The 144,179-nt window shown below is 41.2% G+C and overlaps 1 protein-coding gene and 1 pseudogene across 1 annotated transcript; one reads left to right on the top strand and one right to left on the bottom strand.

The window, feature by feature from the left end:
- Positions 1 to 25,070: 25,070 nt before the first annotated feature.
- LOC136857247 (segmentation protein Runt-like) lies at positions 25,071 to 135,003 on the top strand. The gene is made up of 4 exons (XM_067135744.2): positions 25,071 to 25,404; positions 75,527 to 75,640; positions 119,483 to 119,623; positions 134,423 to 135,003. Exons 1-4 carry the CDS (start codon positions 25,071 to 25,073, stop codon positions 135,001 to 135,003), a joined length of 1,170 nt encoding a protein of 389 aa, XP_066991845.1.
- Positions 29,734 to 44,229, bottom strand: LOC136858615 (glycine cleavage system H protein, mitochondrial-like; annotated as a pseudogene).
- Positions 135,004 to 144,179: the final 9,176 nt, after the last annotated feature.

Genomic DNA, 144,179 nt, shown 5'->3' with positions numbered 1-144,179 from the left:
CCTTTTCCAGCCTATCACAAGGCAGTACGTAAAATTATGAAGCAATTGGGGACTTGCCTTCTAAACTTGTGGCTGTCACATCAGTGTCTAGGTATTGTGAACATCTAGATGTTTCACCCTCTCTCCCTTTATAATGAGAGCATTCTGTGAGCTCAGGGTCTATTCTATTGACAGTGCGGGGCAGTGAGCATCGTTGAGGAGGATTACGTGCGGCGCCTGTAGGAGCCCTGGAAGAAGGCGGGCAATCACGGCTTGAAAGAGGTACAAACACATGAGATATGGCAGAATACATTTAAATAAGTGACTGCTCAACGTGTGAAGTGTAGGGAAGGCTTCAGCAACCTTCCTTTTAGACTATAACTGTTATACTTTTGTGTGTGTGTGTGTGTGTGTGTGTGTGTGTGTGTGTGTGTGTGTGTGTAGGCCTATGTGTGTATGTGTGTGTGGTGTGTAATGTAGGATATTCCGTTCTGCCTTCGGACTTAATTTGTATTCCTCCTATTGGAAATTAAATTGATGTAAGGGAGCACGAGTGGTTACCCTCGGAACACTCCCCTGCCAATTGTGTTGGGTGACTAAATTTTCTTAACGTCTAAAATTTGGATCTCACTTTCGGCATTTAATATTTCTCTATTTAGTCACCCTGTAGAATGGGATTCGCCCGTGCGTCTTCGAGCCTTAAGCTGGCTTAGGTTTCATCTTTGGAATTTTCTTGGAGTGCAAATTATCTGCCTGTATTCTTTCTTTTGTTTCCGGCCTTTAAGTAAAGTTCTACTTTTCCCCTTTTGTGGCCGAGTGGTATGGGACACAAGCATCTGCATATGTTTGTTAATGAGGATAACCTTTGAGTGTAGAAGCTGTTCTCTGCGAGCCTGCCTCAGGCTAAATTATATTGCCCGAAAGGGTTGGTTAAAATGTGTCACACACGTGATGCTTGGTAATTTAGAAGCACACGGAGAGACATGTTTTCTTTTTTAGATCAGTATAACCTTATAGGGCGAATAAATCATGTAAAATGAATTGCAACCAGCTGGTTGTGAAGCTAGTGAACTACCATACTTGTAAATTGGAGAAGATAGGGAATCTCTCCCTTCATTAAATGTAACTTCTCATAATTGTAGCTGATTGAAGCGAAGTCACTTATTTTGCATATGTTCGGAGATTTCAATTACCTTTGTAAAATTCCTGAGCTTCCAAGCTCTCCAGATGAACTACTTTGCTGAGCCCCTAGGCTCCCTATTAATTGAAATATATACATAAAGAAAGAAATAAAATTTCTAAAATTTTGTTAATTTAATTTGTTTGTTGCTTGTCTGCCCATTACCCAGGCGCTTGTTTTCCCTCTGTGAGCCACGGAAGCTCGGTAACAGAAATGACTCTCGTTACTAGAAATAGTAACAGCCAGTCACACTGGATAAGTCTCTTGGATAAGTATGGACTGCGACTTAACGTCTGATTGACCGAGTATTTGGAGTCTGGGGAGCAAAGAACTAGGTCCACTAATATCAACAATGTATATCTGCCTAAAACAAATCAGTTGAAATATTTGGGATTATTATTTCTTTCTGATTTCGATAAACTGCCATATCCAAGGAGGGCTGGGCTGAGTGGCTCAGACGGTTGAGGCGCTGGCCTTCTGACCCCAACTTGGCAGGTTCGATCCTGGCTTAGTCCGGTGGTATTTGAAAGTGCTCAAATACGTCAGTCTCGTGTGGGTAAATTTACTGACACGTTTAAGAACTCCTGCGGGACTAAATTCTGGCACCTCGGCGTCTCCAAAAATCGTAAAAGAGTAGTTAGTGGGACGTAAAGCAAATAACATTATTATTGTTATATATCCAAGGAGCAGAGTAAACGTAGTCTGGATGAAGTGACTCCAAGTTATGGGAGTCCTCTTCAACCGGATGATTCCGCGGCACTTAAAATCAAAAATTTGTAGAACGGTATTTTGTCACGAAAATGCTGCGATGGCTTCTGGGATCAGGATGTCAGAGCAGCATTCGGGGTGACTCCATTTACTGATAAAATGTTAGGTACTTGAGTGAGGACGGTAGTAGCAGCAGTATCTCAGTTGCGAAGGCGACGCTTTAATTGACTTTCGACCAGGAAGGTGGCCGAGTATGAGATGACATGACGCACCGCGGGAGCACATGTGCTTGGTGGCCATGACTCCAGTTAACACCAAAGACAAAAGCGAGGGAAAATGAAGTGCAGAATAGCAGACTCCACAATTATGCGGGATAAAGAAGAATAAGATGAACAAGAAGAGTTATTTCTTAAGGAAAAGCCTTAGGCTACTTAAAGTTGAACTTAGGAAGCTATTTACAGAGGTCAGATTTGGAGATGTAAATTCCTTTAGAATGTACACCCCTGACTAAGACAGTTCTCCCTTTAACTGTCGTCATTCTGTACACTTAGCTTGGTAATGAAACCGGCAAGGCGAGCTAGAGCCACCAAATTACCCATTACACCTTAATGGACACCAGTGAGACCCTTAAGAAAATGTAAAAAGGCAGCTATTCAGCGTTAAATGATGGGTGTTGGGGGATCGTTCCGCAATAGAAACCTATCATTGCCACAGCGAGCGCAGCCCGGTAACGTTTAATATGATAGCCCCTCGTTCAACAAGGAAGATGTCTAAAGCTCCTTCAGAGCAAGGCTGTTACATAGCTCGAGGACTACAAACGACAGCTGTTATGTCCTCGTCTTGTACGTTATTCAAGAGGGCCGGGAAGTTCATGTAGTAGCCTAATAAGTTTGAATGCAAACGAGTATCAAGTATCCACGGATTTGGAAGGAGAGTGGCATAAATTCAGTGCCGTTCAAAAGTTTACAGCCACATTCGAACGCCGTGAAATGTCACCTAGAATCTAAATGTCTACCGTAGAAACTAAGTGAATTATTCTCTGCATACTACCAGCATGCATTTCGCCCCTCCAAAACTGTCTTATGTTCAAGAGGATGCTTAATAATACTTTTTCATGTTCACTTATTACTTCAAGTAATTCCTGGTTATTTTTCTTTCTTTCTTTCTTTCTTTCTTTCTTTCTTTCTTTCTTTCTTTCTTAATCTGTTTACCCTCCAGGGTTTTTCCCTCGGACTCAGCGAGGGATCCCACCTCTACCGCCTCAAGCGCAGTGTCCTGGAGCGTGAGACATTGGGTCGGGGGATACAACTGGGGAGAATGACCAGTACCTCGCCCAGGGGGCCTCACCTGCTATGCTGAACAGGGGCCTTGGTGGGGGATGGGAAGATTGGAAAGAATAGGCAAGGAAGAGGGAAGGAAACCGTGGCTTTATGTTAGATACCATCCCAGCATTTGCCTGGAGGAGAAGTGGGAAACCACGGAAAACCACTTCCAGAATGGCTGGGGTGGGAATCGAACCCACCTCTACTCAGTTGACCTCCCGAGGCTGAGTTGACCCCGTTCCAGCCCTCGTACCACTTTTCAAATTTCGTTGCAGAGCCGGGAATCGAACCAGGGCCTCCGGGGGTGGCAACTATTCACAACTAACCACTACTCCACAGAGGCAGACAATTCCTGGTTCTAATGGTCAAATTTATCCCGTGTGTTCAGTTCAAGAGATTATTAACATGTTGGGTTTAATGTCCCTCTATGCGAAATTATTCAGCGATAGGACAGGATACCAGTTTGTTTCAGACAGATTCTACTTATGTTGTTGTTGTTGTTCTCTGTTCCTTTTTGTTGTTGTTGTTGTTGTTGCTGTTGTTGTATTTGTTTGAGTCATCATTCTATACATAGACTGGTTTGATGAAGCCCTCCATGCCACCCTATCCTGTGCTAAACTTTCCAGTTCTATGTAACTGCTACATCCTACATCTGCTTGTCATATTCATACCTTGGTCTATCCCTTCCGTTCTCACCACCTAAACGTCCCTCAAAAACCAAATGGACAAGTCATGGGAATCTTAATATGTCTCCTATTATCCTATCTCTTCCTCTCGTCAAATTTAGCCAAATCATTCTCCTCTCACCAATTCGATTCAGTATCTTTCCGTTTGTGATTCGATCTACCCAGCTCAACTTCAGCGTTCCTCATTTCAAAAGTTTCCATTCTCGTTCTTTCTGACATGGTTATCGTCCACGTTTCACTTCAACACAATGCCACGCTCCAGACAAAAGTATCCAAAAACATCTTTCTAATTCTAATATCAATGTTTGAAATCAGCAAATTTATTTTCCTAAGAAAAGCTACCCTTGCTTGTGCTAGCCTGAATTGTACAGCCTCCTTATTTCTCCACGTCCGACTCGTTGGCCGAATGGTCACCGTATTATTATTATTATTATTATTATTATTATTATTATTATTATTATTATTATTATTATTATTCAGTAGAACTTAAGGAAATCAAAGAGAAATTTGGAAAGGGAATCACGATCGACCTTTGGATCTGCTGCCCATTTTGTTATTTTATCTGAGTCTGCAGAAGATCGGGAGAAATTCCTGAATAGTATGGACAGAATCGTGTAGAAGGAGTACAAGACGAAAATAAATAAGTCCAAAACAAAAGTAATGGAGTGAGGTCGATGGAAATCAAGTGATGCATGAAATATTAGGATAGGAAACGAATTGTTAAAGGAAGTAGATGAATATTATTTCTTGGGTAGTAAAATAACTAACTATGAAATAATAATAATAATAATAATAATAATAATAATAATAATAATAATAATAATAATAATAATAATAATAATAATGGCGTATGGCCTCCGGAGAGGCCTGGTGCGGGTCTTTTTCTCGTTGACGACCTATTAGGCGACCTGCATGTCTGTGAAAATGAGGGCCCTACCTAAGATGATTTCTAATGCTGAATACGCCACACACACCCAGGCCCCGAGCCTTTGGAATTAACCAGATAAGGTTAAAATCTCCTACCGGGGCGGGTATTGAACCCGGGACACTCTGAACCGAAGGCCACTACGCTGACCATTCGGCCAACGAGTCGGACGTGGAGAAATAAGGAGGATAATAATAATAATTGTAATTGAAATTAATATTCTGGACTAACGACTCCAGTCCTAAAAACTGGACTTTGGTCCAAAATTGTAATCATCAAGAACCTTAAGATGTGGCAGAAATCAAACTTTTAACCCAGGTGGTAACCAGTCCCCCACTGTCAACAGCAGTACAACCAGATTCTGGAGAGTCTGGACTGACACGCAAACAGAGGGGAGTCGGAGACTTCTGGCCAACTTCGCCGAAATAGGAAAACCATTTTCGGAACACTAACCATAAATACCCTCATACGAGCAGAAAAGTTGTGTGAATTAGAGCAAACTTTAAACTAACAAGAAATACGGATACTGGCACTCCAAGAAACAAGACTGATTGGCGAAAACACAATTTATTTCTGGAACTACAGACTCTTAAAAAGTAAAATAGGCAAACGAATTCTCAAAAACACACCACTTTTAGTAGTCACTTTTACAGTCAAGGAAAACATACTGAGCCCAATAACAAATGTGAAGCCTGTAAAGGATAGACTAATGAAAATCACCATGGAGTGTGCAAATCAAACATGTCCACTAATCAAAGGGCATGCCAATCAGTGAGGACAATGAAATATAACGCAGAAAGGTAAACAAAACAAAAAGGAAAAAGGTAAAGAGGAACATTAGAAGAAATAGTATCGAAAATTCTTCAAATCCACTTCAAAATCCTACTAGGCGACTTCAATGCACAACTAGACAAAGAAAGAAAACACAGAAAAACAATTGAAAAATAACCATCATATAAATTGACTACCTAAAATGGACAATGATTATTAGAACTCTGCAAGATATTCAACCTTAAAACCATGTCAAAAGAAACAATCAAAACAAATGCCATGGAGAGCACCGAACACACTCTCTGTAAATTCCAAATTGACCATGTAGCAATGTCGTATCCAAACCACAGTCAGAAGGGGTGCAAACAAAGGCTCAGACCATTATCTGACAAGAATCAAACTACAGATAAAACCTCAGATATTCATACAAAAGTAACCACAAATCCCAAAATTTGACACTACTAAGATTCATCCATCGCTCACAGAAGAATTAGATAAAAAGGAACCAAGCAATTGGGAGCAACTCAATAGCAAACTGATTTCAACAACAGAAACACTAATTCCTCTGCACAAAAGGAAAATGCACTCTTGGTGTAATAAGGTATGTGAACAAGCAATCAAATCTTGACAGAGTGCATACAGTAGTTGGAACAGTAAGAAGACAGAATACTATAAAACATTCCTGGCGGTGAGGAAAGAGACAGCACAATTAATCACTCAGACCAAAAGGAGATACGAAAAGGTTCAACTATTTGAATGCGAAATAGACATTTAAACAAACAGAACACGAAATTTACATAATAACTTCGGAACTAAACTTACAGGATATCAGCAAGAAATTTTCTGCTCTTTAATTGGCACTAAACAATAAAGAAAACTGCGAGGAACACACCAGATATTTTACAGAACTACTGAACTGCCCAGAACCAACACAAAGAGTCTGAAAACACTAAACCAAATTCATTAACACCAGTTGAATAAGAAATCGAAAGACAGATCAAAAGACTTAAAAAGAATAAAGCGTTAGTTAAAGATAGAATCATAGCGGAAGTCCTCAAGTCAACAGGCCTAAACATTATAAAAGAGAAACTGACAGACGTGAAGTGACGGGTTAAATTCATGGGGAAATCTCAGATTCCTTTGAACTTAAACCGGGAGTAAGACAAAGAGATGAACTCTCTCCTCTATTCTTCAACTGCGTCCTTGAAAAACTGATACAAGAATGGCTCAAACAGAAATCATGCAAGACATTTGGTAAACATAACAAATTCCAGAAGACCTGAGAAATGCATTAATTCACCCGCTACACAAGAAGGGAGAGAGAAAAGGGACCTCATTAACATCACCTGCATTCAAAATTCCATCCCAGTGTCTTCTCGACAGATCACAACAAGAACAACAACTAGAACCACGAATCGGAGAATGTCAGGCAGGATCAGACCAGACCGATCGTGTCCAGCGCAAATCTTGAACCTAATGCTAATGTTAATACATCAGAGAATTTGTACAAGAAATTTAGTCTGCACATTTGTTGATTTCAAAAAAGCCTTTGACTCAGTTGATCGCGAATCACTCTTCCAAATATGACAGAGAAAGGTTTAGATATTAAAGCACTTGCAACTCTAAAACAGAAACTCACAGACACGATGTGCAAGAATAAATTCATGGGGAAAGCTTAGATTCCTTTGAAATCAAAATGGAAGCAAGACAAGGAGATATAATTTCTCCTCTTCTCTTCAAATGCGTCCTGAAAAATTGATACAAGGATGGCACAAACATAAATTAGTTCTCAAAATTCACTATCCAGTCACTTTAGAAAGAGGAAAGTTAGCGATGGATTGCCTCCCATTTGCAGACGAGCGATTAATATTAACTCGAGACATACCAACAGTCCAAAGTCAGGGTGAATTCCTTAAATAAATTGCAGATACGTAGACAGCCTGATGACAAAATATGTGACGTGCAACAAACAAGCACCAAAACTCATGGACACAAAATATGCCAAAATTAAACGAGTATCACAATTTAAATATTTTCTTGAAACTATTTAGAAAAATGGACTCGAAACAAAAGGCAATGAAATTAGATGCCAAAATATCGAATCTGCTTATCGACTAACCCAAAATATCTACAACAAAAGTGTATAATACAAGTACTCAAAACTGTGAATTCAGTATGAGTGGGGGGACGGATGAAAGTTTATGGGATCTCGAGTGAGTGAGACTGTATTTATGGGTATGAGTGAGACTGTGTATGGGTATGAGGTATGAGGGAGCCGGCCTAACTAAAGTATATATATATTTATAGGGATTCGAGAGAGAGAGAGTCGAATTACTTGAATGTTTAGCAGGTCATGTGAGTATTAGGCCTATGTAAATATGCCTATGTAAATACGGTAACCGTACATAAGCACACTACGTAGAATGTAATTGTATATTTAAATGTTGTAATTTCGTAATACAATTTCGTGTATGTGGGGCTATGCCCTTTCTCCATTCACCTCCGTAAATTGTACCTACATTTAGTGGAAAATGAATGCTTATACTAAGGCATTACAACACATTCATCATGGATCAGAAATTCGAACTTGGTACACGAAAACATACATTGGAAACACTATTGAAAACACTGAGAAAGAGGAACTCAAAATCATTAGAAGCATTCTACACCCAAAACTTGCAGATGGACAATACCGACTCAGAGGCAAAAAGGAAGTCAAACGATACACAGATCCTTGTTGAAGAAACTAAACCTCGTATGTCAAAATGCTCTTCCTATCCATTATTTAACTTAAGACTGATCACATCTCTCAGCCACACATGGATATGCAGTCAATCAGAACAATATCCGTTGTGTTCATTTTCTTATGCTTACGTGAAAATGTAAATCCACAACCTGTTTCCAGTCATTCGACTGGGTCAGGAATGGAAAGAATGAAGCCCCTATCTAGCGGCGAGGATAGGATCTGTGCAGGCTACCGAAGCCTGTCGCACTCCTATGGGGCAATGATTAATGAATGACAGATGAAATGAAATGATATTGGAGAGAGTTGCTGGAATGAAAGATGACAGGGAAATCCAGAGTACTCGGAGAAAACCTGCCCATGCTCCGCTTTGTCCAGCACAAATCCCACATGGAGTAGCCGGGATTTGAACCACGGAACCCAGCGGTGAGAGGTCGGCGCGCTGCCGCCTGAGCCACGGAGGCTTGCATTTCCTATGCTTACGTGTAGAGGAAAATGAACCTTGCAGTACTGTATGGTAGGAATGTATGTTTGCTTGACGTATTTACGCACTTCTACAGTAAACTGTATATAAGGTTCATTTTCCTTTATACGTAACCATAGGTAAATGAACACAACGAATTTTTTCTGATGGACTGCATATCCATATGCGGCTGGGAGGTGAGACCAGTTTTGAGGAAAATAATAGATAGGAAGACCATTGAGACATAGATTTTTGGTCTCTTCACAGGCGAAATATTCTCATTGACATTAGAAAACTCAGGTTAAGATTCTGTAAACATATTAAAATAATCGATCCAGACAGACTTACAATACTAATAGTCGAATTCTACGAAAACAGGAGTAAAACCAAAACAGACACAATGAAATGGATTGGCCAAATCAAAAACCGATCTGAAACAGTCAGGAATTACACCAACAAATGTCCAAAATTGATAAGTTGACTGGAACAACCTGGTCTGAAGACAGAAAGGAGGCCCTCAGTGAAAGAAATATGGGAACAAACGAAGGCAAAAGTAATTTGCGTAGTCCTTTTGGGATTATTAACTAATAATAATAATAATAATAACAATAATAATAATAATAATAATAATAATAATAATAATAATAATAATAATAATAATAATAATAATAATAATCGCCATTTCAATAAGGGATCGAATAACATCTAAAGTACATCCTGAGAACGAATGAGACAACTGCTGGAGAGTCACAAACCTGAGCCTGAGGTAACGGCCTCTTGGAAAACCGAACGTAATACAAAAGGGTATTGTAAATCATAGATCTCTTACTTCTTTCATCATTTACCTCTGTTCAATAAGAAATGTATAAATGCTAAAAATTATGTAAATGAAAGCTTAAATAACATAAAACGATGTAAACATTTAAACATGTTTAATATTTCTGATTACAATTAAAGAGGGAAGCTTTACCTTCTATATTATACCAATTTCTTTCTTTCTTAATACACAAAGTGAAAATTTCAGTCAAGTCTGTCATGCGATAGTACATATATCGCACTTGAACATCGGATCGAATAAACATCAAAACAGGCCCTGAATTGAAGACATAAATTGGCAGTAGGCCTATCTCATCATTTCCCAGTTGTTACTCGATTGCAGAGAATTGAAAGAAAATTGAAGGGGAAAAAGAAACAGTTTAATAATGTACAGAAACTACTGGTAAGGTATAGATGGAGGGAGGAACATAGCGATGAATTTAGTGATTATTTTGGGGTTTTGGTATAGAAAATATCCTCGGTGAAGAAACCAAACCTCGTATGTCACAATGCTCTTCCTATCCATTATTTGCCTTAATACTGGCCATGTATCTCAGTCACATATTGTGACCTTTCACGTACATCTCAATTCGGGGTTCTTAATGTTGGGTCGCGCCTCGGCTCATGCGGAGATACATGAAACTCCACTCACGGGACGTGCAAGTTCGACGAGTTGGGTCACAGATCATACGGTGGACTAATATTGGTAAGGTCGGTGTGAAGAGATGATTACCACTTACTATCCTAAATTAGATAATTATCCTAACATTCCTTATACTATAACAAATGAGAACGCTGAAAATATTTCTTTATGGAAGGATTTTCCTTTTAATGACTAAGAAAGTATCTTTAAATGGCAACTACATAACTTAGTGAACAAATTGAAAGCAACACAAATGGACATAAGTAAAAATTGAATATTACGTTAATTAGGAAATAAAATGCCTAACTTTCAACTCTGGTTAACAATTGTTAGCAATATCACCAATTAAAATCGAAAATAAAAGAAACAAGTATCTCAGTGCTGAAGGCTTAAAGTGGATAAAATTTATCGTCCATCACACATATCCTTAAACAGGTAACTGGGAATTGCTAACTCGTCCGCATCGTAGAACTATCCTTACTTAAATACGTTTCAACATTCCGTTATTTCTTACTCAAATCATTGCGTTAAATATTGAGAAAAAATCTATTTGACAACCTGAAAACACCGGTAAGTTATGTTCATGATCATCGCACAGGCAAGAAAACGTTCGAATGACATAAGATTGTACCATAATACATAATTCACCAACATTATACAGGTGAAAAATAGCTCGGTCCCTCTTGGACATTTCCAACATCTACAGCTAGATAATGGACATCAAAGAAATATTGCAACATCTACTATGATTTTCTAACTACGTTGATTCTGCATCTCTGGAGTCCACTGCGAAGTTCAGCCTGGAAAACTACGTCAGCTCTAGGCACCAAGTCAAATGATCTATAAAAATATACGACTAGCAAAAGAGTTGACTTACTCACCCTCGAAGATCATACCCTTTATATCGTGATCTGATATCGTACAACATTATTTACTTCGTAAAGATCCCAAATGTTCCCATTAATACTGTGCGCGCTTGTCTACATTGTATTTAATTGGAATAATCTGACGATCATACTAACAGTGTTCTCGAAACGAAACCCTAAGAATATCATTCCAACATACGGCCTCATGCCCAAATAATTATCAATCATTATGACAACATTAAAATTCATACGCATGACCGACTCAGTTCTTATCATAACAACTTTAATCAGGACCTTCATATCATATCATCCTAAGAATGCATAATCCTAATGACACATCTATAACAATTCATATTATATTAACCATTTACATATTTTCAACGACCCTATTATATTAAACACTTCATCACATCACTCAAACGGCATGCACAGCGAGTTCACATTACTTTAAAGAAAATCTATTCAGGCATTTCACGCTGAAGACTACTAATCTTATCGCCGTATTAGCACAATATTACCGTGACAACATCGCGATTGCATTTCCCGAACACTGTATCTAGTACAAGAACACGATTTCTGATGACTCAAAATTGCGCACATCACGATTACTGAAATCCTCCGAAGTATTTCGAACCACAAATTAAATTAACAATCTTCACGATGACACTATTTCGGCACGAGCACCATCGATGCCTAAATCATCCCGTGTAACCTTGCCAAAGATCGTTAAGAATTCACACGACTCATCGTATATTATATCACGACTCAGATTAAATTATCACACAGACGCAACGATCTTGCTCAACGCGAAGCAAATGATAAATAAATGAAACGGTCGCCTTCAAGTTGTAAGACTACATGTCATAAATCGACATAAAGAATACGCTACTCTACATTTAAAAGAAAGCAACTACATAGCGGAATGGTGAATCATTATTTAAGTAGTCATCCTTGGTTGAGCTCCGTGACGATGACACCTCTCGTCTTCCAGTTTTTTCGTTAGCCATTGGAATCCATCATATTTCTCATCAGATCCTTTGAGGTCCCTCTATTGCTTAACTGCTCATGTTGGGATTTGCCGTTATTTCATAATCACATCCGATATTCATTAGCTCCATATCACCTGAAACTTAAAATACCTATTAGAACAGGGTTACATGCATTAGTATAATCACAAAGTTCGAGTATCACACTTGCCTGAATGTTTTACAATAGGTTATTACTGAATAATATGCTAGTATTGCGCTATGTTTAGCTTTACAATCTCTCTCTGCGTATTTAATAGTTCTAATCCTTCCAAGACGTAACAAGATTACGATCCACCTTCATCAGAAAAACAAATTCCATACTACTATACTATATAATAATAACAGACCGTTTGTTTTTTTAGGATTTCTTCTTGCTTCTAGCTCCCATATGTTTTTGACAATTAAAACACATGACACATAATGCGTAGTGATCCCGTACGAATCATTTATATCAGCAAAGGAACTCGTTTAACAATTTACTGCATCGTATTTTAGGTTAATAATCGACAATTTCGTCACCAATATCGATCATCGAATCGTACCAGACTAGATGAGCAAGGTATGGCCACCACATATAAACACAGCTTATTCCGATTAATTCAACCGTTCCATGGCCTTCGGTACCTTTCTTCCATTTATGTTTTCCGCCATTTATACACATTTTAACAGCCTTTACTTGAAGAAAGTGTAATATTCGTTTAATTCTGCATTATGCACCACAACGTCTTATTATTTATCGAAATTTTGCGAGGCACCACGGGGCTTAGAGCTTTTCATCATTCCGCCGACACCTTCAATCCGCCGCCTGTCGTTCACATAATTAGACGAATCACCTGAGTTCAGACACTCCTGGACGTATGATGATCGGACATATGATTTCATTGACGTTATTTTCATCATAAACTTCCAATGTATTTACCAACTTCATACTGACTTACATTGGAAGGTTATAATATGGATATACAGTCCATCAGTCCATGGATGCGTGTGAAGGAAAATGAAACTTAATTTACTGTAGACCCTACTGTAGGAATGATATGCTTGCATGACGTTATTTAGGCACTCCTACAGTATAATATTTAAGGAAAATGAACAGAATTAAAATGTTCTCACCAATATGTGGCTGGGAGCGTGAACAGTCTTAAGGGAAATAGTGGACAGGAAGAGCATTGGGAGATACGAGGTACTGGCGCCGCAGCGACGATATCATAGCCTTTAAAGCTGACTCAGAATCTGGCTATATAAGTTACAAGATCCAACTGTGAGGTCTGAAATGAGTTTAGGTCAGCCACAGGAGTTTGACAATAGGAAGAAGACTATCTACGAATCTACAGTGCCCTATTATAAAAAAAATACAACCTTGAACATATTGAGGTGATTGGGTTGATGGTGGGTGCTCGTGGAACGATACCAAATGTTTTCGCAAAGACCTGAAAAATACTAGGCATACCAAATAATAATCTTAAATTGCAATCTCGGCAGTTAGGGATTTTACGAAATCACTTAAGTTATATGCTATTTAACAATGTGTGTCCTTGATCTTTTCTACTGTTTTCCAATCTTTTATCGGTAGTTGTATAAGCATATTATTTGTGGGATTCCAAGGAAGATTGAACGAGAAACCTGGTGCGAACTAGTCCGAGGACAGAAAGAAACAGCATGAAAGAATATTGGAAGAAACGGAAGAGGAAACAACAAAATATGAAGAATTGAATTGAAATTGTCACGTGGTCCCTAGCAGGCCTCGTCGGAAAAGAATAATAGTAAGATGAAGAAGAATATCCTCCTCCGTAGCGGAACGGTTAGTGCTATTAGCTGCCATCTTTGGGAATTGAAATTGTCACGTGGTCCTTAGTAGGCCTCATCGGAAAGAACAAGAAGAAGAATATCCTCCTCCGAAGCGGAACGGTTAGTGCTATTAGCTGCTATCTTTGAGAGGCCGGGTTCAATACCCTTCCCGCTATTCTCTGGCAGTACCGGGTATGGTTGAAATGGTACATGCAGCTCACCTCCGTTGGGGGTGTGCCTGATAGAGCTGCACCACCTCGGGATGAGGACACGAATTTACTTGTTGATTAGTCGACTAGTAATAATAAGAAAAAGAATGTTGTCTCTCACCCATTCTTAGACGTTGTCGGCCAAGTCAGTGACGTCAGCTGGGCCAGGAGCCCGTTCCATGACCTACAACACATCAATACAATAGATAATAACTTTTACTTATCAACAGCACAAAGTGATCAAATATCTAGCAGAATAGGTCAGCCACTGTCTCGAAAATGACAAAGCATTTGAGGAAAGGTTGTAAGTAAAATAGGTATAGCCAATACACTACAACCTATGCGGGAAGATTTAGTCACCGAAAAGAAGTCCATATCAGTCAGTGCAAAACTGAGACACCATATCACAGTAATTAAGCGCGAATTTCAGCAAAAACTCTGAGGAGAAAAATTGGTACAGAAACCAGAAGTCAAGGAAAGAACTATCATGAGACAGATACTAGGCTCGAGGATTATAAACGGAAAAAGTTACGATAGACTCAACGAGGACCTATACCTTAAACAAGAACCTTTAAGGGACATAGGGCCTAATTATAAAAAAGTGTTAGTTGTCATGGTTGCCCAGAGAGGATGAAGGAATCAATACTAACGAGCATGACCCACAGAGCTAACTGACGTAAAAAAACAACATTACCCGAAAAGGTCCTGAAAATTATCGAAGCACTTTGAAAGTTGTGGCAATCTAACTGACGACCCCGCTGCTACTGTGAGGCGAAACGCTGGTTATTTCATAATTGAAAAAGCCGACGGAATTTGAATAGTTTAATATTCATAACCTTCTCCAAGTGCCAGAAGTCGGCTTCACCCTGGAGAAACCACCCCCTTCTTTAGCTAACATGAAAAGTTGTTTAGTGTTGTTGATGCAAGTCCAGTCTTTGATGTTTTGGAGCCATGGCATCGGAGGTCCACCAGCTCCTCGCTTGACTTCTGTCTTTCCTTGTAATATGAGGTGTAAATGAAAATCCACAGCCTGTTTCCAGTCATTCGACCGGGTCAGGAATGGAATGAATGAAGCCCCATCTAGCGGCGAGGATAGGAATTGTGCCGGCTGCCGAAGCCTGTCGCACTCCTCTGGGACAATGATTAATGAATGATACATGAAATGAAATGATATTGGAGAGTGTTGCTGGAATTAAATATGACAGGGAAAACCGGAGTACCCGCCTCCGCTTTGTCCAGCACAAATCTCACATGAACTGACCGGGATTTGAACCATTGAACCCAGCGGTGAGAGGCCGGCGCGCTGCCGCCTGAGCCACGGAGGCTCTGTTAATATGAGCTGTAGCTGTAGAAGCCCGTACTTCCCACCTCGTAGAACATGGCCTAAATAAGCTGTTTTCCTAAGGTTTGATGATGTTTGCCAGTTCATGCTCAGTTCTAGCTCTCCTTACTATTATTGCTTGCAAAATATGTCCAGGCTATTATGAGCATTCTCCTATGTAACCACATTTCAAAGGCCTCTAGCCTGTTCACGGAGGAAGCTTTGACAGTCCAGGTCTCTACTCTATAAAGCAGTGTTGACTAGACGTAACATTTCAACAGCTTTTGCCTGAGTTAGAGGTTTAGATTATCAAGATTATCATCACAGAAGAATCACCTTTTCTTTTAGAAAGACGATCTGGAAATTTCAATACAGCGTCTGATTTCTATTTCAGGGTCCAGACTGCCTGTTAAGGTATTCTCAAGGTAACTTATGCGCACTGACTTACTCATGGCTGCTTCTGCTAAATACCGTGAACTTATACTAGACTTAACTAAAGTTGGCGTCTGACAGGTAAGGTTGGAGGGAGGAGCACGGCACGTGCCATTTCACGATGTTGCCACATTCCAGCATTCCATTCTACATGCTCTTACCCGTCGCTTCCGGCTCACTTGTTCCCTTCTTCATTCTGACCGCTGTGATCTGTTGTAGACTACCTGGCCAGGCGGTGTCGTCCCATTTGCAATCACTCTTATACAAACAATCAGGTTCTTATCAGTGACAGTGAGAGGTTTGGCAACTCCCAGAAAGACGAGCTGCCTTGAAGTTTTATCTCCATGGCAACCGCAGTCTCCCCACCCTCGTTTCCATGGCAACCACACAGCCACTCCCTTTATCCTGCCTCGGCAGGCAGTAAACGGACCTCCCTCTAAGAAATGTCAGACACCAACTCCTATTATTAGCAGTATAGTTGTTTGTGGTATCAACTGATGTTTAGACCATATCTTCATCTACTGGCCAGCTACTCAACGCAGAGTGTTGGGCGGCGGGAAATAACCTAATCCCTGAAGGAGGCAACGGCGTAGGGCGGATGAGCTCCTTCAAAAGGGTGGAGGTCCCTCTGTGAATGAAGTGCCCACTGGAACACACTGGGCAGTGTCTGCAATCCACGTTAGAGGCGGCTGCAACCAGCGTCTGTCCTCCATGTTAGCGGCGGCTGTATTGGTACAGGGTAAGGCAACGGAAAACCAACCCAGTACAATCTTTCCCAGGAAGTTACTATAGAGACAGTGCATATTCATAGCCGGTGAAATTAAAATAGACTATAGATCTCTTCTGGGAACTTACTTAGTCTATATATAGGCCTACAGCTGACCCGAAAGTTCATTAACATTTGACGAGGCAATAGGCCTACTTTATGGAATAGGCTACTGGAGGTAGAGAAGTAATGATTGACAAACATGATTGGTATGACGTGGAGTTTACTGACACCAAAATAAAGTACCCAAATGACCAACAGATGGCGCTTCATAGGTTATACAAGCAATAAGAGAGTACTGTTTTTCCAATTCTTACCGATACAGTTAGGTCTTATGGCAACAATATGATAGGAAAGGCCTAGGAGTGGGAAGGAAGCGGCCATGGCCTTAATTAAGGTACACCCCAGCATTTGCCTGGTGTGAAAATTGGAAACCACGGAAAACCATCTTCGGGACTGCTGACAGTGAGGTTCGAACCTACTATCTCCCGGATGCAAGCTCACAGCTTCGCACCCCTAACCGCACGGCCAACTCGCCCGGTAATAGTTTTCATAACAGTCGAGGTTTAGTTCTTTATGACACGTGCTCAACATGTCGGCATTGTTACAGCATATCAGTAAGTATGGTGATAAATTGCCGTCGGATATTGTCTTTTAGCGTCCCTAATGAGGTCGGACGACTGCGGTGGACTTGCGACTTTTTGCGTAGTTTATTTTGGTGTCAATAAAATCCCATGTCATGCCAATCATGGGTGTCAAATATTACCTCTCTACCTACAATATTTCGTGAAGTATTGCCTCGTCAAATGTTAACGCACTTCTGAGTCACTCTGTATATATAAAATCCAACGATCCATAAAGTTTCAACGTCGCTGAGCACCGAGTGTGTTGGTGGTGCGGTTAGGGGCGCGTAGCTGTGGGCCTGCATTTGGGAGATAGTGGGTTCGAAGCCCACCCTCGCCAACCCTGAAGAAGGTTTCCCGTAGTTTCCTATTTTCACACCAGGTAAATGCTAGGACTGTACCTTAATTAAAGTCATGGCCGCTACCTTCCCATTATTATCCCCGAAAAACCTTCGATGAGTTCGTGAGACATTAAACCATTAGCAAAGGAAAAGAAAGAAAGAAACAAACAAACAAACAAACAAACAAACAAAGAAGAAAAAACATTCCTGAGTCATTCCTACGAGACAGAAAATCTTTACGAAAAGAGACGCAAATAAATTATTATTATTATTATTATTATTATTTTTTTTTTTGCTAGGGGCTTTACGTCGCACCGACACAGATAGGTCTTATGGCGACGAATATTATTATTATTATTATTATTATTATTATTATTATTATTATTATTATTATTATTATTATTATTATTATTATTATTATTATTATTATTATAGTATCAGTTGTCCTTACAATCCATTCCAAGAACAGACAAAAAAAAAAAAAAAGAAAAGCAGTCCATAGACAAACATCATGAAATAGCAAGAGCCGGAGTGCAAATTTCATTTGAAAACACTTAGTATATTGTCGGCTTTACAGCAAAACCGCGTATTTGACAATCCTCCTCCTGTCCACTATTTCCCTTAAGACTGGTCACGCCTCCCAGCCACATACGGATATGCAGTCCATCAGAACAATTTTCGTTGTGTTCAATTTAAATGGTTAGCCTATCCGTTAAGGAAACTGAACCTTACCCTACCACACTGTAAGAATGTATGTTCACATGACGTATTTACGCACTCCTACAGTATAATGTACTTACGTTTCCTTTTCTTTTACGCTTTATCGTAGGAAAATGAACCAAACGAAAATTGCTCTGATTGACTGCGTATCCAGGACGCGTGACCAGTCTTAAGGAACATTGATACGAAGAGCATTGGAAGATGCGATGTTATGCTGTAACAACAACATGGAAGGAATAACACCTAAATCAAGATTCGACAATTAACCATTAATCACCAAATCGTCGATAAAGACATAAAACCTCGTATGGCACAATGCTCTTCTTATCCATTAGTATCCTCAATACTGGTCACGCCTCCTAGCTACATATGGATGTATGTATGTTGGGTATTCAGCCCAAAGGCTGGTTTGATCCTCTGCAGCTCCGCCAACAGCTGTCATAAATAGCCTAGGCGTATCTGAAAAGGCGTACTAGGGAAATGAGGAGTGAGGTAGTTTCCCGTTGCTTTCCTCACCGAGCCAGCCGTTGCTATTACATATCAGTCTGCCAAGCCCACTGAAATGCATGCACCAACCGACCCTATGAGCGATATTTTCACAACATTCGTAACAGGGACCGGCTGCATAAGCAATGGTATTATTAACATCACTCATACCTCAGTCACTTTCATATTGTCAAAGCCAAGGATGAGACTGAGAGAGGTCAATGAAAGTAACAAATTTGATATAGCCCATACCAGAAGACATAATGCACCGTAAACACTACATCTCGTCAGCAAAGGCATATGCAGTAGATCAGAAAAGAATGTCGTTATGTTCATTTCCCTACACCATACCGTACTGTATGTTTTCTTGGCGTATTTACGCACTTCTACTGTACCTATGCAGTATTTAAACTTAATTTTCCTTTATACTTTCTCATAGGAAAATGAACACAACGAATAAAGTTCTGATAGTCTGCATATCCATATGTAGCTGAGAGGCGTGATGAGTCTTAAGGAAAATAATGGATAGGAAAAGCATTGTGACATACGAGGTATTGTTTCTTCACCGACGATATTCGGAAAATGGTCGAAATATATCAATTGAAGTAGGTCTATCTAGGTGAAATTGTTCACACAGCTTATATAGTAATTTAGGGATATCTCGACACGCTAAGCAAAAACCTGTAATTTTGATAATGCTTTATTTGCAAAATAGTTCAATTTTTACCTGGTGAATTTGTAGACAGTTAGTGTATGTTTTCTATTATTTATGACCAAAAATAAAACTTCATATCATTGTAAATTAGAAAATAAATAAACGATGCAAAAATGTCCACTTCTCCCGCACTTAGGGAGAACCTGACACTAGGTAGGACCTCGGAAGAGTTACACAGCTATTGTACACAGTGGGCACATATAAACTGTTCGTCGTTTCCATTTTCTACACACATCTCGTAGAACCATTTCCTGCATTCCCCACTACACTGGACCCATGCCTCATTTCGGTTGTCGTCATAGAAATAGCCATCACATACTGCGCAGTAATTCTCAGAGCAATTAAGACTGCTTGAGGAACAAGCTTCCCCACTACCAACACGCCGAGTTCTCGTTGTTTTGTTTAGATTTGAGGGATTCTATTCATTTACGCGTTTCCTCTTCCTTAACTTTTGTCGGTAATCCTAAGAAGTCACCATGGCGGATTCTTGCACTCTTCTTCCTCTTCCTTTTCCAGATAGGAGTCTTAATATCGGAACAGGAGATAACTCCTGGACTGAGCAACTCGGAGGTGTAAATGCAGGTGAGGCTTCATGTTCCTGTGATAATGTAGGACTACTGGCCTTAGTTTCGACAGCAATATCTTCTCCAACATGTACGTGATTTGAACCATTTTCGTCTTGCACAAGGTCGTATTCAAAAATGTCTTCTTGGAGGATATCGGGATTGTACGGATAAATGACAGTGTCGAGATCTCCCACGCTTGTCGACATCTCCCCGAGTTACATTGGCAGGCAAGAGGTGGCAGCACTTACTACGCTGAATGATTGGCGGTTTGGAAATGACATGGCCGCTTCTCCAAAACGTGCTTTGTGCGCCTAACCTCAAACATTGCCTTAAAGATATCGCATATCTACGTATTTCGTTCTACAACCTACTCATTATCTTATAGTACGTTACTTTTACATCACATATCACTTACATACTCACCTTCAACTATTCAGATGTCTTGTATTTATAGTGATAATCGTCTGCTACCAGGATCACCATGAGCACAACACCCTACGGCTCCAATACATGTAGTTACTAGTTCGACCTGTAGAGTACTGTGGTTACCAGGGGCGCTAAGCTTAAAAGTGTCGAGTTCTCCCTCATGTCGGAATCTCCCTAAGTTACCTTATATATCAGGAATAAAAAATAATAGTTGCAAAATTGCAAATACTCCACAAAATCACCTTGGAACAGATACAACAACAGAATCTAGGCCTAAATAAAATAATACAGAATTTCAACACTCTTCAAAACAGAGGTATTTTGGGCATCTGAAATCCTGATAACTGACTTCAGGTCACAAATAATGAAACATAGGAAAAGAAAATTCTTAGAAGAGTCCTAGGACTAAAGTGCGAAAATGTATGAAAAAGATGCCATAGGAAATCAAATCGAAGACACAATTAGAAAACAACGATTGCAATTATACGGACACCAATGCAGAATGGATAACAATGGGCTGACAAAAGGAACTTCTAAACTTAGCACTGTCCCCGAAAAAAAGTTGGTTTGTGGAAATAAACAAAGACTTACAAGAAATTGGTACTGGTATTGAAGATAAAACAATGATCCAAAGCCTCGTAAGCAAATATAAATTTCCAAAGAAGCATAAAAGAAAACACACAAAATGGACAAAGGAATGGTAAAATAAATGTAGTGAACGAATGAATTAATATTGGGAAGAAAAGTTGAAATATCAGTCACCACTGATTTGCATTTAGGGCAGTCGCCAGGTGGCAGATTCCCTTTATTCCCTTTATCTAGTCTTTATTAAATAACTTCAGAGAATTTGTATATGTATTGGACACCTCGCTTGGTAAATCATTCGAATCCCTAACTCTCCTTCCTATAAACGAATATTTTCCCCAATTTGTCCTCATGAATTCTAACCTTTTCTTCATATTGTGATCTTTCCTACTTTTAAAATCACCACACAAAATGCTCTACTAATGTCATTCCATGCCATCTCTCCACTGACAGCTCGAAATATACCACTTAGTCGAGCTGCTCGTCTCCTTTCTCCCAAGTCTTCCCAGCAAACACTTTGAAACATTTGCGTAACGCGACTCCTTTGTCGGAAATACCGAGAACAAATCGAACTGCTGTTTTTTTTTTCATTTCTTGAATCAAATAATCCTGGTGCACTGGAACCATACTGTAATTGGGGTCTTACCATGAGATATTTCTATGCCCTCTCCATTACATCCTTACTACAACCCCTAAATACCCTCGTAATCCCGTTTATGTGATTGCCCCCAATGAAGACCTAGGTAGGCCTACTTACAATCATCCCCATAAGGAACTTTCGCCCCACTGTCGGCAGCCCCGAAAACGGCTTTCCGTGGTTTCCCACTTTGACACCAGATAATATTGCCGGAGCTGCACCTTAATTAAGGCCACGGCTGCCTCCTTCCCCCTCCTACCCCATTTCTAATCTACCTGCGTCGGTGCGACGTAAAATAAAGGGAACTTTCACCCTATTAAGGAAGTTATTTTCAAACTTAGAGGACTTCTCCCCTTTGTAAAAATCCTTCAACTGCGCTGCTTAGCCGGGCTTAGCGAATCAATAATAATAATAAAAATAATAATAATAATAATAATAATAATAATAATAATAATAATAATAATAATAAAATCAATCTTATTCAAGTCCTAAAGGAATTTGTCTTGGATAACAAAATCAAGGCACTCATCGAACACACACAACCTCCAGAGTTAAGTTCAGAGGAGAAATTTCAGCCGCTTTCAAGATAAAGACAGGAGTTAGGCAGGAAGCTGGGCTCTCGCACCTGGTATTCAATTGCGTCCTTGAAAAAGTCATCCGTGAGTGGCGCAAACAAAATGGTGTGAGATTGGGTTACAAGAATATGAATATTTCAATTCATTGTCGAGCTGCAGATGATCTAGGAAATTTCTCTGATTCTTTAGACATGGCTACAAAGCAAATTAACCACCTGAAGACACAGGAGGAAGAAGGAGGCCCCCGGATCTCTTTGGAAAAAACACAATAAACTAACGCCAAGGCAGCCTCAAGAGTGCTAAAAGTAAACCAGGGGAAGGGGGTAGGGGGCAATCAAACGGACAGATAAGATCTTGCTTCCCCGAAAACCGAAAAAGTAGTTATTGGGACTTAAAGCAAATAACATATATCTTGGTGGTTGGATAGAACCAAACATCTTTAAAAAAGGAGCTTTTGCGTCGCGCATGAATAAAATGGGCCAAAGATGTTTAGGCTACAACAAAATATCCATATCCATGAACGCAAAACTCAGACATTATTGCACTGTCATAAGACCAGAGCCTTTGTACGCAGCGGAATGCCTTGCTATGAACAAGAAAGGCCCGATAGAAAAATTGGAAATTAAAGAAAGGACTTACAGGAATTAAAGACAAAGATGAATATAGATGTCGGCATAACCATGAGCTGTTTACTCATGTCCAGAAGATATCTGACGTCGTACGGAGAAGGAGAATTGCATTTTATGGCCAGTTGCTAAGAATGAAACCAACCTATTTTAAAGACAGAAAGACCTAACCAACTTAGAGCAAGGAGGTGGAAAGGGACCTGCAGAAGATGGGGATCACTTATACAAGAACGCAACCCACTCAGGAGGAAACTAAAAGACCACCAGGGTTTTCAAGAAAGACCAAAGTTGAAGACGGGAAAGACGTAGATGGAGAAAAGAAAAGAGCTTCACCGGCAACGAATGTAGGAGTACTGGGCAAAGACGAAAGCCCAGAGAAGACAGCTGAAATAACGTGGTCCTTAGTAGACCGATACTAACAAGGAGTAATAACAATAATAATAGACTGGGCGAGATGGCCATGCGGTTAGGATCGCGCAGCTTTGGGCTTGCATCCAGGAGATAGTAGGTTCGAGCTCCACAGTCGACAGCCCTGAAAATAGTTTTCCGTGGTTTCCCATTTTCACACCAGGCAAATTCTGGGGCTGCACCTTAATTAAGGCCACGGCCACTTCCTTCCCACTCCTAGGCCTTTCCTATCCCATTGTCGGCATAAGACCTATCTGTGTCGGTGCGACGCAAACCTAGCCTAATAATAATAATAATAATAATAATAATAATAATAATAATAATAATAATAATAGAATCTGAAACCAAGCGTAGCATAAGGGTGATCATTTTTTAATCTTTACTGACAAAGAAGCCTTATGATATCGTTCCTATACCAGGAAAGTAGATGATCAATAATTATTCTAGTCTTCTAATCAGAATCTTAAGAAGGTGGCGTGGTAGTGTATATTGAGGACGTCCGTGTAATGTCTGAGCATGATACATTCGTGCCTTCGCTCTAGTGGGGAATGTAGAAGATGTCGGTCCCCGAGCGCTGGAGGAGTGAAGCGCCGACCCACTAAGTCAGGGCGCTAAGTGGCACAAGGAGGTGCGGATACCCCGGCCGCACGGTGGCCTGGGGGAGGGGCTCTTCTATTCTTTCCCTCGCCCAACCGGATACGTGAGGCTGGTTTAGTTCCCGGGCCGGCCGCAGAACGCGGGCCGTGGCCACGACACAAACCGCGCTACGGATTGGAGGAGGGAGCGGGGGGAGGGGGTAACTCCGCCAGATGGAGGGGAAGCACTCTTTATCCTTTTTCATCGCGCACCACTAGCCCATCTCCCTCTCGCTCTGCATCCCCTCTCTCCCTCCCAACGCCCGCATCGTAAAACAGTTTTTCAGTCACATCCGAAAAGGAAGAGAGGGGGTAGCGGTGCGAGAGAGAGGGTGAGCGATAGGGGGGTAGAGAGGAGGGTGATATTGACGAAGGAAAAAGTCGTCCTCACCCACCCCAGTGCCAGGCCGTTTGGCGACAAAGTAGGATCAGCCCTATGGATTTTTATTCCGCACTTCTAACCTCTAGAGCTCACATCGAAGACGGGAAAAAAATTGCTGCGTTCCGCTGACATACAAACTCCGCAGAGAAAAATTAGTTTCCACCAACAGAGGCGCTAGGACACTATAAACTGTCCGTACATAATCAGCGTGTGTGTCTGCCTTGTATGTGTACATTTGTTAACTTCGGCAACCTTCGGAAAAGTTCGGCCTAGTGTGAAAGTGTGTGATTCTGGGCCCCTCTTACGGCTAGGGGGAACCGTTGTGGTGACAGCCAAGCGTCTCCGTGGAGCGCCACAAGCTTCGTGTGAGTTCGACGCCTTTTTATAAACTCGTAGCAGTCGAGACGTCGGGACTGAGTGGAGGGAAGAAAATTTTCCCTCGGCTGCAAACTTTGCATTAACAACATGCAAACTTAACAAACAAGTGAGTCTGTTCTTTCCGAATAACCAGGGTTTTCTAAGAGACGTCTTGACCATGTACTGAGACGCTCGGTTGGGTCTGCGGTGGACGTGGTCTCTAAGTAGGACTCCGTGGTTCCTTCGTTGGCGTCATCAATGCATCTCCCATCTCCGTTGGACGCGGGTTATCACTTAAGCAGTAAAAGTGTACCCCGCGAGTCTGCCGACAGGGTCTCGGCGATGTCAGGCGCATCTCCCGCCACGCCAGAGCTCTCTTCCCCGGACTGGTTCCAGGGTCTTCACGAAGCACTCCAGGAATATCACGGCGAATTGGTTCAAACCGGAAGTCCCGCGGTCCTATGTTCGGCGCTGCCGTCGCACTGGAGGTCCAACAAGTCGCTGCCCATCGCTTTCAAGGTGGTTGCGCTGGATGACATTGTGGACGGTACATTAGTAACCGTACGAGCAGGAAACGATGAAAACTTCTGTGGTGAACTGAGAAACTGCACAGCAGTGATGAAAAATCAAGTAGCTAAGTTCAATGACTTGAGGTTCGTCGGGAGGAGTGGTCGAGGTAAGTCAGAAACCCCCACGTGGGTAAACACTTGACAGTTTATCGAGTAATATTTTTAAACATAAGTAGAAAACTATTTGCAAACTAGTCCCAAGTTTAATGAAATTTACGATACGGATCAATAATGCATTCTTCACTTTGCTTTTGAAAACTTGTGCAGAACTTCAAGCAAACTTGTGCAAAACGCAAGGCTGTATTCGGTTTGCAAATTTGTATACTAAACCAGTCAGTAGACTGTTTATGTTAGTCTGAAAAATGTTTGTGTTCGGTGGTAAAATCTACCATTTCGTGAGAATCCGTCCATTAATTTTACGAAAACAATTTGCAAATTAGTCTGAAGGTTACTGAAATGTTCATTGCCAATCAATAATGAATACTTCAGTCTTCATTTAAAAATTCATATAAACGCAAACTTGTGTGAAATGAAAGATTGGTTAATCAAAGTTTCATAAAGCTTACTAAATCAACCAGTATGACGTAAATGTGAATGTTTATGTTAAACTACAAGGCTACCAAGTTGAATGCATGGCTATCTGATTCCCTCTCACAGCATGACGCTTACGAATATTTGTATCGATAAGTTAATGTTTAATATTAGAATTAAACTTAAATAGTAGGCCCTACTGCATATTTAGTCTATTAAACGACATTGAGCGTATAGTTACATTAACTGATATTACCCATAATCTGTTGCTGTACATTGGTTTGTAGACTACGTATTGATTGTAGATGTAGCCGAGAGATTTTATTTAAAAATTATGCACAGTAGGCTAGTTCTAAGAAAAAAAGGGCAGTAGCGCCTGGTGTGAAAATGGGAAACCACGGAAAACCATTTTCAGGGCTGCCGACAGTGGGGTTAGAACCTACTATCTCCCGAATACTGGATACTGGCCGCACTTAAGCGACTGCAGCTATCGAACTCGGTCACATTCTATAAATGAAAGAACAAGAAAGATGCTGATGCTATCATTATTGTTGTTGTATGTCTAAATCTTGTCATGTTGATCTGCGGAATCGTTTATGAACTGATATGAATCTCCGTAGCGAGTCTTTACGACCGGATGCTGTTCCTGATATTATTATTATTATTATTATTATTATTATTATTATTATTATTATTATTATTATTATTATTAACTTATGTATAACCAAACCTTGTCCAGTTGCTTTTATGGGTCGGATATGACGTAAGGTGAATTTTAGTAGCGAAGTTTTACGACCGGATGCTCTTTCTGACGTCATATTATTATTATTATTATTATTAGCCTATTATTCCTATTATTATTATCTAAATGCCCTACATTAATTAAATTCCTTACGAAATCGCTGTTGTTATTATTATCTAAGTGCTATGCATTAATTAAATTAAGAATGTAGGCCTGCATTCTTTACTTGATCAATAGCCGTCTTTCCGCTGCTTTCAGAAGTTAATTCATTAGAGTACATAATTTACCTGCCATATCAAATGGCATTCGATTAGTAATAATACTCATAGCAGCCAGCCATAACCTAGAGTGAAGTTATCACCTGTTGTTCGGGGTCCTGGTTCGAAACTGTGCCAAGGGATTATACTGTAGTATCGCGCTGTCAGCTAGGGGGGGGGGGGGATCATCAATCATTGGCCACACTCTGCTAGTTCATAGAGAGCGCAACTCACATGAATAGAGATCGGAATACAAATCCCGTTCACCTAACTGCTCGGCAATTCAATTAATGCTGATATTCAGGAATCCATTGAACAATCTACGCGCACGTATCTGATCACTTTTCAAACTTAGTTTTTATGCCCCATTAGTCTAATAGAAAAAAATCTATGATATGAACAAATAGTTAGGCTTAATCTGTTCATATCCAACATTTTAAGAATAAATTTTATGCGGAATTAGACTAGGTATATATATATTTCAAACATATTCACTGAAGAATAGTGTATGCCTCAACAACAGCCATTTCCGACAGAATATCGTATAAAAGGACGTCTAAATATTGAAATCATCCCGAAAGAAAAAACTTTTAATTAAGCAGAGTAATTTTTGTATAAGTCTTTGGAGAGGAAGTTTGAACGTTAGGAACACAAGCAGAGAAGTGTTCCTTTGTACAGTACCTTTTCTTGATTTTCCATTTTGAGGGACCTACAGACTATTATTGTGAGAATCTATAAGTTCCTAACAATGAGACAGACATATCGTAAATTCTTGTGATTTTTAATGTAAGTAATATAATTTATATTCGCATTAAGTAAAGCTAGATATGCGAAAATTCTATTGTTCATCTTTTCGAGCTGGGTGGAGGGGAACTGAAAGAATAAAATTATAGCCTTTACTTCTTGAAGTGACCTAATTGTTTGTAAGATATTTTCATAGTTGCCAGGACTCAAGGTATCGTCGTGGCGTTTGCCTGGAGAGAGTGAAGGAAAACGTTAAAATCCTTCTCTCAGAATGGATAACTGAGTCACTGTGAGTGTTTCTAACGTCACTACTTCTACACCTTCCTATAAGTTTACTTATCAAAGGCTTTTATGAACGGCTAAATTATTCTCCTGGATTCAGTGAATTAAAATTACTAGCAATTGCTTGTAGGCCTATTACTTTGACGTATAACTTACTCTCGGTTGCAGGTAAGTAGATATCATTGTCGATGTTAATTTCAGCCAGTTAGCGGAAAAGAATCGTAATTGGATACCCAACCAGTGGTCTTTGACTATTGTTTCTGTTCGCAGGAACCATAATCAGAATTCACTTCTATGATGTCTGACTCGTTGGCTGAACGGCCAGCGTACTGGCCTTCGATTCAGAGGGTCCCGGGCTCGATTCCCGGCCAGGCCGAGAATTTTAATCTTAATTGGTTAATTCCAATGGCACGGGGGCTGGGTGTATGTGCTGTCTTCATCATCATTTCATCCTCATCACGACGAGCAGGTCGCCTACGGGAGTCAAATAGAAAGACCTGCACCTGGCGAGCCGAACCCATCCTGGGATATCCCGGCACTAAAAGCCATACGACATCTCTCACTTCTTCATAACTTTAAAGAAGAGCGCTTTGCAGTCAATAATAGCTATCCAGATGATGAAATTATTATTATTTTACATTCATAATAGGACTCAAATTTTTTTTGGGGGGGGGAGAAATTCTGTTTAGTAAAATCAGTAATCTTTGCAGACGGGGCCCACTCTCCCGTTTGAGATGAAATTTTAATCACTGTTGAATTAATTCTCTAAATTAGGCTACTAATGAAAATTAATATGATATCTCTGGGAATACCTACGGTAAACAATACTTTGACACTGGATTTCAAAAATGGAAATCAACGGATGTCACCATGTATGGCAAAACTTTTCAAAATTTTCGAAAATATGATGTAGCCTACTTGCTACACAGGCTTGGAGAGATTTTCATGCCATGAGCCTGATAAACTTAAACGCGACGCGGGGTGAGAACACCTTCAAAGTAGTTTCAAAAATGAATTATGAATAAATTAAGAATAGATAAAAATAAATAAACCTAACTGAATTACGATATTCTGTATGGTGGTCTTCCTAATTTTTTTTCACTATTGGAAGCAGGCCTATTTCACGGTTTCTTCCAAAAGTTGACACGTAGCCTATAATTGCAAAATGTCTAATAGTAGGTGGGAATGAGGAATGAATTAGACCCTATAGGCTAAATATAATCTTTTACGAATTAATTTCATCCATCATCTCTGGAAATCTGAGGGAACAATTCGAAATTTCGTTTTTTCCTAAATAGTAAACCTCATTTTCTTTTTCTTAGTGTTTTTTCTAATCCTTATACTTCATTGGTGAGTACCAAAGTCCTTTTCCTTCTATGTACCTAGACACATTTCTCCCCTCTTTTCGAAGACTAAGGGCTAGTAAACTAGTCAAAAGATTTCTGTTTGGAGCCAATCTTTCAATACTCACATTCGCAAGCCAGCAATGAAGTCAGTGCGAAGAGTTTCCGAGTTTATACATAATTTCGGGGCTAACAGTCTCCTCTGAGTGGGATAATTCTCATACATACTGATACTCAAATTTGAACCAAAATATCCCAAAGCCCTAAAAACCGACCAACAATTACAATTCATTAGATGAATTTGGTAGGCCTATTCATCGATTTTATCAACCATGTGTATCTTAGAGGTTTTCCTTTCAATCGCTCGAAAATATAACGTAAGGCTATACAAGCGCCAAATTAACTGACTTAAAATTCGGTTTCTTTATTTTCATCAAGCTGTAGGAGATCAGATATTTTAATGGTAACTAGATCTCTGAAAATGTGCAGAGTAGACACTGATCTGGTACAACAAACTGCATCCAAGGACAATGAAAATCAATAAGGATCAGTCTTCACAATCTTCTGATATTCCTTTTCATTCATTAAATCTTTGAGTTCATCAGGATTGGTAAGTTCCACCTTGAATAACCATCGCTTTTTTCATAGCAAGATGTGTTGACGAGAGCAGCATTTTCTTCAACAACTCAATTTTTCTCCACCACCTTCCCAGAGACTGGAGAGTACAGTTCACTAGCTGCCTTCGCACACTCCAGAGCACTACATTCATCGTTTCGCTTAGTCCCAGTTCCCACTTATGGCAGCTGGGCATTCTGAGCATCGTGAGCTGCATCCTGAGCATAATCGGATATTCCAATAGTTCCAATATTTCCATCAAATAAAACCCATTCGTGTTTGTTTGTGAATTGCCGTTCAGTAGCTAAACGAGAAATTTTCGTAGTAATTAATCTAATACAATCCAATGTTCTTGAAAAATGGTTTCCTTAATGTTGTTTGGAGACACGAAATATTTGTGTTATACGTTGTTAAATTGGAAACAAACGAAACAACTGCAAACACACAACCATCTTCCAATTCTTAGCCATCAACAATTAATTTTTATGCTGAGGCTACTTATGACATCCTCCGTTGACACAAAACTCTTCAAAAGCATAAAGATGTTCACCTCGCAGATTTCAGCTTGCAGACTTCTACACTCCACCGTTTCTTATTAGGTATTAATTTTCGTTTGTATCAATATTTTCTTTTTATTAGCCGTTCAGTTTTTGACGAACGTTACCTAAATTATTCATAACGTAAAAAAAAATTCGAATTAAATACAAGGCTTACGCCACAAAAACATTATATTCCCTGTGGCTGTAGATCGTGTTATCCTTCATAGGAATTGCTTCGATACTCTGAGATAACCATTCCTCTATGCAGAATCCAACTTTTCTTGGTTGGCGGTGTTTTCAATAACAAAGAAATCTGAACCTGCATGAAGGATAATTCAGTTCGAGGGTGTAGAGTATCGAAGTGAATTTAGGAATTATTTTCCGAAGAGGTTTGGAATTTTTCATTTCTCACATTAGGAAAAACTACATGAAGTATTAATTGTATTAATTGAATTTTGAAAGAAGTTCAATGCCATTTCCCATAGGCCTACTACCTCTGTGAATTTTAACCTGGAATACAGTGGATGGGAGTAATTATCAAGCTGAACCCTTGTCGAAATTCCAGTTCAATCCAGGAGTAAATAATAATAATAATAATAATAATAATAATAATAATAATAACAGCCTAATAATAATAATAACACATATTTGAGTGGTCTTGCTTAATTCAACCAAATTAAAAAATATTTGACTTTTGAGCGATGTGGTAGTGGTGTTTATTGTTTCAAGAGAAAGATTTGAAAGAAATTCCATGCCGTTTCCCACAGGCCTGCTACCTCAGTTGAATTGTAACCTTGAATACCTTGGATGACAGGAATTATCAATCTGAAACCTTTTCAAAATTCCAGCTGTGTTCATGGATAAATAATAATAATAATAATAATAATAATAATAATAATAATAATAATAATAATAATAATAATAATAATAATAATAATACATTTTAAGCGGTCCTGCTTATTTCAACCAAATGAAAAAGCATTTGAATTTGAAAGAAATTCAATGCCATTTCCCATAGGTCTACTACCTCAGCTTAATTTTAACCTTGACTAAGGTGGATGGAAGGAACTATCAATCTGAATCCTTTTCGAAATCTCAGTTCCTTCCAGGGTTAAATAATAATAATAATAATAATAATAATAATAATAATAATAATAATAATAATAATAATAATAATAATAAATTGTTTAGCAATCCTGCTTAATTCAAGCAAATAAAAATACATTTGACTTTTGAAAGAAATTCCATGCCATTTCCCATAGGCCATCTATCTCAATTGAATTTTAACCTTGACTACGGCGGATGGAAGGAATACCAAGCCAAACCCTTTTCGAAATTCCAGTTTCGTCCAGGGGTAAATAATAATAATAATAATAATAATAATAATAATAATAATAATAATAATAATAATAATAATAATAATAATTTTTGAGAGTCTGCTTGGTTAAGCCAAAGGATAAAAAGTCTGAAAGTCGTTGGAAAAACGACATGATACACTGCGCAACTGTCTAGGCCCTCTTCATTTTTTGTACCACCTAAGAATGGCGTATGGCCTCCGAAGAGGCCGAGTGCAGGTCTTTCGAGTTGACGATGCATAGGCGACCTGCGCGTCTATGAGAATGGGACCCTACCTGCGATGAATTATAATGCTGAAGACGGCACACACACCCAGCCCCCGAGTTATTGGAATTAACCAATGAAGGTTAAAATCCCCGACCCGACCGGGAATCGAACCCGGGACCCTCTGGACCAAAGGCCAGCACGCTAACCATTTAGCCATGGAGCTGGTGTGTACCACCTGAAGGTGCAAAACTCACACAGAAGTGACATCAGGATTCACAATTTTATTTTATTTTTTATTTTTTTTCACCAATAACAGTGACTGCATATTAAAAGTTTGCTGAGTCGCAGAACCCCAAAGTCAACATCTGTCGCATATGGTAATGTTCTCGTTCTCGCGCTCAAAAACAATTCTTATTGGTTCTCGTATTCCACAGGCAATGCCACTTTGTGTGCTGTTCTTGTTAGACTCTCTTGTAAATAGGCGACAATAATCAAGTCAGAAGAAGAGAAGGTGGGCTTAATTTCGTAACGCCATCCAGCGATGTCAATTCCACAAACAGGGCAAAGTTAGGAACATGATCTGCTTTACTAAATTATGCTACACGTACGCTAACATTACCAAGGACGCTTAGCGGATCCATCAACTCCAAATATCAGTAGCTTACAGAGAGAAGGCGTAACCTTCTAGGTGGCCCGCCCCACCCTGAAGGAGAAACTTGCTCATACAGACAGACAGACAGACAGACAGACAGACAGACAGACAGTAGTTTAGCCAGGATCAACCAATGGTGGGGGGGGGGGTTTATAGTTACAAAATCGAAATGAAGGTGTTTGGGCATGCGCGCTGCGCGCATGCAAAAATCTTATTACAAGGACACTGATACAATTGAATTATGTTGTTATTCAGATTGCAGTACCGATAGGCTACACTACAAAATCTTATCTTATAATACAGAACAAGAACAATATGATCAAGGTCAACAGTTTTACAATCAAAAATCAATGGAATGGTATAACCCCCAGTAACTCCCCTTGGCTACGCGCCTACCGTTTAATTATCTCCATGCTGTAAGGTCTGTGTATAATTTTTTTTTAAAGTCCCATCAGATGAAACATATACATGATAATTATTGGGTAACCAAGGTGACAAGGATGCTAGATAGAATGGGAATGGGGTGCTACTGGGATAAATAGATTAAAAATGAAGACAAGAAATTGAATAATTAAGTTAACTATTAGAGTGAATTATACTGAGAAACATATGATTATGTCAGAATGTAGCACCAAAAATACATTACGGGACTTCTGTGAAATTAGCAAATAGTTGTCAATAAAGATGAGTAGAGAAGTAAGAGGTATGGTGTGGTGGCTAATGGGTCTCTCTGAGACTAAGGGTCTAACGCATCCATTCTCAAACTGTGGTCCACAGAACCCTGTGGGGCCGCGATAATCCAAAGAGCGAAATTTTATTGTACACATGCAATTCATAGATTATTCTAATCTAGCAGATGTGCCCGTGCTTCGCAATGGTATTCTACATTGTATACGAATTTCTCCGTAAATTACTGTAAAGGCAGTTAGTAAGATTATATTCAATTGCATGCCTCTTAGCGTTATCCGAAATACAAAATAGGGAGGATGCCATACATGGTTCCCAATGTAAGGTAGCCATTGGGGAAGTTTTGACGATAATGGCAGGTCACATATTCTACTGCCAATCATAATCGAATTCGGGAGTTTCTACAATAATGGCAGGCTCACTTCGCAACCGCCATTCACAGAACCCTGAGAGGCCGCGATAATCCAAAGAGCGAAATTTTATTGCGCACATGCAATTCATAGATCATTATTCTAATCTAGCAAATGTGCCCGTGCTTCGCTACGGTTTTCTACGTTGTATACGGATACGGTTTCCATTTTAAAGACAGGTCCCTTTTCCTAATGTCAGTCAAAATCGAGTAGGAATATTTCATTATAATCGAGAAATGCAGTGCTATCTAACGTATCAACAATCGAGACATGGCAATTGTGCTATCTGTTTTGTAATACGACTTACCGTTTAGAATAACACTAAGTTTACCCCGAAATGAAGGTCTGCATTGTCATTAAAATGCATTCATATTTTGATATTTTCCGGGGCCAAAATTTATACACTTGAACAGCTTGGAATTTTTCCTCAATTCAAAAGTGTGTCCAGGTTTCGGGATTAGCACTCGCATACATACGGAGTAATTAAGTAAGAAAGTAATACAGTTAAGAAAGTTTAATAGAAAATAGGATTATAACTGAGGACAGCAGGATGGGACAAAGATGTAAATACCAAGAGGATGTTTGAAAATAAAGTGCCCCGAAACAAATTGTGATGGTATGAGTTACGGATAAGAGAAAGGCGGAAACAAAAGATACATTTAGGAGCAGGGATTCTTAGGTAAACAGACATGAATTAAGCCTAAAGAGGCGAAGCAGAGGCAGAGGCAAGTCATAGGACCAAAGTTTTAGATCTCTACAAATTGAATGGCGATTGTGCTATCTGTTTTGTAATACGACTTGCCGTTTAGCCACCAACTACCCCGAAACGAATGTCTGCACCATTATTAAATTTGTATCCATATTTCGATATTTTCCGGGGCCAGAATTAATACATTTGAACAGCTTGGAATTTTCCCTCAAGGAAAAGAGTGTCCAGGTTTCGGGATTATCACTCGCAAGGAATAAGTAATGCAGTTAAGAAAGTTGAAATTAATAGAAAATAGGATTATAACTGAGCACAGCCGGATAGGACGTATAAGTAAATACCAAGTGTATGCCATCAATAAATTGTGATGGCATGAGTTACGGATATAACAAGTCAGTAACAGAGGAGAAATTTAGGCGCAGGGATCCTTATGTAAACAGATAAGATGATGACTTAAGCCGAATGAGGCAAGGCAAAGGCAAGAAATTAAAGCGAAAAACAGAAGTAGAATAGAAATACAGTAAAAATTAGAGCAAATACCTGAAAACACTTTACGGTGTTAAATAATGGGCTACACTCCGCTCTACGCCCCTGAGTGTTATCCAAGGACAATTGTAACCTCCAACGGTAATCCGCATATATCCTGCCAAATGGCTGATTGACGTCGATGTTGCTTTATACCCAAGGAACAACCACGAGTTTACAGTAATCTATATAAATAAAATTGTTTCTGTTTGTCTGTCTGTTTGTCTGTTCCACCATCACGTCGAAACGGCTGGATAGATCTCAACCAAACTTCATATTTAGAGTATACTGACCCCGGGGAAGGTTTCGATATGCATATCATTTTAAAATCTTTGAAAAGACGGGGGTTTTATAGGAAAAACGGTTTTCCTCCATTTTCTCTTATACTATTATAGGCAAAATATCGAATTTGTCGTATAAGGACGAGACAAAGCTCAATTTAATCCTCTTGACGCAAAGAACAAAACTCGGTAAGCCCTACGGGCCCGAAAACCATGTTTTAAGGCCCTAAAACCAACCGTTACGGAGATATTGGCACCACACTACCCCTGCTCTAGGAATCGGATAAAGAAATGAACTGCCGTAACCATGGCAACGTCAGCTCCAGGATTCTAGAGCAGTGAGATTATGCATGTACGTTTGGGCATAGCTGTCAACCAAAATAGGTACAAATAAGACTTAATATCTGGGAAAAAAATATACTGTTGTGTAAGGCACTCATAGGACTCCTTTGGGCGGGGATGGAAAGGGGGTGAAGAACGAGTGTAAAAATCTATATAAATAAAATTGTTTCTGTTTGTCTGTCTGTTTGTCTGTTCCACCATCACGTCGAAACGGCTGGATAGATCTCAACCAAACTTCATATTTAGGGTATACTCATCCCGGAGAAGGTTTTGATATGCATATCATTTTAAAATCCTTGAATAGACAGGGGGTTTATAGGAAAACCAGAATGGTTTTTCCACCATCACGTCGAAACGGCTGGATAGATCTCAACCAAACTTCATATTTAGAGGATACTCATCGCGGGGAAGTTTTCCATATGCATATCATTTTAAAATATTTGAATATATGGGGGGTTTATAGGAAAATCAGAATGGTTTTTCTACCATCACGTCGAAACGGCTGGATGGATCTCAACCAAACATTGTATTTAGAGTATACTAATCCCGGGGAAGGTTTAGATATGCATATCATTTTAAAATCCTTGAATAGACGGGGGGTTTATAGGAAAACCAGAGTGGTTTTCCCACCATCACGTCGAAACGGCTGGATAGATCTCAGCCAAACTTCATATTTAGAGTATACTCATCCCAGGAAAGGTTCCGATATGCATATAATTTTAAAATCTTTGAATAGACGGGGTGTTTATAGGAAAACCACAGTGGTTTTCCTCTATTTTCTCTTATACTATTGATTTTCTGTAAACTTCGTTTACCGTACGTGAAACGTCTCTTCATTATAAACAACTTTCGTTATGTTCATAATTTACCTTACTCTTCACATGACGGAGAAATTTACAATTTTCTGCTTGTATCATGCTCTGCATTTAGTGACCGACAGACCGACAACGAACCTACAGGTTACCATGGCAACGTCTCTGACTGCATGCCAGTAGGGAAGTAACGTATTGCCATTTTCCTCATCATGCTTTTAAATTCGTGGTTGTTCCTTGGGTAGATGGCAAGAGAGGCATCAATCGGCTCATCTGCGGGATATTGGCGGAATATCGTTGGAGGTTATAACCGCCCTCGAATAGATTAAGTAATAACACCATTAGTCATCTTCATATTTGTTTACCTAAGAATCACTGAACCTAAATTTCTCCTCTGTTAGCGCTTTATTATATCCATAACTCACGGCATTTATTTATTTGTCGTTATCCGGCTGTCCTCAGTTATAATCCATTTTCTATTAGTTTCAACATTCTTAACTGTATTATTTTCTTCCTTAATTACGCCGTATGTACGTGAATGCTAGAAACTACTGGATGCATTTCCACCAAGATTCGTATTTAGAATACACCTGTCCTTGATAGGTTTCAGGGCAAATATTGTTTCTAAATCCCTGAACTAACTGGGGGTTTATACGAAACCGAAACAGTGATTTTGCACTTCCAAAAAATATACACAACAAAAGTTTATGGAAGTCTACCTACCTTGGTAGAAATTAATGTCTAAACCTTTTTTTCTCATGTGCATCATTTCGATACGAGGATCAATAAGGGAGATATCATTAAAGGACCGTTTTTCTGTACAAGTCCCATCGGACTTAACTCACGAGCGGGTGCGTGTAAAGCGTATTCCTTACAACTTGAAAACTACTGAAGACATTCGAAACAAAATTTATATTTAGCATCCACCTGTCCAAAGGTAGGTTTTAAACGTAAATAACATTTCATGTTCCGGAATGGACTGGCGGTTTATAAGGAACCGAAATGGTGATTTTACTCTTCCACAATATATACAGAACAAGACCAACCTGACTGGAAATCGACCAAACCTGATGGAATTCCACCTCTAAACCTTTTTTTTTCATGTGCATTTTTTCGTCAGGAGGATTAATAAGGGAGATATCATGAATGGTCACTTTTGCAGGTTAAGTCCAGCGGACATAGCCCAAAAGGTGTTTTACATGGAGCAGATTCCTTATCTATATAAATCAAATCGTAACGACTGTGTACCTCTACACTGACTATTTTGGCGAAATTTTCGTACAGCTTTCCGTTTAAGGGGTAATAATAACAATCTCCATAATTTTTGATTTCCTGAAAGTCCTAATTTTTACCCGCCTCGCCCAAAATCCACATTGTGGCATAATCTGCCAGAAGAATAAGAAGATAATTGAAATTTGACAAAATTATACGTTTTAGCCTGTAACGAATGAAAAATCCTATATCATTAAATTTTTCATTTTTTATCCCTGAAGAATATCGAAATATGCAGGCAATTTTAATGATGGTGCAGACCTTCGGAAATTCCTATCACGTAACGGATTGCACAATCTCCGTTCAATTTGGAATGATCTACAACCTTGGTCTTATGACTTTATGCCGTATCTGTATCCCTTTTACGTTTGATTTTTCTCTATTAATCGATGTTAAGTCAATTTGGAATTTTCACATGCATTATTCATACTTTCAATTACTTATATGAAATACAGAATCATCAAACTCTTCACGAAAATTGGCCCACTCAGTAGCCATATGTGAGCCAAATGCTACGTATGTAGCTGTCACATTATTATCCGAAAAGTAATGTAATGTGAGATGATCTTACAAAACCTTTACCCTGTTCCACGTTTCTAAATCTGACCCAAGAATAGATGACATATCATTGGACCAGCCATTTAGGCCACTAAATCCGGCGTGTCTTATGGTATAATCCTTTGTCGATATGACGTACGTTTAGTAGCAGTTAATCTGTAAATGAAGGTCTTCAATATTGTAAACACGCATATACTTTCGTATGTCGATCTATATATATTCACTGATGTCGATTTAGCGATCGAGAAAGGGTCGGTCTGCTATTGTAATCAGTACTCCCCACACCGACTTTGACTGGCAGTAGGAAAGGGTTCCTTCTCCAACTCCTGTGTAACTGTCATTAGTAAGGAAGGCCTACAATTGTAATGAATAGTTCCCTTCTCGATTTGACTTGCAGAAGGTAAGTGAGCATGCAGTTTTGTTTAAAACTCCCCTACCCGATTGTGTTTGGCAGTAGGCAAGGGTGCCCGCCATTATAAAGAAATGTACTCATCTAAAATGTGACTGGCATTAGGCATAGTGGCCTGCTATTTTGATGGAAACTCACCAACTTGGTGTGACTGGCAGTACGCTGGCTGGCAGTAGGAAAAGGGGCCTGTCATTATAATGATAACTGCACAACTCAATTTCGAGTGATAGTAGGGTAATTGCCTGCCATTATAATAAAAACTGTAATCTGTCTGGAGGTAGGAAAGGGGGGCTGCCATTTTAACGAAAACTCCCCAAATCGATTCTGTCCGCATAGTAGGCAATGGGGCCTGCAATTATAATGTAAACTTCCCAACCTGATTGTGAATGCCAGTAGGCAAGTGAGCCTGCCGTTATATCACAAATCCGTAACAAACACTTTACATTGGAAACGTACGGGGACCTCCCCATGCTCTTTCTCGGATAACGCTAAGAGACATGCAATTTTAAAACTATCTTATTTACTGCATGTACACTATTTACTTCGATATTCGAATACAATGTAGAATACCGTAGCGAAGCACGGGTACATTCGCTAGTGATGACTAAAATGGCAATACGTTACTTCGCTGCTAGCAAGCAGTCATAGATGTTGCCATGGTAACCTGTAGGTTCGTTATCGGTCTGTCGGGCACCCAATGCAGAGCATGAGACCCGCAGAAAATTGTATTTTTCTCCGTCATTTGAAGAGTAGGCGAAATTATGTGCATAACAAAACTTGTTTATAATGAAGGGAAGTTTCATATATATTCCACGAATTTTACAGAAAATCAATAGTATAAGAGAAAATGGAAGAAAACTGTCGTGGTTTTCCTATAAATCCCCTTTATTCAAAGATTTTAAAGTCATATGCGTATCAAAAACCTTCTACGGGATGAGTACATACCAAATATGAAGATTGGTTGAGATCTATCCAGCCGTTTCGCCTTGATGATGGAACAAACAGACAAGAGAAATAAAAACTACTGATACGATCTTGGGTTGAGCTAAAACGGATAAATATCTGAAAAATTGGCAAATCCAACGAAATTACAGACAGCGGAATCCCTACAACTTTATTTATGTAGATATAGGAACTATGTTTTCACTGTTGTATAACTGAGATACAGTATGTGTAAATCTTTGCCGAAAAATTGTAGGCTACCAGTTGGCAGTGTCTTGAGAAGACCTTGTATCACAACTCCACGTCTCTGGTCGACTTTTGGGTCCATGTCAACCCCTATAGCCTACAATTTCTAGAACGGAAATACTGTGTTTAATGCCTTCATGACAACATACCTGTGTGAGTGTATCTTTTCTTCACTCACACAAATGAAAACGAAGTGCAGAAACGGAACTACTGTAATGTAGAGGCTGATCTTCGGCTCGGGTGACTACCGGTACGCTTGTAAAACGCTTGGTCTTTGAAAAACAGTACCATCCGTTCCCATTGATCGAACAACTGTACCAAGTGAATTTTCTCAAGTAACTTTCTAGATCCAGACTATTGTAATTATTAGCCGAGTGTCACATAAGTTGTCGATGGAGATGGGATCATACCCTGGCAGATTGTCACTCGCATCTCACCAAGGCAGCAGTGGCCAGAACCTCGGCCAGTGCATGAAAGGTTTTTTTCGAAATGAAACGTTACGTTCTGTAGTTCGAATCCCACGTAAAACTGGAGGTCCCATTGCTACTATCACGATCTCATGAAAATGTGATGAGTACAAGCTACGTAGCTCGCATGGCCCTTGGAATTGGTTTTAAATGTAAGGAAACACAACCTGGACTCGTTGAGTAACAATCCTCAAGTTCAGAGCTTGGAAATAAGACAAACCTTTGTTGTATAGCGAAGAAGAGGTGATACATTTTTCGCCCAAGCACACTTATCTTGAAATATGTCTTCATGAGCTGAAATAATGAACATCGCCATGAGGGTTTGAGCTTTGGTTGGAGAAAACCCCAATCATTTAGAGGGGCGCCGGGTTTTGAAAACTAGTGAGGGTGCTCTATCTCACAGTCCAGAAAGGGGGAAAGCCCTCGGAAAATATCGAAATTAACCTTCAGGAAAATGCAAGTTTTAGGTGCTTCTGAATGCGTAATACTTGATGGAAAACATGAACTTTTTTTTGTAAAGCGCCCTTTCAAGAATGATGTACGAATACAAACTGACCTATCAACTCCCCCGATTTAAGCCGGAGACGCCTTATTTTAGGTCCTTCCTCCCTCTCTCCTGATCGCAGACACTTATCTCCCGATTTTGAGAATATATTTAGCATTGCTGTAATTTCTTTTTAAATCCCAGGATTTTCCTCGTCCTGTAAGTAACTGGAGAGAATTGATGTTCAGTGGGCTCTGGCAAGGCAGATGCAATCAGCTGGTGGTGTTTTTAAATATGACAGAATCTCTAAGGTAAAGCCTTTTATTTTATCATTTCCACATAGCAGTGGCGACTGTGAAACTATTTTCTATCATACTTACAAGGACTAAAACTCAATTCAGATCAAAGCTTGCTGAGAAAGAATTCTGGAAAACATTAAACCTTAAAACCCGTTCAACACGGCCAGTGCTTTGAGCATAAATCTAGTTCAGAAATGTATGAAGAGGCCTAAGACAGTTACAGTGAAGAGGCATGTGTTCTAAAGCTCAGATACATGCAGTATTTATAAAATACATGCAATATTTTAGTATTTATAAATTAATTAATTTAGGCTATTAATTTAATAAATAAATAAGAGATTACATAATTCAGTAGTATAACATGTTAAATATGCTTCAAAGTTACGTCCTCAATGATTGTCGTAACATGTCGGAATATGCCTCAAAAAACATCTACTGATTTTTCTTTTCAAAGTTCGCACGTCTGCAAACAAAAGTCCTCATAAATCCACATGCAAGGTAAAGGTGTGTTTCAATCATGAAAAAACTAAGAAATTTTGCATTTTAAGTATATGTAATTTAAAATTATGGAAGTTGAAGGAATACAAATTACGTCCCTAAAATCTTTAGTCTAGTTTTCTCGTAGAATGACACCAAACTTAGTTCCTGAAAGAAAAATGTCTCAGATTTGATGAAGGGGCTGAGTGGCTCAGACGGTTGAGGCGCTGGCTTTCTCGATCCTGGCTCAGTCCGGTGGTATTTGAAGGTGCTCGAATACTTCAGCCTCGTGTCGGCAGATTTACTGGCACGTAAACGAACTCCTGTGGGACTGAATTCTGACTCCTCAGCGTCTCCGAAAAATCTTATAATAAGTAGTTAGTGGGACGTTAAAACCAATAACATTATTATTGTTATTCAACTTTGGCGCTTTTTTAGTACAATAATAAAAGAAAACTGGAAGTCGTAAGTCTCCAGTAAAAAAATTAAAATATTTGTGGACTTCATTGATAAAGAGAGTGTTCCTATGAACAGTCAATCGCTTGATGAAAGTGTTTGCCACAGTTTCAAGATTTTTTTTTATTTATTACTGACATATTGTACATGATTGCGTTGTCATTCAAGTTTACTTGCGTCCTGGTACTGGGCAGGTAAGGTTTGATCTTCTCAGCGCGGAAAAAGAACGTTCTGATGTACATGTAAAAACGGGTTTATAGCCTACCTCACTTGTGATTTAGAATAAAGGAAACAAAAATTTGTTAGCCCCTCCCCCCTCCGCGCACCCGTTTGTAATACACGGGACAACAAAATACCTTGGTATTGCTAGGGTTAAGATCTAGGACAAAAAATTAAGATTTCCCCTTTTTTAATTATTTCTGTTATAACCTCGTTGTTATCTTTATTTTCTCTGTTTGTAGGGGGTGCTCCTCCCACCCATCATAAAAATTCTGTGGGGTACTCGAACACCGTAACACCCCCGAAATCGGCGCCTGTGTATCGACAGAGTTGATTGTTCCGAAGTGCAGAAGCATCCACTTGCGAAAATTCTATTAGACCAGCTCTCTGCCTGGAACGCTAGTCAAGGATCAGACCGAGTCAGATTGATTAAAGTAACAAACTTTGTCTCACCAGAGATGGAACTGGGGTCGGGTTGAGTGGCTCAGGTGGTACAGAGATGGCCTTTAGAGCTCAAGTTGACAGGTTCTGTAGCGGCTCTGTTCATTGGTATTTGAAGGTGTTCAGATAGGTCAGGCTCGTATTGATAGATTTACTGGTACGTAAAGGAATTCCTGTGGGAGAATATTTTGACACCTGGGCGTGTGCAAGAACCGTAAAAAATAGTTCTTTGGACATAAACCAATTATTATTATTATTATTGATCTAGATCTGTTCCTTGACTGAATGGTTAGCAAACTGGTCGTAGATTCGAATCCTGATCGAATCGGATGTTTTGACCGTGTAGGGCCTATAGTTAATTCCTCAGTCAATCGATCAATCAGTCACCAAAGGTCTGCATTTAGGACAGTCGCCCAGGTGCTAGATTCCCTATCTGTTGTTTACCTAGCCTTTTTTTTAATAATTGCAAAGAATTTGGAAATTTATTGAACATCTCCCTAAATCCCCTTTCTTATATACGAATATTTGCCCCAATTCTTCCTCTTGAATACCAACTTTATCATCACGTTGTGATCTTTCCTACTTTTAAAAACAGCACTCAAACTTATTTGTCTACTAATGTCATACCTCGCCATCTCTCCACTGACATCTCGGAACATACCACTTAGTTGAGCAGCTCGTCTCCCTTCTCCCACGTCTTCCCAGCACAAACTTTTTAACATTTTCGTAACACTACTATTTTGTCGGAAATCACCCAGAAAACATCGAGCTGCTTTTCTTTGGACATTTTCCAGATCTCGAATCACCCCAATAAAGATATTTCCTTATATTAACACCTAGGCCACTTACAGTGATACCCATAAAGAACTTTCACCCCATCAACGCAGCAATTAAAACTGAAAGGACTTTTCCTACTAGTGAAACTCACAACCGAACTTGTAACCTCGTTTATCATCATATCATTGGCTGCTGTCCATCTCACATCATTGTCGAGGTTTTACTTTTGCAGTTGCTCACAATCTTGTAATGTATTTATTACTCTATACAGAATAACATCATTCGCAACGAGCATTATCTCTTCGAGAATGGGTTTGTGTTCGTCTTAAGATTATTTTTAATATACATAAGTTACTACACACCACACTACCAACCACCATAGTAATGTTATTTACTGACGAATCACGCAACCGACTCATTCGGATGCTTCTCTGGCACGTGTTCTATGTGCAGGAGATATAAAAACTATTACTTGTGTCTGTAGTAGTTCGCAATATCTCGTGTTCTGAGAGAATGAATAGGTATGTGTTAAGAAGGCCTACACATCTGGCTTATTAAGGGAAGGATAGTCCTCACTCTGCCCAAGCTTAGGACCACTTCCTTCTCGCTGTACGTTTGCCTCTACGGCTACGTCATTGCCATCGTCACAATAGTCGTAGCGCCTCTCTCTCCACGGACTGAATGCACGGTTAGCTAACTCAGGGTTAGCATCAATAAGGGCAATTGTCCGTAAAAAAACACGGCGCAACGTCCCCGCAGGGCTATGGCCTGCCAAGTGGCCGGTGCTCGGCCCGAAGGCCTAACTTACAGATTATGAGGCGTTGTATGGTCAGTACGGCGAATCCTGGCTTCATAGACCGAGGCCATCATCTCAACGCCATATAGCTCCTCAATTGTAATCACGTAAACCGAATGGACCTCGAAACAGCCCTCAGATCCATGTAAAAATCCCTAAACTGACCGGGAACAGAACTCAAAGTCGTCCGTAAAAATGAACCAGATAATAATATCAAGTGCTCATCTCGGTGAATTGCGCAAAAGGCAAGAGAAGCAAAAGAAGAAGACTATAGATCCAGTAGAAACTTCCATGACCTAACGTCCACTTCTGGCTAAAAGATCAGTGTAGCAGCCTTCCGTTCAAAGGATTTCGGGTTCAATTTCAGACCGGAGAGGTGATTTTAGCCATATTTGGTTCATTCTGTTGATTCAGGGAGAGGGTATTCATTCCGTTGATGCAGCGAGAGCGTGTTTGTGGTAACACATGATATTGGTTCTACGCTTTTCGGAGACTCCTCCTAGGTACTTGAATTTCGTCCCGCGGGAGTTCTTTTACGTGCCGGTAAATCTACCGACACGAGGATGGCATATTTGATCACCGGACTGAGGTTGGATGTGAGTCCCAAACGTGGGCTCTACCACCTGAGCCACTCAGCTCAACCTGAGTGATTTTGCTCGTCTTAATACAAATGGATTGCTCTACGGCAGCAGTGGGCCCGGCTTGCTGTTAGGGCCACACGATGCGAGTTATCGTGCGGGAAACGACTGTCTCTAGAGCAACAGCAGTGGGCCCTGCTTGCTGTGAGGGCCACACGATGCGAGATATCGTGCGGGGAACGACTGTCTCTAGAACAACAGCAGTGGGCCCTGCTTGCTGTTAGGGCCACACGATGCGAGATATCGTGCGGGGAACGACTGTCTCTAGAGCAACAGCAGTGGGCCCTGCTTGCTGTTAGGGCCACACGATGCGAGATATCGTGCGGGAAACGACTGTCTCTAGAGCAACAGCAGTGGGCCCTGCTTGCTGTTAGGGCCACACGATGCGAGATATCGTGCGGGGAACGACTGTCTCTAGAGCAACAGCAGTGGGCCCTGCTAACTGTGAGGGCCACACGGTCCGAGTTATCGTGCAGGGAACGACTGTCTCTAGAGCAACAGCAGTGGGCCCTGCTTGCTGTGAGGGCCACACGGTCCGAGTTACCGTGCGGGGAACGACTGTCTCTAGAGCAACAGCAGTGGGCCCTGCTTGCTGTGAGGGGCACACGGTCCGAGTTACAGTGCAGGGAACGACTGTCTCTAGAGCAACAGCAGTGGGCCCTGCTTGCTGTGAGGGGCACACGGTCCGAGTTCTCGTGCGGGGAACGACTGTCTCTAGAGCAACAGCAGTGGGCCCTGCTTGTTTTGGGGGCCACACGATGCGAGTTACAGTGCAGGGAACGACTGTCTCTAGAGCAACAGCAGTGGGCCCTGCTTGCTGTGAGGGGCACACGGTCCGAGTTCTCGTGCGGGGAACGACTGTCTCTAGAGCAACAGCAGTGGGCCCTGCTTGCTATGAGGGCCACACGATGCGAGTTACCGTGCGGGGAACGACTGTCTCTAGAGCAACAGCAGTGGGCCCTGCTTGCTGTGAGGGCCACACGGTCCGAGTTCTCGTGCAGGGAACGACTGTCTCTAGACCAACAGCAGTGGGCCCTGCTTGTTTTGGGGGCCACACGATGCGAGTTACAGTGCAGGGAACGACTGTCTCTAGAGCAACAGCAGTGGGCCCTGCTTGTTTTGGGGGCCACACGGTCCGAGTTACCGTGCGGGGAACGACTGTCTCTACAGCAACAGCAGTGGGCCCTGCTTGTTGTGGGGGCCACACGATGCGAGTTACCGTGCAGGGAACGACTGTTCTACTGCAACAGCAGTGGGCCCTGCTTGCTGTGAGGGCCACACGGTCCGAGTTATCGTGCAGGGAACGACTGTCTCTAGAGCAACAGCAGTGGGCCCTGCTTGTTGTGGGGGCCACACGATGCGAGTTACCGTGCAGGGAACGACTGTTCTACAGCAACAACAGTGGGCCATGTTTGCTGTGAGGGCAACACGGTCCGAGTTATCGTGCAGGGAACGACTGTCTCTAGAGCAACAGCAGTGGGCCCTGCTTGCTGTGAGGGCCACACGGCGCGAGTTATCGTGCAGGGAACGACTGTCTCTACAGCAACAACAGTGGGCCCTGCTTGCTGTGAGGGCCAGACGGCGCGAGTTATCGTGCAGGGAACGACTGTCTCTACAGCAACAGCAGTGGGCCCTGCTTGCTGTGAGGGCCACACGGCGCGAGTTATCGTGCAGGGAACGACTGTCTCTACAGCAACAGTGCGCCCTGCTTGCTGTGAGGGCCAGACGGCGCGAGTTATCGTGCAGGGAACGACTGTCTCTACAGCAACAGTGCGCCCTGCTTGCTGTGAGTTCCAGACGGCGCGAGTTCTCGTGCAGGGAACGACTGTCTCTACAGCAACAACAGTGGGCCATGCTTGCTGTGAGGGCCACACGATGCGAGTTATCGTGCGGGGAACGACTGTCTCTAGAGCAACAGCAGTGGGCCCTGCTTGCTGTGAGGGCCACACGGTCCGAGTTATCGTGCGGGGAACGACTGTCTCTAGAGCAACAGCAGTGGGCCCTGCTTGTTGTGGGGGCCACACGATGCGAGTTACCGTGCAGGGAACGACTGTTCTACAGCAACAGCAGTGGGCCCTGCTTGCTGTGAGGGCCACACGGTCCGAGTTATCGTGCAGGGAACGACTGTCTCTAGAGCAACAGCAGTGGGCCCTGCTTGTTGTGGGGGCCACACGATGCGAGTTACCGTGCAGGGAACGACTGTTCTACAGCAACAGCAGTGGGCCCTGCTTGCTGTGAGGGCCACACGGTCCGAGTTATCGTGCAGGGAACGACTGTCTCTACAGCAACAGTGCGCCCTGCTTGCTGTGAGGGCCAGACGGCGCGAGTTATCGTGCAGGGAACGACTGTCTCTACAGCAACAGTGCGCCCTGCTTGCTGTGAGGGCCACACGATGCGACTTATCGTGCAGGGAACGACTGTCTCTACAACAACAACAGTGGGCCATGCTTGCTGTGAGGGCCACACGATGCGAGTTATCGTGCGGGGAACGACTGTCTCTAGAGCAACAGCAGTGGGCCCTGCTTGCTGTGAGGGCCACACGGTCCGAGTTATCGTGCGGGGAACGACTGTCTCTAGAGCAACAGCAGTGGGCCCTGCTTGTTGTGGGGGCCACACGATGCGAGTTACCGTGCAGGGAACGACTGTTCTACAGCAACAGCAGTGGGCCCTGCTTGCTGTGAGGGCCACACGGTCCGAGTTATCGTGCGGGGAACGACTGTCTCTAGAGCAACAGCAGTGGGCCCTGCTTGTTGTGGGGGCCACACGATGCGAGTTCCCGTGCAGGGAACGACTGTCTCTAGAGCAACAGCAGTGGGCCCTGCTTGCTGTGAGGGCCACACGATGCGACTTATCGTGCAGGGAACGACTGTTCTACAGCAACAGCAGTGGGCCCTGCTTGCTGTGAGGGCCACACGGTCCGAGTTATCGTGCAGGGAACGACTGTTCTACAGCAACAGCAGTGGGCCCTGCTTGCTGTGAGGGCCACACGGTCCGAGTTATCGTGCAGGGAACGACTGTCTCTAGAGCAACAGCAGTGGGCCCTGCTTGTTGTGGGGGCCACACGATGCGAGTTACCGTGCAGGGAACGACTGTCTCTACAGCAACAGCAGTGGGCGCTGCTTGCTGTGAGGGGCACTCGGTGCGAGTTACCGTGCAGGGAACGACTGTTCTACAGCAACAGCAGTGGGCCCTGCTTGTTGTGAGGGCCACACGATGCGAGTTACCGTGCAGGGAACGACTGTTCTACAGCAACAGCAGTGGGCCGTGCTTGCTGTGAGGGGCACTCGGTGCGAGTTACCGTGCAGGGAACGACTGTCTCTAGAGCAACAGCAGTGGGCCCTGCTTGCTGTGAGGGGCACTCGGTGCGAGTTACAGTGCAGGGAACGACTGTCTCTAGAGCAACAAAAGTGAGCCGTGCTTGCTGTGAGGGGCACTCGGTGCGAGTTACAGTGCAGGGAACGACTGTCTCTACAGCAACAGCACTGGGCCGTGCTTGCTGTGAGGGGCACTCGATGCGAGTTCTCGTGCAGGGAACGACTGTTCTACAGCAACAGCACTGGCCCATGCTTGCTGTGAGGGCCACACAGTGCGAGTTATCGTGCAGGGAACGACTCTCTCTAGGGCGTGCCGTGAAATGTTTCGAGAAGATGCGTTGGCAACTCGAGCAAAACACATTAGATGAGTTATGTTTTTGATTTTACTGATTATAAGTTCATGGCACTTTATTCATATGGACCTCATTGAAAATCTCATGTGGATAACGAACGCAATGAACATTTCAATAGTAAATTGATCTTTATGTAATTTGGACAATTCTTGAGCAGGTTTTATGGGCCTGTTAAAGCTTAAAACTGTAAACAAATTGCAAAACGGCACACAGTTTAAATACTGGCATATCTGTCGAATTTATTCGGAGCCCAGTTCCTGACGTGAGGCATTTTCTTTCGATGATTTGTTCAATGTTTAGCGTAGTCAACTTCAATTTAGAGGGCCTCAGGTTGAATTCCCGGCCGGGTGGGTGATTTTAAACTTAAACGGTTATTTCCCCTGGCTCGGGGACTGGGTGTTTGTAGTGACCCCAACTGTCCTGCATCTCATACTACACCACACACAACACTATCCACCACTACAAAAACTAACAGTTCCCATACACGGCAGATGCCTCCCACTCTCGTTCGAGGATCCGTCTTAGAAGACCTGCACCAGGCCAGCCGGGCATGTCCTCGGACACTTCTGACACTAATAGCCATATGATAAATAAATTAAATACATATATAAAAGACTTGGAGGTGTTAGCATGTTTCTCCTTCAAGAACTCTTGAAGTGTTTGAAGGATTAAGAAGTGAATTAGAGGCCACGCTCACGATCGAAAAGAAACTGGAATACTTTGGTCACTTAATGAGGAATAACAAGTACCAACTACTTTGAATTATCATGCAAGATAAAATATTGAAGGAAGGAAAGGCCACGGATGAAAACGAATAAATTGATTGAAAAGTCTTGCATGATTTATCGGGAATCGCACCTTCACAATGCTCCGAGTAGCAGAAAGTAACTTAAGTCCGACCCCGCAGTGTGGGGGGCAACGCGTCCGCCTGTCACCCGGCGGCCCCGGGTTCGATTCTAGGCCGGGTCGGGGTTTTTTAATTGTAATGGTTAATGAGTGTTTGTGACGTCCTTAATCTTCCTTTCCTCACACACAACATTCCACATTACTGCCATTTCAATTACACGCAAGTTCATACAATATGGTGCCAGTAGGAGCAAACGATCCACATAGGTCGACGCCCCGAACAAATGGCAACTTGAAAAACAAAACAAAAAGAAAGCAGAAAGTTCTTAATATACTTACCCTCAAGGGTTGGCTTTTCCCTCGGACTCAGCGAGGGATCCCCCCTCTACCGCCTCAAGGGCAGTGTCCTGGAGCTTCAGAATCTGGGTCGGGGGATACAACTGAGGAGGATGACCAGTACCTCGCCCAGGCGGCCTCACCTGCTATTCTGAACAGGGGCCTTGTAAGGGGATGCGATGATAGAAAGGGATAGACAAGGAAGAGGGAAGGAAGCGGCCTTGGCCTTAAGTTAGGTACCATCCCGGCATTTGCCTGGAGGAGAAGTGAGAAACCACGGAAAATCACTTCCAGGATGGCTGAGGTGGGAATCGAACCCACCTCTACTCAGTTGACCTCCCGAGGATGAGTGGACCCCCGTTCCAGCCCTCGTACCACTTTTCAAATTTCGTGGCAGAGCCGGGAATCGAACCCTGGCCTCCGGGGTGGCAGCTAATCACACTAACCACTACACCACAGCGGCGGACAGAAAGAAGAAAGTAAACAACAAATCACTCTGATGACAACCGGCATCTGATGAGGATATGACATTGAGATGTAGTTTTGCCACGTGTTGGAAGCCAATGACACGCAACTGCCGCATTTAAACACTGTAGAATGCCACTTAATTGAGGAAATATTTCTTTGGGTCGAGATATATACAATATTATTAAATGCCGTCTATTTACTTGAAAGTGAATGATACAGCGATAGAGTTTATTTCTTTTACTGCTGTAATGTACAGCTAGAGCTGTCGCATAGCCACCCAAATACCACTAAAATATGACGCTTTTAGCGCAAATACTCAAAAGTATGACGTATTTTCAATGTTAAGACTGCAATATGAATTCATATGACATATCGAGTCGGCTGTGCCAAAACTGAGAATGTGGCAATGCCCGTTCTATCCATTGTTTCTCCTAAGACAGGTCACGCCTCCCAGCCGCATGCTGTTATGTAGTCCACAAGAAAAAAATTCGTTGGGTTCATTTACCTGTGCGCACATATAAAGGAAAATGAACCTTACTGCATCGTATTGTAGGAATGTATGTTTGCATGACATACTTACCCATTCCAAGAGTGTGATGTATTTAACACAACGAAAATGTTCTGATGGATTGCATAGGCGTATTAGTATGTGGCTGTACCACTCTTAAGGAAAATAATGGATAGGAAGATCATTGTCACATTCGCGGTTTTGGCACAACAGAGGCGATATTTGTGACAAGAATCATCGGATCTGCATTAGAAACTCGAAAGGCATGCAAATTAAGAAAGTGAACAAAATACGACTTTCCTACCCCTATTCATTAAGCAACACCTCCCGTGATACCCCAGCAGCTTCGATACTGTCTCGGCCAGGAAATGAAAGTGAGATTTCGGTGGAAGTTACACTCCGTCCTGTAACTCAGGAGAGAGATACAGAAATACTGCAGACATCAAGATATCAAATGATGCAGCGCAAATTTAATACTAATATGACTTTGAAACACTGTAGAAGGCGGGGGAAGACGACAGGTTGACTGCCATGAGTACCATAACTGGTACTTCCTAGTTTTGTTTAAGCGCCCACGGGTACCATATCTGGTACTCATATTCACAAATTATTATATTTATTATCTCTATATTTTTACTTATGTTGTAATTTACAAACTTCATTAGGCCTAATAGAGTAACATGGAAAAATATGTAAGGGCACTAGGCCTATATCTTTGCCTAGCAAGGGAGCAAGGGAATATTTGTTCAATTCTTTGTATTATTTGGTACTAGTAGTTCATTGAAAATATTTGTTCAATTCTTTGTATTATTTGGTACTAGTAGTTCATTGAAAATAACAGAATTTAGATAAAACATTGTAAGATAACTTATTTTTCAAAGAATGACGAAGTAACGCTACGAAAGGCTCATCACACTGCCAAGTACACAAGTTGGAAAACCAGCAGAAACTGAATAAGTGTATACGTTATTCTAAAGCTAATTGTATGGTAGGAGGAAGAAAGAATTTCCAGAAAGGCAAAAAAAACAAAAAAAAAACAAAGACACAGAAAATTCATTGAGTGTGGAATTTACATTTTCTTTGACTGTCATGTTTCCAAACATATTGGAAGGAAAGTTTCTTAACAGGAACAAACATGTACGTTCTTTCATACAGCTTTCGAGTGAGCAAAATGTGTGCATAATTATTTTTCCTTGAAAAATAACATCACAACTTTTTAACGGTTTATTTTTATAACCGTGGATACAGTTTTATAAGACATGATTTTTTCCCTTCTTTACCTTCACCAAGTTTAGGAAAACAAATAGGAGAGGCCAAGATACATATGAAACTTCATCACCTAAATTGTTCAAATTATAAAAGATACAGAAAAGCTTTTGTAACAAAAGTTAAATTCTGGGACCATGAGTAGGCCTACCATATTGTCGCCTAAGAAGTAATACCAAGTATCTGACAATGCTCTTCTTATCAATTATGTTCCTTAAGACTGGTCACGCTTACCAGCCACATATTGATATGCAGTTCATCAGAACAATTTTCGCTGTTTTATTTTTATTTTTCTATGGTTACGTGTAAAGGAAAATGAACCTTACCATACAGTACTGTATGAAGGTATGTTTGCTTGACGCGCTCCTACAGTATGCTGTATATAAGGTTAATTTTTCTTTATACACAGGCATACCAAAATGAATGCAATGGAAATTGTTCTGATGGACCGCATATCCCTACGGGGCTGTGAGGCGTGACCAGTGTTAGGAAAATAATAGAAAGTGAGTAGCCTCCATGGCTCCGGCGGCAGCGCGCCGGCGTCTCAGCGCTGAGTTCCGTGGTTTAAATCCTGGTCACCCTATGTGAGATTTGTGCTGGACAATGCGGAGCCGAGACAGGTTTTTCTCCGGGTACTCCAATTTTCCCCGTCATCTTTCATTCCAGGAACACTCTCTAATATCATTTCATTTCATCTGTCATTCTTTAATCATTGCCCCAGAGGAGTGCGACAGGCTTCGGCAGCCGGCACAATTCCTATCCTCGTTGCTAAATGGGGCTTCATTCATTCCATTTCTGACCTGGTCGAATGACTGAAAACAGGCTGTGATTATCATCAGTGGAAAGGGAGAGTATTTTGATGTAAGACATATTGCTTCTTAGGCGTCGATATATCGTGCCAAAACCGTGAATGTGCCAAAGCCCTCCCTATCGACTATTTCCCTGACACTGATTACGCATCCCAGCCGCATTTGGATATGCAGTCTATCAGAACAATTTTCGCTGAGTTCATTTCCCTACGCGCATATCTAAAGAAAAACGAACCTTACCTACTGTACCGTACTCTATGGATGTATGTTTGCATGACATACTTAGCCAGTCCGAGAATATGATGTATTTAATGTTTGTTTTCCTTTACACTGTGGCATAGAAAAATGAACACAACATAATGTTCTGGTGGACTGCATATCATAATGCGGCTGAGGGACGTGACCTGTCTTAAGGAATATGATGGATAGGAAGAGTATTGTCACATTCGCGGTTTTGACACAGCAGCGAAGATATGTTATTATCATGTTTCTTTTGTATCTTGCTCTAACTTGTTTTGGTAATATTTACAACTGTTATTTACAAGTTAAATAATGAATACTTATTAATTTTCATTCCATAAAAAATGGTGGCCCCAGAGGGTCTGAAAGCAAAAAATGCTGTAGCAGTCAACCTGTTAATAAGGCGACATGGAGGACAAGAAAAGGAAAACTAGAACAAACCGGAAGAGCAACTGCTATTTCACAGTGTTTAGGTCGCAACAAAATGTTTCATTCCCGTGTTTCTAGAATGTCTATGTTGCAACGTTTGAAAGAGCTCGCAACTGTTCACCCAGATGGCGGAATAACAGGATGATAAGTGTGGAAGTACCAGTGATTTTTGGTAGTGCAGCAGAGAATTATTTATTCGTTGTTTAGCGTATTGCCATCAGAGCCTATATTGATTTTGTTCCGGATAGCCCCCTGCACGCTCGCCACATGACTCACCAGGACGCTGTGCACCGCCAATCACCGTTCACCCAATACAACAATGGTATAGGCTACTCCTCCTATACAACACTTACTAATCGTTTAATACTGAACCCAAGTGCTGAACTAAAGAATGCTCACTGATTCCTTCCATCTAATTGAACTGCCACAACACACTCTCAAGAGAAAATCATTTCGGAAAGTATGGAATTGAGTTCATGCAGCGTCTCTTGCATCTGCTAGTGCTAACCCTTCTCTGTGCTCTGGATTACATTGTCCAGGTGAGATCTGAGATTCGTTTCGGCCGCCATTTGCGTAAACTTTGTGTTGCTCTCTTCAGCAGTCCATTCCCATAGTCGCAAATTTAGCCACTATATATCTGTTTGTATGTTAAGTACTCAGCCCAGAGGCTGGTTTGTTCCTCAACAGTTCCACCACCAGCTGTCATAGGTGGCCTAGGTGTCACTGAAGAGACGTGCTAGGGAAATGAGGAGTGAGGTAGTTTCCCGTTGCTTTCCTCACTGAGCCGGAAGTTGATATTACTTATCAGTCTGCCAAGCCCACTGAAATGCATGCACCAACCGACACTATGAGCGATATTTTCACACCATTCATAACAGGGACTGGCTGCATAAGGAACGGTATTACTAGCATCACTCATACCTCAGTCACTTTCATATTGTCAAAGCCAAGGATGAGACTGAGACAGGTTAATGAAAATAACAAAATTGATCTAGCCTGCACCAGAAAACATAGTGCACTGTAAACACTAGGTCTTGCCAGGAAATGCATAACTATATGGCTAGATCTGGCCATTTCAAGTATTTAAGTTAGCCACAACTTTTCGAAAAAGCCACCAGTGGAATTTTGACCACTTTCTTTTCCTGAATTGGCCATTTTTTTAGTCACATTTACTTTGGAAGTATTTATTGTGATTTTTCAGCGTAATTAGAGATTTTGAAATTGTATTTTGTGAAATACTGAATGAAAATGAAAATCCACAGCTTGTTTCCAGTCATTAGGCCAGGTCAGGAATGGAATGAATGAAGCCCCCATCTAGCGACGAAGATAGGAATTGTGCCTGTCGAACTCCTCTTGGGCAATGATTAGCTGCATCCGTGGCACTGTGGTAGAGTGTCGGCCTCCGGATCCCAAGATAGCGGCTTCAAACCCTGCAGGGGTAGTCGGAATTTTTGAAGGGCGGAAAAAAGTCCATTCGACACTCCATGTCGTACGATGTCGGCATGTAAAAGATTTCTGTTGATACATTTGGTATTTACCCGACAAAATTCATTAAATCTCAGCCATAGTCGCCCAAAAGAGAGATCCGGGTTACTCTGTCTGCCATCTAGTGGGTCTTGAGTAAAACGGAACGTCGAAATTGACGAACAGACAGCCAGATGGCGTCAAATCGAAATGTCTGCACACGGTAGCTGAGGCCATACGATTATAATTATAATTATAATTATTATTATTATTATTATTATTATTGGGCAATGATTAATGACTGACAGATGAAATGAAAATGGTATTGCTGGAATGAAAGATGACAGGGGAAAACGGATTCCCTGGAGAAAAACCTGTCCCGTCTTCGCTTTGTCCAGCACAAATCTCACATGGGGTGGCCGGGATTTGAACCACGGAACCCAGCGATGACAGTCCGACGTGCTGCCACCTGAGTTACGGAGGCTCTACTTTGTGAAACATTAATGATAATAAAAGCAATTAAACAATCCTGTTTTTCGAATAACAACCAAAAAATCCTTATTCAACTTTTGTTGCTGTTCATCTACCTTGTCTGTATAGCTTACCTTGGTTAAACAGTTGAGAATAAAATGAAAAATTGCAATTTGTCACATGACGCCAAAGAAATATTAAAAGATAGGAGTATATATTTTAAACAAAATGAATTAAACAAATTTAAAATTGGCCGCCTGACGACATCGAACTTCTCCAAGAAATAAATATTTCAGCTTAGAACTTTGTCCGGAAAGGTTCTGTCATCTAACGTTCGGTATTTTGCGAAGTTTGTCACAGAAATCACGCTCTTGATATCCTATGCGCTGCGGTTCAGGTTTTTCAGGCGCAACAACGAAATGTTTTATTTGAAAAGAATCGCACATTACGCGTTTATATCATATTTTAGAATTTATTTCGTATTCTGTTATATTTTCAAAAAGCGACTCGCAGGTCGTGATAAAAAATATAAAAGTACAAGCCTTGTAAATATTTCGCTTAATGTCGATATTGTGAAAGATGGTACCCCTAGTAATGACATTCGCAGCACGACCAGTGCGCCTGTATGCGCTATGAATGGTGTTACTCATATAGTAATCTATACTGCATGATACCCGTAGTATTAAAAGAAGCGTTTTGACTGCTAGGGCTGCACGGTGTTGCCACATTCCTGCATTCATGTTCTGTTGTACGTACCTCAGAAGTGAGAGGTTTGGCAACTCCAAGCAACCCACGCCAGCCAGCAGGCTTATCTCCTTGGCAGACGCAGTTGGCTCGCCCACGTTTGCATGGCAACCATACCCCCAACTCCCTTCACCGTGACGAGACAGGCAGTGAACGGACCTTCCTCTAGGAACGGCAGAACTCATCTTTCAATACTACCACTAGCTCTTGTTGGGTCAGTGGCTACAGCTAATTATCTCACTTCGTATATTTTCTAGTACCTCGTGTTTGCTGTTTCCCCCTAACCACACAAATAGTGTAAGACTGTTTGAAGATGCAAAAGGCCTCTGCTATGATGCTAAAACACATAGGAGATACAGTACGTTCATTTTTTGTATTTGTTCGCCTTTTGTAAATTAACACTGTAGTTGGCGTTTCCACGCCGTACAGATACAATGATTGAAAGATGTTTTTTGTTGTTTGTATGCTTGTAAAGTACACGTATAGCAGGCAAACTAATGGAGATATCTCAACCAAACGTTTGCCTTGATAAGGAAAAAAGTAATATATACCTGTACTTGAAAACTGAGAAAACTGAGAATGATTACTAACAATGCAATAAGGGAGGCAGGATTATCCAGACACTGCTTTCTTACATCGTAGCCAGTGTTCACCACCTTCTGTCAATTTTGAGCGTGCAATAAAAGAACAACCTTAAAATGCACCACTTCCGCAGATACTGATTTATAAAAGTGCATTCTCTACTTAGTGCTTTCTGTCATTATAGTTGTGAAAAGAATTGCAAATGTAATACCGGATTTTTCCTTATATTTTAAACAAAAATATATTGATGCTTTCTAAGGTTGTATTATTAGGCAGAACTTCGAAACTACTCCCGCGATACAAAAAACTATATTTTCCTTAGCACAGCAGATGTGTCAACTCAAGAATGCTTTATAGACGACAATTTTTTTCAGAATTCCTGAATGTACTGAGCAAGAAACAAAAATATCTAAATCCATTGATAAGAAGTTTAGGAAGAAATGTTATAAAATAGAAATGGTTTAATGGTTATCCCAAGCGACTTTTGTATATTGAAAAATGTCAGTAGTATAAAAAATTGTGCATTACCGGACCCTTTTTTTTTAAACTCGGGAGATTGTGAAAAAAATCCAGGCAAACAACTCAATCTTGAAAACTTCCTAGGAATATGACCTACGAAGTTTAGGTAAATGGAATATAATAAAATACGATAATATATTCATTCCTAAAAACAAAAATCCTTTTCAGAATCATCGTTATCGGGTCGATTAGATTAGCAGTTTGCCTTTTCTTTTCTACCAGTGAGTCAACGCAGAGTTTCACTTAAGCCTTTTTTTAATTTTAATTTCGTGTGGCTATTTCTAGCCGAGTACAGCCCTTTTAAGGCAGACCCTCCGATGAGGGTGGGCGGCATCTGCCATGTGTAGGTAACTGCGTGTTTTTGTGGGGGAGGATAGTGTTATGTGTGGTGTGTGAGTTGCAGAGATGTTAGGGACAGCACAAACACCCAGCCCCCGGGCCACTGGAATTAACCAATGAAGGTTAAAACCCCCTACCCGCCCGGGAATCGAACCCGGGACCCTCTGAACCGAAGGCCAGTACGCTGACCATTCAGCCGACGAGTCGGACTACTTAAGCCCTTATAACTATACTCGGCGTGGGCATGTTTCAAAAATTTTAAAACGCCTGAGAGAATTGAACCAACACATTACAGAAAAAATTATGTTAAATATGTTAATTTGGCTAGGATTTGAATAAAAAAGTAAATGAGTAAAGAAACAAGCGATTTTAAGAGGGTTTTTTTCAGAACTGCATTTAGGCCGGAAGTGATTTTTGAAATGTTTTTTATTTTGATAGTACTATGCTAGACTAACAATTTGAAACATTCCCGGGTCCCTTACTACTTCAACTTCCGGTACAATTGAGGACATGGCTTAATTTTCCGTATTTCGGAGTATGGGAACCCCTACTTTTTCTGCTGAGAAATGTTTTCAACATGAATAATACCTTCCTCCCTATGCGATGCCGAAAATTCACAATGGTATGCGGTGAAAACTACAAAATACGACGCCTTCCTCGATTCAGTAATACAAGAAGAGTACAAAGAAAACTGTTTCAGAGAAAGGAAATAGTTTTGTCTCTTTGTGTACTTACGCAATGCCGTATCGTAACGATAAACAGGAACCTTCCCCCCCCCCACTCCCCCGCTAAGAACGTAAGACCTACCATGCCTAGTTCTCACTTCCTAAATACTGATACAACAACGGCCTTCTAACATTAACAATAACGGAACACAAAATAACAAGCTGAAGCACTGGTTTCCGGAGACAAGGCGGTGCACACACCAAAAATGCTGCATATAAACGATGCTAAATAAAATTAACATCCATAAACCCACGACAACGTAAACTCATGTTTAACGACAGTGGACGTCACTACGAACAAAATCAGTAACAGTCTCATTGTTCACAGACCAGTAACATTGAGCGTGGTCAGCACTTGGATGGGTGACCATCCAGAGCAGCCACTTACTGATACACGTAACTGCTGTGCTAGACATGTACACAAAATGCACATTGTTCCTAGGCACACCCATTTATAAAACATAACACACATAACTGATACAACTAACAGACACGGAGTTAAGCAACATGGGGTATGGTCACCCACTGGATGGGTGACCAACACACATACTGTCACTTACACATATACTGTCTTACTTACTCACAAATACGGTAACACACCTTACTGGAAATAAAAATTAAAAATCTCATCAATTTAAATTATAAATAACACCACAGTCGGAAAAAACATTAACGACCGACAGAGGAGCTCTGATGAGAGACACACCGTCAGCTACTCATAGCAACCAGTAAGAGAAGCCCATTCACAGCAAGCATGAGAGAAAGAACTCCATCCATGGCAGCAACATCGTGAATCGGCGGAAGTTTCTAAACATATTTCAAGTTTAAAAAAGGAGGAACAGTTCATTGACCGGGAGGTCAGGAAACAATGCAAAAAAACGTAAGTAGTCTCCTCATTAAATCCGGAGTCGGCAAATATGATTTTTTAAAGCTGTCGCGATAACGTGTAGATCAGCGATGTGCAGGTGCTGGGAAACTGGCAGCGAGCTGCTACACGGGCAGCGGGTACATTGCATTGGCACAGGGGTGTGATGTCACAGTGCGCTGTATGACTGTACAGTAGGTTGCCTTCGTACTTAGTCTCAGTTAACATAATGGAGCTTACTGGGGAGACTCCCGACTTCCTTGTCGTTTCGACATGAATGGCAAGTATTATACTTATTTATGTACGCTCAAGGGTTGGCAAAATGTTTAATTTTTCATTAAACCTCCAGCCAATTGAAGAAATTCAATCTAAAACTACATTATATCTTTTATTGTAGTAAGGATTACGATCAATATAAACATGAAGATCGTCTAGCACTAATAACACGACTAAAGGAGGAAATGATCAACTAAGAGGTAGGTATTATTTTTACATATCCTATTTCAGAATTCATGATATTGAGAAATGGCGTATGGCTTTTAGTGCCGGGAGGTCCCAGGACGGGTTCGGCTCGTTAGGTGCAGGTCTTTTGATTTGACGCCCGTAGGCTACCTGCGCGTCGTGATGAGTATGAAATGATGATGAAGACAACATAATTTATGATAAATTTATGTCTAATCATATTAACCTATTAAATATAGATCAAAACTGAATACGCACTAATTAGGATGATGTCATATTGTTACTCATTTTATTAGCACATTGTTAGACGGTTCGTAAACAAGATTATTAAAAGAACCTGAAATGTCGATATATAATTAATTGTAGTAAGGGTACGTTTACGTCACTCTGTTTACATTCAGGACAAAGAAATTGTAAACATAAACAATGAGCCAGCCTACCGCCTCTCCTACAGAATGTCTCTTCAATTGGCAAAATGATTACGAACTTCATCAGTCGGTGATTTGATCAAAGATTGTTTAAAAATGGGGGTGGGAGAATTTACTCCAAATCTCAAAAACGATATGAACCAGTAAACCTATCAAGATAGACAGTGAATCGATGAATTCAAGATCTTAGCGAGGAAGTACGGGTTGATATTGCCAGCCCGCAGGTCACCGCTCGCGCACTGGCAAGCGGCTACTCGCGAGGAGACAAGCCTGCACATGCCTGACGTAACGCTACGATCTGCATTAATCAAGCAGTGTTACTTTTTACTTATAATTGTCATTTAATTCCCACGGGAGTAATTACCTTAGCCTACAGTTTTCAGTTACAGTCTGCTTCTTGATAATGATAAACCACTCAATGGGTCACTCAACAGATGCCTCAGAGCTTCTTTCGCTGCTTGGCTATCAGACTCTATACCTCGAATTCCATTGGGTGAAGGTACCCACACTATGGCAACATGCTTCCCTGTATTCTTAATTTTTTCAGACAAGATATTTTTTCGAGATTATAGGTCGCCGAAGAATTTCTAATTGCAATTAATGTACTTTTGAAGTGAGAATCTCTAACATAGCTTCTTTTAGTGCATTAAATTATTTTGTATTCCTGTAAAGTTCCCCTACGTCTTGTTCATCTTTGATTTTTATGTTATTTTAATGTACAAATCCAATCTAATTTCTTGTGTCTTAAGAAAACATTAAAAATAAATGGAACTTATTTTCGAGTAGGTACATGGATTTAGAGCTACGAAAAGACAATGGCAGAAATCTTTGCTCGGGGGACTTTACTATATTCATTGACAGCTGGGTCTTGAGGAAACAGAACGGAAGTCTTAATGGAAGTAGGCCCTATTAGAGATGTGTGTATCAAGAGGAAAATTCGTACAAGTTGCTAAAAGAGAAAAACAAATGTGGAGATACTCGGAGAGATCAATGAAGAGTGTGCGATGGTAAGTATAATAAAAAAATATAACTCACTGGCTACACGATATAGCATAATTTTCTGCTGAATATCATGGAGGAGAAAATTGCAGGGAACAGGGAATGATCAGCCGAGAAGGAGATATACGTACGAGGTGAAGAGCATGAAGAGGTTAACCATGATATGAAGAACGACGACAAATAGAAGAAATTAGCTTCAACGAGGCAAAACCTTCACTATTTTAGTGAAAATTAGTATATTTGGTTAAGAAGACCTACCGTCGGCGTATGTGTAATTCAATTGGAATCTACTCAGACCTGCCAACATTAAAAATAACAGATAGGACAGCCAAGAAGTGGCAGCACTGAATGGTTTGTTGTTTGAAGCAACGACATCTAATGAATGAATTCATTTTAATTCTGTCATCTTGTGTTGACCTTAACTCACAGTTAGCCAGTACACTACACAAAGGTCAAAAATCGTGAATTCGTTTCATCTTCAAAGCGAAACCGCATCAATATATCCCTCCGTATAAGTCATTCGACCGGGTCAGGAATGGAATGAATGAGGATAGGAATCGTACCGGCTGCCTAAGCCTGTCACACTCCTCTGGGACAATGATTAATGACTGACAGATGAAATGAAATGATATTGGGGAGTGTTGCTGAAATGAAAGATGACAGAGAAAACCGGACTACCCGAAGAAAAACCTGCCCCACCTCCGCTAATATGAAGGAGTGGAAGTCATATTTGGTGGTGTGTGCTGGGATGGACAGGATATTCCTATTGTGGGAGCGGATGATCAGTTGATGAGTCTCTAAGAGCTTAGTAAACCTACACACTAGGTACTGAGGTGCAGTTGCCACTGGGATATGAAGCTTCTTTCTCGTTTGAAGCCTGACCGCTTATTAAGATACGGAGGGATATATTGATGCGGTTTCGCTTTGAAGATGAAACGAATTCACGATTTTTGACCTTTGTGTAGTGTACTGGCTAACTGTGAGTTAAGGTCAATACAGGATGACAGAATTCAAATGAAAATTAAAATCAACAGTCTGTTTCAAGTCATTCGAACGGGTCAGTAATTATTATTAATATTATTATTAAGATGTACCAGTCGTATGAGCACACAAATATTCACTTCATGCTAGTTCTCGGGCCCTAATGCCCCTCATCAGTGAATTAAAACTTGATTAAAACATGTCGTTCCACACAATGTCAATGTAAAAGGTAAAGTAAGCTTTAAAATGAGGAAGAAACCAATGACATCGTTTTTAAAACTAAACGCTAGATCTTAAAATGTTGTTTTAAAATATAAAACGAGGGATCCCACCTCCAGCGCGTGAGACTTCGGGTCGGGAGATTCAGCTGGGGAGGAGGACTAGTAACTCGTCCAGAGAGCCTCACTTGCTATGCTAAACAGGGGCCTTGTGGGGGTATAGGAAGATGGGAAGGAATAAATAAGGAAGAGGGAAGGAAGTGTCCGTGGCCTTAAGTTATGTACCATCCTGGCATTTGCGTGGAGGAGAAGTGGGAAACCACGGAAAACCACTTCGAGGATAGCTGAGGAGGGAATCGAATCCCCTCTACTCAGTTGACCTCCCGAGGCTGAGTGGACTCCGTTCCAGCCCTCGTACCACTTTTCAAATTTCGTTGCAGAGCTGGGAATCGAACTCGGGCCTCCTGGGGTAGCAGCTAATCACACTAACCACTACACTACGGAGACTGACTGTTATATTTTATTGCCTTAAAATGTTCTTGGTATTGTTGAGTTAGTGTCCATCCAATCTTTCCTATATGAAACGTATTCCAGTCGTTGCTAGTGAGCCTACTTACACCCGAATTGGTACTGGTCAGTTATGGAATAAATGAAGCCTGTCGTACTCCTCAGGGGCAATGATTAATGACTGATAGATGAAATGAAATGGTACTGGAGAGTATTGATGCAATCAAAAATGGCAGGGAAAACCGGAGTACCCGGAGGTGAAAACTGCCCCGCCTCCACTTTGTCCAGCACAAATCTCACACGACCGGGCGAGTTGGCCGTGCGCTTAGAGGCGCGCGGCTGTGAGCTTGCATCCGGGAGATAGTAGGTTCGAGTCCCACTATCGGCAGCCCTGAAGATAGTTTTCCGTGGTTTCCCATTTTCACACCAGGCAAATGCTGGGGCTGTACCTTAATTAAGGCCACGGCCGATTCCTTCCAACCCCTAGGCCTTTCCTATCCCATCGTCGCTATAAGACCTATTTGTGTCGGTGCGACTTAAATCCCCTAGCAAAAAACAAAAAAAAACAAAAAAATCTCACACGAATTGACCGGGATTTGAACCACAGAACCCAGCGGTGAGAGGCCGGCGCACTGCCGCCTGAACAGTTGAGGCACTGCAGAAGTCAAATAAGAAAATAAATGATCAGGTAGTTATTTTATTGACATTAAGCTGTACTAATAACGAAGGATCTACCAAGTTCTCTGAATTCAATAAAACCTATTCTCCTTTTCCGGATCAAAGAAGCACCAGCCATTCAGCAATCCATTTCAACTCATACAGCCAGAAGCAAGCAGAGTGATCTCCACAAGGCCGCCTACAGTTAAGCGTGATCTTTATGCACTGCGGTTTTTAATTAAAACTCCCTTCGTTTTCAACTCCGGGCTAGTAAACGAAATTAACTGCCTTCCTACATATAAACATGGCAGAGGCGCTTTATTTTTTCAGATCGCACGTTCTACCGACATCTTTACCAATGATTCCCTCGCCTCCCAAACAGACTTCCTACATTTCCCATTTTTTTTTGACTTTCAAACAATACATCATTCCCACGTTTTGTAGAGAATAACTCTTTTAAACTTTGATGTTTAATGTGCAGAATGCTCTATTGAATGAGTTCGTTTTAAGTATAAATATCCTCTTATGTTCCTGTGAGAGTTAGCAGATGAAAATAAGAAATCTGCAATATTCATATACAGGCCTATATTGAGCTCCATTATAGAATCTTATACCATTCTGCATTCAGTCTGCAAGCCTCTGTCAATTATCAATATATACATTTCCAAATTACTCTGTGGCCACGGTTAGTTCCACAGCGTTCAAATAGAAACAAATTCTAAACATCACCGTCGTTTCTCATGCTCCTAATAATAATAATAATAATAATAATAATAATAATAATAATAATAATAATAATAAAAAGGTAGGGGCCCATATTTCGTCCCCTTAGCAGATTTGGACCTGTAGAAATTCAGGAATATTATGGGCAAGGCTACAATTTGTTATATGTATTACCGAATATATTACCGGGCGATTTGGGCGTGCGGTTAGGAGCGCGCAGCTGTAAGCTCGCATCCGGTAGATAGTGGGTTCGAACCCCAATGTCGGGAGCCCTGAAGATGGTATTTCCGTGGTTTCCCATTTTCATACCAGGCAAATGCTGGGGGTGTACCTTAATAAAGGCCACGGCCGCTTCCTTCCCACTCCCAGTCCTTTCCTATCCCATCGTCGCCATAAGACCTATTTGTGTCGGTGCGACTTAAAGCAACTAGCAAATATATATATTCTCCACTTACGGCGAAGTTACAATGACGCTGTTATAACGGTAAGGTAAGGTAAGGGTGTATTCTGCCCGAAGGCAGGTTCGAACCTCCGCAGAGGTGTGCCTGAGCCGGAGTTTACGTACGGTAGGGTGGCCAGTTCCTTTGCGCTCTTCCATTCCCTTACCCCCCACCAACAGCACGTGGCAACCCATCCAAATCTTGACCACGCCCAATATTGCTTAACTTCGGAGATCTCACGGGATTCGGTGTTTAAACACGGCTACGGCCGTTGGCGTTATAACAGAAGGTGGTCAGTATCTGAGATAAATATAAACAATGCAAAAACTAAACTACCAAAAATATGTTCATAATTTCGTCCCCACCAAATTTATGAAAAGTACAATTAATTTTATATATTTTTCCTTTCTAACCTTACCAAACACTTTCCCTATAATATATAAGGCCATAGATGAAAAATGATTACTTTGTATTGTTTTAACACAGTCTTTCAGCGTTGCTCGTGGTATATTACACCATTTACTTGGACGTTTGTAACCCATTGTCTTGTCCCTTGTCCCCCATTGCTTCAATGGCCTTTTTCATAACCTCCTTATTCCACTGCTTGCGTTTTTCCACCTGAAAATAATAATAAACGTAAATAGCAAATAAAATGAAGGGGGATGAAATTACAAATATTCCCTGATGTGTTATAATGGCCGCTATAGTAACTCATGCCAACCATCTCACTGTACCGATTACACGCCAGGAGCTGCACCACATGACTGAAATGCAGTCCAGTATTTCATACACATATCAATGCTCACTCTAGGAATAACAAGCTCTTAATTTGAATGCTGCACTAACACTGGTCAGCATGAAACTCAACATGGAAACTCAACGTGGTGCATACAACCAATTCTCACAACAGGACAACGGGAAGACGTTACGCGTGTGCCCTCGGCTAAACATTTGGTACCAACCATGGAAACTGGATATCCGTAGGGGGACAAAATTAGGTGCGGGGACGGAATTTAGCCCTACCTTAATAATAAATTATATGAATAATAATAATAATAATAATAATAATAATAATAATAATAATAATAATAGATGCAATCGTTGAACTGATGAGAAAGAGAAGGGTACATATCTATGGGCACTTGTTCAGGATGGACAGTAACAAACTAACGAAGAAAATCTTTGAATTCTTCAGGTAGAGGAAGACAGAGATAAAATGGTTTCGGGAAGTGAGGTTGGACTTGACGAAGATGGGTGTTTCGGAAAATTAATCGTCGACAGAAATGAATTTATACAACTCGTCAAAAATTTCCGCTGTTTCCAGGAGACTGGGGAAACGGTGGTGAGAAATGGGAGGTCCTATACAGAAGAGGAGAAGAAGAAAGTAGGGGACAGGATGAAAAAATAATGGCAGAGAATCAAGGCAGAGACTGCTAAAAATACTGCAAAATTATTCAAATATGGTCCATAGACAGCCGAAACGAAAATTGAAAAAGTAATGGAACGTCCCACTAACTATGGAATTTTGTCTCGTAGGAAATGTCTTACTTACCAGTAAATATATCGACGAGAGAATGGCATATTTGAGCATCTTCAAATCTACGAGGCACAAAAAGATTGGAATATTTCAGTTTTCAAAAAATACCTTCTTTAAATAGGGATTTCTGAATGCTTATAAAAATTATAATAATCATGAACATATTATCCGTTATTGATGTTCTTCGTGTGGTTAAGACGCATCATAACTTATACAGTGCGTTTGGAATATGTACGAACAAATAACCTTACGGAACGTAGGCACGGATGTCCGCAGTTCGTAATATAAACTGCACTGTATATTTAAACTTAGCGAATGGATTGTCCGAGGGAGGAACTTAAAATAGTGTACTATGTATGTGAGATAGGTAGTAGCTTCATTTTCCTCTCGGCTTATACCACCCGCCGTACCATGCTTCATACAGTATGGATGCGTAATGTGTAAGAAGTAAGTAGCATACATCACTGCACTACAGTTTCAGATACCATACATGTTTAAATTTTATGAAAACGTCCAACTCCTTGGCTGAATGGTCAGCGTTGAGGCCTTTGGTTCAGAGGGATCCCGGGTTCAATTACCTGAAGGATTGGGGATTTTAATCGCGTCTGATTAATTCTTATGGCTCGGGGACTGGGTGTTTGTGATTTTCCCAACACTCTCCTCTTCATATTCAGACAACACACCATACCACCAACCCCTCAGAAATATGCAGTAATGAATACATTCCTGCAAATAGGGAAGGGCATCCTGCCGTAAAACAGGGCCAAATCCACAGTTTGACACAGTCCGCACCCGCAAACCCACAGGTATTGGCAAAACGATAGAAGATGAAGATGGTAAACCTCAATAATTGTCTCTTTGAGATGGATGAGTGCTCTTGAATCTGGGAGAACGAAATTTCCTCTTGTTTCTCAAAGCGAAAGTGGGTGAGAGGAAGGCAGGCAGCCAGGCTAGCAGATGGAGTCTTAATTACCAGCGAGAGGGCGCTATACACGTGCTAACAGGTCAAGCAAGCCCCCTTTTAAGCTGTCACGGTAGGTGAAGCACTTTGGAGCCGCTAGCACCAAGACATATGGTTGGTAGGCCTTCTTGTGGAGGGTCATTCACTATATGAAGTAGCCACTCCTATCTCTTCACCACCACTCACTTTATGTCCTAACCACCTTTTTCGTGTATAAAAGGCCATTTCTCTGTCCAGACACAAATATCCTGAAGAGATGATTCCATTTTTTTTTTCAAGTTGCTTTACGTCGCACCGACACAGATAGGTCTTATGGCGACCACGGAATGGGAAAAGGCTAGAAGTGAGAATAAAGTGGCCGTGGTCTTAACTAAGGTACGTTTTCCTGGTTTGAAAATGGGAAACCACGGAAAATCATCTTCAGGGCTGCCGACAGTGGGATTCTAACCCACTATCTCGCGAATGCAATCTCACAGCTACGGGCCCAAAATTTCTGAATTTCTTCTGATTTTTAAAAAGACTTCAGAAATTAGGTAGAAATCTTCCGAAGTAACCAGGTTTAAAATATTTTCCTTCAGCTGCTATTGGTTTCAAGAGAAGCTGAGATGCAGGTAATAAATCGCTTTGAAAACGGTATTTAACGTACCAGTGATACAAGTCCCTCCCATGTTGTCAGTGTTAAATGCCAGCTGCCAACCCCGTCATTCCAGAATTCCATCATCTGATTAAAAATGAATATGCATATATTACAGTTTCGTCGTTGAAGAAACAAAACCTCGCATGACATAGTGCACTTCCTTCTTTCTTCTTCTTTCTTTATTAATCCGTTTATCCTCCAGGGTTGGTTTTTTCCCTCGGGCTCAGCGAGAAATCCCACCTCTGCCGTCTCAAGGGCAGTGTTCTAGAGCGTAAGACTTTGGGTCGGATATACAATAACTGGGGCTGAGGAACGGTACCTCGCCCAGGTAGCCTTACCTGCAATGCTGAACAGGGGCTGTGTGGGGGAATGAAAATACTCGAAGGGATAGAAAAGGAAGATAAATGGAAGGAAGCGGCCTTCCCTTAAGATAGGTACATCCCGGTATTTGCCTGGAGGAGATGTGGGAAACCACGGAAAACCACTTCGAGGATCGCTGAGGTGGGAATAGAATTCCCTCTACTTAGCTGACCTCCCGAGGCTGAGTGGACTCCGTTCTAGCCCTCGTACCACTTTTCAAAATTCGTAGCAGAGACGGGAATCGAACCCGAGTCTCCGGGAGTGGCAGCTGATCGCACTAACCACTGTACCACAGATGTGGACACAGTGCACTTTTGCCCATTATTTTCCGTAAGACTGGTCACGCCTCCCTGTTACATATGGATATGCAGTCCATCAGAACGTGTGTATAGAAAAATGTACTGTAGGAATGTGTGTTTGTATAACGTATATAGGCAATCCTACAGTATACTGTATTTAACGTTGATTTTCCTCTATATTTTCGTAGAGAAAAATGAACACAAGGAGTGTTGTTCTGTTGGACTACATATCCATATGAGGCTGGGAGGCGTGATCAGCATAAAGGAAAATAAAGAAAGAAGGAGAGGATTGAGACATAACTAGGTATTGTTTCTTCACCGACTATTTGATTTACGTCGCACCAACAGAGGTAGGTCATATGGCGACGATGGGATAGGAAAGGCCTAGGAGTGGGAAGGAATAAGCCTTGCCTTCATTTTTGTACAGCCCCAGCATTTGCCTGGTGTGAAAATAGGATACCATGGACAACCATCTTCAGGGCAGCCGACAGTGGTGTTCGAATCAGTTTAGGCTATATCTTGTGTTCCACAGACTGAAAAAGAATAAAGATTATATTAGCTGTGTCAATACTGAAAAAGCATGAAATAACGCATTTATGAACATCTTCCAAAATGTTGGCCAATATTCCCGAAATATTTGAGTCCTATCTTCGGAAATATTAGTTTTGGATCTTACAACACTATCCTCACTCTTCCTTAAGTGGCCTATCGTGTATTTCTAATAGTAGTTGCCTGTTACTATCTTTCGGTACATGGCATTGGTGGGGTTGGTGATTTTTTGGATTAGCGACATTTGACAAAATTCTAGCAACGGCTCGTAATTCTCATTTTTCACAGCTTTAAACTTTTTATATGTTTGAAAAAGGATAAAATGCGATATAAATATGGGACACGATTTTTAAAAAGTAAAACCTTCTTTCAGTTTTCGTCTGGAAACTGAGACCGAGGGATTTTTTCCTGTTCAGTTACTTGCAAATGCTATAAAGCTCAAAACTCAAAGTTTGCCGAAGCAGCTCTGGAATGTAGGGTATTTGGAATTCTATTAAGAATGTAGATACTGAAATATACTCCACTTCATGCAATTCAAGTTGTTCTATGATTTCCTTCAACATTGTCACAGATACATGAACCCGACTTCAGTTAATTTTGTATAATATTTCCTTTTTGTTACCTCGAGATTGCTCAATATATATTTGTTATTTTCTTCTATGATATGTTTTTCTCTCTTTCTCTCGTTAGTCCTTAAGCTCTTGCTCACATTTTATTGTGAGATGGTACGCACTGGGTGTATCCATTCTTCTCAATCGTCTGCTTTATGTAAGGAGTTTCTAAGAAGCAAGCGAGTGATTTCTTACTTCTTGGCAATATAATTTATGGATAGTCTTACTATTCATCTTTTGCCGGTCACTATTTCCTTGGACAATTACCTTTCTTCAAGGTCACCGAGCTCGATAGCTGCAGTCGCTTAAGTGCGGCCAGTATCCAGTATTCGGGAGATAGTAGGTTCGAACCCCACTGTCGGCAGCCCTGAAAATGGTTTTCCGTGGTTTCCCATTTTCACACCAGGCAAATGCTGGAGCAGTACCTTAATTAAGGCCACGGCCGCTTCCTTCCCACTCCTAGCCCTTTCCTGTCCCAACGTCGCCGTAAGACCTATCTGTGTCGGTGCGACGTAAAACAACGAGCAAAAAGAAATTCTTTAAGGGCTCCTCTCCGCCTAATTATGTGGCTGGAGAAATGAATTATTTTGCACCGTAGTGGAGATTATTTTCCCTATTCCCAATTCTTTGATTGTACAATCATTTTCCTTATTCTCCGTCTATGGAATCCAAAGCATTAGTTTCCTACTCCACATTTCAAATCCATCAATACGATGTTATTCTCCAGCCATGATTGTCCACATTACAAAGCCGTACATGAATATGGAGAACACTAAGATTTCAGCCGGGATCTGCATTGTGTTTCGTGTTATCGCTTGATTACGCCGTATCTTACGAAGAGCACCCAAGGGCAATTCCCATCTTGGTCTCCTTTTCTGAATCTCCCGCATCCCTCAGCAATGAGCACAACAAAACATGCACAATCTCCATAACCATTAAGCACCCAGTGAGTTGTAACTTACTGCTTTTGTCAACTGCCATAATTTTTATCTTGCTGCAGTTGATCTCCATGGCGAGATCTTGCGTTATGCTTAGGCTGAATCAATATAAAATACGTACATTCATAATTTTGCCGGTCCCGTGGTGTAGGGTTAGCGTGATTGCCTCTTACCCGTAGGTGCCGGGCTCGATTACCGGCCAGGTCAGGGATTTTTACCTTCACCTGATGGCTGACTCGAGGTCCAATCAGGCTACGTGATTAGATTTGAGGAGCTATCTGACGGTGAGATAGCGGCCCCGGTCTAGAAAGTCAAGAATAACGGCCGAGGGGATCCGTCGTGCTGACCACACGACACCTCGTAATCTGCAGGCATTCCGGATGAGCAGGGGTCGCTTAGTAGGCCAAGGTTTCTTTTACATTGATAATTTTATCACACTTGATGCAGCCTTTTTTTTCTTTTTGCTATTTACTTTACGATGAAATAGGAAAGGCTTAGGAATGGGAAGGAAGCGGCCGTGGCTTTAATTAAGGTACCGCCCCAGCATTTGCTTGATGTGAAAATGGAAAACCGTCTTCAGGGCTGCTGACGGTGGGGTTCGAACCCACTATCTCCCGGATGCAAGCTCAAAGCTGCGCGCTCCTAACCCCAAGGCCAACTCGCCCGGTGTTTTATATTATTGTTAGCTCTGAACAAGTGCGATTTTAATTAGACATTGTTATTACTGTATTTACCAACTCAAACTCCTTTTCTTCAAAACGCTTTGCAACAGTAAATTAAAAATTTTAAACGCTACGAATAGCTTACTATGCTCAGTACGTTCCTATTCCTTATGAGACATTCGGAGGTGTAGAATACAGAGAGGTTTTTTCATGATATTTATATTCCATTTCATTTGACATTTGAAAGATTTCAGTATTATTTTCCATAAACAATGCCACGACATTTCCTTTACTGTTACTACCGTAAGCTATTTGTTGAACACATATCATCGCCTTTGACCAAAAGAACAATGGTAATATTATGAATCGGATGGTCAGATCGATACTGATATGACAAACTCAGTAGAAATCGACATAGAGAAGACAGATACATAAATCACATGTATTGCCTATTACGTTAATAAAGAGCCTATCACCTTAAAATCGTGAGAAGCCAGAGCATGATTACGTCTTTCTTTGTCGATTTCTGCAGCAGGTTGATAACCAACAGAGGTGCCATTCCTCTCGTTGAAACGGTAAATTGAAAATTTATAAACGCTATACCAATCGCTTACGCCAGTACCAGAGTATAGATGGTCGATGTGATCTTGCAGGCTGTGATTTGAAGTATTGATGGATAGCCATGACTCCGTGAAATATCATCAAAGAGGGGCGTTAGAGTACAGATGGTCGATATGTTATTGCAGGATGTGATGCGAAGTGTTGATGATTGGCCAGGACTGAGAGACATATTATCAAAGAGGGGAGTTAGAGTAGGATGGTTGATGTGATCATCCAGGCTGTGATGTGAAGAATTGACGGATGGTCATGATAGAGACACATATAGAAGGCTCTTTTATCAAAGAGGATTCATCTCTTCATTCTCTAGAGAACCTTATTTCATTCGTTGTACTTTCATAGGTCCGACTCCTTGGCTGAATGTTCAACGTTGAGGCCTTCGGCTCCCAGAGTACCGAGTTCGATTCCCAGCTGGGCCAGGGATTTTAATCTCTTCTAATTCTTCTGGCTCGGGGACTGGCAGTTTGTGTTTGTTCCAACGCTCTCTTCTTCATATTGAGACAACACACCTCACTACCAACCGCCACAGAAACACGCAATAGTGATTACACCTCTCCACATAGGGTTTTCGTCAGGAAGGGTGTCCGGCCGCAGAACAGGGCCAAATCCATATGTGCAACATATTTCGACCTCATACATGGGGCGAAAAAGTTGTTTCATAGGCCCTGAGTCTGCTTCCCCCTTTCCTCACACTTGTCGACTCCAAATCCCATATACCGTAGACGTCTCTCGAGAACGATTCGTTAGATGCAAATAAATTCATCTCTATCAATTTGAGTTTCATTTATTGAAATACATATTTCTGATCATTTGATTTTCCCAAAGAGGAATTTGACATCGTATTTTTGTAGTTACATTTAAATTATTTCATCCTTTACATGTCATTTCAGGTATATTAATACAAATACTACCTCATTACTCTCCGTGTTTAAGACCGTCCCATCGACATTTGCATTTTTCTCATTGTTGCAATATATTCCTTAATGCTACTTGAGGATCCAACCAGATAACGGGCTGATAACATGATAGACAACCGTACATCATTACTTGCCTATCTCTGAAGACATTCTGGAATTTGTCACATAGTTCAGGGAAATATCCTCGCCAGAAAACTGCATTAACCTTAGATTATCGGCGTATAGAATCCTTAAATCTCTTCCCAACATGGTCGATAACGCTAGATAACCCCAGGATAAGTTTTATGGTCGGAGTTAGATTGTCTCGCAAGTGGAGCAGTTCCTCGTATCTGGCAGAAGTTTGCGAGTTATAACTTAATATCATGGCAGGACTTGAGGAAATGAAGCAGCATTCCGCCCTCTCGTCTCGGAACAAGAGGGGAATTAAGATGTAATGAGGGCGAGTGTGGACGAATATCAGACTCCACACTTGCTAATGAACCCTTCAGTAGTGTTCCGTTAACTCGGAAAACAACGAGGAGATAGTAAATTGTGTTACTTTCTCCTCGTTTCTTTAATATTATGTTCGCTTCTACTTATTTTTCATCTGACTTCACTATTTTTTCTTTCACATTTCCCACACCCTAATGGGGTCGCGTATGTGAACAGTGTCACACATGTAGGTTTTGTCCTGTTTTATGACCTGACCCCCCCCCCCCCCCTCCTTACACCAAACTTACGTGCAGGGAATATTCATTATTGCGTGTTTACGTGGTGACTGGAAGTTCGGCGTGTTGTGTGTGTATAAAGTGGAATGCACTGCAACGAACACAATAACCCAAACTCAGAGTTAAAGGAAGTTACCTGTCGCAGTTAAAATTCTCGACAGCCCAGGAATCGAGCCCAGCACACTGCAAACCGAGGGTATCTACGCTGAACATTCACTTATTAACTTTTTCCTCTTATCTATTTATTGTTCAAAATTGTTTCATAAGTAGAAAGAATCAAATGTCATAAGGGAATTCCGGAAGTCAAAATTATCTTAAAATCTGATATACTAATGGTGTAATAACTTGGGTCACGCTGGCCAAGTATCACCTCATAATCTGCAGACCTTCGGACTGAGCATTAGTCGCTTAGTAGGTCAAGGCCCATCAGGGCTGTTTTGTTATTGGTTTTGTTTGTTATAACTTGGGCTCCTGGTCTCCGAACACGTAATGAACTTTTTAAATTAATTGAGTCGATGGTCAATTTAAAAATAAAAGCACTTTTCACTTTACGAAAATCAGATGATCATGAATATGTCTCTCGGTCATGGCCACCCATCAACGGCTGCTAATTTTGGATAACCATCAGTCATCTGACATAGCCTGTACGGTTGTTAAGTAACATTGTCTGGCCATCCATCCATAACTACATCACAGCCTGTACGGCTTCTAGGTAACATTTTCTGGCCATCCATCCATACTTTACATCACGGCCCGCATGTTTGCTAGGTAAATTTGTCTGATCATCCATCCATACCTTACGTCACAGCCTGCACGGTTGCTAGGTATCTTTGTCACACCATCCATCCATGCCTTACACCTGCACGGTTGCTAGGATTACACTTCCGTCGCATATTTTGTGACGCTGACTTCCGTAACGCAAATTTTCTGATGACCCCTTGCTATAAGACATATTTATGTCAAAAAGAATTTCTAGATAACTCGTGCAACGACAATGCTCAATGTTTCGATGTCTCATTGTAAAAAGGAAAGACGAGTGTATCCAGTAACAAGCGTCTGAGCTCAGTAAGACGTCATAGAGTGTTCCAGTGAGGTAAGGGTTATTCTGCCCGAAGGCAGGTCCGAACCTCCGCAGAGGTGTTCCTGAGCCGGAGTATACGTGCGGTAGGGTGGCCAGTTCCTTTCCGCTCCTCCATTCCCCTAACCCCCCACCATCAGCGCGTGGCAACCCATCCAACTCCTGACCACGCCCAATGTTGCTTAACTTCGGAGATCTCACGAGATCCGGTGTTTCAAAACGGCTACGGCCGTTGGCGGTGTTCCAGTAACATCGCAATATTTATTTTCCTTAGTACGCTTACCTTCCAGGAATGGTTTTTCCCCCCGACTCAGCGAGGGATCCCACCTCTAGCGCCTCAAGAGCATTGTCCTGGAGCGTGAGCCATTTGGTCAGGGATACAACAGGAGAGAACAACCAGTACCTCGTTCAGGTGGCCTCATCTGCTATGCTGAACATGGGTTTGTGGGAGAAGGAATGATCGGAAGGGATAGGTAAGGAAGTGGGAAGGAAGAAGCCGTGGCCTGAAGTTAGGTATCATCCCGGCATTTACCCGGAGAAGAAGTGGGAAATCGCGGAAAACCGCTTCAAGGATGGCTCTACTCAGTTGTCCTTCCGTGGTTGAGTGGACTCCGTTCCAGTTCACGTATCACCTTTCAAATTTCGTTGCAGAGCAGGGAATCGAACCCGGGCCCCGAGGGGTGGCAGCTAATCATAGTAAGTCCTAGTCGATGTGCGTGCTGTCTTCATCATTAGAAATCACCTTAAGAAGGGCCCCATTCTCACAGACATGCAGATCGCCGATAACTAGAAAAAGGCCTGCCAGGCCTGTCCGGAGGCCATATGCCATTATTAGCAATGAACGGAGAGACATTTTTATTTTTCAGATAGAACTTTATGCATCATGTTTTGCCAGCGTGATGCAGCCCTTGTAAGTCAGACCCTCCGACGAGGGTGGGTGGCACCTGGTGTGCACATTAAACTATTTGTTATTATGGTGGGGATAGTGTTGTATGTAGTGTGTGAGTTGCAGTGATGTTGTTGACAGCACAAAACACACAAGCTCTCTGGATCGAAGGCCACTACGCTGATCTATCATCCAACGAGGCAGATTAGTTACTGTATGACTGAGAGTATGATCCTATCATTAAAGCTTACTTGTTCTTTTCAGGGAAGAGTTTCATGCTCACCATCGTCATCAGCTCGACGCCGTTCCAAGTGGCCACCTACAACAAGGCGATCAAGGTGACAGTGGACGGACCCCGAGAGCCTCGCACCAAGTCAAGTTAGTAATCGCATTGGATACTTAAATTAAACAGCTGGTATTCTTCTGTGCCCCAAGTCCTAAAATACGGCAATCAAGCAGGCCTCATTCTTCACAGAAAAAGAAACTTTTTGTTCTCTTAATATCACCCATAACTCATAGAAACTCGACGTTGTTACTGAATTGCATGATTATTTATCTAATATATCTATTGTAGAATATGGGGTTACAAACAGTAATAATTTATATAATTTTACTATTTATTACTATCTCCACGGATGTAATTGCAAAGTTTCGAAGTAATGAACTAATACATATGATCTGTTGTGATAATAGAATGCAATATTAGGCCTATATCACGTAGAAGAATGGAAAACTATGGTGCATACGATTTAAGCAAGAGCAGTAATACAGTCTATGACTAATGCGAAGTCTGCACAGGTTGCAATAAACAGAATCAAGAAAATATGTCAGAAAGCAATCATTCAATACTCATTCCAAACGGTGAATTGCTATATTTTATCAGAGAGTGAAATCTGCCACCCGCAAGCAATCATTTGATACTCGGTTTATGGAATTGAGATTAATTCTACAGAGAATAAATCTCTGGATTGAGTCATAGATATTCCTCCCTATTTTAAATTCTATCCTATTCGTTTGTTCAGTCTAACGGTTAAGAGTTTTGGTATCAAAATTGGTGTCAACACATAAAAACCTTCTACACTTATATCATACAATTGTGACCAGTTTTATGAAATCATTGACAATGTAGCTGCCTCTACGAAACGTCCGACCTCATTTATGGGAGTGGAATTAATTTTCCAGATAATAAATTGCTATATTGTATCATAGAGCAGAATGCAGGGAAGTACCAACGAAGAATTTATTTTTGTAACTCTATACGAAATTCGACCATATGCATTGCTATTTCAAGTTCCATGATTATCATGTGCCCATTGTATTCCTTAAGAGTTTTGATATAAAAAAATTGCGTCAACGCATAAAACCTTCCATCCGTATATCAGATATATTGACATCCTCATTATATTCTAAAGGCTATGCCTTGTCGCCGCAGCCATAGATGTCTATCCTGAGCCAGTCTTTTCGACTCGGCGTAGGTCATGCATTTCATCCTCTGAAACAGCCTCTTGAAATAAGACACGCTGGGTCTTCCTCTTCCTCTTTTGCCTAAAATTCTACCTTCAGTGATGTTACAAAAGAACTCCTCATGCCGCATAATGCGACCAGTAAATTTCATTTTCCGTTTTTCAGTTTCAGTTATCAGACTCCGTTTTTCTCTTTTCTCACCAAGGACTTCGGTATTGCTCTTCATTTCAGTCCAACTTATCCTCTGCATTCTCCTCCAGATCCATATTTCAATTGCCTCTAGCCTTTTCTTCTCCTGCTTTCCCAATGTCCAGCTTTCACAACCATACAGAAGCACGCTCCGTACAAAGGTTTTTGCAAAGGCCTGCGAGTTTTAATATCTATATGCTTTCGGCCAGCAGGTGCATTTTATCATCGAAGGCTCTCTGTAACTTCTGATATGCTCCGATTATCACTCGTGATTAGGATTCCTAGTTAGCAAAACTGTTTCTGTTGTTCAATTTTATCAGGGCCAAATTTGATGTGTGTTATAGGTGTTTTCTTGGATTTGCATATTGTCATGATGTTTATTTTCCTTGCATTAATTTTTAGGTTCCATTATGAACTATTTTATTAAATATTTGATGATATAAATACTTCATGAACCTTGGTGCAAATGGTAGTACTGATCAATGGAGGCGTGTAGACTTGTATAACAAACAAACGTACTTTTGATTTTACAGATATAGACCTAGATGGTACAAAGAAATCGAAAAGAGGAAAGATACAGTTTAATATCTAAATTATTTCATGCCGTAAATAGAATTCCAGTATTAGGGACGGGACTTTCCTCGATAAGATACACTGACTGACACAGCAAATGCAACACCAAGAAGGAGTGGTTCGAAAGGGATGAAAGTTGGGGAAAAAACAGAGACGGCACGGACGAATAATTGATGTTTATTTCAAACCGATATGCAGGTTACACAATGCGCACGGCATCGACTCAGTAGGATGTAGGACCACCGCGAGCGGCGATGCACGCAGAAACACGTCGAGGTACAGAGTCAATAAGAGTGCGGATGGTGTCCTGAGGGATGGTTCTCCATTCTCTGTCAACCATTTGCCACAGTTGGTCGTCCGTACGAGGTTGGGGCAGAGTTTGCAAACGGCGTCCAATGAGATCCCACACGTGTTCGATTGGTGAGAGATCCGGAGAGTACGCTGGCCACGGAAGCATCTGTACAGCTCGTAGAGCCTGTTGGGAGATGCGAGCAGTGTGTGGGCGGGCATTATCCTGCTGAAACAGAGCATTGGGCAGCCCCTGAAGGTACGGGAGTGCCACCGGCCGCAGCACATGCTGCACGTAGCGGTGGGCATTTAACGTGCCTTGAATACGCACTAGAGGTGACGTGGAATCATACGCAATAGCGCCCCAAACCATGATGCCGCGTTGTCTAGAGGTAGGGCGCTCCACAGTTACTGCCGGATTTGACCTTTCTCCACGCCGACGCCACACTCGTCTGCGGTGACTATCACTGACAGAACAGAAGCGTGACTCATCGGAGAACACGACGTTCCGCCATTCCCTCATCCAAGTCGCTCTAGCCCGGCACCATGCCAGGCGTGCACGTCTATGCTGTGGAGTCAATGGTAGTCTTCTGAGCGGACGCCGGGAGTGCAGGCCTCCTTCAACCAATCGACGGGAAATTGTTCTGGTCGATATTGGAACAGCCAGGGTGTCTTGCACATGCTGAAGAATGGCGGTTGACGTGGCGTGCGGGGCTGCCACCGCTTGGCGGCGGATGCGCCGATCCTCGCGTGCTGACGTCACTCGGGCTGCGCCTGGACCCCTCGCACGTGCCACATGTCCCTGCGCCAACCATCTTCGCCACAGGCGCTGCACCGTGGACACATCCCTATGGGTATCGGCTGCGATTTGACGAAGCGACCAACCTGCCCTTCTCAGCCCGATCACCATACCCCTCGTAAAGTCGTCTGTCTGCTGGAAATGCCTCCGTTGACGGCGGCCTGGTATTCTTAGCTATACACGTGTCCTGTGGCACACGACAACACGTTCTACAATGACTGTCGGCTGAGAAATCATGGTACGAAGTGGGCCATTCGCCAACGCCGTGTCCCATTTATCGTTCGCTACGTGCGCAGCACAGCGGCGCATTTCACATCATGAGCATACCTCAGTGACGTCAGTCTACCCTGCAATTGGCATAAAGTTCTGACCACTCCTTCTTGGTGTTGCATTTGTTCTGTCAGTCAGTGTATTTGGATAGTTTGTCAGGAAAATGTGCTGTTTCATGTTGAATTTAAGATTTCAAGTTTAGGTATCAATCATCATGAATCTGCATTTAGGACTGTCGCCCGGTGTCATATTATCTATCAGTTGTTTACCTAGTCTTTTGTTAAATGATATCAAAGACGTAAATTTATCCAACACTTTCCTTGATATATTACTATTATTATCATCCAGTAAGTCAGTATGTAGTCCTAGAATCCTAATTATTCAAATCATTACAAGGCATCTCCTGATATTTCGTAATTAGAGGTAACCTGTGTAAAAGGTAACGTTTAATTAAATAAATAAATACATTAATTTTAAAAGGCATGATTAAAGTAAGTGGAAAACACGATTGACCTAATTCTAATACAAGAGGCACATGCAGTAGATGAAGACCGACTGAGCAACAGGGTGACCTATTTTTTGTGTGTATAACCTTCATTCCTTACCTTACCCGCCTGGTGGCCATGATCGTTAACGCGTTGAAGTCTAAACGGTCTGACACCTAGGTCCCGTTGGTCAAAAATAATTCACCATCAGAATGTTGGCCGGCAGGGTAGGGGAGGTGGTGGTATGCAATTTCTAATCACTAGATTGCGTGCCAAATGCCTGGATTAAATTCCAAATCTCTCCACAGTGCTCATATGGAGTGAGGGCATATGACGCTGTTTATGGTGATTCGTCCGTGAGATGGGGACATTAAGCCTTGAACAGACCCCTTTGTGCTATTTGACAAGAGTAGGCTACGTGCCGGCACCGGGTTTCACCCTCTCCCTTCCTAGTGTCATATATCACGTCATTCATTTCATCTCATTAACTCCTCTGATCAGTTTGACGTCAAGAAGGGCATCCGTTCATAAAAACCCGCCACGACAGAGTCATCTCACCTCACCTCATACCCGACCCCGTAGAGGAACGGGACGAGGGTCGGACAAACAAACTTAATTCGTTACCCTGAAAGGTTTTAGAGGGTGACGCCCTCTCTCGGGCCAGGAGGTGCCTTGCGATGATTTGAGGTGCGATGAAAATGAGAGGGGAGCAGCCGTGGCCTACAGAAGAACTGTTCCGGCGTTTGCCTTAGTGAGTAGAATGGGAAACAACGGAAAACCATTCTCTGGACAGACGACGGTCCTCCGACCGAATGGAGGGCTGTAAAGCCACGATAAAGCCATGACTACTCTGCTCGGTCGAGTAAATTCCTGAATATGAACTTTTAGAGCGCTACAGTACAGCGGTGGACACTCCATCTCATAATAAGCTATTATGGAATCCAAAACTCGGGACCTTAGGCGTCCTGAGGAAGGGTTAACCCGGACACGGTAATTTACTATCAAACCACGACGGTTGGTAACTATACAACAATTTATACATGCATTCGCCACAATTCGAACCGTGGCTCCCTTGGTGCTAATTTGTTACTGTTATTCTCTGAACAATGGCGGGCTGAGTGGCTCAGACAGTTGAGGCGCTGGCATTCTGACTCCCAACCTGGCAGGTTGATATTTGTCCGCTGATATTTGAAGGTGCTCAAATACGTCAGCGTTGTGTCATTGGATTTACTGGAAGGTAAAAGAAAGCCTGCGGGACTAAATTCCGGCAACTCGGCATCTTCGAAAACCGTGAAAGTACGTAGTTAGTGGAACGTAAAGCAAATAACATTATTATTATTATTATTATTATTATTATTATTATTATTATTATTATTATTATTATTATTATTATTATTATTATTATTATTATTCATCTGTTTACCCTCCAGGTTCGGTTTTTCCCTCGGACTTAGCGAGGGATCCCACCTCTACCACCTCAAGGGCAGTGTCCTGGAGCTTCAAACTCTTGGTCGGGGGATACAACTGGGGAGTATGACCAGTACCTCGCCCAGGCGGCCTCACCTGCTATGCTGAACAGGGGCCTTGTGGAGGGATAGGAAGATTGGAAGGGATAGACAAGGAAGAGGGAAGGAAGCGGCCGTGGCCTTAAGTTAGGTACCATCCCGGCATTCGCCTGGAGGAGAAGTGGGAAACCACGGAAAACCACTTCCAGGATGGCTGAGGTGGGAATCGAACCCACCTCTACTCAGTTGACCTCCCGAGGCTGAGTGGACCCCGTTCCAGCCCTCGTACCACTTTTCAAATTTCGTGGCAGAGCCGGGAATCGAACCCGGACCTCCGGGGGTGGCAGCTAATCACGCTAACCACTACACCACAGAGGCGGACATTATTATTATTATTATTATTATTATTATTATTATTATTATTATTATTATTATTATTATTATTATTATTATCTCTAAACAGGTTTTACTTATAATTTTTTAAATTTATTTTTACTATCGGTTATACATTGCACCGACTCACAAAGATTTTATGAGGACTCTGCTAGGATTGGGGAGAAAGTTTCCTTTGCATTAATTAACGTACAGCTCCAGCCAGCATTTGCCTTGTATGAAAACAAGAAACCACGGAAAACCTTTTTCAGAGCTGCCAGTAGTGAGGTTTGAATCCACTATCTCGCGAATGCAAGCACACAGCTGCATGAACGAACAGCAAGCTTACTCGTAGAGTTCTAAAAAGTTTAAAAATAATAAATAATGTTAAATTTTTCACTTGTTTCCCCATTTGTTCTTTATTTTAGTCATGGCCCTTCAAGACTACGTAACCTGTACCTGTTAACGTTTCCGTATCACAGACAGTAAGTTGACAGTCGTCTGTGCCTTTGTTCTTACTCTACAATAGATACCGTTTTCCTCTTGTGTAAGCTGTGTGAGACTGCGCATGCTCGGACGTACTGGGCAGGCTGTTCTAAGTGGCCGTGATCGGAGCCACTCGATCTCTTGTGTTCGTTATAGATTATCGATGTAGCTGTCGCAGCCACCTGTGGAACGACTTCACATTCGGAATGAGGCCTGCCTTACCAGTAGCGCGACGCTGATAAATTACCCGTGAGTTTATCTAGTACATGTAATCCGGTAGAACATCATTTCATCAATATTAGTCAGCGTGCTGCGCCAAACGCCAGTAGCAGAGCAATCCTGCGCCTTCCATACGGGCAGATTTGTTTGTATGACCTTTATTAACTAGCAGAGTACGTTACTATGACATAGTGGCAATAGTGGTGAACTTAAGAATTTCTCAAGAATGTTCCCTAATATATCTGAACGTAAATGAAGCATGATTCCCTCACATACTTTAGATATTTTCTATTATAGATTACAGCGCTGTAACAGCGATATCTCAGAGAAATGTAATACCAAACTCCAGCGACTTCAGAATGCCTGTGTGCGTTTTGTCTTCAATATTCGCAAAGACGGTCATGTAAAATCTTACTACAAGGTCGCAGAGTAGCTGAAACTCATGTTCATACTCATTTTCTTGCTTAATGCGGAGAATTTTAAAATCTAATGCTTCCTCATACTTGGCCAAGTCAATTGTCCGTATGAGCGAAGTGTACGATCGGTACAATAGGTTTACAGTTAACTCCGTTCAGGTTCCACAGCATCGTACAGAAAAGTGCAGTAAGTCCTTTATTGTCACTGATTTTCAATTATACAACGATCTTAAACTATATGAAATAGAGGAAACTAGTATCAAAACTCAGAATAGCCTGTCTTAAATGCCACATCTTTCCACTTATTAAGCCATGTAGTCTAAGTTTAGCCAAAGTTAACTTTATTATTATCTCCCAGAAGTTTAGTTTTTAATCTTTATTTATCCTCAGTGTCCACCTCTGTGGTGTAGTGATTAGTGTGATTAGCTGCCAGCCCCGGAGTCCCAGGTTCGATTCCGGATCTCCTACGAAATTTGAAAAGTCTTACGAGGACTGGAACAGGGTCCACTCCTCCTCGGGATGTCAACTTGAATGGAGGGGGTTCGAATTTCACCTCAGTCATTCTCGAAGTGGTATATACAGTAGATGCAAGAACCCTGTGGATGCCTACAACGAGCATGATATCTATAGGTTCAGTTGTTTCTGAGAAAAGTCTACCTAAGAGGTACTTACACACTATAATGTGCTCCCTTTGTTTTTTAGTGACTGTTCAAGCAAGCTCGTATAAAACCTAAGGCTGTATTTATTTGCCTGTTGTTTATAAAGATTTTAGAATCATAAGTAAATCAATCACCAGAACGTAGATCTGAAAGTTGGTGTGAAGCTGCAAACCTTCCTAAGGGATGATGACGATCACTTGAACATTTTTCCATTTCTATTTTGAAGAATTGTGTATAGGAAATAATTTGTAAACTGCTCTTAATCATATTGGAATTAACGATGCAAATCGATAAAATATTATTCCGTCTGCATTATTTTTTACACGTGTAAACTGGTGTAATACGCAGGGCTGTATTCGGTTTGCAAGTTTGGTTACCGAAGTTTAATAAAATGAACTGGATCAATCAATAGAACATAATTATATCTGCATGATTTTGTTAGACTGAAAAGTTATATAATTGATCTGATTCACTGTCACAGCATGGCCCTTTGGATTGTAGATTTGGACTAGTGAATATTAAAATTTTGGGATGTTATGTATTTAAATGACATTATTGTAGAGTATTGCCCTGGTTACTAAAAGACATTGGGTGTTTATTATGTTAACTGATATTATCCAACTTGAGTGTTCTGAGTGTGCATGTGAAGGGTTTGTTTGGAAGTGAAGATCATTTCTAACAAGTACATGATTTAATTGGACGTCCGTGGTAGTATTGGATTCTGTCTCGATTCATAAGTCGCCATCAGTGTTATTTTTCAGCGTTTACGAACCCACGGTAGAAAACTCACGATTTTATTAGCCTTAGAAATGCAGTACATTGGTGTTTTATTTACGATATCAAGGGATGGAGATATGGTCAGTAAAGAAATGTTACATTTCATTAATAAGTTATTTTGACCAGACATGATATAAAATATATTTTGTAGTCAGTTTACCATATTTTTTTAGCTTTTATCCAAATAGGCTGTTATTTATATGTTTAATGCCAGTAATGCCAACTGATTTTCTTTTTGTATTTGGAATTCCTTTCTTTAAATCTAGTTTGTGGTTGAACAATGTTTCAAGACAACGGGAAAGAAAGGACTGAAGAATGTTAGGAATACAACCAATTTGCTAGTCTTCTAGGGTAAAGTTTTAACTATATTTAGTTTTTATACCATGTTTTTATGTCATATTTTACCCACATCGGACATTGTTTATTACCAAGGCCAGAATTGCCTTGCTGGGAACAATTCTGCTTAGGACTCTCCATATTAACCCCTTATGTATCTCAGCTATGACTTACGAGATACGTATATTTACTTTAATTTTGTTCAGAGGACATCCTGCGTATTTTCATCTCGTAAGTGCATGCATGTTTACAGAAATTTTAGACCATAGAATTCTAAACCCTAGCATATAGAATATGATTGCAGCTCAAGGTACAATTCAAATTTGGTCATTCATTTCATAAGAAAGAGTTGAACACTGGTATTTCTGAGCAGCTAAGAAGTGCTTTCCATAACTTACCATCAAGTACCACTTAATGATGAAAGGTAAAAATAACAAGGTCGCTGGGTCTGTTTAATTGAGTAAGATATACTTGACACAGTAAACATGACCTCACCGGCGACTGCCACTCAGGACGAGTACACTGTTATACATCACGGGCCATCAGACAAATGGCGGCCATCCATCGCGCTCTTCAAGCCGGACAGGGGTGACACCAGTAGCTCACATGCTGAAAAATTAATATACCTCCACACATGCATCATGTTTGGTCTGCAGCAAGCTCATCAATAGTGATGTAATGAAGTAACACGATTGGATTAATTCCTCGCTCACAGAGTGATCTCATTTGAAGAATATTCTATTCAGTGCTTTTAAACAGAGGTGGCCCCAGGATTGGACCTTGTGGAGGGCAATATACCAAAGATGCATAATACCTACTCAGCCATATCGTATCTTGAGACTCTCTTCGATGATTTAAACCTTTTATATGCTAGTGGTTCATACAAGGACCTCCTAGCATAAGTGTCAAATTACATGCTTTAGTTGACGTGAAATGAACATTAGAGACGTGTTGTGATGATATATCCCTTAAATGCGCGATTTATTATTTCTTTCAATAATGGTTTTTCATTTCGAAAGTAATACATTATTATCAGAAAAAAATTTAAAACATTATTTCTGTCAAAAATGTTTTTAAATATATTTGGATCTGTAAAGTGTTAAGGGTTTTGAATGTTTTACGTACCGATATATGTAAAAATCTACGATTGCTGTAGCTACTGCAACACTTCAGAAGTAAGTGCTCAATATTGTAAACTCATAAATCAGATATGAAAAGCAAGTAAATTTTCCTTTGCACATGCGCAGTGCTGTGCATTTAAGGTACATAAGTTACAGCAACCTATGGATGGTAATTTTGGTAGCAATGAGTACAACCATCCACTACAGAGTCTATCTTAGTGCGGTTTTGTTCTTTTTGATAAGGTTTATGGGTGATGAGTAACAGTGAATCCGTGTAAATCAGTTGGCATTAAAGATGAAAGTTACGCCTTATGATTACTGCACTACTTTTACATATCATCGCTGTTACAGCAAAACCACTCATCTCATATGCTCTTCGTGTCTGTTATGTTCCTTAAGACTGGTCACTCCTCCCAGGCACATACGGATAGGTAGTCAATGAAAACCATGTTCGTTGTGTTTCTATGGCTGTCCTTAAAGGAAATGGAATCTTACTGTAGCGCTCTGTAGGAATGTATGTTTGTATGACGTATTCACGCACTCCTAAAGTATAATGAATTTTAAGCTTCATTTTGTCCGGCCCCGCGGTTTAGGGGGCAAAGCGTCAGCCTGTCACCCAGCGGCCCCGGGCTCGATTCCCGGGCAGGTCAGGGTTTTTTAATTGTAATGACTAACATCCCTGGCCTGGGGACTGCGTGTTTGTGACGTTCTTTATCTTCCTTTCCTCACACACAACATCCCACACTACCGCCATTTCAATTACACGCAGGTTCATACAATATGGTGCCAGTAGGGGAAAAAGATCCACATGGGTCGACGCCTCGAACAAATAGCGTTTGTTTAAAAAGCCTCATTTTCCTTTATAGAGCCTCCATGGCTCAGGCAGCAGCGCACCGATCTCTCACCACTGGGTTCCGTGGTTCAAATCCCGGTCACTCCATGTGAGATTTGTGCTGAACAAATCGGAGGCGGAACAGGTTTTTCTCCGGGTACTCCGGTTTTCCCTGTCATCTTTCATTCCAGTAACACTTTCCAATATCATTTCATTGCATTAATCATTCACTAATCATTGCCCCAGAGAAGTGCGACAGACTTTGGCAGCCGGCACAATTCCCATCCTCGCCGCTAGACGGGGGCTTCATTCATTCCATTCCTGACCCGGTCAAATGACTGGAAAGTGGCTGTGAATTTTCATTTTCCTTTATAACTTTGCATAGAAAAATGAGCCCAACAATATTGTACTGATGTACTGCATATCCACATGTAACTGGGAGGCGTGACCAGTCTTAATGTGAATAATGGATAGGAAGAGCATTGTGGGATACGAGGTTTCATTGTAACAGCGACGATATAAAACAGTAGTTTTCTTTCTAACTTACTGGCGTTTTTAACAAATATAACAAAATACACGAGATTCATTTGAAACTATGATACTGAGGTTCGTTACCGCTTCTCGTATTACATACAAACTGTTTGCTTGTGACACATCATGAAGGATTTCAAGACTTTCAATGGTTTCTTAAATCGTCATTGCGCCTCAAAATACCGCTATGTGACAATGTTGAGCAGAGAAATACTGACCCGCAGCACATGTATCACTTAAAACGAAAATTCGTTGATATAGTTTTTGCAAACTGAAACTTGAATGGCAGAAACTTTCTGGTCAGGGTTCTGAAGTTGAAATATCATATAGCGGTTTTTATAGGCTCAACGACAATATCGTCGCTGCCGGGACATAACCTCCTATGTGAAATATTTTAGCGTAGAACTTTGGCCGCTAAGGTTCTGTCATCTAAGGTGCAATATTGTGTGAATGTTGTCAAGGCATTATCGCTCTTCATGATGTATGTGCTGCGGGTCAGTATATCTCCAAACATATTATCACATACTGTAGAAGGTTTTGTCCCGGCAACGACGATATAGGCTACCATAATTCTACTGTAACTTCATGTTAACAGTTCGATTTGAAATTATAAGCAAATTATCTCGATCTCATAACGATGGCCTAGAATGAAAACCTCGTATCTCACAAAGTTCTTCCTATCCATTATTTCCCTTAAGACTGGTTACGCCTCCCAGCCACACATGGATATGCAGTCCATCAGAACAATGTTCGTATGCCGACGTGTGAAGGAAAATGAAATTTACCGTACCGTGCTATAGGAAAGTATGTTTACGTGAAGTATTTACTAACTCCTAGAGTATAATTTTTATAAGGTTCATTTTCCTTTACGCGTCAGCATAGGAAAATAAACCCAACGAACATTGTTCTGATGGACTGCATATCCAAATGTGCCTGGGAGGCGTGACCAGTCTTAAGGGAAATATTAGTTAGGAAGAACTATTTGAGATACGAGGTATTCAATCTAGGCCATCGATAAGGTGTTCCCTGAAGTAGCATAAACTCAAAAATTTTAACATTGCTTTTCCAGCATAGCACAAAAAGGTTTTGGTGAGAAAAAAAACAGTGACTCTCAATTAATTCATTGTATTCATTTACTCAGTCAGTGACGAACAGACAGCAAGTTTATACTGATGGTGACCAATTCAATGTGGTCTCAAACGGATGGTGGTCACGATGCAGACCATCTTTTTTCTAAATTTATTTTTATTTGAAGCCTGTCATTGTATTTCCTGACCAACTGCAAACTATACCGTCCGGCTCTATGGCTAATTTATTTTATTTATTTATCCGACTTATTGGCTAAATGGTCAGCATTGAGGCTTTCGGTTCAGAGGGTCCCGGGTTCCATTCTCGGCCGCGTCGGGGATTTTAATCGTGTGTGAAATCGTGCTGGCCTTTGGTCACAGGGCTCCCGGGTTCGATTCCTGGCATTGGTTAAATTCGCTGACATGGGGGCTGGGTGTTCGTGTCGTCTTCATCATCATTTCATTCTCATGACGACGCGCGGGTCGCCTACGGCCGTCAAATCAAAAGACCTGCATCTGGCGAGCCGAACCTGTCCTCGGACACTCCAGGCACTAAACGCCACACGCCATTTCATTTTGTAAACTATACCCATTCATATAATGCATAGTAAAACCAGAAAAAAAGAACAAATACGAGATGTTTCTGAAAAGAAAATTTCTCCATAAAGGAAACACCTAAAACATGGCGCACATAACTTTTACGCATGTTAAAACTGTTCAGGCGACTTACTGCGTTATTTCTTGGTTTTTTTGTTTTCTTACTGAAGCCTTGTCCACATCAGATAGGCCTATTGGATGATATCAAATTCAACATTGTCTCGTTGAGAACAATTCCTAACGACGCTCCACACCAACCCGTCATGTTCATCACCCATGGCATACATAGATTTCCTGGCTGTCTTCTCAGGAAGATTTCTTGTAGAAATTTACATTCCTTCTTATGACATTTTAACTTTCCTTGACTGTATTATGCAGTTCATATTATTTACCCATCTAGTACAATAATTATATTTTGATGTCAACAGTACCCAAATGTCTTTATTTATTTATTTATTTATTTATTTATTTATTTATTTATTTCATTTACTTTTTATTTATCCGACTTATTGGCTGAATGGTCAGCATTGAGGCTTTCGGTTCGGAGGGTCCCGGGTTCCATTCTCGGCCGAGTCGGGGATTTTAATCGTGTGATTAATTCTTATGGCTCGGGGACTGGGTGTTTGTGTTTGTTCCAGCACATTCATATTCAAACAATACACTACACTACCAACCACCACAGAAACACGCATTAGTGATTAGATCACTCCAGATAGGATTGGCGTCAGGAAGGGCATCCGGCCGTAAAACAGGGTCAAATCCACATGTGCGACACAGTTCGCACCCGCGAGCCCACAAATGTGGGGAAAAGCAGTAGAAGATGATTTATTTTTTTAAATTAATTTACGTCGCATGTATACAGATAGGTCTTTGGCGACGATGGGACAGAAAAGGGCTAGGAGTGGAAAGCATTTACCTCGTGTGAAAATGAGAAACCACGGGAAACCATGTTCAGGGCTGAGGACAGTGGGGTTCGAACCCACTGTCTCCCAAATTCAAGCCGATAGTACGTGACCCAAGCCGCGCGGCCACTTTCTCGATCCAATTTATCATTAAGCAGCCATAGCTGTAGAGGTATTTAAGGTCCCTAAATAAGTGAAGAGTAGAAGCTTCCATACCTCGGCCCTAGGGAATTAAAAAAAGTGATTAGCTTCTATTAATATATCTCGGAACATGAATAATAATCATATGGGCATGACCTTTCGGGGGAGTTAGTCGAATAATAATCATAATTTGTATTCAAAAATATCATATTTTATTCTGGAAATTGTTCCTCTAATATGTAAGAGTAGTTTATCTACAGAAGATCTCTTGTACGTAGGCCTATTTGAATTCCAAATGGCTGTCCAGCAAATAAATGCCACAATTTTGAACTCGGGAAGTTACAAATCTGATTAATTATGTATCATTAACTATAAGGTTGGTCTTGGGAATGAAAAAGTATATAATAAGAGATTAAAATTATTTCAAACTTTTGTCATTGAACGAGTTGTCTACGTCGTATGGGTGAAGTAGGTTTGTGCTTGTACTTAAGAGATAGTGGAATTGAACTCCAACATCAGAAGGTAATTCTTCCTGGTTTCCCATTTTCTCACCACATAGATGCCGGTGAGTTTCTACCCCAGCCTCTCCTGACATAGTATCACCGAAATTTCGTCTTCTTCGTAACGAATTGGGGTCGTCATGTTTTACGATCAGATGCCCTTCGTGATTCCAACCCCTTGTGGATGAAGAACTGTGTGTTTCTGGGGTGGTTGTTAGTGTGGTGTGTTGTGTGTGGATGAAGAAAAGTGTGTTACAGCGAACAACACTACCCACTCCCCGAGCCAGACGAATTAACCATACGCGGTAAAAATCCTCGTCCCAACCGGAAATAGAGCCCGAGAAGCTCGGAACCAAAGACTAGTACAATGGACTTCCAGTCAAAAAGCCATATTACTATTATTATTGTTATTATTATTATTATTATTATTATTATTATTATTATTATTATTATACCGGGCGAGTTGGCCGTGCGGTTAGGAGCGCGCAGCTGTTAGCTCGCATCCGGGAGATAGTGGGTTCGAACCCCACTGTCGGCAGCCCTGAAAATGGTTTTCCGTCGGTTCCCATTTTCACACCAGGCAAATGCTGGGGCTGTACCTTAATTAAAGCCACGGTCGCTTCCTTCCCATTCCTAGACCTTTCCTGTCCCATCGTCGCCATAAGATCTATTTTTGTCGGTGCGACGTAAAGCAAAATAGCAATAATAATAATAATAATAATAATAATAATAATAATAATAATAATAATAATAATAATAATATTTTTTTGCTAGGGGCTTTACGTCGCACCGACTCAGATAGGTCTTATGGCGACGATGGGATGGGAAAGGCCTAGGAGTTGGAAGGAAGCGGCCGTGGTCTTAATTAAGGTACAGCCCCAGCATTTGCCCGGTGTGAAAATGGGAAACCACGGAAAACCATCTTCAGGGCTGACGATAGTGGGATTCGAACCTACTATCTCCCGGATGCAAGCTCACAGCCGCGCGCCTCTACGCGCACGGCCAACTCGCCCGGTAATAATAATAATAATAATAATAATAATAATAATAATAATAAACATCTGCTATAAGAAGTGCTTCCTGGAATGCCAACATAAAACACTGCAACACTGTGCTTAAAACGTAATAGCTGTAGGCCTATAACAGTGAATGTCTATCCATGAACTACAAGTTGGAGAAGTAAGAGGTCTAAGAAGAAAATAATCGTCAGAAAAAATTATGGGCGCTGCACAAACTGACGATGGGTGGAAACTTCGGAGCAACAAGAACGTTTACCAAACTGTGCAGACAATCTCTGAGACTATGAAGAACAGAATTTATAGAACATTGGCACAGAATTAAGAAGAAGTTTGATCACTTCTGGGAAAAGAAGACAACCACAACACGGATTAAGAAAACGCGTAAAATAAGGGGGGGAATCCGTGATGATGTAAGAAACTTTCAGGGACGATGGAAGACGGCAAATGGTTCAATTTGAGATAAGGAGCCGTAGTCCGGAAACGTTCGAGTCAAAAGTTGTTATTATTATTCAAAATTGTTTAACGTCCGTTCTTAACAGACGTCGATCCTGTTTCGTGGCCCGTTCGTTCACCTGACCTTACCCCACTTAACTTATTCTAGTGGGGGCCATGTGAAAAGGCTTGTGTATAAGACAACTGTCGATACTGAAGAGGATCTCTTGGTAAGAATTCTCGCTGGCTGCGATGCTGTTCAAACAACACCGGGAAAATTCGAACGGGTACGACAGGTGAGACCATGCTATGCCTTCATTGATGCAGGGGGAAGCTATTTCTAACACTTGTTGTAAGTGGAGCAGCTTATGAAACCTGTGGATGTAATTGGACTTAAATGAGTAGAATTTTTCTTAACTTTTTACCCGGTCGTTTCCGGAATATGGTTCCCCATCTAATTCATTCATTTGCCGTCCTTCATCATCACTGAAAGTTTGTGACATCATCACGAATACACCTTGTATATGTAAAGGTTAAACATCTTGGAGCTACAACTGTTAGACATAAACAAATTTTGGAACATAGTGTAAAATTTGAAAGGGTTTCAAGCTGAAAGAAGAACTCAAAATACCGAAAGAGTCTGCACAGAAGAACAACGGAAGCAGGCCAGCGAAAGCATGAAAGAGTATTGCCAGAGGAGACTCCATACCAAGAGAAGGAAATGAGGTTGTAGCGTGATCGTAAGTGGTCAGTTCGCTACTAAATGTTAATAATTTTCTACAATTTGTTTTACGTCGCTTAATAATTTTCTACAATTTGTTCACCGTCGCACCGAGACAGATAGGTCTTATGGCGACAATGGGATAGGAAAGGCCTAGAAGTGGGAAGGAAGCGGCCGTGGTCTTAATTACGGTTCAGCCCCAGCATTCGCCTCGTGTGAAAATGGTAAACCACGGAAAACCATCTTCAGGGCTGCCGACAGTGGGGTTCGAACCCACTATCTCCCGGATTCAAGCTCACAGCTGCGCACCCCTAACTGCACGGCCAACTCGCCCAGTAATAATAACAATAAAAATAATAATAATAATAATAATAATAATAATAATAATAATAATAATAATAATAATAATGCCAAGCTGAGTGGCTCAGACGGTTGAGGCACTGGCCTTCTCACTCCAACTTGGCAGATTCAATCCTGGCACAGTCCGGTGTATTTGAAGGTGCTCAAATTGGTCAGCCTCGTGTCGGTGTATTTATTGGCTGGTAAATAACTCCTACGGAACAAAATTCCGGCACCTCGGCGTCTCTGAAAACCGTCAAAAAGTAGTTAGTGGGACGTGAAAATCGTGAAGCCTCAGTTCCCGTGTTATTAACATATTTACTTGACGCCACATAGGCTGTCTGCGTGGCAATTTCGACGTTCCACTTCAATCTATCAGATGATAGAGAAACCGGAACTCCGTTGGGTGAGCTATAAGTGGAGGTGTGACATCAAACTACCAGCAATCTTTTTGCTCTGTTTACATGATACTGAAGTATAAAATCTCACGTAATGGAGTGATTTTAAATTGAAGAATTTCTTCTCTTGTGAATAACTTTCATGACCTCATTGAACTTAAAATAAACGTTCAGTACTTTTAGTACATGACGAAGAGATATCAAATACGGAACAAAAATGATCGACTGGACACCATTGGAATCCGACCCTTCAATCTATTCGGTGTGCACGATATCTGAATTCATCGTCATAAACTGAAAGTTTATTTCTAGTATTTCTTGCCTCGTTAATTAAGACTCAGAGCTTATGATAAGGAGCCGGACCAACACCAATTTACTTTTCAGCACCCTTAAATGCTGTTAGATATCGTCGCTCCTATGCCAAAAGCGCCAATGTGACAATGCTCTTCCTATCCTAGCAGGTCACTCATCACCTTCAATTCCAACAAATAAATTACACAGTCCCTTAAGTTCTTTGGGACTCATTTCTTGTTGTATCCTCCTTAATATATGGGGTTTGATGAGATCCATTGACAGGTCATATAGGAACTTACTTCTCAAAATATTTGGAAAACCGGGGTTCTTCTTGTAAAAGACTGATGCATTGATTCCAACAATGTTCATCAGATCAAAAAATATGGCCAATGGCCACCGTCGACTGTTTCTGAAAACATCATACTCTCCTTAGGTAATGTCCCATGTTAGAAATACTATAATCAGTTTGAAAACTTCGTGAAGATGATAAAAATTATAGGTAACTTCTTCTTTTTCTCCTTAGTCTGCTTACATTCCAGGCTTGGTTTTTCCCTCGGACGAAGCGAGGGATCCCACCTCTACCGCCTCAAGGGCAGTGTCCTGGAGCTTGAGACATTGGGTTAGGGGATACATCTAGGGAGGATGGCCAGTACCTCGCCCAGGCGGCCTCTCCTGCTATGCTGAACGGGGGGGGGGGCCTTGGTGGGGGATAGGAAGAGTGGAAGGGATAGGCAAGGAAGAGGGAAGGAAGCGGCCATGGCCTTAAGTTAGGTACCATCCCAGCATTTGCCTGGAGGAGAAGTGGGGAAACCACGGAAAACCACTTACAGGATGGCTGAGGTGGGAACTGAACCCACCTCTACTCAGTTGACCCCCGAGGCTGAGTGGACCCCGTTCACTCCCTCGTACCACTTTTCAAATTTCGTGGCAGAGCCAGGAATCGAACCCGGGCCTCTGGCGGTGGCAGCTAATCACACTAACCACTACACCACAGAGGCGGACTATAGGTAACTTAAACAGGAAATTGTAACGTCCGTGCTCGCATGGATAACTATTGTCATCCAGTTGCTTTTAAAATGCCATAATAATGAAGTAACTGGAGAAATTAATCTTAAACTTCAGAGAAATTATTAGGAATTGTTTCTTGAAGATTATACAAAATATTCAAGTGAATTGTTTAACAATGTATACAATACGAAGAAAATTATACCCATGGGTGATAATAATCGTCCGCGCGAGCACTGGAGTGTTAAGATACAAGGAACTAGTTAAGGTGCCGAACATACTTTCTTGTACATTGAACTGTCATAATATACGACATTTAAAAGTGCAGTGTATATGACTGGAGAAGAACACGACGAGCATGATTACTGGGTGACTTATGACGTGATGGTGTATCTGAGTGACCGGGAATTAATATCCGAAATCCTAAGTCCGAATTTTCACTATTCCCCATGCGTGGCAAATTTTATTATTTTAAAATTTTATTATTTAGCAATTCACTGGGAACAAAATAACTTTCGTGACATCACAAGCATTTTAAACAAGTTTATAAACTCAGCAGTTGGCAATTTATATTTATTTGCGTCATAAACAGGTTTGCCAACTTGAACGCTAATGAAAATGATTGAAATACCATGAAAACAGGTGGTGTGTTAAAGAATACTGTTGGTACTACTGTCGAAACTGTTTTACGCATATCCGTTCGCCATTTTTCTCAAATTTTGAAGCTTTGACAGTTTTAACATGTGGTTGTTTCGATATGCCTTATTAAAATTGAAATGTTGTGGAATTGCCATGTAAATTCGTAACTTAGTGTGGTGCAATTACCTTTCAGTGCATATTTGTGTAATTTTCTACTAGGGTGAAAATTGGGCAATTGTGTTTTCATCATCATCATCATCCGTTTACCCTCCAGGTTCGGTTTTTCCCTCGGACTTAGCGAGGGATCCCACCTCTACCGCCTCAAGGGCAGTGTCCTGGAGCTTCAGACTCTTGGTCGGGGGATACAACTGGGGAGTATGACCAGTACCTCGCCCAGGCGGCCTCACCTGCTATGCTGAACAGGGGCCTTGGGGAGGGATGGGAAGATTGGATGGGATAGGCAAGGAAGAGGGAAGGAAGCGGCCGTGGCCTTAAGTTAGGTACCATCCCGGCATTCGCCTGGAGGAGAAGTGGGAAACCACGGAAAACCACTTCCAGGATGGCTGAGGTGGGAATCGAACCTACCTCTACTCAGTTGACCTCCCGAGGCTGAGTGGACCCCGTTCCAGCCCTCGTACCACTTTTCAAATTTCGTGGCAGAGCCGGGAATCGAACCTGGACCTCCGGGGGTGGCAGCTAATCACGCTAACCACTACACCACAGAGGCGGCAATTGTGTTTTCAACGAGAAATATACGCGAATTCAAACGTCCAGTGTATTTGAATATTGTATTACAATTTATTTGGTTTTTATAAGTGATTTAGAAGTGCTATTCGTAATATCGAGTCGTTTCTGACAGTGTAAGTAGTGATGCTACTTGTTTTCAAGTATTACAAATTGGGCTGTTCTGAATATATGTCGGATTATCAGTCAAGAAACTTTGTCTAGAATAAGGAAGTGTAAAAAGGTAATGTGGGGTCCTCCGTGGCTCAGGCGGCAGCGCGCCGACTTCTCACCACTGCGTTCCGTGGTTCAAATCCCGGTCACTCCATGTGAGATTTGTGCTGGATAAAGCGGAGGCAAGACAGGTTTTTCTCCGGGTACTCCGGTTTTCCCTGTCATCTTTCATTCCAGCAACACTCTACAATATCATTTCATTTTATCTGTCAGTCATTAATCATAGCCCCAGAGAAGTGCGACAGGCTTTGGCAGCCGGCACGATTCCAATCCTCACCGCTAGAAGGGGGATTCATTCATTCCATTCCTGACCAGCTCGAATGACTGGAAACAGGAGGTGGGTTTTCATTTTGAAAGAGATAATGTATAAAATGCATTATGTACCCATATTGACGTATGCGGCTGAGACCTGGGCATTGACAGGCAGGGAGGAGAATAGAATTGAAGCTAGTGAATTGAAATACTGCCGGCCCCATGATGTAGGGGTAGCGTGCCTGCCTCTTACCCGCAGGCCCCGGGTTCGATTCCCGGCCAGGTCAGGGATTTTTACCTGGACCTGAGGGCTGGTTCGAGGTCCACTCAGCCTACGTGATTAGAATTGAGGAGCTATCTGACGGTGAGATAGCGGCCCCGGTCTAGAAAGCCAATAATAACGGCCGAGAGGATTCGTGGTGCTGACCACACGACACCTCGTAATCTGCAGGCCTTCGAGGTGAGCAGAGTTCGCTTGGTGGGCCAAGGCGCTTCAAGGGCTGTAGTGCCATGGGGTTTGGTTTGGTTTCAAATTGAAATACTTAAGAAGTATGCCAGGAAAGGTAATGAAACGCAGATTGATAAACGAAGATGTGAGAAAGTAGGTCGGAATGGAAATCTTAAATGATAGAATTGATAACTAAGATGGTTTGGACATATAAAGAGGATGGTGGAGGAAAGAATACTAAAGCAGATGATGAATCTCGAGGGAAAGAGAGCGAGAAGGAGACTTAGAACAAGGTGGAACGATTCAATAATGAGGAGTACAAGAAGAAGAATCCTGGACTGGGACAAAATGATCGAAGAAGAATGTTGGAAGGAGAGAAGAAGGTGGAGAAGTGCCAGAAATGCCCCGATCTGAATAAGGGGAAAGGATGAGGATGGTGATATCAGTCTTGCTGTTGTCTTAAAAAAAGAAAAAGTGTTGTGGCGTATGGCTTTAGTGCCGGGAGTGTCCGAGGACAAGTTCGGCTCGCCAGGTGCAGGTCTTTGGAATTGCCTTCAGTAGACGACCTGCGCGTCGTGATGAGGATGAAATCATGATGGAGACGAAACACATACTCAGGCTCGTGCCAGTGGATTAAACCAATTATAGTTAAAATTTCCTACCCTACCTGGAATCGAACTCGGAACCCCAGTGACCAAAGGCCAACACGCTAACCATTTAGGCATGGAGCCGAACTCTGATGTCATAATATTGTTCCAATGTATTATAAAATTATGTGATATTTACTTTCTTTAAAACGCCCTTATCCTTTATTTTTAGTGCGTACTTTTGTTGTTCATTTGTGACGTCATAGAACAATATGATTGCTTGTATTCAGATAGGTATTTGAAATTCGTGAAGTGTGACATCATAACTATGACAAACATACCATTCTCTTAGCCATGATAAATTCTTCATTTCGTAAAAAATGAGTAAATTCATGATTTTTACATCTAAATTTTATGTTTTGTTGATGGTAGCATTCGCCATTTAGGTTTAAAATATTGACACTGGAACTGACAACGGTCCGCTTCTTTACCGAACCCGACTGCAAAGGACAGAGGAATTATCTTCTGGGGGTTTAGAACCTGACTGACCTTTGATAGACGTCTAAGACGCCAGGTTGGTAGTCTAATGTCGTGGAGGAGAAAATAATTACTGGAACTATCAGTGGAGAGAAGAGGTTTATGGAGCGGAACGTGGGGACATAGTCCATCCATTGGTCATCCTAAAGTTTTCCTTCATCCCCAGGCTTACCAGCAAGACAAACTGGTGCTCGCTGGTATATAGAAAGAGGGTGAGGGGGAGGCTTGAAAGGGCCCTATTCCGGTCACAGAAGGCAGGCAATTTTACCCCTAGCAAGTAGACTGCCGCGCTCATCTAATTGCCTTGTTCGTTGCTATGGAGATAGCAGCTAACACACACACACAGACAGTAATTAGTAGCACATTGGGTGGTGGGCCCTCGCTTCTGTCTCTGTCGCACTCACCTTCATCGCGCATAGCGCCCTCTCACTCACGGCTTGTTCAAAAGAGAAATCAGTCCAAATTGTAGGGAGTCCGGCGAGTTTACAACTGCTAGAAAGGCTTTTTTTAATGCGCCTAGCCCAGGCTTTTTACTTTGATGCTCTTTATTTGCGCGGATTTGGGATAGCAGTGAGCTTTTAACATACATGCAAATGTAAGGTAAGCCCGCCCACGACGAGGCGAGGCGAGCGCAAGGCGAAGCAACACGCGTGCTCCAGTCATCATCTTCACTCCCGTCACACACATACACACAAAGTTTTTAGAAATACCAGCTTCCCCATATTTGAGCGGCGTAACAGTGTAATTAGAATTTTCGTAGCACGAGACGTGGACATTCAATGTACAGTCGCTGAGGTATCCTGCAAAGTAACGCATATTATTCTGAACTTTTTGTTGCTGTTGGGAATGATATTCCGTTATCGCCCCTGCGAGAGGCCAGAGCAAAATCTAGCTCCCACATGAGTTTCTCTCTCTCATTTATGACTGTACCAGTATGGAACCTCGTAGGTCCGGCTCCCGAATGTTCAGCGTTAAGGCTTTCGGTTCAGAGGGTCTCGGGTTCAATTTCAGTCTGAGACAGGGATTTTAATTGCATCCAACTAATTCTTCTGGCTCGGGAACTGGGTATTTGAACTTGTCCCAATACTCCGCTCGTCATATACAGACAACACACCGCACAACCAACCATGACATGAACACGCACTAGTGATTACTAGGGCCGGTACTTTTAGGTGGTAGGCCTATAAACGTTTATCTTGAGCCTCCGTGGCTCAGGCGGCAGAACGCCGGCCTCACGCCTCTGAGTTCCATAGTTCAAATCTCGGTCACTCCATGTGAGATTTGTGCTGTACAAAGCGGAGGCGGGACAGATTTTTCTCCGGGTACTCAGGATTTCCCTGCCATCTTTCATTCCAGCAACACTCTCCGATATAATTTCGTTTCATGTGTCAGTCATTAATAATTGCCTCGGAGGATTGCGACAGGCTTTGGCAGCCGGTACAATTCCTATCCTCGCCGCTAGATGGGGGCTTCATTCATTCCATTCCTGCCCCGGTCAAATGCTGGAAACAGCTGTGGATTTTTCATAAACCTTTATTTTAAGTTTCTTGTGTGCTTAAAATAGGTCTGGTTTAGGTTTTGCGGTTCGAACCCCACTGGCGGCAGACCTAAATATTGTTTTCCGTGGCCGCGGCCGCTTACTTCCCACTCCGTCGATGGCTGCAGAGTGGGTCTCGGTCCACAAGTGGCCCCTAGCCCTTTCCTGACCTATCGTCACCATAAGACCTATCTGTGACCGTGCGACGTAAAGCGACTTGTAAAAAAAAAGAAGTAGGTTTTCTGTTGTTACTGATTTCTGATAAATGGGATTACTGTTGAGTCCCGAGTAAAACAAAATGTGTGAATATTGGCGGAAAGTAGCTGGGGAGTTGGATTGCACATGTTATATGATCGTTCCATCAACGGCGGGTACTACAGCTACTTAGAGTATTGCAGCAAATATTCGCCATGACTTCGCCTGATCGTTTGTGTGGACGACTGGAAGTCACCTTGTTACCCCACCTCCTGACCGTCTATCAGCTGCATCAAGGTGTCACGTGTGCTGCGGGAGTCATGGGATGTGCTGCATTTGATGGTAGCAACCTGAATTATCTCCGTCCTACTCTTTATATTAGTGGTAAAAATAATTTTATGGCGAGTTTCAGTTGGAAAATAACATTCTTCTTTTGAAGAAATTTAGGTTATTTTAGGTGTCAACCCCTCATTTAGGTATTTTCTTCTCTATCCTAAAGTTGGTGGGTAATATGCATGTCTTCCAAGCGTTTCCGTTCTTTGGCCAGCAGCTTCAAGTGACAATACGTGTGCTTGCCTTTAATGTTGTCTATAAATTCCACTCTAGGTCTTCCTTTGGTCCTTCTACCGTCTACCTTCCATTTCCCCTTCAAAGAGGGTGGTCAGAATGACGAAGCAAGTGGCAAACGAATCTATTTCTTCTTTAGTTCAAGGTTCTTAATAGTCGACCTCAAGGCCACATCTCAAAGGCCTTTAGTTTCATCACTTCCGCTTTCGGCAGTGTCCGTGTTTCTGACGTATAGCTTACAACATTCCATACAGAAGATAAGATGATAATTATCATTTTGACAGTCCAAAGCCTGTGTAAAGTGTGATTAAGTTGTATGGATTAAAGACTTTTTTTCAATTTGCTTTACGTCGCACCGACACAGATAGGTCTTATGGCGATGATGGGAGAGGAACGGCCTGGCAATGGAAAGGAAGCGGCCGTACCAATGAGGCGTACTAGGCAAGACGAGGAGTGAGGTAGTTTGCCATTGCTTTCCTCACTGGGTCAGAAAGTGCTATTGCAGCACAACTGACCCTATGAGCAACACCTCCCATAACACTCAGATGCACTAGTCGTGCTCTGAATGTCATTACTCAGCACCACCCATACCCCAGCAGCTTCCATATTGTCACAGCCATGGATGAGACTGGGACTTCGTGGAAGCTACACTTTACTCTGGCCTGTGCCAAGAGATGGATACAAAAGTACTGTATCCATCAAGAAATGGCAGCAGGCAATAGATACTACTACCTACTGCTATTACTAACCGTTTTCATTCCTCCCCTGAAGGGAGAGGTGGGCCTCCTAGATGGTGACGCCGTCTCTCAGGCCAGAATATTTGTGTCGGAGAAGGAGATGTCCGGTGAAGGCAAGAGGGTTGGTGGTCATGACTTATACAACGAATTGTCCTGGCATTCGCCTCAGTGCAGGAGAATGTAAACCCACGGAAAAACCATCCTCAGGAGAGCCGACGGTTTGGACCAGCCCTTATCCGTTTCCCAAATGCAGATGCGTACAGCCACGGTAGAACTCTGCTCGGTTGGCCTGTCGGAGTACAGAGCTGTCGGACCACGGACCAGCCGTAGCCACTTGTGGGCCGAGATCCACTCTGCATCCGCCGACCTTGTTTAGTATCTATCTATCTGTGCTTTCATTTTCCACCCTGAAGGGGTGGGGCGGGTCACCTGGCTTAGTACGCTTGTAGTCTGTCCTATAACTCCTGTGGCTGCATTTAGCACGGAAGGAGTGTTGGGAAGAATCTTTACGTTAAGTATCACTTGGTAACGACAATTATCGGGAGTTAAATTGGTTAATTACAGAAAAATACCTGTGCCAGTTTTGATAGAGGTGGTGGTGGTGGTGGTGGTGGTGTTGGGGATTAGGTGTCCCAATCCTTTGAAAAATGAAGGTGTCGGCAAAAGAAAGGGAAGGACCAAGGAGGGCGTAAAAATTAATGACTCCCTAGGGCTCGCATATCTAATATCATTGGAATCGGAAGGGAAATGAGTTGACCAAGGGAGGTCGGGTAGGGAAGACTAAAGTGAGGAGCCTGACACTAACTGGAAACAATGACGGGCCCAACTAGGGCTCCGTGCTTGCCACCCACGCTCCGAAGTCAAAATCCTCTAGGGCCCCTCTACGTCGCCTCTTACGACAAGCAGGAGATACTGTAGGTGTATTATACCGCCCCCATCCACAGGGGTAACCTAATGTTAACAGGAAAAATATCTAAGCTAGTTGTCTGTGCGGTGCGGGTCTATAATCTCTAATCTTGTGTTTGGAAGATAGTGGTTCGAGACTCACTGCTGTCAGCCCAGTAGTTATTGGTCTCCTATTTCCACATCAGGTAAATGATGGGGTTGTACGTTAATTAACGCAATGACCACTACATTATCTGTGCCAGTGAAACTTTGAACACATTGCAAGAACGAAATTAAAACCTGTCTCTCTTCTCAGTGCTCAAAAGGCTGAAACTTAACCTTCATGGCAGGACAGTGGCCTGTGTGACCGCCTTTCTGAGCCTGAGTTCAATGGCATTTGAAGGTGCTCAAATTCTCCTATCTCGCGTCGGCTGATCTGTGCGTGAAGGAACTGTGGGACATAATGCTGGCACCTCAGCACTCTGAAAAATCATTGAACTATTTATCGTGACGAAGAAAAGGTACTGGGTCTATTAACATACAGTAAATATGTCTTAAGACTGGGGGTCATTTGAAACTTTACGTTACGGAAGTTAGCGTCACGAAATGTGTGATGGAAGTGTAACCCTAGCAACCGTGCAGGCTGTCATGTAAGGTATGGATGGGTGGATGGATGGCCAGACAATGTTAACTAGCAACCGTTCAGGGTGTGTCTTATGGCTGGCGATCATCTGAATGTCCAAGAGACATGTTCATGATCGTTTTATTTTCGCAAAGGAAAGGTGGCTTCCTTTTATTATTATTGTTATCATTATCATCACATCGACTCAGACAGGTCTGCCGGTGACGATGGAATAATACAAAGTTAGGACTCGGAAAGAAGCGACCGTAGACTTAATTAAGGTACATTCTAGTGTCAAAATGGAGGACTGACTTTGAGGCTGTCAGCAATGAGGTTCGAACCCACTATCTCCTTAACCCGCAGACAACCCGCTGGGATATTATTCTTATTGTTACGGGGTTACCCGTGGAATGCAGAGGTGAAAGAAGGTGCGGGCTGGAATGGGTCTAACTACAAAGCAGAGATATTGATTGCATTAAAGGTTATATTTTCAACAACAGCAAAACTTAACAAGTTTCACATAAAACTTCGGATTTTAACAAATAACAACAAGTTAAATCAGGTACAAGACCAGGAAAGCCAAGATTTAGAGACAATTAAACAATCTGGGCCACAAGCCCTAATTTTTACCATTTCTGAGCTCTCAGCTCACAACCACATATTACCAAAGGGCAGAAAAACCCTAATTACAAGGGTCACTTGCTCCCACCTAGCAATGTCAAGCCTCCTAGAGGCACATATCCAAATACAAGAAAGAGCTGACCCGATCTCAATGTTCTGAGCCTATCAAAGGCCACAACGGACTTTACTATTCACTGCCCTCAAAGCACACTTACAAAGAAACAGGGGTATCTTGTACCCAACCTAATGGCCTTAGTAGGAAAATAATAGGTTAAGTTAATTGCCCAAAATGCAAAATTGAATGGAGGCGTGGATCTGCACTCCTACATGAAACTTCTTAAAACCTAAAGGCACTAGGCCGATGAAACAGGAGCTATTCCCGAACTATGGAGGTGACTCGTATACAGAATCAGTTTAACACATTAAGGAAGAGTAGAAGAACGGTTACGAAAACGTAGTCACCTCAAATCAAAAGAAAGGGGAGCTCGAGAGGATAAAGCACTCTCTATCCCCGATTTACAGTTAAAGATATGTGAAGTTTTACAAACTTTTACATGTTTAAGAGATAGGTTACATAACGAAAGATTTCGGACCTTCCCCGAGGTTTCAACTACTGAGCTAGCAAGAAACAAAGATGTTAAACGGCCATTACCTTGTTGAAGAGCTGCTGCCCGAAGGAAGAGGCGCTACCCGCCCCCTGCTACACGTCCATACACTAAGCTAAATGTTGATGATGTGGCCGAGAGACAAGAAAATCAGCAGTTTTTATACCCTCGTGGAAGATTCGAGACCTTTTATGAATAATCAAGCCACAACCTCTTTGTTTGTTGGTCCGTCTTGAAAATACACTCAAAGTCGAAGAAGAAATACATGATTTGTCAAAAATTAATTACAGAAATTCTGGATTGGCTCAATTCAAAACAGGCGGAAGGAAAGATTTATATTGCCAACCCACAAATGAAAGAACGAAATTTAGTAAAGAACAAACTTATGAATACAAAATGTCTTCAAATAAAGTTCTTGCACTTCGCACCATGGTGCATGGTCATAGGTTTTTAGTAGAGACATCTGTAAGAGAATGTGCACACTTCTTGATCGATAGAAACAAAACAAGTTGAACTCCACACAGTATTGACAACTTTGTAATCACAAAATTTATGGTAGTGACATCTTCTGAGAAACTGATGAGTTGATCCAGTTTTTAAAGTTCAGAGTTTCTCCTGAAGAGGAGCAGTTATTGGCGGAAGATTTAAAATTGCGGCGTAAAGGTGTACCACCCGGTACACTTATTATTAATATTATTATTATTATTATTATTATTATTATTATTATTATTATTATTATTATTATTATTATTGTCGAGCTGAGTGGCTCAGACGGTTGAGGCGCTGGTCATCCGAACCTAACATACCAGGTTCGATCTGGGTCAGTCCGGTGGTAGGCTATTTGAAGGTGTTCAAATACGTCATCCTCGTGTTAGTACATTTACTGGCACGGTTTTCGGAGACGCCGATGTACCAGAATTTAGTCCCGCAGAAGTTCTTTCACGCGCCAGTAAATCTACCGACACGAGTCTGACATATTTGAGCACCTTCAAATACCACCGGACTGAGCCAGCACCGAACCCGGAAAGTTGGGGTCAAACGTCCAACGCCTCAAACGTCTGAGACACTCATCCAGGCTTCCTGGCGTCTTTGGTTTCCCATTTTCACTTCCCGGCAAATACCGGAACAGTTCCTACTCCTAGGCCACAGCCGATTCCTTCCATCCCCATATCCAGTTTGATTTACCATCATTCATTTCATCTTCACTAATCCCTCAACTGAAGTTGGCATCGAAAGAAGTATCCGGCCGTTAAGAAACATGCCATAAATTTCACCCTACCTCATCTGCAACCCCGATATCAGGAACGGGGATAAGGGGTAGACAAACATACATAAATGCAATGTTATCATTTTAATTGAATGCTAAAAGGAACAACGGTTCATAATGAAGGTGTGTTTATTAAATGGAACTGGGGGTTGGCTGGGAAAAAGTTGTTCTAGTGCCGCAGTATTGTATGGAGACTTAATGAGAATGCGTGATAGCTAGTAACATTGACGACTGCCAGGAAGGCGAAGTCATTGTGTTATATAAATTAACAATTGTCACCACTAACAACCCTAGCTGTTTGCTAGAGAGACACCGTGGGTGGCGGGAGGACGTGTGAACGTCGCGACGCGGAGTCTGCTGCCGCCTTTCTGGCTACCGCGAGAAACCGCTCGACCGTAAAACCATTTTAATTGAGGCGCAAGTCTTTTGAAGTCTCGCTTCGCGCCAGGCCGGGTAAACACAGCACCATACACATGTTGTACGACAGCGGAACCATATGGACCAGTCACTCTAGAGATACGGAATTGTAAAAGAGGGGAAAAAGAATCATTTAATTTTTCAAAAAAATATAGAGGACAAGCCACGTTTTCATAATAACTGCTGGCGTAAAACGATCTCCTGTAATTATTTTCCAAGAGTGCTAACTTGTCCTCAGAGAGGGCTGACTGTACCGAAAGTGTATTGTGTAACTATGATACCCATGATGTGGGTATGATTCCGAGTTTATGACACTTGCACGGAGGTAGTAATCAGTGGCACTTGTCCAGATGGGTCAGTTTTAGTCTATAGGAAATATGAAATTTGTATTATTTCAGATAGTGGCAATTGGAAGGAGGTTAACGGCTGAAGTGGGTGGGGGTACGAAATTTCAGCCCATTCTGAAGCTTCTCCTGGGCCTGTATTCACCAACATCAGTTAGGTTTACTGGTATCTTAGATTTCCAAAACTCGCAGAATGTCATTATCTCGGACAACGCTCAGTTCTGTATTCACATCAGCATCTCGGTTTACCCAAACTAAGTTTTCGTTTCAATATGAATTTGGACTATAACATTTTCATACTGACGCACGGAGGACAAATGACTACATGCTTATTCAAATATAAACAAGTTTTTCATTAAGTTTTCATTAAGTTCGGTGCCTGTGTCTCCTGTTGACCTGATACATACGAAGAAGCCTAGTATGATGTTGCAAGTGAAGGAATTGTTACTGAATTCGGTGGCAGAAAGTATTAACATCACAGAGAACAAGAAAAGAAATTATAGTCTTCTTCGTCTACTGCTTTTCCCAAATCTGTAGGGTCGCGGGTGCGAACTGTGTAGCAAAAGTAGGTTTGGCCCTGTTTTACGGTCGGATGCCCTTCCCGACGCCAACCCTATATGGAGAGATGTGATCATTATTTCGTATTTCTGTGGTGGTTGGTAGTGTAGTGCGTTGTCTGAATATCAAGAGGAAAGTACTAGGACAAACACAAACACCCAGTCTCCGATCCTAAAGAATTAATCAGACGCCATTAAAATCCCCGACCCGGCCGTGAATCGAACCCGTAGCCCTCTGAACCGAAGGCCTCAATGCTGAAAATTGAGCCAATGAGTCGGGCAAAACAAATTATAGCCTACACATTGTATATTTCACTCAAAATATAAGACAATATTCCTTAGATATTCATTTTAAAACAATCATCCAGTCGTGTACCTAGCAAGATATTATAATAACCAAACCCAAACCAAACCCTATGGCACTACAGCCCTTGAAGGGCCTTGTCCTACCAAGCAACAGCTGCTCAGCCTGAAGGCCTGTAGATTACGAGGGGTCGTGTGGTCAGCACGATTAATCCTCTCGGCCGTTATTCTTGGCTTTCTAGACCGGGGCCGCTATCTCACCGTCAGATAGCTCCTCAATTCTAATAACGTAGGCTGAGTGGACCTCGAACCAGCCCTCAGATCCAGGTAAATTCTCTGACCTGGCCGGGAATCGAACTCGGAGCCTCCGGGTAAGAGGCAGGCACGCTACCCCTATACCACGGGGCCGGCGCCCATGCAAGATAATATAAGCTATAAAACAGCTGTTGGTGGAACTGTAGAGGATCAAACCAGCCTTTCGGCTGAATACCCAACATACATACAATCGATAATTCATCTTAGGTCTACCCATGTGTTAACAATTCCAGGTTATTTTTGACCATTGACAGCGTCGAAGCTTTAGATCACCTAAAACGTGTTTCAAAATCAGTGTCACCGAAGTCCTAAAAGTATGTAGCGCGTTCTTTTTTATTCACCTAGGAAGTTTTATTGCATGATCTTGGTCATAATGTTCGTTGCTGTGATTTTTAAATATTCCAGCTGTCTACGAGCTGCCATCTTGAAAAATTGTTATCTTAGATTTCCTGTTTTACCGGCCAACCTATCTCCGGTAAAATTTTAAACCGAGATAATACCCATTATCTAAGACAATGTTGTTGGCGAATACAAATTTAACTTTTATTTTAGTTTTCTTAGCTTTAAACCAAGATATTAAGCTTTTACTCGCGATGGTGAATACGGGCTTTAGTCTTGGAGCAGAATGGTTGTATGATTTATTGGATATTTGTGAAGACTTTAAGATTTAAAAAATCAATTATGCCCTGACATTTTTAACAAAAATTATATAGGCTAATTTGGATTTAAGTGCTAACCATTTACGACTGAAATACGTTATATCGTGTTCACTGGTTCGACTATTGAGGTCAGATGTTTCCCTTCTCCATTTTTTTCCCTCTAATATCTCGGCGACTCATTCTGTGTTCTTTCATTTGGTGTTTCTACTCCATTCTCCTCCTCTGCTTCCTGCTCAGACTCCGTTTAATGTTCGCGAGCGATAATTGCATCGTATTTTTCATCGCCGCTTTCCTCATCCTTAAAGGCAATATCGTCCAAATTATGGCCATGGAATTCACAGTGATCGGAATTATTTTCTGCCTAAGTGCTGACATAACAGGAATTAGAACTCTTGCTGATGCCATTGCAACAATATACAAGCCTATGGTTACAGGGAAAAATTATTATGGAACAGGTATATTGATGAGATTACGGTAGATGTGTAGGTATTCCCTTATCGAAGTGAAATAAGAGTAAAATTTACCACGATTAAAAAAGGAACGTTGTGGCAGAAGTAAGCGCATACGTGCCAAATTGTATACCCTGGTTACTCTGACATCTAGCGAGGGAAAGCGGGACTGCTAAGATTCAAAGATAGAGTAGTGAGGGTCAAATGTACCACTAGATGTCTACTTTATCCCAATAATATTGTACTATTTAATGCCAAGAATTTTGCCCGACCTTCAGAAATGTCCTCGGCCAGTATCAAACTGGAAAGGGCTTTACAGCTCGGTCAATATTTGCTAGTTAAGCCTGTTTTGTTTTGATTCTGAGCTCCACTCTTAGACCTCCTTCCCAGCTCCACCCCTCGTTATGGGAATTTTCCATTTTTTCTCAGATGTTGGGGGTAAAGGATTCTCCACTACAATATCTTAGGTTCGTAAGGTGTCTTAATTCTTGTCTGTTTTCATGTTTATACCCAATTTTGCGCCTTCGAAGGTAAGGTTGCAGTTTTCCGTGTCTTCTGATGTGAGGTAGAATAAATGTGTTACTTTCATTGACCTGTCTCAGTCTCATCCTTGGGTTGGTACGTGTATTTCAGTGGGCTTGGCAGACTGATATGTAATAGCAACGTCTGGCTCTGTGAGAAAAGCAACAGGAAGCTACATCGCTCCTCATTTCCCTAGTATGTCCCTCCAGTGACGTTAAGGGAACCGGGAAGAGTGATAGGCTCAAAAATGTCAATTTTCGTTTTTGAGCTTAAAAACATCTCCAATCTTTCCTGATGAATTTATTGTATCAATTATTATGCTGAAGTTATATCTGAGGAGATAAAATTAGGTTTAAACGTAATTTTGCACGCTGAATATCATTAGATGCCAGCTACCAGTCAAACGTTCTTTTCGGATTTAACGTAAGTCATATTGTTTTGAAACTTTGTGTACCTTTTCCCCGGAAACTATCACATCAATGTATTTGAAACTTGGTAGCCTCTTAGACCCTATATACATCTGCTTGTGGAAGTAAATTTAATCAGATACCTTGAATATTTCATGGAGGCCAGCTTGAAGAGTACCGTTAAATTTTACAGAAAATTTCAGTTTTCAACTAGGATATGATTCCTCATCTCCTGTAAGAATAGGACAATAGTTTTACTTCAGTAGTTCAAGAAAGGTTTAAATATCACCCATGCAAAGTTTCTTAGGCCTGGTTTCTGTATTTTCTCATAAAAAGGTACATCAGTCAAGGGAATTTTTAACAATATTTAAAAAATATCATTTTTATAATTTTCTTTCATACACAAAATATTAAACATAGAAGCTTCATACTGTGCCCAAATAATGATGATGTAATCTGAATATATTAAAGAACATCCAAGGAAATACCATTTTTAGTTTCTGAGATATGTAACTAAACATTGGAAGTTATATTTTTCTATCGCTTCACACTTCCCGGATCCCTTCCATCTATGGAAGCTGATGGCGGAGCTGTTCAGGTTTAAAACAGCCTTTGGTTTGAATACTTTACATAGAGAATGTTATATTACTACTCTTCGACTTCCACCAGGATGTAGTATCGAAAGATTCGTTTTGACATCAGCCTTACCCCATCCGTCGGCAAACCCCTTCATTGCTTCCTGCATCCTGCACCCTTTCTACTTATCTCACCGTCCCCTCCATTTCTTCTCTTCCTCCGGTCGTGGACGCGAGATTGTATCTGGCGAGTTCGTTGGTAAACCAAACCTTAAACAAGAAAGCAGGGGTCGTAGCGGCCTCAAAGACCTCGATTAATGCAAGACACAGGTTAGTTAGAAGTGAAGTAGTGCGGCAAGACGGGGCTCCCCGACTGGTTAAACATTACAGCACAATGTACATTACTTTCGCTTGGCTGAAGAGGTGAATATAAAGAAGCAGCCTGGGCGTTTCCCATGCACCACACTGTTACTGCAGGCTGCTTGCGGCATGTTCTTCTTGTCTCCTTTATCATCCAACTTCTTTCTAACCGACAAGCAGGTGCTCTTGGTCAAACAGTTTATACCACCGTATCACGCTTTTATGAAAAGCCCCCGGAGTAAGTACGACGTCGACAAAGACAGTCAAGATATTTGTACAAGCTCATTTCATGCCAGCACAGTTTGTACAAGACAATCAGGTACCGATACCCGAAACATTTAAGTATTTGTGTTTCTACAATGTTTCATATCCTGTCACTTTGAAGCATGTTTAGCCACAAGGAAGATATAAATGTCAAAAATCTTTCTTAGCAGATAAAGTAGGGGTTCCCATACTACGAAAAACGTAAAATTAAGCAATTTCCTCAATTGTGCCAAAAGTTGAAGGGATGAAGATCCCGGAAAGGTTTCAAATTATGAATCTTGGAGAGCTCTATCATACTAAAAGAAAACAAATTTCAAAAATAATTTTAGTCTAAATACAGTTCCGGAAAATTGCCTAAAATCACTTTTTTTATATTCATTTTCTTTTTGATTCAAATCCTAGCCATATTAACTTATTTACATAATATTTCTGTAATGTGTTCCTTGATTCAATACCCTCAGGCAATTTTTGATTTTTGAAAAATCTCTGCACTGAATGTAGTTATAAAGACTTAAATGAAATTCTGTATTAACTCACATTAGTGCTCGTAGTGGTAGAAAAAGGCAAACTCCTAATCTAATCGACCGGATAGCGATGATTAAGAAAAGGATTGTAATTTTTAGGAATAAATAAAGAATATATTCTCATAATTTATTATATTTTATGTACCTAAAATTCGTAGCTTTTATCTGTAGGATGATTTTAACATTGACTTGCATGCCTGAAGGCAATTCAGAGTTTTGAAATTCTTACACAAAAAAGGTGAGTTTGGTCAGATTAACTTTGTTCACTAGTGCTACTCCTTATGTGGCTGCCCCCCTCCCCGCCCCGCCGCCGTAATATGCAATAATGACTACAGTGCTTCCTTCAATCCTAAGCATTTTCTTTTAAGTCGCATTTAAATGTTCTTTTTTTAATATCTTTAAAAAATATGTTTGATTTAGTTATCGTTGAATTTGTTTATTATCAAGCCAAGAAAGAGGAACACAAAAAGACGTTTATGGGAAGAATAATGACAGTTCCTTCTACAAAATAAGTTTCATGCAGATGTATATATTACAATTTGGTTTATGCCGCACCTACACAGATAGGCCTTATGATGAAGACGGGATAGTAGGAAAGGGCCAGGTGTAACATTTGGCTGGTATGAAAATGGGAAACCAAGGAAAACCATTTCCAGGGCTGCCGACAGTGGGGTTCAACCCACTATCTCCCCAATGCAAGCTCAGAGCTACGAAACCCTAACCACGCGGCCAGCTCTTTCGGTCATGTGGAACTACATATGCTTTCATTTTCTCTAATGTAGAGGATGTTGGTGAGCATGTTCCATTAGAAAGAATTAGAAGGGTGCTGTAACAAGTGTCAGAATTTAGGAGTAGGCACATAAAACAAACCATTTTTGTATGTGAAGAAAGGTTATTTTGTTGTGTAACATTGTAACATTGTTTATATAAACAATAGTGTACAATCTAATGTTCTTTGTCTCTTAACTATAGCTTCGTAACAATAGGTGAAAATGCGTTTGTTAAACTGGAGACTGAGGTGCTAAATTAATAAAATAATATTAATATTTAGGTAATATCTGTTAAGTAAAATTGAACACACAGTGAAGAAACCGGGCTTCAGTTCTCTCCTCCACAAGCCTTCATGGCTTTCGCTTTGTTAAACCCTTATCAGATCATGACATACATCTCTATTTCTTTGTAGTCAGTTTGGTTTTTCATACTCTTTTTTTACTTTGTGTTAAGAGAGTTTGAAATCGCTTGCCTTGAAAGTGATGAACAGATTTTATCAGAATCATATAGATTGAGTGTGGTATCCTGGATGATTTCGTCAATGCTCTAGAAGACGATAGAAATAAACGTTGTTAAAGAAGATGATGTGATAGAATATGTATTTTTACCTTCGTGCTTCAGATGAACTTATTTTCACGTTAGCAGAAGAATTAATGAGATTCTGCGTATGACGAGGACTGGAAATCCCACCAACACGCAGAGGAATCCTCCTTTCTATTACGCAAAAACAGTCAGCCAACACCGGACAGTCTCAGGTCTGGAATATGTAACGACTGTTCGTTACTTGCAATGAATGCAAGATTTGCGTATCCAAGTACCATACGCTGGAGTTGTGCCAAAATTTTGCAAAGTGAACCTTATAATCAAAAGGTAGATTTTAAAAAATGGCATTTTTGTTTTTATTTCATTACCGGCAATTACAGAGCTGTTCAAATATTATTTGCTTTATGTCCCACTAACTACTATTTTACGGTTTTCGGAGACGCCGAGGTGTCGGAATTTAGTCCCGCAGGAGTTCTTTTACGTGCCAGTAAATCTGCCGACACGAGGCTGACGTATTTGAGCACCTTCAAATACCACCGGACTGAGCCAGGATCGAACCTGCCAAGTTGGGGTCAGAAGGTCAGCGCCTTAACCGCCTGAGCCACTCAGCCCGGCGTTCAAATTTTCAAATGAACCATTTCACTGATTTCGTTACATTTTAAAACAAATCGTGTGATTCTTTTGGAGGGTACTCAGTGCCGTAAACACGAACTCAACTGATTTTCTTCTGATGGACTACATATAGTAGAACCTCGATATTTAGAATCGCCTCGGGAGATAAATGTTATTTCGACTTATCGAAATTTCGAGATATAGAGAATGCCGTTTTTGAGCATGTATAGCACATAATTGAATCATATGTGTCTACGGACCTGTACTGAATACATTATTTGTAACATTTAAAAATATACACACAAACTATTTTATGGCATCACCTTAATTATAATCCTTTTTAGAAGATGTAATACAACACACTACTGTACTGAAACAAGAAACCTTGCATCCGGGAGATAGTAGGTTGGAATCCCACTATCGGCAGCCCTGAAGATGGTTTTCCGTGGTTTCCCATTTTCACACCAGGCAAATGATGGGGCTGTACCTTAATTAAGGCCACGGCCGCTTCCTTCCAACTCCTAGGCCTTTCCTATCCCATCGTCTCCATAAGACCTATCTGGGTCGGTGCGACGTAAAGCCCCTAGCAAAAAAAACAAAAAAAAACAAGAAACATACTTCAGTTAACACCTTGGGAAATAAATCCGTCAGTCTCTTCTGTTTGTTACTGTTAACCTTTCCTCCCTTCACGTTGAAACTTCTCGTCAATACCACGCAGCCAAGATTCGTAAATGGAGCTTGTCATCCGCGACTTCGGGAGTTTCTTTCGTACGTGACCGGCAATTAACTCACACCCGAGAAACAGCGAAGGCTTCGGCGATTTTCCGATCATTAGATGTTTTAGTTTCTCGGTTCCCGTAATATTGGCTCCCAGCATCACTGTAAACCTTTCTTTACTTGTTAGCTCTTCTTCACAAACCACAAATGCCGTATTTCACAGTTAATGTTGTACAAAATTTGACTTACAGAGTTATTTATTTATTATTTTGCTTCATGGGATGAAATATTTGCTTCGTGTAACCGAATTTCGAGTAATTGAGAAATAAATACACGTAAGAACAGGACAAACGACCAGGAAATTGAAGTTACTTCGAGATACTGAAAATTCGATATATCGAGGTTCGAATGTATCAATATGTGGTGCGAGGCGTGACCAGTCTTAAGGGAAATAATGGATAGGAAGAGCATTGTGAAATACGAGGTTTTGCTGTAACAGTGACGATATTCTGTAATTAATTCAGTTCCATTGACTTGGTTACCAAAATCACTCAGCGTATTTGTAGCAGATACTGAATGTCTAAATACACACATTTAAACGTTTAGATATTCTTCACCAAATCACACAAGTTGTACACAGACATAAAATTTTCAACCTAACAAAAGACCAGATTCCTCGGGGTTGTACAATGTATGGGCATGATAACCATCCCCATCTGCACTAGCATAAATATTCAAATCTGTGTGAGTCCAGACCTTGCCCCGTTTCTATAAGAGATCACGTGTGAAATGAAATAAATCATCATAGAGAGTTTTTACGACCGGATTACCTTCCTGACGTCAACCTCATCTGATGAGTTAATGAGAAGAAATGAATGACGTGATCTGTGATATCAGGAAGGACTAGGTTGAAACCAGGCGCTGAAACATGGCCTACTCCTGTGGAATAGCACCAAGGGGTCTGCTCAAGGCTTCACGTCTCCATCCGATGGACGAATCACATCAGCAGTGTCAGATTATCTTCTCGCTCCATACAAACACTGCGGAGTGGAATTGAATCCAGGCTTTTCGCATGCGATCTAGTTATTAGACATTGTAGGCTTTACCACTACCTCTCCTATCCTGTCGGCCAAAATTCTGATGAACCAACGGGATTCAAACCAAGAATAACTTTCCTCAACTTATCGCAGTTATTCCTGGGGTTGCCAGAGTCACCCAGGCTCATTCTGGTTTTGACCGGAAGTTTTAAGGCCGGATGCCCTTCCTGACACCACGAGGTCTTTGAGAAGAAAATCTCAACCCAGGTTCGACCGGGATTTGAACCCCAGTCTTCTGGATGGGAAGCCAGCAGCTAAGACACTGAGCTAGTCACGCCTCCAACATATTTCAACAACGATCTCTTAATGACAGTAGGGCTTCTACATACAGGAGAATAACGCCTTCCATGACGTCTAGACGGCAAAGGGTTTCCTCCTAGACAATACATTCATGTTCGAAAGTTGTTTTATTTTGACCACTCTGCGCAACCTTTTGAATCACTCTACATACTCAACGACTGACCAACTGCAACTTCAAATATAACAGTCCGAATCCAGTAAATTTACCTTGGACTTATTTCCTCCCTAAACGAATTCTTACCTCTTTAGTTGCCTCTTTAGGCCAGTAATTGCAGCACAAAGGGGTCCAGAAGTATCTAGTGTTATCTGTGACTTATTAGCAGTTGCAGTAACCCATCCTCCCAAGTGATGACGTAGAATGCTCATTGCAGCCGTGATGGCCGCCAAAGGAGCCGACTGCTCATAAACAGCGCCCGCTGGTATAAACATTCACACATGGCAGGCGGCGCTCTGCTGAAGAACACACCCTCGCACACCGCCATCTTGCAGCGGAATCCAACCAGACCTCAAATTCCCCTCCACTTCTGAAGCTAACTTGACGTTCTATATAATTACACCTTCACATTTTAAAAGCAATATTCATAAATTAAACTTTTGCTTTGAAACGTACAGTAAGTCATGGATTGAGTCCTGGTCAGGTTCAAGACGACTATCGCACGTGCTATTCGTAAACAAATAAAATGATTATATTTGCATAAAGTATTTACGCACTCCTACAATAGAATTGCTGAACAGTTGCTGATGAACACAGGGCTTATTACTGATAAACAAACAAATTTCTTCCCAAAATAACAGAAAAGTCCTTCTCTGTGCTGTAGTGGTTAGTGTGATTACCTGCCACCACCTCCCCCCCACAGAGGCCCGGGTTCAATTCCCGACTCTGCAACAAAATTTGAAAAGTGGTCCGAGGGCTAGAACGGCGTCTACTCAGCCTTGGGAGGTCAAGTGAGTAGATGGGGGTTTGATTCCCATCTCAGCCAACCTCGAAGTGATTTTCCGTGGTTTCCTACTTCTCCTCCAGGCAAATGCCGGGGTGCTACCTTACTTAAGGCCACGGCCGCTTCCTTCCCTCCTCCTTGTCTATCCTTTCTAATTATCCCATCCCCCCAGAAGGCTCCTCTTCAGCATAGCAGGTGAGGCCTCCTGGGCGAGCTAGTGGTACTTCTCCCCAGTTGTATCCCCGGACCCAAAGTCTCACGCTCCAGGACATTGCACTTGAGGCGATAGAGGTAGGAACCCTCGCTGAGTCCGAGAGAAAAACCAACCCTGGACGGTAAACGGATTAAGAAAGAAGAAAGGAAGAAAGAAAGAATAGTCCGACTCATTGGCTGAATGGTCAGTGTTGAGGCCTTCGGTTCAGAGGGTCCCGGGTTCGATTCCCAGCTGGGTCGGGGATTTTAATCGCCTCTGATTAATTATTCCGGTCCGGGGACTGTGTATTTGTGTTTGTCCCAACACAACACACTACACTACCAACCACCACAGAAACACGCAATAGTGATTACATCCACCATATAGAGTTGGCGTCAGGAAGACATCTGGCCGTAAAACAGGGTCAACTCCACATATGCACCACAGTTTGCACCCACGATCCTACAGGTATGGGAAAAGCTGTAGAAAAAGGTAAGAAAGAAACAATAACACCAAAGCATGTTATATTCAGTCTTTTTTCTTTAGAAATTAATTTGTTAATAGAAACACTTAACATTAATTTTAAAATAATTTAGAAGCATAGATTTTAAAAAGAAACACTGGGCTTTGATTGGTTTGGTTTCTCCTTGGTATTTCCTAGGTAGGGAGGGGTGAATGTAGGAAACCATCTCCAGGCGATTAACATGTAAAAAATTCATCAGCCAAATATTGTCAACTATCCCGCTATTTAATAGCTATTTCGTCAAATATAGAGAAATAAAGAATAGTGTGGAAATAAATAATGATTTATCCTAGCCTTCATTACTCGATATAGTCAAATCTAGTCTATTTTTTCGATGAAATGTCCAAAACTTACTAAAATTAAAATCAGCCTATATCAGCACACAGCTGAGTCTGCATGATCGGCCATGCCTGACGTTATAAGTACAAGTGTATGCTCTTTCTTTCTTTCTTTCTTTCTTTCTTTCTTTCTTTCTTTCTTTCTTTCTTTGCTATGCTGAACAGGAATCATGTGTGTGTGTGTGTTGGGGGTGGGGGGGGGATGGGACAATTGGAAGGGGTAGTCAAGGAAGAGGAAAGGAAGCGGCGGTGGCCTTAAGTTAGATACAATTGCGGCATTTGCCTGGAGGAGAAGTGGGAAACCACGAAAAACCGCTTCGAGGATGGTTACGATGGGAATCGAACCCCCTCTACTCAGTTGACCACCCGAGGCTGTGAGAACCCCCTATCACTCTCCAATTTCGTGACAGAGCCGGGAATCGAACCCGGCCCTCCGGGGGTGGCAGCTAATCACACTAACCATTACACGGCACAGGCGGACAACTGTTTTCTACATTTTAAAATCAAGACGAAACAGTTATGTGGATTTTAATATGTTCATTTTAATAATTCACTGATGATGGAACTAAGATTCAGAAAACCTGTTATGAATTAAATCATTTTATTTTGTGCTGATATAGACTGTTTGTAATATTAGTCAGTGTAACAAGCCATTAGCACTGTTTAAAATGGATTTATTTCTCTATGATAATTATGACTCCAAAGTCGGACTGTAGTTGCATAGTCGGTTCGTGAGATTTGAGAGTGTTGCAGTGAGACAACTCAGTGTCATTACTTCTGGCTGTTAGCTTCTAACACTCCGGCATATTTTAAAATCCTAGGAATTGAAAAATATGCTAAGAAATAATTTTATTAATTATCTCTCTTGAATTGTTATGTATCATTTCTTTTATCAGTGTTTGTGGAGCCGGATTTAAGCAGAGTACCATGAGACAGACGTCACTCTCGATCTGTTCACCTTGCATATTTCTTCTTCTTCTTCTTCTTCTTCTTCTTCTTCTTCTTCTTATACCACCACTTTTCCCACATCTGTGGGGTAGAAGGTGCACATGTCGATTTGGTCTTGATTTACAGCCGGGTGCCCTTCCTGACGCCAACCCTATGTCTAGGGATGTTATCATCACTATTGTGAGTATCTGTGGTGGTTATTAGTGTGGTGTGTCGTCTGAATATAAAGAAGAGAGTGTTGGAACGAACACAAATACCCATTCCCCGAGCTAGAATAATTAACCAAACGCGATTAAAATCCCCGACCAAGTCGGAAATCGAAACCCTCTGAACGGAAGGCGTCAATGTTGGCCGTTCTGCCGAGGAGTCTGTCTCTTGCAAATGTCTACTCATACAGTACTTCTATAAAGTTAAAAAAAAATTTACACACGAATGTGTGCCACGCTGTTGCGAGTGCTGGTTGTCGTATAGTGTCAAATCATAATTAATGTTTGCTAATCCTTCGTTGGTCCAGGTAATGAAGGCCAGGACGTCTCTTGTATTAATTAGCTCTTTCCAGTGACACAGTGCATTAATTACCAGTCCCGGTCACGAAATGCGGGCCATTACTGCGCTCTGCCATCTACCTCTGTCAAGTCCCCTACGTGATCCGCGTCCACAGGCTCAAGAAAACTCGGTACCTCATGTGCAATTCTCGCTGCGACTTTCATTGTTATATTGGAAGTTATCTTTGTTAGTTCACGCAGTGGAATGATAACGTTTTACTCTTACGGCTCTACACTTTCAAGTACCATTTTGAGGTGATGGAAGTGTGATTTAAGGGGCCAATGACCTAGTTTTAAACAAAAATTATCATAAACAAAGTGTGTCCTGTTCGCCCGAAATATCGTCATTTTGATCGTTCATCATGATGTTTAGAAATGTAGAGAAGTGGTAACTATGACCCACATCATTTCGAATTTTTCTTGACATGCTGTTCTCTTACATTACAAGATATTAGAATCATTCCGTATTGACGGTTTTCACTTTACAAATTATGTTTCTTGGCATTATGTTACGTTTGGCATTTTTAGCTTGTATTATGTAAATTTTTTCAATCCCCTTTCTTCACTGAAGATGGCTCAAACGAGTCGGAACATGTTTGAATTTGACTACTCCATCTAATGATAGAATTATATGATGTATTGAATTAAGACGATACACTCAATTTTTTACCTACGTAAAGTGCTGTTCTCTTGCAAAAGACGCTTCCTTGAAGAATTACTTTCTTCTTGAAACTTATTCTACGTAAACTTCGTCACATTTCGCTATAGCTTAAGCTTCCTAGTACTTCATTATGTGCTCCGTGAAATATTTTATTAAACTCTAACTCAGTAAGACATAATCATATGAGATTTCATATTTTGTATACAATTGGCTTTACATCGCTCCGACACAGATAGGTCTTACGGCGACGAATAAATACAAGACTTCTTCATTATTCGCCTGCGTAGGACTTCTACCTGACACCTACACCAAGACTGCTTTATTAATCTCGTAAATAAGGTCTCATCTCTATTGGGGTTATGCCTGGAAATAGCTTCACCACCTCGGGCTGAGAATATGCGTATATTATAGTATTACTACTATTATTATTCCTGCCCATTTCCCAGTTACGTGAAGTCTACACTTAGAATGAATTTATCAACGTTTTACGGCCAGATGCCCTTCCTGACGCCACCTTTATATTTACGGAGGTAGGCTATTCACTATTGCATGTTTCTGTTGTAGTTTGAAGTGTGATGTGTTCTATATACTGTAAATGAAGATGTGTATCAGGACGCACTGAAACTCCCAGCCCGCGAGATACAGGAATTAACTATACGGAATTAAAATCCCCGACCCTACCAGGAATCGAACTAGAGACCCTCTGAATCGAAGGCCGCTACGCTGACCATTCGGTCGAGGAGCTAAACGATTATTATTATTATTATTATTATTATTATTATTATTATTATTATTATTATTATTATTATTATTATATCATCCGACCCCGTAGTATAGGGCTAGCGCACCTGCCTCTCACCCGGAAGTCCCGGGTTCGATTCCTGGCCACTTCAGGAATTTTTACCTGGAATTGAGGATGTGTCATGCTGACATGCTCCACCTCATAATCTTCACACCTTCGGGATGAATTGGTAGGCTAAAGGCCCTTCTAAATCGATAGTATCAGGTGGATTGGAGTGAATTGTTATTAATGCCATATTACGCCAAAGTAGTAACATCTCTTTAGGTAGGGGTCTATAAGAAGTAACCAATCCAATAAAATTGTTTATTTGCAGTCTGATTTTCAGTAGTGTTCTTCTTTTCAGACTTCCACTACATGCCTGGTCAGCACCCGAGTTTCAGCCCGTTCGCCATGTTCCCGAGTGCTCAGTGGCTGGACACCGCCTACATGGGCTACCCTTGGCAGGAGTACTTCAGGCGGCCTGGAGCGTGCTCCATGCTCAAAGGTGAGTGCTAAATGAAACAGAACCGATTCCTTTCCTATTTTTAAAAATTAGTCTATGCTTGAATGGTAAATGGAGAATTTGTATTTCAAATGACCAAATAGTAAGTAACGTTGTTTTATACTCATTTCCTGATTATTTCCTTTAAGGACAGAGGTCTTCTCTACAAGTACAATTTTCTCATAATATAATATATGTGATCTACTAAACACAATATAAATTAAAATGACGTAATTGTTAAGCAAAATATTTTTCTGTTTACCTCATTTATTTTGCAAAAAATTTGCTAATATTTAAATAGTTTCAATTTTAAAATATAACATTTTGTTCACCACCTTGACGGTGGTTTCAAGAGTTCATAGAGAAAAAAATCATAATTTTATCTCAAACAGTTGCTGAGGAAAGTGCATCTGAACATCTGAAAACACAAATTTGACGTATTTTCAAAAATCCATTGCATGTACACTAATTGCATTAGAATTTTAAAAATATATGCCAGCAGTTACGAACATTCAACATACATGTGGTGTACATTTCATTAGTCTATTGTGAATAGGAGCCCAGCTGTATTAGTTCGAATTTTGCTCAAAGCAGGCTGAAAAATGATAAAAATTACCTACATTTTTCCCTTAAGAAAATACAGGTACTGTCATCTTTAGAACGCAGGTGTCAACCACAGGGACCTAGATAAGTCCAACATTTCTCCCACTTGCTTGTACCACCTCTGGACTTTCACCTTTCTTGTCTGATATCCCTTCTTGAACTCTTGCCTTCATGTGAATATTGACAATACAGGGTGTCTCGTATAAACTCAGACGAACGCACGGTGTTTGTACTCGGCGCTACGGCAGCTTCCTCAGCCAAACTTCTGTCGCATGCGGCCGCCCTACATTAAGCGAGTATGCAATCTTATATGCTGGAAATGTCCTTCCTGTGTTATACAGACATTGCACCCGGTAACCACATTCTGGCTGACGCGAGTGAGTTATGTTCCTGATTTCATTCTTAATGTTTTGTTTCATTTCCTCCAATGTGTGAGGATTCGTTCGATACACGTTTTCCTTCAGTTTACCCCATAAGTACAAATCACACACTGTTAGATCCGGAGAACGAGGGGGAAACAGACCAGCACTAATCACTCTCTCTGTAAACACTTCTGAAACTGTCAGAAGAGAATCTTCTGCTGTATGAGCACTGAAACTCTCAGAAGAGAATCTTCTGCTGTATGAGCACTGAAACTCTCAGAAGAGAATCTTCTGCTGTATGAGCACTGAAACTCTCAGAAGAGAATCTTCTGCTGTATGAGCACTGAAACTCTCAGAAGAGAATCTTCTGCTGTATGAGCACTGAAACTGTCAGAAGAGAATCTTCTGCTGTATGAGCACTGAAACTCTCAGAAGAGAATCTTCTGCTGTATGAGCACTGAAACTGTCACAAGAGAATCTTCTGCTGTATGAGCACTGAAACTCTCAGAAGAGAATCTTCTGCTGTATGAGCACTGAAACTCTCAGAAGAGAATCTTCTGCTGTATGAGCACTGAAACTGTCAGAAGAGAATCTTCTGCTGTATGGGCACTGAAACTGTCAGAAGAGAATCTTCTGTTGTATGAGCACTGAAACTGTCACAAGAGAATCTTCTGCTGTATGAGCACTGAAACTGTCAGAAGAGAATCTTCTGCTGTATGAGCACTGAAACTGTCAGAAGAGAATCTTCTGCTGTATGAGCACTGAAACTGTCAGAAGAGAATCTTCTGCTGTATGGGCACTGAAACTGTCAGAAGAGAATCTTCTGCTGTATGAGCACTGAAACTCTCAGAAGAGAATCTTCTGCTGTATGAGCACTGAAACTGTCACAAGAGAATCTTCTGCTGTATGAGCACTGAAACTGTCACAAGAGAATCTTCTGCTGTATGAGCACTGAAACTGTCAGAAGAGAATCTTCTGCTGTATGAGCACTGAAACTGTCACAAGAGAATCTTCTGCTGTATGAGCACTGAAACTGTCACAAGAGAATCTTCTGCTGTATGAGCACTGAAACTGTCAGAAGAGAATCTTCTGCTGTATGAGCACTGAAACTGTCAGAAGAGAATCTTCTGCTGTATGAGCACTGAAACTGTCACAAGAGAATCTTCTGCTGTATGGGCACTGAAACTGTCAGAAGAGAATCTTCTGCTGTATGGGCACTGAAACTGTCAGAAGAGAATCTTCTGCTGTATGAGCACTGAAACTGTCACAAGAGAATCTTCTGCTGTATGAGCACTGAAACTGTCACAAGAGAATCTTCTGCTGTATGAGCACTGAAACTGTCAGAAGAGAATCTTCTGCTGTATGAGCACTGAAACTGTCAGAAGAGAATCTTCTGCTGTATGAGCACTGAAACTGTCACAAGAGAATCTTCTGCTGTATGAGCACTGAAACTGTCAGAAGAGAATCTTCTGCTGTATGAGCACTGAAACTGTCACAAGAGAATCTTCTGCTGTATGAGCACTGAAACTGTCACAAGAGAATCTTCTGCTGTATGAGCACTGAAACTGTCAGAAGAGAATCTTCTGCTGTATGAGCACTGAAACTGTCAGAAGAGAATCTTCTGCTGTATGAGCACTGAAACTGTCACAAGAGAATCTTCTGCTGTATGGGCACTGAAACTGTCAGAAGAGAATCTTCTGCTGTATGGGCACTGAAACTGTCAAAGAGAATCTTCTGCTGTATGAGCACTGAAACTGTCAGAAGAGAATCTTCTGCTGTATGAGCACTGAAACTGTCAGAAGAGAATCTTCTGCTGTATGAGCACTGAAACTGTCACAAGAGAATCTTCTGCTGTATGAGCACTGAAACTGTCAGAAGAGAATCTTCTGCTGTATGGGCACTGAAACTGTCAGAAGAGAATCTTCTGCTGTATGAGCACTGAAACTGTCACAAGAGAATCTTCTGCTGTATGAGCACTGAAACTGTCAGAAGAGAATCTTCTGCTGTATGAGCACTGAAACTGTCAGAAGAGAATCTTCTGCTGTATGAGCACTGAAACTGTCAGAAGAGAATCTTCTGCTGTATGGGCACTGAAACTGTCAGAAGAGAATCTTCTGCTGTATGAGCACTGAAACTGTCACAAGAGAATCTTCTGCTGTATGAGCACTGAAACTGTCAGAAGAGAATCTTCTGCTGTATGAGCACTGAAACTGTCAGAAGAGAATCTTCTGCTGTATGAGCACTGAAACTGTCAGAAGAGAATCTTCTGCTGTATGGGCACTGAAACTGTCAGAAGAGAATCTTCTGCTGTATGAGCACTGAAACTGTCACAAGAGAATCTTCTGCTGTATGAGCACTGAAACTGTCAGAAGAGAATCTTCTGCTTATGAGCACTGGAACTGTCAGAAGAGAATCTTCCGCTGTATGAGTACTGAAACTGTCACAAGAGAATCTTCCGCTGTATGAGCACTGAAACTGTCAGAAGAGAATCTTCTGCTGTATGGGCACTGAAACTGTCAGAAGAGAATCTTCTGCTGTATGAGCACTGAAACTCTCAGAAGAGAATCTTCTGCTGTATGAGCACTGAAACTGTCACAAGAGAATCTTCTGCTGTATGAGCACTGAAACTGTCACAAGAGAATCTTCTGCTGTATGAGCACTGAAACTGTCAGAAGAGAATCTTCTGCTGTATGAGCACTGAAACTGTCACAAGAGAATCTTCTGCTGTATGAGCACTGAAACTGTCACAAGAGAATCTTCTGCTGTATGAGCACTGAAACTGTCAGAAGAGAATCTTCTGCTGTATGAGCACTGAAACTGTCAGAAGAGAATCTTCTGCTGTATGAGCACTGAAACTGTCACAAGAGAATCTTCTGCTGTATGGGCACTGAAACTGTCAGAAGAGAATCTTCTGCTGTATGGGCACTGAAACTGTCAGAAGAGAATCTTCTGCTGTATGAGCACTGAAACTGTCACAAGAGAATCTTCTGCTGTATGAGCACTGAAACTGTCACAAGAGAATCTTCTGCTGTATGAGCACTGAAACTGTCAGAAGAGAATCTTCTGCTGTATGAGCACTGAAACTGTCAGAAGAGAATCTTCTGCTGTATGAGCACTGAAACTGTCACAAGAGAATCTTCTGCTGTATGAGCACTGAAACTGTCAGAAGAGAATCTTCTGCTGTATGAGCACTGAAACTGTCACAAGAGAATCTTCTGCTGTATGAGCACTGAAACTGTCACAAGAGAATCTTCTGCTGTATGAGCACTGAAACTGTCAGAAGAGAATCTTCTGCTGTATGAGCACTGAAACTGTCAGAAGAGAATCTTCTGCTGTATGAGCACTGAAACTGTCACAAGAGAATCTTCTGCTGTATGGGCACTGAAACTGTCAGAAGAGAATCTTCTGCTGTATGGGCACTGAAACTGTCAAAGAGAATCTTCTGCTGTATGAGCACTGAAACTGTCAGAAGAGAATCTTCTGCTGTATGAGCACTGAAACTGTCAGAAGAGAATCTTCTGCTGTATGAGCACTGAAACTGTCACAAGAGAATCTTCTGCTGTATGAGCACTGAAACTGTCAGAAGAGAATCTTCTGCTGTATGGGCACTGAAACTGTCAGAAGAGAATCTTCTGCTGTATGAGCACTGAAACTGTCACAAGAGAATCTTCTGCTGTATGAGCACTGAAACTGTCAGAAGAGAATCTTCTGCTGTATGAGCACTGAAACTGTCAGAAGAGAATCTTCTGCTGTATGAGCACTGAAACTGTCAGAAGAGAATCTTCTGCTGTATGGGCACTGAAACTGTCAGAAGAGAATCTTCTGCTGTATGAGCACTGAAACTGTCACAAGAGAATCTTCTGCTGTATGAGCACTGAAACTGTCAGAAGAGAATCTTCTGCTGTATGAGCACTGAAACTGTCAGAAGAGAATCTTCTGCTGTATGAGCACTGAAACTGTCAGAAGAGAATCTTCTGCTGTATGGGCACTGAAACTGTCAGAAGAGAATCTTCTGCTGTATGAGCACTGAAACTGTCACAAGAGAATCTTCTGCTGTATGAGCACTGAAACTGTCAGAAGAGAATCTTCTGCTTATGAGCACTGGAACTGTCAGAAGAGAATCTTCCGCTGTATGAGTACTGAAACTGTCACAAGAGAATCTTCCGCTGTATGAGCACTGAAACTGTCAGAAGAGAATCTTCTGCTGTATGAGCAGGGGCTGAATCTTGTTGAAAACACTCAAACAATTTTTCTTCTTCCGTTAACTGATGGAATAACGGCGTCAAACTGTCATATTTGTATCTCTCTGCATTTACTGTTGTCTCGAAAAATAAGGACCAATTATTCGGGGTACGTGATGAATCGTATCCATGAAATTTCATTACAATTTTTGTCCTGAATGGAAGATAATAACTGCTTTTATGCAAATTAAGAGTAAAATTTGCGGTAAATTAATAAATACCATTATTACTAGAGAAATATATACATACTTCGCTACATTACGACTATGAATTCTAGTACGTCACAGCGCTTCAGTATGTCTTTTCGTCAGGTAATAGCCGGGCTGAGTGGCTCAGACGGTTAAGGCGCTGGCCTTCTAACCCCAACTTGGCAGGTCCGATCCTGGCTCAGTCCGGTGGTATTTGAAGGTGCTCAAATACGACAGCCCCGTGTCGGTAGATTTACTGGCACGTAAAAGAACTCCTGCGGGACTAAATTCCGGCACCTCGGCGTCTCCGAAGACCTTAAAAAGTAGTTAGTGGGACGTAAAGCAAATAACATTATTATTGTTATTCGTCAGGTAACATTTTTGTGTGTGAAGTCTTTGCTCACTTAACTTCTTTGCTTTGCTCCCCTTTGCTTGATGTTACTTGGTGGAGGGAATTGTTGACTTTGGATAATTTCTTAAATAATATAATTATTGGTCCAGGGATCGTGCTACATTTCTTTCAATAAAATCTTTTTGTGTTATTTACCATGTACTTTTCACCTCCATTTTCCCGTTTGAACTACCCGCTCTGGTCATGATGGACAAAGCAGACAAATATATTGAGAATTCACAGTTATAGCACTCTCATTCGTCAGTTCTAATCCATCTATACTAATATTATCAAGAGGAAAAATGTGTATGTTTGTTTGTAACGGATAGACTCAAAAACTACTGAATTGATTTTAAAAATGACTTCATCTATAGAAAGCTACATTGCCAGAAAGTAACATGGGCTGTATTTTATTTTCAAAACAATTCGATCTGGGAGGGGGGATATAAAAATAATAGGCTAATATAGGCGAAATCGAATTTGTCGTACAAGGACGAGAGAAAGCTCAGTTTAGCCCTTTGACGCAAAGAACAAAACTCGGTAAGCCCTACGGGCCCGAAAACATGTTCTAAGGCCCTAAAATCATCCGTTAAGGAGATATTGGCACCACACTACCTCTGCTCTAGGAATCGGATAAAGAAATGAACTGTCGTAACCATGGCAACGTCAGCTTCACTATTTTTACAGCAACGAGATTATCTACAATATATCACAAAAAACCTAACATGTTACAAACATGAAAATTGGTATTTGGCATTTCCTTCAAAAAAACAACACAAATTTTTGTTTTAAGGAAATACATTTCAGTGATGAATTGGGGGGGGGGGGGTGGCGGGGGCTGTTGAAAAGAAGTCAGGAAGGTGTGAATTCTTTATATGAGGATACCTACAGTATATCTCAGAAACTGAAGATGTTACAGACGTTAAAATTGGCACTTAGAATTCATTTAAAAATAAATGAACACACTTTATTTTTTTGGAAAATCCACTTAAAGGGGAAAAAGAATTATAAAAAGCGGTGAATTATTAGAATGAGTATCTTTTTCCTCTACTGCTTTGCCCACACTTGTGGGGTCGCGGGTGCGAACTGTGTCGCACATGTGGATTTGACTCTGTTTTACGGTTGATGCCCTTCCTGACGCCACCCTGTGTGTATTGATGTAATTACTATTGCGTGTTCCCGTTGTGGTTGGTAATGTGGTGTGTTGAGTGAATATGAAAGGGAGAGTGTTGGGACAAATAAAAACAGCCTGCGCCCGAGCCAGAAGAATTAAACACAAGCGATTAAAATCACCGAACCAGCCCGGAATCAAACCCGGGACTCTGTGGACCAAAGGCCTCAACACTGACCACCCAGCCAAGGAGTGAGGCAGTTTTTAAAATGAGTCTATCTATAGTATATGTCATAAACATAACATGTTACAGACGTAAAAATTGTTATTTGTAATCTCCTTTAAAAATAAAGAAACATATACTCCGTGGCTCAGGCGGCAGCGCGGCGGCCTCTCACCGTTGGGTTCCATGGTTCAAATCCCGGTAACTCCATGTGAGATTTGTGTTGGACAAAGCGGAGGCGGCACAGATTTTTCACCGGGTACTCCGGTTTGCCCTGTCATCTTGCATTCCAGCAACTTTCCCCAATATCATTTCATTTCATCTGTTAGTCATTTATCATTGCCGCAGAGGAAAGCGACAGGCTTCGGCAGCCGGCACAATTCATATCCTCGCCGCTAGATTGGGGCTTCATTCATTCCATTCCTGACCCGGTCAAATGACTGGAAACAGGCTGTGGATTTTTTTTTACTATCGGTCCAAATTACACGGATTTCCCCTATTATTATTATTATTATTATTATTATTATTATTATTATTATTATTATTATTATTATTATTATTATTATTATTATTATTTACTTAATTGTTCAACCTCCACTTTTGGACGTACGTCACCACTTATAGGAGTGCTGGAGAATTGATAATAATTTTATCCACGAACAGCCGGTAAACAATTAACCTCCATAGTGCATATTCCCAGAGAGTATAAAATTCCCCAGCCCATAAAAAAGATTGTAGTCCTGGATGTCTGACGGCTCAATCTTCCAACGCCATCTATCTGAGCCCTTCCACCTCATTGGATTTCCCATCACTGTTATGGGTGTAGCTGCTACCGAATTCATGAACAGTGCCTTGCATTCAGATTTCCCTTTGAGCGCGGCCAGGTTTTAGAGTCTTACTGGAATTAGCTGCAACACTGACTGTCGCCGCCGTATGAAATCTATCCTCCCCCGCCTTCTCTTCTCCACTCCCGTAATCCGATTTGTGCGGACTTATCCTGTATGCACAGGAGCGCAGCAGGGAGGATGGGGTGGGGGAGACAGTCCTTTGAATTGAAATATTTTCCCCCAGAATCCTTCGTGTTCCACATCTTCAGGGGTTGTTCTCTGCAGAGGGTGCGGGGTGACTCACGTCGAGTGCCTGGGAATACTCTCTGTGGCTCACCAATATGGCGGATGTTGTGGTTGGTGTGTTATCGCGATGTAACCATGATACATGTGTGTTGTGACCAGACAGCCATTGTTGTAATCTTCTAACAAATTTTCTTTCGTAACATATATTCCCTTGTTCTTATAAAAAGGTACAGGCTGAGTAGCTCAGACGATAGAGTGCTGGCCATCTGAACCGGTTTTGTGGGTTCGATGCCGAGTCATCCCAATGATATTTGAAGGTAGTGAAATAGGTCAGCATCGTATCAGTAGATTTACCGGCATGAAAACACCTGCGGGACAAAATTCCAGCACCTCAAGAATATCTGAGAACCGAAAAGGTAGCGGTACATAAAATTATTATTATTATTATTATTATTATTATTATTATTATTATTATTATTATTATTATTACTCCATTAGGATCTTCTAGGGACCACGTGACAATTTCAATGTAAAATCCTTTGTTGTTCCTTCTTCTTCCTCCTCCAATACTCCTTCATCTGCTCACTGTCTCCATCTCCTCGGACCATTTTCAGCCTGTTATCTTTCCCTTGCGACCTGGAATCCTTCCGACTCGTTGGCTGGCTGAATGGTCGGCGTACTGGACTTGGATTCTGAGGGTCCCAAGTTCGATTCCTGGCGAGCCATGGATTCCTTCACTGGTTAATTCCATTGGCTCGGGGGCTGGGGGTTTGTGCTGTCTCCAACATCCCTGCAACTCACACACCACACATAACACTATCCTCCACCACAATAACACGCAGTTATCTACAATGGCAAATGCCGCCCACCCTATCAGAGGGTCTGCGTTACAAGGGCTGCACTCGACTAGAAACAGCCACACGAAATTATTATTATTATTATTATTATTATTATTATTATTATTATTATTATTATTATTATTATTATTATTATTATTATTATTATTATTATAGCCCACCTACTATCCATGGTCGTTGAGGCGTCAAGTCTCTATTGACGGACATCGTGGTTAGCCGTTTCGATTCCCGTTGGTGAAAAGATATGTCAGTATTACAATGATGTCCGTCTCCATGGCTAAATGGTTACCGTGCTAGCCTTTGGTTACAGAGGTCCCGGGTTTGATTCCCGGCAGTGTCGAGAATTTTAACCATCATTGGTTAATTTCGCTGGCACGGGGGCTGGGGTGTACTTGTTGTCTTCATCATCATTTCATCCTCATCACGACGCGCAGGTCGCCTACGGATGTCAGATCAAAAGACCTGCACCAGGCGAGCCGAACATGTCCTCGGACACTCCCGGCACTAAAAGCTATACGCCATTTCATTTCATTACAATGTTGGCTAGCAGGTGGTATACAATTTGTAATCACTAGATTGCGTGCCAAAATCCTGGATTCAATTCCAAACCTCTCCACAGTGGTCAAATAGAGCGAGCGCATATGACGCTGTTGATGGTGATTCGTCCTCCGGATACGGAATTTGAGCCTTGAGCAGACCCCTAGGTGTTATTCGACAGGAGTAGGCTATGTGCCGACATCAGGGTTCATCCTCTCCCTGCCTCATTATCATCATCATCAAACATCCAGGCGAGCCGAACATGTCCTCGGACACTCCTGGCACTAAAAGCCATGCGCTGAATAAAATAAAAATTATAACATATTGTTATTAAATAATCTATTTACCACATTCCCCCTCAAATGTTCCCTCGATTTTTAATGACACCACAGTGTTGGAATTTCGTTTCGTAGAAGGTCGTTAACTACATGTAGGCTTGGTTATGGCATATGACCGCCCCCAAATGGCATCGGCTCCAGGACGGATTGAAACCGTTGTCTCGACTAGAGCACAAAGAAGAACTATCTGCGCCACTGAAGTCGCGAATAACATACAATTATGCACGTCATAAAGAACATCACACAGACAAAATTTCGACACACTAAAAATCGAAAATTAATTGCAAGCACACAAAACTTCAACAACCTTGTATTATCCGGCGTTATGTTGTCCTTGTTCGAAGGAACTAACAATTTAATGCTACAAATAACCCCTCTTAATAAAAGTTTCACTCCTAAAACCTGTGATTTCGAATGATAGCTTTTGAATAAATAACTAACATAATTCAGTTTTTTGTTTATATCATGAAAGAACGGGCAAAATATTGGTAAACAGAACGATCTGCAAATACCTGATAAAGAAAATTGAGTGGACCTTTGTAAAAATTCGTTTCCAGCATTATGTCCCATTTTCACTCTGCATAATCTCAAAATACTATAAGGTGTAGAATTCCCCGTCATGAAAGTATGGATAATAACAATTAGGATTACAAATTTCCTATGAAAAAAAAACAGAATTGATCACTAGTATCAACAATACACCTGCAGAAATTCAAATAGGCCTATCGAAAAACGAAAGAATTAAAAGAGTCAACAAATTCAAATACTTAGGTGAACTTATAACAGTTACAACGATAAGAGAAGGAGGAGAACGTGAAGGCACGAATGCAAAAATTGAGAAATGCTTATCACGCAACGTTGAATAAATAAAACAAAACGTCAGTATTATCCAGGTATGCTAAATTAAGACGCATCTTTATATGTAACAAAGTGTTTGAATTCCTTCTCAGATATAAGAATGAAAAAAACAGAAAGGAGAATCCCAAGGAAAATTGTGAGACCTATTTTAGAGAATAGCAATACAAATTCAGACACAACAAAATTTATGCAAAGCATCAGAAAAATAGGTCGTGCTTTCACGTATACAGAGTAATAATTATTTCTAGCCTGGTGCAGCCCTTGTAAGGCAGACCCTCCGATGAGGGTGGGCGGCATCTGACATGTGTTAGTAACTGCGTGTTCTTGCGGTGGAATATAGTGTTATGTGTGGTGTTTGAGTTGCGGGGATTTTGGGGACAGCACAAACACCCAGTCCACGAGCCATTGGAATCAACCAATGAAGGTTAAAATCCCCGACCCGGCCTGGAATCGAACTCGAGAACCTCTGAACCGAAGTCCAGTACGCTGACCATTCAGCCAATGAATGGACCAAGACAGATTAAGAAATCAACTTTTGGAACATAAAGCAAATCAAAAAACAGCATTTTTCAAATAAGCCAAAGAAGAATTGGAACTATTCAAACGAACAAACTTCACATAAAAGAGTTTAGGAGAGAAATATTAGATGGTAAACTTTCATAGAACGCCTAGAAGAAATCAGGCAGTAAATGGGAGGAAGAAAGAAAACAACAACACCGGGAAAGGATGACGAATTTTTGGGAAGAAGAGAACTGTTTCATATGGTACTAAAACGGCCTAACCGAATGAATGAATGAATGAATGAATGAATAATAAGTATGAACGTAATATGTGTATTCCCCCAGGAGAATTTTATAGTTGCTGGAAGCAAACGACTTAAATTGTTCACCTTTAAATTCCCATAAATCTCACCAACTTCAGTTAGGCTCGCAACTGCTGTTTTAGGAGAAGTTCAATGAACAACCATGAGGATGGCTAATTTTTCACAGCGAATTGAAATTCGTAACATTATAATACATTTCCTATCATTTCCATGACTTTTCTCGGAGTTGCTCCTCATTGGCCAGTGCACTGGTGTATCGGTATGTACAGCGCGACTGGCAACTGTTTCTAGCCGAGTGAAATTGATATGTTCCAAACATTGTGAATATAAAAACATTTTGTTGATATTATGAAATAATCTCCATTCCTTGGTGTTAACTGAAGTTTCAGTTGGATATTAATAATTTTTACCTACTTGGGACCAAATTCAAGCTCAGTTAAGAAATACAAACAACCCTGTACCTAGTCTTTTCCGACATAGGTGTAGGTACGATCGACTGTTCACAGATGTCCCTAATATTTGTATACATTTTCGAGAATGCTATAGTGGAGAATATCGAAGAGACGGAACTCTTGGGTACAAGGGCATGATATTTCACTGAGTTCATGATCCAAGGAGAGGATTTGTTATTGGTAATGGCTGCGGTATGATGAGTGTTCATGGAGGTCGTACTTTTCCTGATCAATGTTTTATTCTCAAACATGTTGCTCCAGGTACCATTTCTTCATCACATGTGCTAAGTGTAGCTTTCTGGATGGGAAGCAAGTGGTATTTGGTCGTGAAATTGATGGACTACTGGTTATGCGGAAAAAAATAGATTTAATTCTAGTGGCCCTAATAATTTCAAAATACCAGTGCTTTTTTAGTTTATTTATACTTCACAAGTTATGTGTTACCACAAGAGAAAGTATGCCATACTTTACTACAGTATACAGGGTGAAGCGAAATTCGCGCACTCGGGTGTCGCAGCGCGACTCCTCACATTGACATGTCTCTCACAAAAGTTCGTCCTACAAGTATATCCGGCAGAAAAAGAACGTTGAAGAGTGGCAATCTGGCAACACTGTAACCACATGTAGGGTAACTACCTCTGTCAGCACATACCAGTCGTGCTGTACAGTTGGTGCAGTGGATAGAGTTTTGGGTTAGTATGCAGGAGGTCGAGGGTCCGATCCTGGGTTGAGGCGTACTTTCTTATTTGCTAATTTCCATCGGACATTACATACTGTAATACAGTAAGACACCATTTCTTAGGTCATATGTATCCTACATTTACAAAATTTAGTAACAGTGAACACGTTGAAACGCATCTAGTAGATGAAGTGGTGCGAATAAATTCGCGCCCACGACGTGGAAAGGACGTCTTTCAAAGCTGACCAATGAAAACGAATGTTCGTGCATTTCTAGGATCGTAGTATGTAAGTAAAAATTCTTTCTAGAGGACGCGCTGAAATCGCTGTTGACGATTAAGATGCCAGATACCATACCACCTGGACTACATTTACGAAACCAGGATCGTCCCCCTCGACCTCCTGCATGCTAACCCAAAATTCTATCCACTACACCAACTGTACAGCACGACTATTATGTGCTGACAGAGGGAGTTACCCTACATGTGGTCACAGTGTTGCCAGATTGCCACTCTTCAACGTCCTTTTTCTCCCGGATATACTCGCAGGACGAACTTTTGTGAGAGACTTTTTTTTTATTGCTGGCATGTGAGGAGTCGCGCTGCGACGCCCGAGTGCGCGAATTTCGCTTCACCCTGTATAAAACTGTAAATAAATATTACATTATACATTTAGTAAGATTATGACATTTTGACGGCGACGTAGAGCAAATTTTATTTTAAAAAGACCAAGACATTATTACTAGTTATGAACATGATTCCTTAGAAGCAGAAGAGAATCTCTTAAGGCTAATAATGCCACGTCTTCATATAGATTATTTAAAAGATGGAAATGAGGACAAATGTGCTTTCTTTTAGGTAATGACAATGTTCAACAAAATAGCTTCCAACGTTCTGTTTATTAGCAACAAAGCCAAAAATTTAATTTAAGGAAATTAATTTCCTAGCTGCATACTTTGAAACCAAACATGAAAAGAGTAAGAATTTGTATCCAGTGAACTAAGTTTGAACAGCTGAGAATGCTGTTTTGAAATAAGAATATATCAGCACTTAATATAAGAAGAAAAGTGCCCTAAAGGCTCTGTTGGTGTCAGACTCAGTGGCTCAGAAGACAGGACACTGAACACTGACTTGCTGAGTTCAAGCTGGTATGTTCGATATGGACAGTATCAGGCGAGTTTTTAAAAGTAATAAAACACGCCCGTATCGGTAAATTTACTGACAAGCAAAGGAGTTCCTTCTTCTTCTTCTGGTATCTTCTCCATTAATAAAGGTTGGCCACAATCATGATGAAACTTTCTGCATTAAAGCTACTCTTGGTGTTGTCTTTTCCTTCCACAAAGTCAAGTATCAAGTTAATATTCAAAACGTAGTCTATGGACACATCCACAGAGCCTTTAAAAGCTTCCAGGATGATTTCCATAGCAACACTGTATATACCCATAATATTAAAAGAAGCGCTTTGAGAGACAGGGGTGGAGGGAAGAGCATTGTACAAGACATTGCACGGTGTTGCCACATTCCTGAATTCCTTTCTCCTTCCCATCCCTTCCGGCTCACTTGTTCGTTCGTTCGTTCGTTCGTTCGTTCAGACCGCTGTGTTCTGTTGTACGTAACTCGGAAATGAGAGGTTTGACGACTTCAGGCAACACGAGTCGGCCAGCAGGCGTATCTCCATGGTAACCGCAGTGAGCCCATTGACGTTTCCATGGTAACCTTACCCCTTACTCCCTTCTCATCACACAGACAGGCAGTAAACGGACCTCCCTCCAAGAACTGTAAAAACCGATCTTTCAATATTACGACTGTAGATTAAGTTATCGGCTCTCGAGCTTAAACCTCAACGCAACCGGCACTGATAATTCCACCATTTTTCACATCATTGGTAAAATGAATGGGCTTCTTAGCGGACAAAATTTCGGCATTTAGGCGAAACTTAAAACCACGGAAGTAGCTAGTGGGATGGAAAGCAAATTAGAAATAAAATCTAAGCTGGACAGTTAGTATCATGTTACTTTGCTGATAACGAAGATCTTAATGATTGAATCCGGTCATTTTTTTGTTTCAGGCCCTGGAGTACCACCACTCAACAGTGCCACTCCCGCGGACTTCTACCTGCCTCATCATGCTGCTCCGGCCGCTGTAACATTTCCCGTCCCACCACCTCCTCCCCCGGCATACCTGCCGGCGCCTGCCACCCTCCTGGGATACGCACCTCCCCATCCTGACGTCATCAGCTCATCACCAGCTGATAAACTACTGTTACCCTCAGCGTGCCTCAAACCAGTGTTTGGCGCTCCTTGTCCGGCACCTCTCACCACCGCCACTACCACCACCACAACCACGTCAGACTTCACGTGCACGACGTCGACGGCGACCGCCTCCACCACTCTGCATAGCACGCCCTCCCCGGCCAGCTCGCCTGCCGTCAAGGCAGAGGACAGCAGTGGGGCGACAAGCGACGTCGAGGAGAGGATCCGTTCAGCCTTCCAGCAAGTGCGGCCCGGCAAGACACCGCGGGAAAGGAGGCTTACACCGCCTCCAACAGAATCAGCGCCCGCCACCACCGAACTCACGACCACGTGTTCGAGCACCGTCAGTCGGCCAAGTGGGCTGCAACAGCAAAAAACTGTATGGCGACCCTACTAGTAACAATGACAAGGTGTCCGATAATTTATTTAAACTCTTCAATATTTATTATTTTTCTCCAGACTTTAAACTTACTGGAAACATTTGAACGAACTCATATCAGGGATGAATTCAGTACCAGTTATCTAAGTTTATATTTAAAATAGCTTTAATTGTTTTACAACAAAAATATAAATTTGCAAAGGTCATTATTTCAGTAGTTTCTCTTCGTTGGAAGAAGATGTGATATTGTGGTATCGTGGTATTACTAAACACAATACAGGCGTGATGCCAAAATACATGTGTTAAGCTCAACTTTCCCAATTTCTGAAACAACCTATCGTAATCCCTATTGAAGTAGAAATACCCTTGCCAGCGTTAGGCCCTCTGCGAAATTCCGGTCAAGTCATTTATATAAGTTCGTGACACCCGTGTGAATATATTTTCTGTCATGTTAATTTTCGCTCGGGTGCAATGTTCAAAGTCACATTCATGAGCGCAATAGGCGATTCCTGAAGATATATTTTTTTTTTTTTTTGCTATTGGCTTTACGTCGCACCGAAGCAGATAGGTCTTATGGCGACGATGGGATAGGGAAGGCCTAGGATTTGGAAGGAAGCGGCCGTAACCTTAATTAAGGTACAGCCCCAGCATTTACCTGGTGTAAAAATGGGAAAACACGGACAAACATATTCAGGGCTGCCGACAGTGGGATTCGAATCCACTATCTCCCGGATGCAAGTTCACAGTCGCGCGCCTGTAACCGCACGGCCAACTCGCCCGGTCCCTGAAGGTAATATCAGAACATGCTTTAATTAAGGAACTAAAATTTCTAGAACTTTTAAAAATATACATTTCATTGAAAATGAAATTGTATTCATAAGATCATTACTCTGAAATATTCATGTATTTTGGACATGATATTAAAACTTTTGGGATTTTCCCTTGTCAAAAAAAAAGCATGGTGAAATTCTTAAAGTTTCGCACAAAACTTTGCTCCGCGTCTTCAGGAGAAAATCTCGTCTGTTCACGAGGAAGAACTAATTGGAGCTAAGATGGTGCTGTCATTTCGCATTAGGAAGACAAGTGCACAGTGAGCCATCTGGGGGCGAACGAGAGTACCACTTAAAATAGACGAAGAGTAAAGTACTCTTTAATTAAACCGTCATTATTGGAGAAGTCTTCCTCGTGAACAGACGATATTCTTTTCTGAATACGAGGTGACACGCCAAAACCTTAAAGCTTTATTATCCAGTCTGTTATTACGGGCTGTGTAAGTAACAATCGAAATATTCATGTATTTTAATTACCCTAACTCCAAATAATAACAAATCTAATACTGAAGGAACATAAAATATTAACAGAAACTATAAATTGACTGAAACACATTCACAAATCTCTAGAAATGATTCAGTTACTCATTAGCGCTAATAGTGGCGCAGTCTATGCTCGTAATACTGAAAGATGCGTTCTGACAGTTCTTAGAGGGAGGCCGGTTTTCTGCTTGTGTGAGTGAGGAGAAGGGAGTAAGAGGTAAGGTTGCCATGGAAACGTGGGCGGGTCCACTGCGGTTGCCATGGAGATAAGCCTGCTGGCCGGCTCGTATTGCTTGGAGTCGGCAAACCTATCACTTCTGAGCGGTCTGAACGAACAAAAAAGTGAGCCGGAAGCGAAGGGATGGAGAAAGGAACGCAGGAATCTGTCAACACCGTGCCATGGCACGTGTAATGCTCCTCTCTCCAGCCCTATCTGTCAGAATGCTTCCTTCAATATTATGGGTATAGAAGGGAGAGTGGAAATAGATAGAACGGGAGAACTCTGTCCGTTAGATTAGTTGGACCTTTCCGTCTCTCCACCGTTTCCTAAAACCTCAGGTCTAGCAACTGAAATAACGTTAATCACGGAACAACGTTATATATTTTTTTTTCATTTCATAGTCCTTTATCCTCCGGGTTATAAATGCCAGGCAGTTTCCTGGATGCAAATTTGTCTAAGACCGTGAAGGAGGGATTTCGCTATTCGCTCGAGCCGCTACGCCCGCTAGTCAGAACGGTAACATTTCAGGGATCGGAATCAGAAATAGACGAAGGTAATAGTTGCTTTAATTTAGATATTCTCCCGTCTTTAACCTAGAATTGAATTTTAAAGTCAAGAAAAATCACTTCATGGATATGACTAACTTAACTTTCCTTATGAAGCTGGGAGCCGGTCAGTAGCCGTCTTGGTAGACCATGCTCTTATTGTACGGCATGTTTTACAGAGCACGGAATTAACAGCAGATATAATGAACGAATAATTATGAACATCAATTTAAAATATTTACAGTGTGACACATTACGAGTATTAATATAAAATGTACTTTTCATTTTATTGTGTTTAGTAATACCGAACCTTTCAATGAAGACAACTAGAAGAGGTCTTAATATTTTGAACATTACATAGTAGTGAATGCCCCGGGAGAAATTAAATACTCCTGGTATTCGTAACCTCGGACACCAAGAAGAACGGAGTGGTTATCCCCAGGTCCGACGGCCATATCCCACAGGAATTAATCTGGTTCTCATTTCTGGTGTGGCGTGAATGGACCTCACGCTCATGTCCCCCCTCAAGAAAGGCACATTTCTGATTTGGAATAAAATCCATGTTCTTCTTGGTGAACCGAGTACACCCTTGCAGCTTCCACTATGCTGTTCCCTTTTGAATGTTTAAACATTTCAGAATTTCTCAACCAGAAACAGAATATGTCATACCTGTATTTACGCCTGATATCAGTTCCTCAAAAGTTTCCAGTGCCTTTAAAATGTCAGAGTGAGGATGCACTCCTTGTCGAAATCCGTTCTGACTTTCAGTGCATAATTAACTATAATGTCTATGTGAATAATTGTGTGATCTCAAATAGAATTACACCACCCAGTGAAAGGAACACTGTAAAAGTGTCTCAAATCGACTCCTATGAACCTATAACAAGTGTTAAAAGCACTGTGGTATTGACACTGAAACTGTAGCTAACACAAAAGTAAACCAAAGAATAACCCATAAATGTGTGACTTTAAGTGCGAGCAATCCATGGCGAAAGGTTGGCAGAGCAGCTGGATCACTGGGAGAAGATTTATAGGCGTGAATCAGACTTCAGGAAATGTGAATTATGTGGAATAAACACTTGCTACTCACATCATGGATCCATATGGCAGTGAATACATATCATCAATCTGTTTCTTCTTAATATATATGGGAGTAAAGTCCCTAATTTCTTACTTTGCCCTTCTTTATGAAGGGTACATTCGTTGACAGATTACATGTGCTAAGCAAATTTAAATGCTACCGACCTTCAGTTTCCATGATGGTTAAGACGTTTATAAAGTGTATACATTTTTTACGTGCATAAAGAGACACGTTGAGTCAGGAAATTTAGTATAAGTTGTATTCTATTGTACTAAAGAAATAAATTTTATTTAAGAAGTGTTATCAATGTACTATTTAAAAGTTGAACTATATTCTTTAGATATTGAGACGAAAGGACTTCATATATACACTTAAGCTGTGATACATCACTTACATACTTTTATTTCTCTCTCTCCCTCTCTCTTCATAATTAATTCTATTGTGGTTTAGCCGTCTTTTTGCTGTCATCAGATTTCATCCCTGTTAAGATTGAGGAGAATCCGTTTACAGTAGATAAGTTTGTTCCAAGGTTATAACTCTTCTCCTGTCTGTACAAATGCGTTAGGCAATGTCAGCCACCAGTCTGTGCCATGCTTGTTAATTGGGTTCCAGATATCCAACAATAAGTTAGACAGTTATTGTAAATTGCGTCATATGGGTAATTTGTGAGTACGTAAGTTGCTTTCGGTAGGCCTCTCGAATTAAGGGAGCAATGCAAATTAATGAGTTGTTTTTATTAATTACTATCTGTTATACTCGTCGTTAACAGGAAAATCGCTCCTCATATTCATGATTACATTTTTGTCAACCTTTCAAATTTGTTACAATATTTTGAATTGCATTATTGCTGGCCTTGATTTCGTTTATTCCTTCAACAACAATCGGCATTGATGTACATTTAGGACTGGCCCCCACAGTAGATACATTCCCTGTCAGTTGTTAAATCTACTCTTTCCTTAAATGATTTCAAAGAATTGGAAACTTATCGAGCATTTCCTTTAATAAATTATTCCATTCCCTAATTCCTCTTCCTATAAATGAATATTTACCTCAATTTGTCCTCTTGAATGTAAGCTTTGCCTTCATTATGATATTTTTTTTACATTTAAAATCTCAACTCTAGCTCATTTGTCTATTAATGTCATTCCACGGCATCTCTCCACTGACAGCTCGGAAGATTTCATTTGGTCGAGCAGCCCGTCTCCTTACTCCCAAGTTTTCCCAGCCTAATGTTTGAAACATTTTCGCAACACTACTCTTTTACCGCAATCACCCACAACACGTCGTGCTATTTTCCTTCGGATATTTCCCTGTTCTCGAATCAGGTAGTCCTGGTGGAGGTCCCATGCACTGGAACCATACTCTAACTGCGGTGTTACCAGAGACTGGTACGCACTCTCCTTTACATACTTAAAACCCCTATCTCTCATAACTATGCGAAGAGAACTGTACCCTTCCTTAATAACCTTGTTAATATGAAATGGAATTATTAGATATGTGAAGCAGTTGCCTACCACAGAAGTTGCCTTGCCTGCATCGTGAGAAAATGCAAGAAAATATGCTTGAACAGGTGGTGATTACATCATATTAACTGTCGCGAAAATGTATGGTCCAATGCTTATGTAACATTTAGTTACTTTTTAAAGGATTCTGTAATTTGAATAATTAATACTGTCTATACTTTAATATGTATGCTTAAGTTTGTTAACAATTACCAGGATATTGAAATTTAGTCCCACAAGATTTGTTAAATATGTTCGATGCCACTGGCACAGAGTTGTTGAATTTACACGTCCTTACATGTCACCCATTTCAACCGAGATTCACCTTGTAACCGACTACGTCATTAAAGTAGTTTTGTTGAAAAGAAATAAACTAATGATGGTAATGATTGTATTAAGAGGCCAACCATGAAAGTCATTGGGCCTAAGGAAAGTTTTGATCAAAACGTCTAATGTATTGTCAAACAATTTCTGTCCTCTAAATATAGTTGGTTTACTACAAGATTCAGCGTTCATTGCATGGACTAAGTAGTATAGTACTTTATTTCAATGCAGACGCCCGGGGAATTTTCAATAAAGCATGTTTATGATGAAAGTATTTCCTTTTTATAGAACGCATCGCACAGATTCAGGTGGCGGCATCGCTCTACAACGCTGAGGAGATAGATAATGTGAATGTAAATATCTACCCTTCAAATTTACCCTTCCTTCTATTTCACTCCCTCTAAATTGTATATAACCTGACAACTGTACATATGCATAAATTCTTTCAGGAGTGAGTGTAAAGGCCTTCCTCGGGTTGTGATCATGTGGTTATTTTTGTACTTTGAGTGAATGTGTAGGAGTATGCATGAATATTCTGTGTGATAATAGTACAAACTAAATGATGGAAATAAATTAATTTCAAACGTTAATATGTATAGTGCGTTTTCTTTACATTCTGTGTCCCATACCCGTTTTCATTCTCCATTACGTCATCCTAGGTTTGTTACTAACGTGAACAAAATATTATTTATGATAAAATATATTTTTTCTGTCCCTGCCAAGCCTACATTTTATTAGAGCCCGATGCCTGTAACCATCTTTAAATAGCCATTTAATAATGGTGCATCATGAGACACACCTACATGAAAGGGCATCAATGCATCACTCCCCTTCTGGCTATACGCCTGTATAAAGTAGAAGATTTCATGGTTTAGAGCCTTGATGAGTGCTGAAATTCTGTTAGCAAAGTACTTTTGCCTGGGAGTACTCCAAATTTTCAATGGTTTAATTACTACATTTGGGAAAGGTTACCAAAGCTATTCATGCTCTACAAAATGGGTGAATATACCAAAGAACTTGGAAATAAACTGTAAACCTAACATGGAAAATTACCTATTTTTAATAAAGAGGTTTCGTATAAAAGGAGCAGAAATGTTCACCGAACAGAAGCAAGAAGAGGAAAAGGTAAGATATAGACGTGTATCATGCTGCGATGTTGAGAGACTCAGCCCATACACTACAACATCATCTCCATAACATAAACATGATCTGAATAAATAGAATCCATCGGGGGTAGCTGCCCTAAAATTAATAAATATTGCAATATGTATGTCCCTATTGTTCTTATGAATTAATCAGTGGGATGAACCTTTGTAGTTTCCCTAGAATTAGGGCAGGTATTCTAAGTGGATTTTCTATTTCTTAGTATAATTCACCTTTCATCACACTTACTGATTATTCACGTTTCGGAAAAGGGTAAAGAAACTCTTGAGTTCAAACTTTCACGCGAATTTGGATATTCATAAACAATAAAAAAATGAATGTTTTCCTTTGGCATTATTATTATGTTCAGTTCTATTGTTGAACAAAATTTTATTACAGATTTAATTGTTCCATAGGTAGGTTAAATCCATGTGTGAAAAGGTATAGCGACGTTCGAACTAACGGTTTATAAAGAATACGTTATCAATTTCCAATGGTGTTCATATTCTCTCTAAGAACCGTCCAAATCCTTACACAGCAAGTAGGTAACCACGTTCATATTCACTTAACAAACTTGTAAAATTTAACTGTTTAAAAAACAAAACACTATCAGCTTTCAGCAGTGTCGTTAATATCTTAAATGAACCGTTTAATAAAATTGTTTCCGAATATGATCATTATCTGTCTATAAGTCCGTTCCTTTTTCCATAACTGAACGAACACCATATTCGTTTCTAACGGTGTTGTTGCCCTCTTGAAGGAGTTTCTTTTTAATAACTGTTCCAAAAATTCGCACTTTAGGACTATAAAAACGTTTCTGTTTACATAACAGACCTGTACATATTAACAGTTTCAAAATAATGTACTATCCAATTTTAAGTGTGTTGTTATTCAATTAAGAGTTGTTCAAAGTTACTGTTCTGGACTATTTCTTGTAAGTATCTATGAATGTTCCTATTAACTTAAAGGATCTGCCCAATTTTTCTGTTTCAATATATCAAATTAGCTTTTAATGCTGTTCTTATTCATATTTCCTTTAAAAAGCGAATTCAGTAGAACATAATACTAGTCTACTTAAGTGTTTAGTGCCCAAAATCGCAATAGTAACAGAATTGCGTAAATATACAAACAACTGAAATACATCAAATCAAAGGAAATCAGTGCATGCGTTTCATTCATAGAAGGCTCAAAATAATTAAATTTTGCACGAATTCCACTCGGAATCGGGAAACGCAGAATTACCAACGATAATCACAACATAAGTTATCGACATAGAACAGTACAACGGGTCCAGTACTTGCAACCGCCCGTAACCTCTGAGGTAGTGAGTGCCTATAATGTTTGCAACCAGACATACAAAAGAACTATTTACAGCACGACGTGTGTTCTATAGGGGAACAAAAGACGTACATATAAAATACATGGCACTTGGATTGTAGATTTTATACTTCCATATAGTGATATATAATTTGGCAAGGTGAATAACACAATATGAAACATATCCATTTCAAAATACACAAATACATCACAAGAAAGAAGTAACATGCGAATGATGAAAATGTCTTGCTCCACGTCATGGAAAGACTGTGATGCCAGCAGACCTAATTCTCACAGCAGAAGTAGATAACAATATATTTATACTCAAAGTGCATTAATGAACGTTTAAAAACACATGTAAGTGAATTAACCTCTTCAGTGACAAATTACTTTTTCTCTGTATATTTTTTGGTGAATATTTGAATGGTAGGAATTTAGAAAATCAACAGTTTGTCATAAATTTTTTGAAGCATAGATGTTACACACCCAATTTTCCAACTTATCCAGTTTGTGTGGTTGTAAACCAATTCATAAAGGATTTATTACTCTAAAAATCTGATGGCCACATATGTGCCAAAAATCCGGAAGAGGTTAATATAAAGTTATACACAGTGGCATTACTAAGGTGATCGCAGGTCGCAGGTTCCCCAGATCTATTGATTCTTTTGTGAAGTTAGAGATTTTTACGAAACATAATATTTCACACGTGTTGCTTTGAAACTTTCGTTTCATTTTTATTGAAAATTTAGCTAACTCTCTCGTCCGCAGAGCACTCCAAGTCTCGAACAAGCAATCGATATGATGGGCATTGGACGGAGGTACAAAAGAGTATTGGCAGAATATAAGTCCCTGGCTTTTTCATCGAAAGAACTCACGGCTCCTAAGTGGCCACGGGATCGTCAAGAACAGTACAATGTAGGAGAAGTGAAACAATAAAACGAACTTTGGCATAAGTAAGAAACAAACTGTGCATGAAGGTTGCAAATAAAATGGCGTCCATCAATCACAGGGTATGATAAAGATAATCAACACAAGTCAAATGAGGATAGGAACCAACCAACCATCTCGCAATTTTTATTCCAAAAAAATGAAGCAAGGAATGTCATGTAGGTTTTGGCGTGGTCTGCGACTGAATATCACATGCAATGCCCTCAAATGAGCCCCATCACAGTCTTTGAGTCCCCTCAAGGACATGGTTTACAAGGAGGTCCCGGAGAACGAGGCCGAAATCGTCGAACGCCTGACAGTGGCTGTTGCAGTCATCCAAGAAGAGCGGGCGCACGGGGCAACCCACCGTATTGTAGGTGGAGCGAGGAGATGCTTCGAGATGCATGGCAGGCATTTTGAGCAGCTGTTGGTATAAAGCCTAGTTGTCCAATATTAAAATCATTATTACGCTTCTTCATTTGTTTCATTGGTTTTGCCAATATGCTCCATTTCACCCGGCACATTCTTTCCGAATTTCCATCATTATCACCCGGAGAATGTTACTTCCTATACTTAAATTAATCGTGTATCTGACGGTGATATTTTTTTCGTGCAGGCCTGTATATACCGGATGCTTCAAATACGTACTCCGCTGTATGTTAGGTTGCAGCAACCGGCGGGCGCATACTGCTGCACCAGGCAGTAGCATTCATATGGGAAGGAAAGTGAAAGAAAACCATAAAAATATAGCAATACTATTACACTTTTTATCACAATCAATGTTCAAAATAGCACTCTCCCTCTTCCGAACCCAATACTACT

This window comes from Anabrus simplex, chromosome 1 (assembly GCF_040414725.1).
Source record: "Anabrus simplex isolate iqAnaSimp1 chromosome 1, ASM4041472v1, whole genome shotgun sequence".
In the NCBI taxonomy this organism is placed as follows: Eukaryota; Metazoa; Arthropoda; class Insecta; order Orthoptera; family Tettigoniidae; genus Anabrus; species Anabrus simplex.
Note: the sequence above shows the minus strand (reverse complement) of the source record. Positions and strands in the feature narration are given on the sequence as shown.

What these genes read in the sequence shown, in the direction of transcription:
- LOC136857247 (XM_067135744.2), top strand. Translation starts at nt 25,071, where the DNA reads ATGTCAGGCGCATCTCCCGCCACGCCAGAGCTCTCTTCCCCGGACTGG. An exon ending in AGAGCCTCGCACCAAGTCAA is followed by an intron (nt 75,641 to 119,482) that starts GTTAGTAATCGC and finishes TCTTCTTTTCAG; the next exon opens with ACTTCCACTACATGCCTGGT. An exon ending in AGCGTGCTCCATGCTCAAAG is followed by an intron (nt 119,624 to 134,422) that starts GTGAGTGCTAAA and finishes TTTTTGTTTCAG; the next exon opens with GCCCTGGAGTACCACCACTC.